Below are 127,641 nucleotides of genomic sequence, written 5' to 3'. Positions count from 1 at the left end.
GGCTATTTATCCAGGGATCCCTCACCTGAGGTCAGGCTGGTCCTTTCAGGAAAACTACCCACAGTATTCTTGGGATATATGTTGTGTGCTCTTGGGCAAGACGGCCACCTCTTTCCAAGTCCCTCCATTCCCATTGACTAGACACTGTGTTCCTTTGCTCACAGCTTGCAAATCATTAATAAATCCAAGGACACAATGGAAAGTACAACCGCTGGAAGGCTCTGTATCAGCCATTATCATACAACCTTCTAACAAGAGCCAGGAGTAGTCTCTTCTTCATAATGTAGAACAACCGCCCCCAACCTGGCACTCTCCAGGTGTGTTGCATTGCAACCCCCACATGTTGGCTGTGGATGATGGGAGTTTTTAGTCATTTGGAGGGCACCGGGTTAGGGAAGGCTGATGTAGGAGCTTCTGCCTGCTATCAGACTAATTCGTGCTATCACCCTCAGATGCCCCTGCCTCCAAGCCTCTCTGCCTGTGAACCTCACCCCCATCCCACTTGGCTAAGTATTCCAACTGCTGAGAGGGGATGTAAGTATAGGATGCCAACAACCAAGGCAGCATAAACATTCCAATGGCGAAGTGGGAAAAATGTCAAGGGGGAGATGGGAAGAGGACCAGAGTGAGAGAAGCCACAATCTTGTTTGCCGTTAATGAGACCGCTGCCTAACAAATCCAAATAACTTGTCTGGCAAAGCATGGGAACTCTCACATTTTTAGAACGTGTGATGTGGAATTGTGCCCCATCAACGTGTACTTTGGGAAGCTGTATTCAGAGCCTGTATTTTATTGCAAGGTTTGGGCTGCGAAGGCATATCGTTCTCGATCCGCATATCGCTTCAGTCCCTGGGTTATGCTTGGGTGATTTCCTCAGGTAGTGTGCATCTAGTTCACTAGCTTAAACTCTCAGGTGTTCTCTGCTCTGCAGGCATCTTTCTGGTTTCCCTGTCTTCTGCTTATCTGGATTGCATAATCTGATCTATAGATGGCAAGAAGAGCAGAGGGAAGGTGGGTTCTGCTTTGCAACAAGATTCTAGTAGCATTCCCCTGTTCTAGTTCTGTTAATGTGTCATCCAGAGACTGTGAATGCAACGGTTCTGCAGGGAGTTCCAAGGATGAACGCCAGCACCGTCTGGAAAGGATGAAAAGCAAATGGCACGGGTTCCCGTTCCTTAAGGCTAGGTAGTTGCAAGTGTATAGGAGCAGGGACAAGGGCCAAAAGACCATTGCGGTCATTAGAGGGAGGGGTGCCACTGTAACTGGTCATCCCCTGGAATCATAGAAACAGAGTTGGAAGGGACATCATAGGTAATCTAGCGCAACCCCCTGCCCATGTAGAAAATCCACTACTACAGCACCCTTGATATGTGACCATCTAGCCTCTGCTTAAAAACTTCTAACAAAGAATAGTCCAGCACTTTCCAAGGCATCCGTTGCACTGCAAAATAGCTTGAACCATCATGACATTCTTCCTAACGTTCAGCCTAAATATTTTTTCTGGTAATTTGAACCTGTTGGTTCAGGTCCTGCTCTCTGGAATAACAGAAAACAAATTTGCTCTTCCTTTATGTGACATGCCCTCAGATATTTGAAGATGGCTATCATATTGTCTCTTGTCTTTTCTCCAAGCGAAACATACCCCGCTCCTTCAGCCGTTCCTCATAGGGCTTGATCTCCAGGCCATTCATTTTCTATGTTGCCCTTCTCTGTTAATATCCTCTGAAATTGCAGTGCCCAGAATTGAACGCAGCACAGCAGGTAAGGTCTGACCAAAGTGGAACAGAGTGGTACCGTTACTACCATTACTTCTTGTGATACACCGTACTTCTGCTGATGCAGCCTAGAATGAAATTAGATTTTTTAGCCACTGCATCAAGTTGTGCTAAAACCCCTAGATCCTTTTTATGTGTACCGCTGCCAAGGCAGATGCCAGCCATCCTGTATTTGTGCATCTGATTTTTCAGCCTAAATGCAGAACTTTATATCTACTTCTGTTGAAATTCAGCGGTCCTGATTCCCATCACACCCTCCAACATTTCACAGATGAAAACAGAGACATGCTTGTAACACCTCCAATTTTTGTGCTAAGTGTCATTTTGCCAGTCCCACCCCCTCCACTATTACATGTTACTAAACGCTCTTCAGCGCCATGGTATACTATATTAATTTATTCTGCAGTAGCCCTGTGCTCCTAAAATGCAAGGGTGCTTCCAGATGAACAGCTCCTAGCGCTAGTAATCAAAAGGCATTGTGCAGCTGTTCTGTCTTTCCCTCCTTAACAGTTTTTTTTCCTAGTAAGGAAAGAGATGGACAAAGCAGTAGGAAAACAGAGGAGAATTACAATTTTAGGAGACCCTACAATTTCACGTAAGGTCATTTGGACCCTATGTAAAATACTGTGAATGAAACAGGGCAATTACACATTAAAATCCTCATCTGGAAGCACCCCAAGGAGGTGATGTCTCTTTTTGGTTAAAGGTATTGTAATGATTATATAAGCAACACCTCCGACCACTAGGTTGCTGTCCATTGTCCAATGTCCAAGGTTGCTGTCCATTGCTGTCCAATGTCCTTGATGCTTAGCTAAGTTTCTGTGTCTTGCTGTCATTTTGTCTGGTCTTCTTGTTGTTTTGCTTTAGGAAACTTTCTGTAAAGTGCAGGTTCGTGGTTGGAGCCTGTGGTGTTGGTTTAACTGGCAGATCTGTAATAAAGTCTGTTTTTCTAAGCGAGTATTACAGTATATGTGGAAAACATAAATGACCTACAATACGATATCAACTATTTAAACCATACCTTGGCTGCACACCACGTGATGCCTTAGTAGGGTGGCCATGTGGTCTGCTTCGGACAGTCATCTGTCTGAAGGGTTGTCAGAGGACAGTCCTCTGTTTGAAGACGTCCTCTGTTTGAAGGGCTGTCCAGCCCATGTCTGGTTTAAAGACAAAAGAACCCTAAGAAAGGAGAGATGGGCCTTGCAGTTGCCCATCAACAGTGCTGGACAGCAGACTGAGCAGGCACACGGGTCATATGGCCGCAGTCTTCTTCACTATGGTTAGAAGTACTGCATTTCTATTTAAATTATACTATTTCTAAATTTGGATCTCCTTATATGAATTAGCAAATGCAAATTTTATGCAGATGTATGTCCTCTTTTTTGGTGATGCGTTTCCTCTTTTTTGGTGATTTGTAAGTGGCCACCCTATGCCTTAGTGCTCGTGCTTAGGTATTTACATGCATCTGCCCTTGAGACAAGATGCATCCATTCCCCCGTTTGGAAGAATGGGTGCTGTGACGGCTTCCCTCCTGGCAGGAATAAGGCGTGCGTGCGTGCGGTTTTTCTTGGGACTGCAGCACTGTGACAAAGAGTCATGTCCACTGGGCTGTATTCCAAACCTGAATTGTGTCTCTTGCTCCCCACTGCTGCCTGAAAAACAACAACTGAGAGATAGATGAAATGGGAAGGTTGCTGAATATTGAAGAATTGCTAGCAACTCACAGTATCAACATTTTATCAAGGCAACCCTCCAAAAGCAAAAATGTGGACAAAAATTAGAAACATTTATTTACGAGGGACCAGAGGCAAGGAACTGGGGACTGTTTTTGGTAAACAGGAACAGTTGGATCATTTACTGTTCCAGTTTTCTCAGGACACCCACCTTCATCACATGGCTACGGGCAAGATGGGCCTGGGATGTGGAGGGAGACTCATCAGGTGTGGCGAGTATTCTCAAAAGTTACCTCCAGGATGGGGATTGTGCACTGTGAGGAGGCTGTTTTTGACAGCATTTGAGTTGGCAACCAGAACTTATCCTCTGGCCCAGTGGTTTGGCATTTGGCAGGCAAAAAATAAAAATAAAAATCTCTCTTTCGTCAACAGCGACCTTCACCTCTTTCTCTTTTTCTTACGCATACGGTCACACATTGTATATACAAACAGTGTCAGGAATTTTTTTTTTTCTGGAATAAAGCCCTGTGTATTTGATTGCTGTTGAATGCAGGCAGCTATTCTTTGCATATCAGAAAAGTTGAAGCGTATTCCATTTTTTTAAAGTGGCAATGGCCAGGAATAGTAACCTCTTCCATCCCAGCGCCCAGCCGTTTTGTTCACCTTTTGCTGAATTTTATCTATTAAAAATAAATACATCTTCAAAGATTGTGTGCTCCTCATCTTCCCTTTTTTGTTTTAGCTTTGTCTTTGTTTATGCTGAAATATCTGTCTAGGTTGTGAACAACAATAAACACATTTGAATGTGGTGGTTATGGAAATGTTTCTTTGTATTTAGCCAAATGAAAGGGTATCTGACTTCATTCTGCAATTGCGTGTTATTTTCTCATTAGTAGCCCAGACATCTTCTCAGTCCAACAGTTAGATTTTGAAGCAGATGTGTCTTTCCAAGTTTGTAATACTAGCTTTTTGGTAACCAGTAATGAATGATGTGCCTGAGAAAGCCAACATTGCCATCCTAGAGACTCCTCCTGGGAGAAGTCAGTCTGGCTGCAACACTGCTTGCTTTTCTGAGAACAGTAAAAGTTTGGCTGTTTAGCAAGGCCCAGGTTCCAGCTTTGAGAAGGCCCTTGGTCAAGTCTCCTCTAGTAAGCCCAAGCAGGTATATCTGGCTGAGGTAGCAGCGCTCTAAGCAGCACTGGGCTGCTATATTGAGCAGCCTTTTAATTTCCCACAATGGCGCTAGATCAGGGGCATTATAGGAAATTAAAAGGGTGCTTATATCCAGCTGCCTGGTGCTGTTCAGAGTGTTTGGCTAGAGAGAGAGAAAAAAGAAGAAGGTCTGGGCAGGCATGAGCCTAAGGAGTAACCCAAGGAGCCAGTGTATCCTACTGGTTAGATTATTGGACTAGTACTGGGGACACCCTGGTTCATATCCCCATCCTGCTAGGAAGCTCACAGGAGAACCTTGGGGCAGTTCCTATCAAATCAGCCTAACCTAACTCACAAGGTCGTTGCGAGGGAACCATCTATGCCATCTTGAGCTCTTTGAAGGAAAGGTAAGAATACATTACAGGTATATATGTGAGATGCTGACCCCAGCCTAGGAAAGGCCTTTGGGACAAGTGCAAATCAACATAATGCTGCTAAGGATGTAATGTAATCATAGAATAGTAGAGTTGGAAGGGGCCCACAAGACCATCGAGCCCAACCCCCTGCTCAATGCAGGAATCCAAGTCAGAGCATCCCTGACAGATGGCTGTCCAGCCTCGTCTTGAATGCCTCCAGTGTGGGAGAGCCCACCACCTCCCTAGGTCATTGGTTCCATTGTTGTATTACTCTAACAGTCAGGAAGTTTTTCCTGATGTTCAGCCCAAATCTGGCTTCCTGTGACTTGAACCCATTATTCCATGTCCTCCATTCTGGCATGATTGAGAAGAGATCCTGGCCTTCCTGTCTGTGACAACCTTTCAAGTACTTGAAGAGCGCTATCATATCTCCCCTCAGTCTTCTCTTCTCAAGGCTAAACATTCCCAGTTCTTTCAGTCTCTCATCATAGGGCTTTGTTTCCAGTCCCCTGATCATCTTTGTTGCCCTCCTCTGAACCCTCTCCAGTTTGTCTGCATCCTTCTTAAAGTGTGGTGCCCAGAACTGGACATAGTACTCCAGATGAGGCCTAACCAGTGCTGAGTAGTGGGGAACTAGTACTTCACGTGATTTGGAAGCTATGCTTCTATTAATGCAGCCCAAAATAGCATTTGCCTTTTTTGCAGCCACATCACATTGTTGGTTCATATTCAGCTTGTGATCGACAACAATTCCAAGATCCTTCTCACTTGTAGTATTGTTAAGCCAAGTATCCCCCATCTTGTAACTGTGCAGTTCGTTTCTTTTTCCTAGGTGCAGAACTTGGCATTTATCCCTATTAAATGTCATTCTGTTGTTTTCTGCCCAGTGCTCCAGCCTATCAAGAACACTTTGAATTTTGTTTCTGTCTTCCAAAGTATTAGCTCTCCTGCCCAATTTTGTGTCATCTGCAAATCTGATCAGTATTCCCTGCGCCGCCTCCTCCAAGTCATTAATACAAATGTTGAAGAGCACTGGGCCCAGGACTGAGCCCTGCGGTACCCCGCTCGTTACCTCTCCCCAGCTTGAGAAGGTCCCATTGATAAGCACTCTGTGAGTCCGATTCTGTAGCCAACTGTGGATCCACCGGATCGTTGTTTCATCTAGCCCACTTTGAGCTAGTTTGTTTCATCCTCATCTTCTCCTTGATTGGGTGGCCGGTAGTAGACTCTGAACACCATGTTCCTTTTATTCTTTGCTCCATTTATTTTAACCCAGATGCTCTTGGTGGGGCTACCAAGCTCATCCTCCTGTATTTCTGCGCAGAGATATGCATTTTTAACATATAGTGCAACTCCACCTCCCTTTCTGTTCCTCCTGTTCTTTTTGAACAGGTTATATCCTTCAATTGCTGTATTCCAGTCATGGAAGTCATCCCACCAAGTTTCAGTTACACCTAGGGATGTACGAATCTCCTACCTGCCAGTCCAGGGGGGTCCGTGTGGGGGTGATCCGTTCCTCCCCCCAGAATCCTTGCTGGCCGGCTCCACTCCATGGCGCTCCAACGCCTTTGAAAAATTTTGACAGTATGAATTGCTAGCGATTTTCAACTTTCATGGGTTCAGCTTCCTTTTCAGGGTTTCTAGAAGGTCAATGAATGCATCTTGTCTCTAGTGCACATGCATGTAAATGCCTGCACATATTTCATTATTTATTTATAATGGACATTTATCTACCACCTTATTGGCTAATGAGCCACCAAGGCTGTGTACAACAAAATTTAAAACAAAACCTGAACACGGTATTAAAAACAGTAAAACATATAAATGGCTACATAATTTAAAAGGCTAAATTAAAAAGATGTGTCTTCAGACGCTTTCTAAAAACCAAGAGAGTAGGGGCCAGTCATAGTTCTTGAGGGAGTGCATTCCACAGTTTGGGAGCCATATGGGAGAAGGCCCTTTCATGTGGGCCTGGCAAATGTGCCCTCAAGAGGGCCTCTCCTGCAGATCTTAATAACTGGACAGGTTCATAACGAGACAGGTAGTCCCTTAAACATTCAGAGCTGGCTTGGGATGACAGTTGTAGTGAAACAGATTGGAGGGCACCAGGTTAGGGAAGACTGAACTAAGGCATTGTGAAGTGCACAGTATGGCCACCATTTCACAGCGGCAGATGCTGAAGTACACTGGAAATAGATTGTAAGACAATTATGTTTTCCTAGTAGTCCTTTAACAAAAAAGAGTCCCCACCCTCTTTGTTTTTATTGCCCAGTAAAGGATCTCAGCATATAGCAGGCACCAGAGCCTTTAAGGGATGTGTAATAGTGGAGGGAAAGGAGTACGGCAGGGCTGTATGGTAAGAACAGACCACGGAACAACGGACTGGTTTAAGATTGGGAAAGGAGTACGGCAGGGCTGTATACTCTCACCCTACCTATTCAACCTGTACGCAGAACACATCATGCGACGTGCTGGGCTTGATGAAGCCAAGGCTGGAGTTAAAATCACTGGAAGAAACATTAACAATCTCAGATATGCAGATGATACCACTTTGATGGCTGAAAGCGAGGAGGAGCTGAGGAACCTCATGACGAAGGTGAACAAAGAAAGTGCAAAAGCTGGGTTGCAGTTAAACCTCAAAAAAACCAAGATTATGGCAACCAGCTTGATTGATAACTGGCAAATAGAGGGAGAAAACGTGGAGGCAGTGACAGACTTTGTATTTCTAGGTGCAAAGATTACTGCAGACGCTGACTGCAGCCAGGAAATCAGACGATGTTTACTTCTTGGGAGGAGAGCAATGACAAATCTTGATAAAATAGTGAAGAGTAGAGACATCACACTGACAACAAAGGTCCACATAGTGAAAGCAATGTTATTCCCCATAGTAACCTATGGCTGTAAGAGCTGGACCATAAGGAAGGCTGAGCGAAGGAAGATAGATGCTTTTGAACTGTGGTGCTGATTCTGAGAGTGCCTTGGACTGCAAATTCTGAGAGTGCCTTGGACTGCAAGAAGATCAAACCAGTCCATCCTCCAGGAAATAAAGCCAGACTGCTCACTTGAGGGAATGATATTAAAGGCAAAACTGAAGTACTTTGGCCACATAATGAGAAGACAGGATATCCTGGAGAAGATGCTGATGCTAGGGAAAGTGGAAGGCAAAAGGAAGAGGGGTCGACCAAGGGCAAGATGGATGGATGATATTCTGGAGGTGACGGACTCGACCTTGGGGGAGCTGGGGGTGGCGACGGCCAGCAGGAAGCTCTGGCGTGGGCTGGTCCATGAAGTCACGAAGAGTCGGAAGCGACTGACCAAATAAACAACAATAGTGGAGGGAGTGGGACTCGCAAAGTGCTATTTAGCATGAGAATAAGGGTGTTAACAAGCATGCTCCTATTTTCATCGGGGAAAAGCTTCACATAAATCACTTCCTGTTATGCCATTGCTATAAGCACAGGAGCCTTGCTAGAAAGAGTGGTAATCCTAAAACCTTTGGTGAGTCATTGGGCATCTCTACACCAGCCTAAAATCCTGCATTTAACATGGGATCACAACAACTCCCTTCTTCACATGCTTCCTCTCCCCCCTTCCCTTTCCCGGGCCTTCTCCCTGTATCGGAGTCTTCCATTATCTTTCATTGATCTTGCTCCACTTCTTGCCGCTTTTCCTCTTTCACAGAGGGAACTCAAGCGGAACACAACGGTGGGGGGGTATTTGATAACTCATTATCTGCGATCTATTTAAAAGTGGAACAAAGGGCATTTAGTGCAGGAGACGCCTTGGAGGTTAATGGCTCATGTAAAGAGCCCACAAACTTCTGTGAAGGAACAATCTAAACTGCAGGATAAAGCTCCGTGTGAAGAAAACCACTACCTCTCAGGGCGTCTCTACACCTCCAGTTTATTACACATTCATGATTGGCCACTCACTGAATTGTGTGGGTCCATTACATGCCGTTGTCATTGTCCCGTCATTATCCCACCATTTCCACCCACCTATCCCTTGTTTTCCTCAAACAGAAAAAATGTGGTATTTTTCCACATATGCGCAAATGGAGCACCATGACCCCCCCCCCCGTATATTTCTCCCCTAGCACAAATGAACCATTGTGTGCTGGCGGCTGTGGCAGTTGTTTTGGGTTGTCAGGGGGTGCGGGCTGTGGGGCGTGTCGCCTTCCTGTGCCTGTGCCACTTTGGGTCCTTGCTCTTTTCAGCCTGCAGCGTTCTGAACAAGGCGGCAGGGCGGCATGCCGGCCTTCTGACCTGTTGGGATGCCCCCCTGCTGTGCATTCCCAGCAAGTAAATAGCTGAGTAAATGGCAGAGATTGTCAAAAACACTGAACGGGGAGGTGGGGAGGGGGCAGGGAGATCGGTGGTGGGACTATCTGCGTGTCAGTTCCCATTCACCAGTAATGTGCAAGGGGAGGGAAAAGGGCAGGAACCAGGGAAGAGCTGTCACTACACCCCAAATGCGTGTAATTTATTTTGCAGACTGGTGGTGATGCCTCTGAGCAGCCTCACCACCCCTGTGAGAAGAAACGAAAAATAATGCGATAGGGACAGCCATCTAAAGACAACGACCCAGTCCTGCAGTGATACTGGATTGGGAAAGAATCGGCATTGATGTGGAATTCTCCTCCTGTGTGATGGAGCCCTCAGCCTCCCTCTCACAGGGTTGTTGTGGGGATAAAATGAGGGGGTGAGGGGAGAAGAAAACCATGTACACTGCCTTGATCTCACTGGAGAAAAGGTGGGATATAAATGTAATAAACGAAGAAATCACCACCATCGCCACTGTACCTCAGAGGCCTATTTTGCTTCTTTTAGTTCTGTAGTGAGCACAAGAACACACTTTTGTATAACAAGTGTAGTTTATGTACAAATCAATTTACACGAGTGTCCAGGAGTATCTGCTTTAAACCTGTTCTCATCTCAGGCACACTTCTCCACTGTCTTAGTTTCATAAAGCTTCCATTCTCTTAGTAGGATATGCACATACCACTATCACGAGGACTCAAAGTCTGGGACAATATGTTGGCTCTGGCTTGTTTGCTGTAGCATCAGTTGATCTGAGGTCATGTTCAACTGTTTGACTGCAGCACATGTCACTCCTACGCGTGATTACTAAGAAGTAAATCTCATTGGGTTCAGTTGGGTTTATTCATAAATAAGAATGTATACGATCGCAACCTTAAACTATTTTTCCTTTTTGCTTTTCATTTTCTTGGGTACAACCCCTTTTGCCCCGGAGGAATGTTGTATAAGTGTAAAGAGAGCTGGTGTAGCACAATTCCTAACAGTATGAACTGTAAGCTAGGAAGTTCATGGTTCAAATCTACCTTGCCTCCGCCACACACCCATTAGGTAGTCCTAGCAGGTTAGCTCACTAGGTTGGCTCAGCTCTTCCACCATCTACACTGGATAAGTAATAGTACAGATCTATCCTTCTAGGGCTGCTTTCTGGATTACTGCAGTTAATGTACGTGAAGTGCACTGGATACTTAACATGCACTATATAACCATTAAGTATTATTACACATTATGGACTTTGAATGAAGATACTTTGTGTTTAAAAAGCCCTCCAGTGGAAACACCATTTTAGTGCTGACTTGCCAATCCAGCCATATGGCTCAAAGCAGTAAGATAAACAAAGGGTAGAGGGGAAATTGAATTATGGGTTTGGATGACCTGAAAGGGATCTCTTGTGCTCAACCAGGGAGCAAGAGAGATAGAAAATAAATAAAATAAAAATATCTAGCTGTTGCCTATCAGGGTGTTCATAGTATATAATTCCCAGGCCTGCTGTTTTAAATGTAGTTGGTTCGTATTTGCTTATATTGATGCCTTCTTTGGCCATCTGCCTTTTCTGCCCTTCCAGGATGCCAGCTGAGCCAGAAGAAAGAGAAGGAGGCATCTCATTGGAGAATGGATGGTTTGTAGGGTGCTCAACAAGCCGGTATTTCAGACACAATTCTGTGGGAGAACAGGTGGTATTGCACATTGGTAGGCTCTGTAAGGAGATAGCAGAGTGATTAGTAAAACTGTGTGAAAGGTGAGTTGGTGTATAATAAAAAAGAACCTCCCTATCACATATGCACAAGCCATTCCTAATTCCTCAGACAGGAGGTGGTGCAAGTCCTCTGTGAAGCTATTACAATATTTAACATAGGAAGCCTAAGATTTTATGCTAGGCATTTCCCATCTCATATTCTTTGATCAGAAACCAACAATTCTGTAAGTGCAGTTAATTACACACGTGTACTTTACTTCCTTTATGTGCCGTTTGCACATTTTTGCTGTTATGAGGATGGGAGCTACTGTATCTGTACAGAGCTTCAGATTTGTTCTAATAAGGTACTGGATGTCTCCCTGAGAAAATCTGGAAGTAGGGCCCTAAATCGGGGACACTAACTGGAATGAGGTGTACATTGCACCAGTTGTGCCCTTAATGTTCTGGGACATATCCTGGGAGAGATGGCTGGAGGAGAAGTGTCCTTCCAAGACCATGAAACTATTGTATCCATAACACAGTTCCAGATAAGGTCCTCTGCCAACCACAAAACTAAACCCCAATATTGTGTTGTTGTTTTTTGGTCTCACCATCATAGCAATCGGGCACCTTCAACACACCGTCAAAACATCGACTCTCAGCCTGAAAACTACATGTCTTGTTCTGACTTTGGCAGAAAAATGTGACAGTTTCTCCATGATGGACCAGTTGGTTTGGGATTTCATAGATCCAGAGCTTGTGCCCATGGTAGATCATCCGACTCCTCTTGGCAGGGATATGACAACGGTCTGGAGAGGGTAAGAAAGAAGACCTGTTAAATGGGACATGCGGGCCTGTTGGTTCTTCGCCGTCTGGAATGAAAAAGAGAAGAGAGTGTGGGTGTGGAATTGAATGGTTAGGTTGGTGAAATATTACTATGCAAAAAGGGTGGGGACATTAGAAGGGAGGTACCTCTGCAGTAGGGTAGTTGGGACCAGCTTCCATTCTCCAGACAAACGACTCTGTTGGAGCCATCCAAGTAGAAGTCCTTTTTGCACAAGTAATAGATGACAGTTCCCACTGGGTATTCAGACTGGTGCACAGCAACCAGGGTTGCCTGAGCAACTTGGGGGGGCTGGGAGCAGTTAACAGCTAGGGGGAGAAAAAAGGAAGTTCAAGATGAGTGGGTGAATGGATGAGCATGTGGACAGATGGAAAGGATCTGTGGATGGACAGATTAAGAGTGAATGGATGAGCGTTATATGCATGGATGGATGGATAAAATGTGCATGTAGATGGAATGGTATGTAGAAGGATGAGGGATCCATTATTGAGTGGGCAGGCATGCATGGATTAATGGATAGAAGGATGAATGGATGGATATATCACTCCAGTGATGGACAGATGGATGCTCTAAAAGAGACATGCTGGCAGGCGTTTGGCTTTGGTGCAAAGCTTACAGTTTACCCGCAAGTGAAGTTCCTAGTCATCCTTTAATTGAGATTTGTGTGGCACAATTTATATATTTGGATTACCAAAGAACAGAACACTTCTACCTGACTCCAGCCAAAAGGCTAGAAGGAAACTCTACTTCCCCCTCCCCCGTCACCTTGACTACTTACGGTGGCAGGTTGGGGCTGTGTGTGACCACTCCTCATTCTCTTGGCAGAAGAGGGACTTGGCCCCCTCTAGATGATATCTATGAGGTAGGGGGGAAAAGACAATGAGATGGGAGGGAGGGCTCATTAACCTCTCCACCTATGACATTCTAGGAGGGCAGGAACTCCCATAGAGAGGTTGGGAAGTGAAAGGGACCAATAAATAGTCTGAGATGACCTGATCATGCATCCTCCAGGTGATTCCTGCATGTACCTTGTAAAGGGATGAGTCATGGGGGTGTGTAAAGGGGAAGAGACAATCCTTGGAGACATAGTAAAGCAGATATTGGGCAGTATCTATGTGGCACGACTGCGAATGTAAATTACCCTGTGCTAGTGTAAATGACCTCTAGCACAATGCCAATTGCATTACTTGGCACTATGGATTTCCCCAGAAAACTTGTCGTGCCAGCAGACATTACCGGTGTTGTGCTAGAGGTCACGTGCACTAGCACAGCATAATCTACATTAGCGGTAGTGTTGCATTGGACACTGCCCATTTATACCTACAGATGCCTGATCATGTCTAGGTAGGCCTGGGCATATGTCAGGGACATATCGAAGAAAGGAGCAAGGAGAGCTGGATTTGTCACACCACCTGAGTCCAGATATGGGATAATAGGGCATGTTTGTGTTGATCAGGACTTTGAATTAGCCTTCAGTGAAGGAACTGAGGATGCAGTAATTGACTCACCCATAGTCACACCAGTAACGCACTTCCTTGCCTGTGCTGTAGGGTCCACCTTCGTGGAATCCATTTTCAATCTCCGGTGGAGGTTTACAGAGGGATGAATTATTAAGTACATCTGGGAAAGAAAAGAGAATATACACCAGGTATGTGTTAAGTCCAGTGGATCAAATGTTGGGTGTTCATTGGTCATTTGGTGGAGAGGTTGGGTATCAGTGATTGGTTTGGATTGACCAAAGGTTTTAGGCAAGAGGTGATTATGAGATTGGTTCCACTGGACCTGGTAGGAAATAGTTGATTACCTTCACAAGGTGCCATGGAGCTCCATTTCCCATCTCCTTGGCAGCGACTCATGGCCACTTCCTGACCATCAGCCATTCTAAATCCAGGCATGCACATCACCTCCATGACATCCCCAAACATGTAGGATTCCTGTGCCAGGTGTGTCTCGGCATTGTCAATCATCACTGGCCATGGACAGCTCAAGCCTTGGATGAACATGGAAAGAAAGATGGTGGTGGGTAACAAGACTCCTCGATTTTGTGGTAATGGAGGGCAAGGAGATGGTGGGTTGCAGCACAAGAGGCTGGGAGTCAGAGGTGAGGTCCTGATTCATGGGGTCTGGTAGGCTGCACAGTGGAAGAGGAACTGGGAACCAGAACTCCTGGGTTCTTTCTGAGGGAAGAGGGGGTCTAGTGCACGAGTGCAGAACCTCTTTCAGTCTGAGGGTTGAATTCCATTTTGGAGAAGCTCTTGGGGGCCACTTTCCAGTGGTGGGTGGGGTTGAAAGCAAAAGAGGGTAAGGCCAAAGGCAAAGGGGCAGAGCCAAAATACACACAAAAAACTCGCGCGCTGCCAGCATATTTTAGCTCAAAGCTCTTACGGTGAGTGATTAAGCCTTAGGAGAGGCATTTCAGTCTTTTAGAATGGAGAAAATTGTACAGAAGCCAGGGATCCACCAAATGATTGGGTGTTGGGGGTAGGGCCAGAGAGGTTCCCTTCTGGGGAACCCTGGAGGGCTGGATTTGGCCCTCAGGCCTGAGATTCTACACTCCTGATCTAGTATATGAAGGAAGTGGTATGAAAACAAGGATTCCTGCTCGTGGGGCTAGTGAATTAAAGTAATGGGGGCACTGACAATCAAAAATCCTGAATTATCTGAAATGGGGGCAAAGGAGGAGTGAAGGGAATCTGGAGGCTAGAGTTCCTCTGGAAAAGGAATAACGGGAAGGTTAGGAGTTAGAACAGTACTGGGCAGAATAGAAACCAGTGGCCTTCCAGACAAAGCTTTTATTGTGCAGTTGCACCGTCTCATTCATAGGGCTTTTCTACATGAGGCTGTTAATCCACCACATCTACTTTCGGTTTTATCACAGAATTGAGATCCGAGCACCGCATGAGAAGCGTTTCCTTGGCTTTTCTACTACATAATCTCTAGGTGGCTCTGTGGTATAGCAGAACAATGCAAAAACACAAGAAGAAATTGTGCTTTCTTTCGCCATCAGAAATAATACCGCATTTTCCCTGCTCTAAAAAAACTTGTGGAAAGTGCTGTTTACAAAAAGAAGTGAAACTGGAGGGTCACGACATCGTCTAAAGAACTGTGAGTCAGGAACTATGAGCATACAGTAAATGCCTTATGTAGAAAAGCTCATAGAATGGGGGGGGGGATGTCCAGATGACAATGTCTTCAATTTGTAACTCTCCCATGTTTTCCCACTGCTCCTTCCCTACTTTTTCTTACCAGAAAAAATCTGTTAAGGAAGAAAAGACAGAATTCCTGCCCAATGCCTTTGGAGTGTTAGTGCTAAGAGCCCTCTGTCTGGAAGCACCCCAGGTCTCATGGGTTACCTGGGAAGTGAATGTGAGCAGGTATCGTGGGTTACCTGCAAGTGGACTATGACTGGGGAAGTGTGGGGTGGGAAGGGAGAGGACAACCTAGAAACTACAAATCTTAGGTACTTATGTAATTGGTTGAAATGTGGGGTTTGGGAATCAGAATCCTTAGGTTCTCTGGATTGTGATAAAGGATGGGTTCTTGGCAACCCAAGACTCTTGGATTCTCTGGAAGGTGAGTATTGTGTTTAAGTAGGGCAAAGTTAGGTAGGAAAATCTAGGAAGCATATGAACACCTGGATTCTCAGTGTTTGAATGAGGACTAGGTTGTTAAGTTGAGGGAGGCCTACAGTCAGTATTTGTTATACATACCTGGAGGAATGCAGCTTAGTCCACAATTCCCATCACATACACACTTCCTGTTTTTAGAGCAGCTGCGGCGTTTGCAGCTCTTCTGACACGTGTGTCCTGTCAGCACCACAGAGTTTGTCCTCCGGGATGGACATTTGGAATCAGTCACACTCCTGGCTAGAAAAAGAAGAAATTATGGGTGGATTCTTAAAAATGGCGGGGATGAATGAGATCTGGGGGTGGAGGTGAGGGAGCTGTATACATTATATAATACCATAGTATTTAAGTCTGCTGCTGTGGTGGAGAAACTCAGGCAAAGAAAGACTCTCCTCTACCTCCTTGGCAAGATGGCCCAAAATGTTTTGTGCCCTCAGAATAAACTAGCTAACTGACAATGAGCTGTTCTTTAATGCCGTTCCAAAATCTGCTACCTGAGTGGGCTGTCTTATGGTAGGCCTGGTCTTGCATCTCTCTCTTCCCTGTAGTGACTGAGAGAATATCAGTGTCTTGGCTCATTTCCTCCTAGCATGCTTCTCAAGTGTCCCTCAGCTGAACCTAATTTTTAAGCTGTGCCTCATTACGCTCTCAATGACTCTGATTCCTGCCATGTGGGCCTGTTCATTTAGGTTTGCCTACACAAGAAAGATGTCAAACTGCACCTTAATCTGAACCGAAAACCAAATCAAGCCTTTATTTTCCCCAAATTGTAACAGACTGTGAACTATTGTTTGAATGTACTTGTTGAACCTGAGCTGGAATGCAGCAAACAAAAATGGTTACTGGTTCAGAATAAATAATGCTACTGGCCTCAACCAGAATGAATCACAAGCAAACCATTTCCATGCCACCTTTCATCAAATCAGACTCCAGGGCAGTCTAAAACCACGTAGATAAGAAATCATTTAAACCCTAATACAATGCAGTAAAACACTAACACCAAACTACCATAATAAAAGACAACACATTAAAAATTACAAGGCAGACTGAGGAATGATACAAATGAAATTGCCTGGGTAGATAAAAATGTCTTAACTTGGCACCAAAAAGATAGTAAAGTAGGCTCTAGGCATACCTCTTTAGGGGAGGGAGTTCCAAAGCTAGGATGACACTATTGAGAAAAACTCTCCATTGTTATTACATAGTACACTTCTGATAAGGAAGGCCCTTGGAGTAAGGCCTCAGGAGAATAGCTTAAGAAAAAAGCAATATCTGGGACCATTTTTATCTCTCTTGGGGCTGTTTAGTAAAATGGTGACAGCTGGAAATATCCACTTGGGGAGGAAGAGAGAGCTACGGTGTGAGAAGCTACCTAATAGGAACAGAGGAAGCTGCCTTATACTGAGCCAGATCACTGGTCCATCTAGTCCAGTATTGTCAGCACTGACTGGCAGCAGCTCTCCAGGGTTTCAGGCAGGAGCTTTTCCGGCCCTACCTGGAGATGCCAGAGATTGAACCTGGGACTTTCTGCATGCAAAGAATGTGCTCTGTCACTGAGCTAAGGTCCTTTTCTCCAAACCCCATAGGAAGCTGGGGGAAGTCCCTGAAGCTTTGGGATGTGCTGGAATTTCCTCTACCCCTTAAAGTATCACTATCAGAAAGGGCTGGGCCCACACTGGTAACTTGGCTAGCAGTCGTAAAGCGAGCAGAAATTGAAAAATGGCGTACTGGCAAAACAATGGCCGGGTTTGCATGTAATGACAATGCATGGGTTGTTTAAACCATGGGTCGTCAGGGCTGAGCAGCAGTTAGCAAGTGTGCTGCCTCCTGCATGCTCGTTGCTTCTGCTTTCAATTAACAAGTCAGGGATGCCCATGGTTTGCTGTTGGATTAACTCTGGGTTGTTTAAGCCCTAAACAACCCAGAGTTTCAAGGTTTGGACATCATGACAACAACCCAGAAGTGGGGTGTTTCTGGATTGTTAATTGAAAGCAGAAGCAACAAGTGTGTGCGAGGCGTGCCTTCGCTCACTCCCGCTAGATATCAGCAGTTCCTGTGTTGTTTAAGCAACACAGGAATTGCCGTTACATGAGAACTAGGTCACTGTAGTTTGTTGGGGAATCATTCATCAAACGTAAAGTGCAATCCTATGCACATTTAGACAGAAAACAATTCTTCAACTCCCAAGCTGGCTGGGGAATGCAAGGAGTTGTAGGACTTTTTTACCACCAATTTTGCATAGGATTGCACACTCAGAGTACTGGCATAATATTGTAGAAGTTCTTGGAAAACTTTCATTAGGTGCCAGCCCTCACTTTCTTATTAATTTTCATACAGATTGAAACATGCAATAATTTTATCATTACATGCAAGTCAATACTTTATGCCTCACTTTTCCTTCAAACTTCACCCTACCTAGCTGTTGTTTTTTTAAGCTCAACGTTGACTGCAGTTTTTCACAGGGTTCAATTTGTGTACTTTAATGCTGAAAATTCTTCTTACATGGAATTAACATAGCCCTATTGGGTGAGGGGTGGGGAAATCTCTGATCTTCCCAGCTCTTTTTGAGACAACTCCCATCTCCATGTATTGTTTTGTTAAATGTTTTAATAAAAGAAAATTTGGCATCCTTTAAGCTGGGTCCCAGGTAGCCAGCTCAGGTCGACTCAGCCTTCCATCCTTCCGAGGTCGGTAAAATGAGTACCCAGCTTGCTGGGGGAAAGGTAGTCACGAGTGGGGAAGGCAATGGCAAACCACCCCGCTACAGTCTGCCATGAAAACACCAGCGAAAGCGGCATCCCTCTAGGAGTCAGTAATGACTCGGTGCTTGCACAGGAGGAACCTTTCCCCTTTTTTTCCTTGGGGAGTGCTGATCAATGCTTTTTCTTCATTTGTACCTAGGCTTTAAGAGCGTGTCTCCCAGTTTTTCCTGTCCTTTCCAGAGAACCCAAGACGAATGGCCCCCTGTCATTGTTTTACAAAGGCCTCTGTAGTCTTTGCTGAAGGTTTTAGCTAGCTAGTGGCTAACACCACATACATAAGATTACAACTTCGTACTTTCAGGACATATCTACATACCAGCGCCATCCAATCAAGAGCAGGTATGGTGTAGTGAACCCAGGAAACTGCCTTATACTGAGTCAGATCATTGGTCCATCTAGTCCAGTACTGTCAACACTGAGCGGCAGCAGCTCTCCTGGATTTCAGGCAGACGTTTTTCCTTTCCTGCTTGGAGATGCTGGGGATCGAACCTAGGACTTTCTGCATGTCAAGCATGTGCTCTATCACTGAGCTATGGGTGTGTGGCTACTTGGGAAACCCCAGAGGGCCAGATCTGGATCCCAGGAAGGCCGGATTTGGCTCCTTTGGGCCTGAGGTTCACCACCCCTGTGCTAATGCAGTATGCCTACCACCCTAATTGTGAGCATGATAACAATAGTTGGTAGGCCGTTAATGAGGACTAACACCCATTTTAAGAAATCTCAAGATTGCGCCTTAATTATTTTCTGTACAGAAGGCCATGGGGTTAAGAGAGTTTTGGGTTTTTTTTTAATAAAAAGGAGCCTTGTGGGAAGTTCTCTCTTTAGCAAATGATCCTTTCATTCCATTCTGAATTTGAATGAGAAAAGAAAGGTTGTGCTACTTCCAGTGACCACCAGGTGGAGAAAATATTCTTGGTATTCTAGCGTTAGATAGATCTGCAAGAAATTGTGCCTACCTGTTTATGCCCACATATACATTTGTTTATTTATTGTTTATTTCAGTGTTTTAGCCTGCATGACTCAAAAGCTCCAAGTGGGTAGTAATACATTCAAAGGTAATGGCCCTAATTATATGGCACCTTTGTATGGATTTTCATGGTAAGCTGCTTTGGGAATAAATATAACAAACAAACACACAAAATAAAATAAAAGGCATAGCATATCAAATAATTAAAACGTAACAGTCAATAAATATCTCATATTGCTCTGTCTGTCGGTCATGCAGTTCATAAAAAGATGGCTTATTTATGCAAACATGAAACTAGATATATAGCAATCCAATTGCCTGCCCTGGTGATCTGCAAAGTGAGCCTCAGTTGCATTGTTTGCTTTGTACAAACCCACAAATAAATTACAACAGTGCTATATCTATTCCACAATCAAATTACTTCACATAGCATTCTGAATTCCAGACATGCTAGCTAGCTGATGGGGGAGGAACAGGGAATAATATTTTCCCAGGGTGGGTGGTGTTTGTGTGTGTGTGTGTGTGTATGGTTTGATCACAGGGAAAATGTGATATTCCTGAAATAGAAGTGCTACCTTAAAGAAAGGCATCTGATCTTTCTCAAACCCATTAACCCTCAGCAGCAAATTAGTAACAAAAAATGATGATTTGGGAAAACACAATGAATCAGGATAGATGAATGCATTGATTTAATTTATAGCAAGATAGGCAGACATAAATGAGGCTCAAGTATTTTAGAAATTTAACCACTGGATGGATGGAGAGAGAGAGAGAGAGAGAGTTGCGGAATCATTAGAAGGCATTTGGATGGAAGTTAGGAAAACAGTGAAAAGAAAAAAACGCTGCCTGGAAATCAGATCCAGTGGCTAGAGTGTGGCATTCACTCTGACAGTGTACATATCACAGCTCGTCCCAATTCTAGGCTCTCTTTGGGTGGTCTTGTGCTCAGCCTCAATTTTCTATCTGTAAAATAGGTTGAATAGTGATTTGGTGGCTGTGAGGTAAGGGTTTGTTGTTATACTTCCTGAGTGTTAAGGCTGGATGGACTATACATCTGAATATATTGATGTGTCTGTATAAGGGTAAAGCATGTTAGGTCGAAAAATTTAAAAATCATATGTCGATGGACAGAAGTTTGGGCATAGAACAGATGTGAGAAACCTGACATCCCAAAATGTGTGTTGAAAACCAATAGACCTTTCAGGATATATAACCCCATAAAACTGTGACTCTACAACTGTTCCCTATAAAGTGCTGCCTTATACTGGGGGCTGTATGTATTCTGTGATTCTGTGCAAATGCAGGAAGAGTTCAGAAAAAACAGTCCTGGCACCTTGAGCCTTTAATGAAAGATGTATTAGGAAAAGTACACAAGGATAGGAGAAAATGAACAGATAATAAATCCCCGTTCCAATTTATTCGTCTTATGTAGTGTGTGTGTGGGGGGGATGCGGGGGCAGCCTATTATTTTCTGTTGTGTCCTGTTTGGGAGAATACAGCAGATGGGGCTGGCATTTTGTTGCCTCCAAATCTCTGGGTGACATAGAGACCTGTGCTCCAGGAGCCCTCGTAACTTCACAGCTGATGCTGGGATACGCCACTTCACCAAAGCTACTAAAAATATTGTTGCCCTAAGCTTGGGCTGGTTGTGCAGAAGAACCGTCCCCAATAGCTGACAGCATGGATTAGTATGGATGATGGCTTGAGCTGGGCATGGACAGTGTTAGACACACAATATACCCACAAAATGTGGCAACGGACCATAGATTGGTAGCAGAGCACATGCTTTGCATTCAGAAGGTCTCTGGCATCCCCAGTTAAAAAGATTGGTCAGCTAGTGATGGGAAAGGGAAAAACAGCTACTTGAAACCCCAGAGAGCTGCTTTCAGTCAGGCTAGACAAGAGAGGACTAGATGGATAAATGGTGCATTCAAGGCAATTTCCAATGTTTCTGTTAATAGCAGCTTGTGAAGGGGCAGAGCATTAAAAACAAGGAATATGGGAAGGGGAAAGGGAAAAGTCAGGTGGAAAGACTGAGAGCAAAAAAGGAGTGAGTGGGTTTTGAGGGACTTACCTTCCACTTCTCCAGAGCCTTCTGAGAACAGGAGAGAAAGAACCACCAGCAGTAGCAACAGCAGCAAGACAAACCTGGGCATGATGTCTGGAGTGCACACAACTTGAATTCTTTGGTTTTACCCAGTCTTGTTCAGGACTCCTGGGTTCTCTGAGAGCGAAGCTGTGTCTAATAGGTTCACGGAAAGTTTGGGAGCAGGTCAGCACTCCTGTATTCTGTGGAAGAAGTGTGAGCAGAGTCTGTGTCTGTGTGTGGGGTGAAGACCCAAGATTCCTGGGTTTCCTGGGAAAGAAGTTGAAATTTGTGGCTGAAAGTCTGGAGGGCTGGCAGCTGAGACTCCTAAATTCTGCCTTGTGGGCTGGGGCAGCCTTTTAACTGGGCTTTGACCACCCCTTGGAAATCCCTCTCATTGTGTGTGCCCGAAAGTAATTCATTAACAAGACCTGGACAGGACCTTGCCAAAGGGCAGGTTGCCTTCCACAGGAAGTGTCACAGGGAACTCTGAACTCGCAAGTAAGAAAACAGACTATAATCAGGGGGCCAAGATATGACAATGAACCCAAGAGTCCTTGCCCTCCATTAATCCCATTACAACGCTGCCCCCCCATCCCTGCTTCAGCGCCATTCTTCCCCAGTGGGGACTGCCTAGAAAACATCTCTAAACTAACCCATGAGCACCCTCACCTTGCCCACTTTCTCTGCTTTTCCAGGTAATCTAGAAATCCTGGTTCCCTGGTCCGACTCTCCCTAAGAATACCTGTTATTCTTTCTGCAGTCCCATTCAAGAGACCCTCTTAATATTTAAGTTTCTCTCTCACCCCAACCCCCACATTGCTTTTCCTATTCTCTTTTGATTTTTCTTTCTCTTAACCAGGAATTATGGTTTCTTTGCGAAGGGAGAAAGACATCTAATGGGGAGCAGGTAGGAATGGGAACCAGGATGCCTGGGTTCTTTGCGAGTGCGGTGGAAAATCGAAAAGGTTGGAGCAGGAAAGGGAGTCCTCCTCACTCTGGCTTTCTCAAATGCTTGTTTCTAGCGATTCCTCTTTAAACTCTGACTCCTCCTCCTCTCCTCCACACCCCCCCCCCGCCTCAGCCTCCCCCATCCAAATCTCTGTGAGCGAGAAACAGACACAGCCCATATCCACAACCTGTTTGTTTCTCTCTCTCTCACCCCGTGGAGCTGTTGCTGAGCCTTTCACCTCCCTCTCCTCTCCTTTCAGCTGCTGTTTTCCCATTCTCCCCATCATTCTCTTTCTCTTTTCTTTCCTTTGATACCCCATTCACCGCGTTCTTGAACATCTATCCATTCACACCTCCTCAGCTTCCCTTCACCTTCCATCTCTCCCCCCACATCCCTGTATCTTTCCATCCATCCTCCCCCAGCCCTTCTATTCTTACCGTCTTCCATCACTTCTCAGCTTTCCTTCTGTCCCCTTCATTCATTGAACAATCTGTCAGCCAGGCATTGATCCATCTACCTAACCCTCTCCCCACCCCACCGATTTCTCCAGGTACTGAATCCCTAGCTTGGTCCATCTTTTAATTGCTTCTTCCATCCATCCTCTCGTATCCCTCCATCCCTCTCTTCTGAACACCCTTGCATTTGTGGTCCAGGGCACTGGGGCTTCCCCCAGGGGCACCATGGCACTGCTGAGTTCCCCCACGGAGACTGAATGCTTAACCAAGCCGCTTTTCTGCCGCAAGGGGGCGCTCCGCCAGAAGGTCATCCATGAGGTGAAGAGCCACAAGTTCACCGCCCGCTTCTTCAAGCAACCCACCTTCTGCAGCCACTGCACAGACTTCATCTGGTGAGAGAAACCTAACCCTGTAACCTGCCTTATTTGCTCTGTCTCCCCACAGCCTGCTGGGTTTGACTGTATCACGCTCTTATCGCTGCTTGTACATCCTTGTGTCTTGCGTTCTATAACCCTGAGGACCTATCACCCTTCCCCATAAAGAGCCGCCCTTATACTCAGGGCTGCCTATGTTCTGTGATTCTGACCAGGTCAGAATGAGTTCAGAAACTGGTGGCAGGTACAGAATTAAGCATCCAAAGAATCTCAATATATATTTTTTTAAGTTTCTAGTCCTCTTCATGGCTCTGAAGAGAGTCTTGGGCCATACTTGGTGAAATCTCTAAAATCGGACCGACACTCAGTAGGATTTCTTGTGGTCAGGGGATGAGGCATCGGTGTCTTGGATATTTATTTGCTTTTCTCTATAACAAATGAAAAACAAATAAATGATGCAGATGTACGCAACATGTGGGCAAGTCATATAATTTATTCCTGTTCCTTGCTGGAGAATTTGGGTAATCTCGGCCCAAAAGTGTTTACTCACAGCCTATGCTGAGCTGACCCAGTGGTCCCTCCAGACAGATGGCTCCTAGCGCTACAAAACAAAAGAGATTGCGCAGCTGTTCCATCTCTCCTTCCTTAACAGATATCTTGTGGTGAAAAAAACAGACAGAGCAAGCAGTGGGAAAACATGGGAGGGTTACAAATGGAAGGTGATGACGTCTAGACTCCCTGTAAAATTCTGTGAACGAGGCAGGGCGATGGTGCGTCAAAAGCCTCATCTGGAAGCACCCAAGCTCAATACTATCCTCCATGAACATTAGGGGCTTTTGAAACAAGCCTTTCTGACAAAGGGATCTGTTCTTACTCTGCCCCTGAGATGCCTTCACTGATGGTACCAAAGGGTGAAAATTGAGGGCTTCATACCTGCAAAATAGCTGGCTGTAATTACAGAGTTATTCTCACTCTTGCTCTCTCTTTCTGTCTCTCCTGGAAGATATCCCTCATCCTATAATCCTGTTACTCCATTATGTTTCACTGTAGTGCCACGGATCTCAGGCTGTAATCCTGTAGTCCTAAAGCTTAACTCATAACCCTCTGGCCCCAATCTATCACCTGTATCTTCCTAGCTTTGTCTCTTGAGTGCTATATTCCTCAACCTATATTCTCATAGCTCCGTCCATACAGCAGCCTCTTATCCCCACTCTGTTGACCCAAGAAGCCTATTTAATTTATCCCTATAGTCCCCTAGATCTTGTTATATGCTCTGGCCCTGTTTCTCTCCCACAGGCTGTGGTCCTATATAATTCAATTTGACCCCATAAAATCTTTGATTTCAGCCTAGAGCCCCATAGATTGAACTATGTGTATTCTGTGTCTCCCCCCAACCACTTCCTTCAATCAAATTTCTGCTTCCAGGAAATGAAATTATGCAATCAGAAACCAAGCGTATCAGAATACATTAGGCAAATTAAGTGTATTTGAGTAACATGGCTAGTTCTGGATAATTCATCTTAGTTTCTGTGATTCAGCTGGGGAAGTTATTAGGGGTTTTTTTGCGACAAGGATGAAGATGATGAAGGTGAACAGAAGGGAGGGGAGGGCTAGAAACTTGCTTTTTAAAATGAAAGATGTGATCCTCAGGATGTCAAATTCCACACTAGAAATAACCCTGAATTTATATAGCTATCATCTCCAGAATCCATAGTCCTGCCTCTTCTTGACCCATAATTTGGAATTTTGGGGAGAGGTGCTGAGGATACGTAGCCATGACCTTAGAGTAGGCACTGTACTACCTAGGGACTCTGAGGTTCTCTAAAGAGATATGTCTGATCATGCCTTTCTGTTCAAGGTGTCTTGTTCCTGGTTATCCCCAATTTAGGACTTTTGTCCCACAATGTGTAGCTCTGGGGCTGAAAAATACACAATTGTGGTAGGGTTGCTTTATTTTTAACCTGTCAAATGATGGACTATCCCTCTATTGAAAGCATCGGTGGGGAAAAGCATATAGGACATCAAGGGACTTGTTAAAATCACAGTACAATCGTGGGTATCTTGTCATTTTTTTTTTAAAATTGTAAATATTAAATATGGAGTTTGGAATACAAATCCCTATTGCCTAATGGTCCTTAGAGCTCTTTATATTCCTACATGGCAATTTCAGATTTCAGAGTGGGCGTGACAGATAAAACAACACCATGCCTTATGTTTTAAAAGAACAATATACCATTACTGGATCTCCCCCCATCTTGCCTTTCTCTCCCTCGCTTTTGGAAACATACTTGGGGTTCCTCTTTGCTGCCTCCAGAAACTCCTGTTCTCAAACATATTTTTCTCAAATGCATTCCTGAAGGCAGCAGGAATGATAGAAATTTGTTCTGGCACACAGCTCTGCAATCTCCCCCCAAAACACAAAAAAACCTAACAGCAAACTCTGCGCATAATACATTTTCTGCTTATTATGGGCAGAGATCCTAAAACATGAACAATCCATTAAAATATTAGCAATGGGCAGGTGGCAGACCTGCAGCTGTGAGGATCACATAAGAATGGTTTTCAAGTATGAAGAACAGTTGACTAGCTGTGAGCAGATGAGGAGCAAACCTCTGCACCTGAGTGGAGAACAAAAGGAAATGGGACGGAGCTGAAGGAGGAAAAGTTTCCCAGTAAAATGTCAGATAAGCATGTCTAGTTGTTAAGCCCCTCCCTTATCACTCTGCTGTCATACTTTGATACATCCCCCCTGCGTGTGACCATCTCTGCTCCTCCAGCTCCATCGCTCTCCTGTTCAGATGTCTCCTGCCGTTTCTCCCTTCCTGCTCCTTATGTCTGGAAGGCCTCCCAGAACACCTGATTTTTCCTTTCTCACTTCCTTCATAAATCCCTCTTCAAAACCCACATTTTCCATGACATCTATGGCTTGACCCCTTAGCCCTCATCCCCTACTGAAATGAAGCCTTAGTACAGCAGTGGGGAACCAGTGACCCTCCAGATGTTATTAGACAATAATTCCCATTGTTCCTGTACATTGGCCATGCTGACTGAGGCAGATGGGATGTAGAATCCAACAACATTGGGAGGGACCCAGGTCCACTACCCGTGCCATAGTACTTGTAGCACAAATTCTACCCTTCACATGTTGTCGCCCCTGTGCAAATTTTAGATTGTAGGCTCCTTAGAGCACGGAGCTGTCTTCTGGTTCTCTGCAAAGTGCTACTGATTTAAACAGAAACAAACAAACAAATTCAGATAAAGCTTAGACTAAGGAATGAAAGGCCTGGGAACATTGTAAAGTCCCAGAACCTGGGTATGTAAACAAATGACCAAAACACAGACAAGTCTGAAGCCAACTGGAGTATAACCCAGGCTTTAACAGGGTAGAGCCCTATTTGTCCTCCTGCCACACTTTAGCTACACAGACGCTGCCGGGGCCAGCCCTATCATTAGGCAGAGCAAGGTGGCAGCCTCAGGCGGCCAGCACTGGGGAGGGGTGGGCAGCAGTGAGGTGTTGGGAGGACAGAGCTGTGTGTGCCATGATGCAGACGTCTTCTAAGCTAGCCTAGTGCCACCTTCCCCAACCTGGCACCTTCCAGATGTGCTGGATTACAACTCACAGATTCTGGAGGGCGCCAGGTTGGAGAAGACTAGCCTACTGCGTTCCAGTGTGGTGGAAGACTCTGTCCCGTCACCAGTCTTAAAGTTGCCAGTTTTCAACTCTCAGTTCGATTTGCTTCTGTATATTGTGGAGATTGAGGCACCGTCTTGTCCACCACATGCATCAAAATGTCTTGGGCTACCCCTGGGGACTTCCATGCCTGTATAACCATTCAGGCTGCACCATTCTCCTCCCCACAGGAATGCCCCATCATCCCCATCAGAAGTGGATGCCACCACTAATACTGCTGCTACTAATAATAAAGCTCAGCACTGATAAAGCAAGAGTGTTCAGAGAACTCCCTGCAACGAGATGTAGGTGAGGGCTCTTAGGCTTAGATGGCTTTGAAAAGGGAATTAGACATCCATTCATGGGGGAGGATGGGACTGTCAACTGCTTAGCCATGAAGACGGTCTCTAGGTGCAGAGGCAGCTAACCTCTGAATCCAAGGTGCTGGGGACAAACAGCAGTTTCGTACCCTATTCGTGGGCTTCCCAGAGGCACCTGCCTGGCTGCTGTTGGAAGGAGAATGCTGGAGCAGATTGATCCCTGCTCTAGTCAAGCGCAGCGGTCCCCGCATTCTTCTCTTCTCCTGCGCTGCATATACATCAGCCTTCCCCAACCCACTGCCCTCCAGATGTGTTGGACTAAAATCCCCACAGTCCCCCAGCCAGTATAGCTGGCTGGGGGATTATGGGAGTTGTAGTCTAACACATCTATGGGATACCCATTTGGGAAAGGCTGATACACATGACTGAAGTCATGCACCCCCTTCCGCCCATCTTTTCCCTGAAGAGGAAAAGCCTCATTCTGCTGTGAGCCCATTAGGGCTAAAGCTCAGGCCTACTCCCTAACTCCTCCTACCTCCCCCAACCCCTATACCTTTGGAAAAAGATATAATGGGCAAAGGGAAAGCAGGATGGTATCACATATGATCCTAAACAAGTGGGTCCTGCAACAAAACATTGCAAGGTAGAGTGCTTCAGTTCAGTGTTTCTGCCAGCCATAACATCTTCCAAGATACTCCATTCCATTCTGCTTTCCATTTTGCCCGCCCCCCCCTCCACCGACACTTTGTGGCCACTGAACATGTTCAGTCCTCATTGGGCTGTTTGGGGTTTGTTTGTTTCTGCACCCCTTGCGTTGTTTTTCCTAAAGATTTTTTATACTTCTGCAAATCTCGGGATTTACCCAAGCATGCTGATGCCTCCTTCTTGTTTCTCAGTGGCCCTGTTTTGGCTACAGTCCTGTTGGCATTCATCAGCCGAGTTCATTTTTAAAGGGAGTGATGGTAGATTCTCCTACACATGGGTTGAGCTTGAAATATGTGAATGTCAGCAGAAAGTTATTGGAGTCAGTTTTGCTACCCTTCCTCAACAAAGCTCAGAGGGAACATTGGTATTTGAACTCAGGGCTCCCCAAACTGAAGTCCAAAACTCAGGGGGAGGAGAGGGCCCATGATTTGGCTAAAATAGAGTGGGGGAGCTGTGGATTTCATTAGAGCCACCAACTTTCCCCCACAATTCAAGCACTGCCAAACACTTGAACCACCACTGCACACTGGCTCATACTGTTTAACCTTAAAACAACAGGGCAGCAGTTGTTAGCAGGAGGAGGGTCCTACACCTTTATTGGTGGATAGCAGTGAGGGAGTCGTGCTGCTGCACAGTGATATCTCTGACAGGGAATTGGGCAGTCCGACTGCTGAAATCCTTGCAGTCTGATCTTATGCACTACTGGGTTCAGTGTGCCCTATTCCCCAAAGAGGGGCAAACTACATGTTGTTATTGTTAAGTCGTGTTCGACTCTTCGTGACCCCATGGACCACAGCACACCAGGCCCTCCTGTCCTCCGCTCTCTCCCGGAGTGTGCTCAGGTTCATATTCATTGCATCGGTGATGCTATCTAGCCATCTCATCCTCTGCCGTCCCCTTCTCCTTTTGCCTTCAATCTTTCCCAGCATCAAGGTCTTTTCCAGGGAGTTTTCTCTTCGCATTAGGTGGCCAAAATATTTGAGCTTCAGTTTCAGTATCTGTCCTTCCAATGAGCAGTCAGGGTTGATTTCCTTTAGGATGGACTGATCTGACCTCCTTGCAGTCCAGGGGACTCGTAAGAGTCTTCTCCAGCACCACAGTTCGAAAGCATCAATTCTTCGGCGCTCAGCCTTCCTTATAGTCCAGCTCTCACAGCCATACGTTGCTACTGGGAAAACCATAGCTTTGATTATATGGACCTTTGTCAGCAAGGTGATGTCTCTGCTTCTTAGTGTTCCAAATTTGTTGGCATATTGAGTGCAGCACTTTAACAGCATCATCTTTTAGGATTTTAAATAGCTCAGCTGGAAGACTGTCATCTCCGCTAGCTTTGTTGTTAGTAATGCTTCCTAAGGCCCACTTGACTTCACTCTCTAGGATGTCCGGCTCAAGTTCAGTGACCACATTATCATGGCTATCAGGGACATTAAGATCTTTCCTGTATAGTCCTTCTGTGTATTCTTTCCACCTCTTCTTAATCTCATCTGCTTCTGTTAGGTCCCTGCCTTCTTTGTCCTTTATCATGCCCGTCTTTGCACAAAACGTTCCCTTGAGATCTCCAATTTTCTTGAAGAGATCTCTAGTCTTTCCCATTCTGTTGTTTTCCTCAATTTCTTTGCATTGTTCATTTAAGAAGGCCTTCTTGTCTCTCCTTGCTATTCTCTGGAAATGTGCATTCAGTTGGATATATCTTCCCCTTTCTCCCTTGCTTTTCGCTTCAGTTCTTTCCTCAGCTACTTGTAAAACCTCATCAGACAGCCACTTTGCTTTCTTGCATTTCTTTTTCTTTGGGATGGATTGAGTTGCTGCCTCCTGAACAATGTTATGGACCTCCATCCATAGTTCCTCAGGCACTCTGTCTATCAGGTCTAATCCCTTAAATCTATTCATCACCTCAACTGTATATTCATAAGGGATATGATTTAGGTCATACCTGAACGGTTTAGTGGTTTTCCCTACGTTCTTCAAACTACATGTTACATGTAGCAAATTGCATCTTTTCTCATTTTTTTTTAACTAAAAGCAGTCTTGGAGGCAATAAGTTTCCCCCAGTATAGCAATGGTGTGTGTATGTGCAAGAGTGAGATGGAAGTGGGGGGTGGGGGGAGGGGTGCAGCTTAACCCTTTCCCTTCCAGCTGTTCTCCCACTCAGTTTCTTCCAGCTGCTTTTCTCACCTTGAGGGAGAAGATACAGGTATCTGTATTCACACACACACCCTGAGTGGAAAACATTTGCGGGGGGTGAGTTTCAGTTTTGCACAGGTCAGAGAACCAGTGCAAGGGTGTAATGCTCTATTTCTGTGCCATTTTGCCCAATTGAAACCATCCCCTCAAAGTCACCATTCGCCCCATAGGATACATGGATACATGTCTGTTTTGCCCTGCAGGGGCAAATAGCAGCTTCCTGGGGAGTGCAATTTTAATTGGGAAAATGGCATGGGGAAAGGGTTAGCCCTGCTTCCATGCTGCAATCCAGATCCAAAATCTCCCCTCCACACAGCTGCCATTAATACTTAGAAAAAGCACCAAAGATCCATGGATCTCCTGCATCACATCCAGTTGGGTCCTAATTTTGTATAACTGCATTTGCACATATTTCCTGGTTTGTTAACCTTGCCTGTTCCTTTACTCCCTTCTATTCCCTCTACTATCAGAAGTTAGATTTGTAAGGTCTTTGATACAAGGAGCATTATTATGATTGTTGCTTATTAACTCTGTAAGCGCCCACCCTGTACGTTAATGGCACTATACAGATAAACAAACAACAACAAGAAGTTTCCTTTCCAAGGACTGTTCTGATATGATGGAGAGAAAGGCTGATGGAAGAGGCATCAAAGTCTATATGAAGTTAAAAGAAAAGGCAGCTGTGTGTCAGCTTGTGGTAAAACCTGGAGCTTTGACGCACCCCCGCAGCGTTGGGAACTAATGTCAGGCGAAGCCAATATATGCTAAACCCCTCATCTCTGTTCATGACTCACATAGCACAGGGCATAGAAGTCTTTATAATAACTAACTCTGATGACATACAAACATTTCCATTCCCAATTGGGGATGTGACAGTCGGGTCTCGCCACATAGACACCAGGTCTCAGCCTTGCATTTATTTTATTCTTTACTTCTTTATAAATCTCTGAGTCACCTTTGTAGCCCAGATCGGGTGTTTAAACTGGCATATAACATACACAAAACCTGCATCTATATTTACAATTTTAAAAACGTGGTAAACAATAATAAAGGCAGTAAAACCTCACTAAAACTTAAGACAGAGAAGAAACAACAGAGGGACATATCCAGTTCCCACTTTGTAAGACTGAAGTTGCAGTAAGACCCATTGTATTCAGAGGGCTTACTCTGAGTAAACATTGAGTAAAGAGAAAACTGATAAAGGCTGGAGAAAACAGAAACTCTTTCCGTTGGTAGCAAAAGGCATACAGAAAAGGACCTGGTCCAATCTCTCTTGGAAAGGTAGAGGTCTAAATGGAAGTTGCCATCCTCTTTTACAAGTCTTACTGAGACAGAAGATGAAATATGCTGCAGGGATTCACCTGTTGATGTTAAGGTGGAGGGGCGTATATGGGAGATGTTCCCGCAGGCATGCTGGAAGAGCCAGAACCATAGGGTGGCCACTTACGCATCGCCAAAAAAAAAGGACAAAAGAGGGCACACATTTGCATAACATCTGTACATGCTACTTTACATAGAGAGAGATGCAAGTTTAGAAATAATTACTATAGTTTAAACAGAAATACAATACATCTAACCATAGTAAGGAAGACTGTGACCATATATGACCAGTATGCCTGCTTGATCTACTATCCTGGTGCTGTTGGTGGGCAAGTTCGAGGCCCCTGCTCTCCTTTCTTAGGGTTCTTTATCTTTAAACTGGACTTGGACTGGACTGGACAGCCCTTCAACCAGAGGACTGCCCCCTCTGTAAAGGAGGACACATGACTACCCAGCTATGACTACCACAACGTTGAATTGGGCCTGGAAGCAAATTGGAAGCCAGTGAAGTTCGTCCACACACCGGTGAAATGCTCTTTCCTACTCATGCCAGATAATGAGCAGGTCTGCTGCATTCTGCATTGATGCCCCTAAGCAGATGGTCCCCAGGACTCCATGGCACCTGCGGGCACTTCCAATGGCACCCATGAAGGGGTCTCCAGCGTGGTGCCCATGGGCACCCTCAAAATGTTTATTTTTAAAAAATCCCCCCTCATTTTTTAATATATATACATGGATTTGTATATTTTCATAGCAATGAATACATATGAAATGCATACAACATTCTAGCAATTATACATAGGCTTAAACAAAAGCGGACCAAATATCCAAATAAATATCCATTTGAGGTTGGCTTATATATGCCACCCATTCAAATATTGAAAGTGTTGTAAGGTCCTCAATCCATTGCATTATAGGAGGTGAGTGTTTATCCTTCCGATATTGTAATATCAGTCTTTTAGCTGTCAAAAGGGCGCAGAGAATCCATTTATGCTGACCATGAAGGCGGTAAATAATTTAAAAGAGTATGTACTTCAGTGAATATTAAAGACTGCTCCAGTGCAAAATTTATTTCCGTAATAACCTCGTCCCCAAAAGAAGGAACTACTGGACATTGCCAAAACGTGTTTAAAAGAAGAATTAGATTTATTGCACCACCAGCAATTAGCTGAATTAGGCAATCCCTTATTAAAGCCATTGCGGTGTCCATTAGACACAAAACAAACATTTTTGCTGAATAAGGCACAGCCTAAGATCCATAGACACCAAAGCAGCGATCCACTGATTAGGCAGTTTGTGGTGTTGCCCACAGCAGTTTCTCAAATTCCCAAATGTGCCCATGCGTCCAAAAAGGTTGGGGACCCCTGGTTAAACAACCCACAGAGGGCTGTTTTGATTGTGTGAACTGGCCTGGTGTGGGGGGAGGAGGGGGGCTTGGAAGGCTACACACCCCTTCCCCCATGGCCAGAGCTTCAATAATAATTAAGACTCCCTTGTGGCTGCATTAAAGTAATAGCAAAAATGTTGGAAGATGCAGTCACAGATTTCTTGTATTAATATGCAATTTGGCCTTTAAGCCAACAATCTGCAGTCCAGTTTCAAGTGACTGAGAGCACAGTGAAACAGAAGGCCTTTTTCCAGAGCAGAGCATGGCTGAACCCTGGATCAAAACACAACTCTTTCTGGGCTCCAGTGGAGGTGTACTTGAGCAACCTGGACTAAGGGAAAATAGGAAGTATTGTCAGGCAGGAGTAGGCATTGCTAGAATGGTGTATGTGTCATGCTACTTTCAGTAATGCTTTCCCTTTGAATATGGATGTATGGGAATGTAAAGGGAATTGAGTGCAGATGGAATTGAATTCTAATTGAGAAGACTGCCATAATGTAAGAAAATGTAGTGGTTTGCAGTGAAGAAGCAAACAGGATGGCCAGCATCCTGGGCTACAATACAAGCCAACAACATTTTAAAGAATTCCTACCATATCTTTTTAACAGTTTGTGCTCTGTTGGCTTTTAGTACTAAATCACAAAACATCAGGGCTAGATCAAGTTAGTGGGCTCCGTATTCTGCCACCAATTCTGAACTCACACACAATAGTTGTGCATGCGCTCACACACACACAATCAACAATGTGCAATAATAATGTAAAAACACTTTTTACTATATATTGTAGTGAAAATGATCTGGAAGCAAAAGTCTTATATCTTCCATGGTAGAGAACTCAAATACAAATATGTATGTATGTATGTATGTATTATATTTCTATACCACCCAATAGCCGAAGCTCTCTAGGTGGTTCACAGAAATTAAAACCACAAAGTACAGAATAAAAACAGTATAAAATATAAACGCTTAAAACTATAGTATAAAAATACAACCAGAATAAAACCAGAATACAAAAAATACAAGCATCCCCTTTTACAGCATACAGCACACAGACCCAGAAAAGTGCTCTCTGTCTCTGATTCTGTGTCTGTCTGTCTGTCTGTCTGTCTCTCTCTCTCACGCACACACACGCGCACACACACACATGCACACACACACACATGCACACACTCAGAAAAAGACTGCCTCATTCAGACACAACAGCCAAGCAGGATCGATACACAAGCCACATTTTGCTGCCTGAGGACCAGCAAATGCCTCCCATTTCTCACTGGATGACCTTGGTCAGTATTTCCTCTCAGCCTGGCCTACCTCACAGGATTGTTGTGAGGATAAAAATGGGGAGATCTTGAAAGGCAGAACATAAATGTAATATAATTAAGGAAATTATTTTATATTGGAAATACATCATTGTCTTACACTGTGTTCATAATAAGCCTTCCTAGCATGTAAAATGCCCAACTGTGCACTGCATACTGCCTGATTACACTTATTTACATGCATGTGCACTAGAGACAAGATGCACCCAGTACCCCACTTGGAAATTTATCTTATAGAGATCCTGGGGAGGGAGCCTGAAGACTGACACCAACTTTTCTAACTCATATTAAACATTAAAAAATGTGAAGAACAACCTCTTGCTTCTAATATGACCCACCCATCTGCCTCCATCTTCTATATTAACATAAACTCAAAGAACTTTTATTAACAGCCAAAACAATGAAGAGTCTTATGGGTCCTTAAAGACTAAAAATTTATTCTGCCATAAGCTTTTGTGGATTGTAACCCACTTCATCAGACGTGTGGAGTATTGTGGGGAATTTCAGGTTTATATACAGTACATGTGGTGGTGCTGGTGTTGTGGGGTGTGTGTGTGTGTGTGTGTGTGTGTGTAGGAATGTAAACAGTGAGCTGCCACAAGACTCTTTGTTGCTTTTGCTGTCACCAAGAATTGAGCAGCAAAATGCTCAGAAAGACCCCACACTTCACATTCCTTGTGTGCACTCACACACAGCTTCCTGGGACAATAAATAAATAGGGGCTCAAAATGAACCAGGAAGTCCCTTCTGCAGGTAAGTGGTAACTCTTCTCTCTATGGACAAATGTTGACCATAGCTGTGACTTCACTCCTTGGAATAAAGCACGGTAAAAGGGGGTTTTGTTCCAGTCTCACAAAGTGACTGGAATGTGCCTGAACATTTTGCCTCATAACTTGGGTTCTACAAGGGCTAGAGACTTGCTGTTTTTGTATTTGAAAGCTGGGAATCTGGACTAGCTAGTGGGCCCTCTCAGATGTTGGGCTGGGGGTTATAGACCCCTTGGCCCTGTGGTTAATCTGGCTATGCAAAATGTATATCAATTTTACTGTGATGCTTCTTAACCCTAGCAATGATACTTGAGACAAAACATTTGGTAAATCTTTCTACCCAAGCCACCATCTTGCCGCTCCTTGTCCACCTTTATAAGAGATTATCATTAGATTTTTAAAAATCCCATAATCCTGTTTGTATTATGTGGCAGTAAATTCACTTGAAATCAATAGGACTTACATCAAGTAAACAGGTTAAAGATTGGGGTGGCCATCCACCTTTTGTGGTGTACATCTGTCTATCCACTAATCTATTCAAATAAGAGATTCCTTTGCAACTTTCTTTTTCTCCCTCCACCCCAAACAAAACAAATCTATGCCTCCTCTTGTACCTTTAACAGCAGTTTGTTATGCAGCCAACATCAGCAGGTGAAACTTTTCAAGGCATGGAGAGAAATAGGGGCGTTGCCAGCCCTGGGCTTATGGGGCTGTGGCCCAAATCTATTTACCAGGGATCCGGATCTTTCCCCAGAGCCCTAAGTGTCCATTGGTACCAATGGAAAGTTTTTTTCCCAGCCAAATTACCATGAGAGTGTTAACCCCCGCTCCCTGAGTACTGTGGCTCCCAAAATCCCCCTTCCATATGGACATTAAACTTAGAAAAAACCTTCCACTGGCACCAATGAAACGATTGGGCCCTGAATCTTTTAATTGCCTAGCAATGCTCCTGGAGAGAAACATTATCACCTTGCTTCCGAGCAAGCTGCTGTTAAAAGCGCAGGAGGAGGGGCCAGTGTGAATCACACATGTGCCTGTTTATTTTGGCATCACTTTCCAAGATTATGCACACCCCAGCAAAATTAGAAGTGACTATGTGGGGCAAACATCTGGCTGTGTGCAGATTTGGTATGATAAAAAAATGCACTTGCACTCACACACACCTGCCCCCGTGCAGAGAACAGTCCAGTCATCATGGGGGAATGCAAATATATAAATCCACCCTTTCCCTACTCTTTCCCTGCTGGGTGAGGCTACTGAGCTGTTTATAAGGGCATGACAAGTGCAAGGCTGAGGTTGGTTCCTAGTTCATTATTTGCAGTTCCCAGCTCCTTAATTTTGACTTAATGGTGCAGATAAATATTGAATGCGGATCAGGGTTTTAAATATGTATGCACCCAGAAATAAGCTGTGGACTACCCCAAATCATGTCCACACAACAGAGAGACTGTCCCCTATGAGCTGCTGTAAAAAACAACAGAAACGCCCTGTGCACTTATTAATTGGATATTCTTTGCCCCTCACATTAAAATAAGAATTATAATAAGGAATGCACTCCAAAATAACCAGAGGTTCACCGCAAATCATGTGTCTGTCCACAGACTTGGGTAACTCTCCACTATGAGATAGTGCCTGATCCTAGAGACCTTTGGAATTGTGATTTTAATGTGAGGGATAGAGGTAACCTGTTTGAGAGTGTGGGGCACACAGAAATGGGCTCTTGAACTAGTCAGCAGTTTATAGGAGCTTGTAGAGGAGTCTCCCCATCATAAGGATATATGATTTGGGGTGGTCCTCATTCACGCTCCATCTGCACCTTTGGGTGCTTCCAGACAGAAGGGTCACAGCTCTAACAATTAGAAGCCATTGTGCAGCTCATCCATCTTCTTAATGGATTTTCAGCAGTAAGAAGAAAGACAGAAGAAGTGGTGGAAAAACACGGGAGAGTTATGAGTGGAAAATGTTACCACCTGGACCCCCTGTAAAATACCTTGAAAGAGGCCAGGTGATGGCACATTAAAAGCCTTGTCTGGGAGCACCCTTTAAATCAAATAGAGAATAAGGAAATGCAAATAAAGGCCTGTCTTAAGCTTCTCAGCCTTGTTGATGCCCATTAAGTGATCTTGAGGTTTCCCCTTCATTGTTTTCCATGGCAGGAAAAGCAGCAGCTGCCAAATGTCCGCCAATCATGAGGCAACTAGCTGTGAAAGGCAGAGAGGCTCTGGCAGGAACAAAGAAGTTGGCAACCCTAGCTGAGAGGCAGTATCGGCTTCTCCCTCCTTTATTCTTTGCACAGAATTCAAAGTGTACAATTCTGGGTTATATCTCAGCATCCTTCCTGGCCACCTCCTGCTCCGTCTTTGTCCCCACATTTAAAAAGCTGTAAAGCTGTAGTGCAGCTTTGATCCAACCCAGGAATATGAAGGGATGGGGAAACTCAAAGTCATAGGCCAGAGTCTGTAGGGAAAAATATGGAGATAAAGACAAGACAGAAACTGAGAAATCAAATCCTCTTGCTTTCCCTCTCCGCACCAGTCTTTCCTTCCAAGGGAAGGTGGGAGTTATGCCTTCAGGGTCTTCCCCACTTCTCCCCAAACACGTTTCAAGCCCAGAGAAATGAGCCACCCCCATTTTCTTACAATATCTCCACAGAATCTCTGAGTTGATTTTTCTGGTTGTATTCACACACTCAGGCCTGAGATGAGAATGCCCCTCAGGCATATAAGCTCAGGATCTCTTCTTGTGGAGTAACTGCTGAAAAACCTATTTAAACTAATGTTTTTATCCACAGTCAGTGAGGGTTAAGAATAAGTTCCCCACTTCAGTTTTTGTGACAAATTGAAGGCACACACCACTGTTATACCAGAAAAAAAGTTTCTTTTAGCGTATGTGCAGGACAGACCAGCTGTTAGGGGCACGGCCCATATGTAGAATGTGGGTCATGCTCAGTCCCTGTAAAGCAGCTTTGCCTAACCTGGTGCCCTCCAGATGTGTTGGATTACACCCCCAGCTGACCATGCTGGCTGTGGGATGATGGAGGTTGTAGTCCAACACATTTGGAGGACACCAGTTTAGGGAACACTGTTGCAAAACATGGGTGAGTGTGGGTTTATAAGCACAGTATTGGCAGGTGGGAAGGGATAGAGAATTCTCCCACACAACTACCACCACCACCACCAAACCCTTCTCCCCAGCTGTTTTCCTGTGCGAAGGGGTTGTCTTAGATCCCCATCAGGAAAAAGCACCTCGGGAGGAACTTTTTTTTTTTAGTGGCAGTGGTGTACATAAGAAGAACTCTGCTGGATCACAGGACGCCATTTGCGTCCGCACCAGCCCAGCAGCGGCTGGAGGCCCTGCTGTGGGTTGGCCCGGACGGTGGCTCCGTGGCCTGGCTGCGGAGTGGAGCCAGCCAGGCAGGATTCCAGGGGGGAGGAACGGATCACCTCCCCCCACCTGTGGAACCCGGCGGAGCCAGGTAAGTGGGGTTTTGTACACCCCTACATGATTTTGCTGTCTGAGGAAAAGACTAAGATGGCACCCCCTCCCATTCCATCTTCAAAAGATGTCTGGGCTGGCAGTTGAATCTTTCTTCAACACTGACAATGGGAAAGCATCCTCCACTGTGCTTGAAGGCAGCAGGCTAGGTTAGGGGGCACAGGGCAGGCTGCTTGGGACACAGCTCTCTCCTCCAGCACCTTGTGCTGCCCCCAAGCAGCTGCCGCATGAGGTGACCGCCTCACTCTGTCTCATGATAGGGCCAGCCCTGCTGGTGTGCGATGTGACAGGGCCTGGGCAGGGACCAGGTGTATGCACAGGAGCTGAGGCAGCAAGGTGTGCCTTGCTTTGCGGGGGACAGGGGTAAATTCCTCCATTTGCTTCTCTGCTACACTGCTTCTCTGCTTCTCTGCTACTGAGAATCTAGGACTCTTGAATTCAAATTCTATCACCTGCGGAACATGTTTTTTTAAAAAATGTCTTATTATTTCTAAATTGTATTTACACCGCACTTGTCAGCCAAGATTGCCCCTCCCCCCTGCCAAAAACCCCAGCGTACAACTTAAAATCCATCACACAGTACAATATGAACATGTTTGTATGTGGTAGAGAGGAGATTTTGTGGCTCACTCTTCTAGCTTCATGTTTTTCTCTTCCATCAGTGTTCTGAGTTGCTCCTGTCATAACCTGCTTGGCTAGTTTATTCCTTCCGTGCATGTTTAATTAAATCCAAGTGCTGCATCACAATCAGTATTCTGATTACTGCAAAGAGAAATATGTGATGTTGTGATTATATAGTTCTATATATCTATATCACATCTCCATCCCTCTGCATGATGAAAGAAGTTTCAGCAACTCTTCCAGCATCTGTTAGGGCGTGGCGGAACATTGAGGAAACTGGCTGTCACTTGCCGGAGATGATGGCGACAGCGGGAGGGGGTGGATTTAACTAGCTGACATATTTAATTCGGAATCCAGGAATTCTAGCTGTCCATAAGAAGAGCCTTGCTGAATCAGACCAAAGGCCTGTGTAGTCCAGCATTCTGTTTCCCATAGATGTTCCTGGGATGCCCACAAGCAGGATAGGAGCACAATAGCTCCCTTCTGCTTGTGTTCCTGAGCAACTGGCATATAGAGGCATACTGCCTCTGATACTGCAGGTAATATAGCTATCATGACTAGTAGCCACTGATAGTTTTACCCCCCCACCCCCACTCAGAATCCTTGTTGTTACTTACCTGGGAGTACTCATAGGATTGCAGTGTTAATTGCCCAGCCATAATCACAGTCAAAGTAATAAAATGGTGGATTCTGTCCCATTATCCTCCTGCTTATGGGGATTCTAATTCATGTTAGTGGCTATTAGGATAAATAAACCAGGGGGCAATCTTTATTCCAGATTAATTTATCCAGAGTTAACAGACATTATATTGTACGGACATAGTGCAACTGATGGATATAGTGCAACTGGCCTCTCTCCCTTCCCAGAGGATTTAGCATTTCTGAAATCCACATACCTTCCAGGCATTATAACCATTAGACATGACTCCTTCCCAGAGGTTCTAGGAAATCTGGTTTATTCCCCACCCCCCCACCGCCCTTGGCGCATGAATGTGTTTGCTAAGGTCACATTTAAGAAATTTGCTAGCTCAGTGCTCTTTCAACTGGCACATCCTACGCTTCATTTGAGCTAACAACCTGTTTCTTTTCTTATTTTTCTTTCTTCCATGCAGGGGGATTGGAAAGCAGGGTCTGCAATGCTTAGGTAAGTACTTTCTTCTGACTTTCCCCCATTGAGTTGGCTCTGTTTTCATGATTTGAGTGCCACATGTTGTGAACACACAGTCATGCTCACGGAACAATGCATCAGGATCACAGAGGGGAAGGAATGACACTTTTATAAAAGAGAGGTTGTGGGGGCTGAAGTCACATCTCTTGCCCTTTGAACTTGGATAGCAGGGGGGAATCATCCATAGCAATTCAGTGCTCAGGGAAAGAGCACACTCTTCATATGGTCAGAGACACTCTCCAGGCAGCTTGTACATGCATAGAAATGGGTGAGGTCTATTGGGGTCAGAGGAAAATAGTTCTGGGTCCAAAGTTCTGTTTGCTGTTGGGTAGATGGTTGTTATAACTTTTAACCTCCCTTCTTGATGGTGGTTCTGTGACTAACAGCTGAGTCATAACAAATGCAGCTTCCTCCTGGGCTTGGTGTTAGGGGAGAGGTACCAGATGAATTTCTGCCTGTCAGGGATACCTTTTAATGGCACAGAACCTCTTCTGGGAGAAGAGGAAAACTGGGTACAAGGAATACTTTGGTTCTCTCACTACTTGAATAAAGTAGAACACTAGATGGGTTGGGGCTAAGAGCCAAGCTGCCTGGGGTTGATGGGAGTTGTAGTCCAATGCATCTGGAGGACATCAGGTTGGGGAAGACTGGATTAGAGTGTTGGACTGGGAGCTGGGAGACCTGGGTTCAAATTCCCTCTCAGACACATAGCTCACTGGCTGACCTGGGACCGGTCAGCATCCCTCAGCCTAACCTAGCTCACAGGGTTGTTGTGAGAATAAAGGGGTGAGGGAGAAGAAGCATGTATGCCCCCTGACCTCCTTGGAGGAAGGGTGGGATAAAAACATAATCAATAAGAGCCAGAGTGGTCTAGTTCTTTGGGAGAACAGTAGCTGCTGCTAGTGGTTTACAGCAGGACATGGCAGGGGACAGAGGAGCTGGCATTCTGGACTCAGATTCTTATCAGGGAAGGAGAGCTGGATTGTGTGGGGGCTGGGCTGGGTTGCTTCTAATTTCCCTAATTCCCTTTTTAATCAGGCAGTTCACACAGGCACAGCCCCTGAGCCAGGTCTTATTGTTTCATTGAACTAGATTCCTTCGTCTATTTTAGGGCTGTGAAATCTCTCTTTCATTCTTCTTGTATTTTATGTACACTTCTGTCTCTTATGCTACCTGACACTTCATCCAAATTTACCTTCACATTTGCACTTGCCTGCAGCTTGCTTGCACTCATATATATGTAGAGAGGAGGGGGAGGGGAGGGAGAGAGAAAAGAAGATAAAGTTAGAGGATATGCCAGTACACACACGCACACCAGTATGGAACACAAACACACACACACTTGTGTCCATGTGTGTGAAGTGACAATCACTGCCCCCCCACTTGTAAAATTAGCCACAAGCCACACCCTCAGACTTAAGAGATCCTACCTACCCTAGTTTCAAATATGTGTGGAAGGCCACATTTGATTAGCTATGGCTCCCTGGTCCATGCCCACTGTGTGTTTGGAGATGTGTGTTTCCTCTTCACATTTTGTGCATTTAAGGGGGCTGTTTTCTTCCACTATGACTATGCAAAATAACCATCTAATACATGTAACAGCTGCCTAGACTGTTCATGGCAGACCACACACCCCTGCCTGCCCCCTGCCCCCACCAACAAACTCTGCACTTAGCACATTTCATACACTTTAACAGAGAGGCTGATGGGAACCTGAACCCCCTTCCCAAGAAAAACAGTTGACATGGGCATGGGCCTAGAGAGGCTGGTGTCTGTGCTGCAGAACAAGATGACCAATGGCGACATCAGATCACTTTGTGCCCTACTTTGAGGCTTTCCAGGATCTACCAGTCCAGATGCATTGTGGGTGAATATGTCAATATGTGGCTTGGCCCTGGGTGATGTGTCTCTAGTTGTCCTGCTGAGAACAGGCCCCATGCCTTTATCCGCTTGGCTGATATGTCTGATCCAGTGTTGCAACTTGCACCTTTCTCCCACTGAACATCACCGCCAACACAGTTTTGTTCTTTATCTCTCTAGTCTCGATAGCTTTTTCTCCTGCTCTCCGATGTGCTGCTGCTGGATCAGGTCTCAGTGACTGAAGCAAGGATAGCCTTTGCACGATGTAGGTCATCCAGCAGTGAGCAGAGGCAGAAGCAGATCCAACACTGCCAACAGATATTAATGGAAGGGCATTGCTAGGTGCAGAGGCTTATACATACATTACATGCTGGGTCATCAGAAGCTGAAAAATCAGACCCAGTCAATGAGAGCTTGAGGGGTAGGGTTGTATGCATGTAACGAGAACATCAGCGTGAGACAGTGACGGTGCCTTGTCAAGCCTCAGAAGACAAGGAGATGCCTGGTCATATTTTCCCAGGAGGCAGCAGTCATTTCCAAAACTGGGGAATAAGAAATCTGTAGATGTTTTGCCTGGGCAGGGAGAAGGAAAATGGGCTTTTGTGTACCATGACATTGAACTAAACATTTATCTCATTGAGGTGTGTTCACAAGACCTAGTGTGTCTCTAAAGCTGTTTTCAAATATCTAAAGGGCTGTCATGTAGCAGCTAGAGCAGATGTGTTCTCTTTGGCTCCAGAGGGCAGGAAAAGAACCGATGGCTGGAAATTGCAGGGCTCTCATTTCAGCTAAACATTTGGAGAAACTTCCTAATGGCAAGAACTGTTCAATAGTGGAATGCGCTGTCTTGAGAGGGGGTGGGCTCTCCTTGCTGGGAGTATTTGAGCAGAGGCTGGACTGCCGTCTGTCAGGGAAGCTGTAGTTGTAAGATACTTGCATTAAGCAGGGGGGTTGACTTGATTATACCAGTGGAGGCTGGTGGTTCCGATTTCAGTGGGGCAGTGAATCCACTCCGAGTTTCAGTCAGAACCAGTCAGAACGCTAAAGGAGATATCCAACATGCCACCTTTAGAGTTCTGACTGAAACCTGGAGCAGATTCACTGTCCCACTGAAATCAGAGCTACCAGCCTCCACTGGATGACCCCCAATGTTCCTTCCAGCTCTATGATTCTGGGATCATACAGTGTTGTATACAGGGTGGCCCAAAAGTAGGTATACAGTTGTTTAGAATGTTGATGGGAGGGGGAGAGAATTTTCAGTCTTCCAGTACTGCTTTAGAATCCACTTTCTTTGTTCTTGACTCAAGTTCACTGCCATCATTCACAATATCTGTAAAAAAAATAACTAAACAACTAAACAACTGTATACCTACTTAATGGCCTCACTCCCCTCACTCTCTACACTTAACTGATTTAACTGTCACTCCCTGTCACTCACTCTTCCCAACTGTCATTCTGACTCCACCCACACATCTTCTACTCACACATTCTCTCCCCCTCCCATCAACATTCTAAACAACTGTATACCTACTTTTGGGCCACTCTGTATACACTTTTTCCTATGTGAAAACTGATTTCTGTGTAGGAAATTGTAAGCTGGGAAGTGGTCCTAATTCCTAGGGTCAACCTGCACGAGAAACCTGGGTTGTGTATAGTTCCCCTCCAACTCTTTTTTTCTTGTACCAAAAAACATATTTTACATATTTTAAAATCTTGCCCTTTCTACAAGGAGTTCAGGGCAGCAGACTTCTTTCTCTTCCCTCTTTACCCTTTGAGGTAGACTATGCTGAGATAGAGTGATTGGCTAATGGTCATTGAATTGACTTCATAGCTGAGTATGTAGCTGAATTCAGGCCCTGCAGGTCCTAGTTTGGTACTCTAACCACTACACCACACTGGCTGTCCAGCATTGTGGAAGCTGAAATCTTCCATGGAAGATGTGCTCCTTAAACTCTTAACCTTTCCTCTCCAGTGGTTTTTATGCTAAAAATCACCCACAAGCTGCTTTTCATCCATAGAGCAGGGATGGAGGTTGGACTGCAACTCCCATCATTCTTTACCATTGGCTATTCTGGCTAGGGCTGGTGGGAGTTGCAGTCCACCAACATCTGGACAGCCACACATTCCTCACCCCTGCCATAGGTGAGGAAGCTACCTATACAGGTAGCTATAACTTTCCCCCAGTGGGAGTAGGGCAAAGCAGCTTGGGGAGTGGTTTTCAGTTGAAAATCTGCTGGAGGGAAAAGGGTTAAGAAATCCCTACCCCTCCAGCTAGTTTTCCATGAAATATTAAATCTCCTTGTCTGCATTTTGCAAAAGAAATAGCTCACATTGATACTCTCTAAAACACACCAGGGGGGATTTCAAAAGCACATGCTCTTCCATGCACAGACCCTCTCACTCACTCACCATTATGAGACGTTTGCCTTCCCCATTCCTCAAGACAGCTCTCTCTAACACATACGCACACGTGTGTGTATGCAAACAACCCTCTTTGTCTCATGCATGTCCAGCCTCAATGCATGTGAGTGCATGCAGATTCTTTCATGAATGTACACTTAGGTCATGCATGCATACATATTTTCTCAGGCGCATAAGCCATGTGGAATTTCCTTCTTCGCCAAATGCGATCACGAAGAAGATTCTTGCTGGCAAGGCAGTGCTTTTGCGCTTATGCCTGGAGATGTGTAGACAAGACCCCTCACATGTCCGGTTTGATCTTTATGGTTTCTCCGCTCCACTTCTTTCCACAATGCATTACCTAGATTCAGGCTACCCTCCCCATCAAGGGACAGCTTGTAGGCCAAGGATTTCCCTCCCCAGCCTGCCTGCCTGCTTCCCTCCCCCCACCCCCGAACTTCTATTGCATTCTGGAAAACACATCCTCATCTCCCTGTGTCCAGACCTGCTGGTTGCTAAGAAACCACACTATGGCTGCAGCTGAGATCGCTAAGCAACCCCCCTTCCTCACTTGCCAGATCCATCAACACCTGCCAATCAATGTCTGTTGCCCCATATCATATTCTACCATTCCAACTGTGCATTGCTCAGCCCAGCTGTGAGGACCCAAGCACCCTCCTTCCCACATCCATTTTGTCCTCTAATTCATTAGAGGCCCCCCCATTCCCTATAGAATTTGGGAGGGCTGGCTCCCAGCATGATCCACTGTAGCCTACTGTAGACCATATCCCCTAGGTGTTGTAGATCTCAGCATGTGCCCCCACCCATATGTTATAATTCTCTGCATGCTGGACATCACATGCACACGCACACGCACAGGGGCAATGGCTCGTAGGAAACCTGTTGCCATGGGAACCCAGAGGCAGTTACAAAACTGGCTGAGCAAGAGATGTGGATCAGGGATTGGGTTGCCAACTGGCTATAAAGGAATGGATCTGGCCTGCTCTTGTGGCTTGTACAGCAGCTTGATATGCTGGAAATAGCAGCAAAAGTCAACATAGCTTTGCGGGGCACCTTAAATACTGATTGGAAATAGCAGCTGAAGCTTTCAAAGACAGGGAGATAAACATGATCTGCTGCTCAATGCTGTAGATCAAATGTTGAACTTGCCCAGCTACATATGCCAGTTTAAACATTGGTCACTCTATGTTTCGGAAAAAGCAAAGATAGCTTTGTTGACCATAAGAAGAAGTCCAAAATCCATGTTGCCTGTATTAGGCCAAAAAGTTCACCAAAAAAAGAAAAAAGAAAAAAAAGTGCAAGCTTTTGAGATCCCCAGTCTTTTCTTTAAACAAGTTGTTAAAAAGGTGAGGGAGGGAGAGGGAGAGGGGAACTGACTAGGAGCATCTCTACTCCAGCTTAAAATAACAGGGCTTTCTGCTTCTGTTTTAAATGAAGGATCACTAATGATGGACTCCTTTTACATGCGCTCCCCCCCCCCGCATTCTCCCCCTTATCTAAGTCTTCCATATGTTTCATTGGTCTAACTCTTCTTATTGCGGCTTTTCCTTTTTTAGGGAGGGAACTCAAGCACTGTGATATAATAGGTCATTATCACCAATGGTTTAAAAAATGGAATAAAGGTAATTTAGTGCAGGCCTTTAAAAAAACGGAATAAAGGTCATTTAGGGAGCAATCCTATGGCCACTAGACGCTTTCTGGAGGGCCATAGGATATGCTGTTTTCCGGGAACCGACCTCCCCCCTCGTCTGCACTGCCTCCGAGGCAGCATGGAGAAGGCCTGGCTGCTGCACTCAGAAGATGAGCGCGGAGCGACTGAAAAGGGGAGTTCTGGGGGGCATTCCGGGGCAGGGAGAGTGGAGCTGCGCCTACGACACATCCAATGCGTCAGACGCCAATCTAGTTAGGATTGCGCCCTTAGTGCAGGAAATGCCCTGGAGGTTAACGACATCATCTAAAGCAGGGGTCCCCAACCCCCGGCCGAGGACCGGTACCAGTCCGTGGCCTGTCAACAACCAGGCCACAGGGGTGTGCGAAACCCCCTCACCTTGGATCCACGGGGGGTCCGCGGGGGGGGGAGGCAATCCGTCCCTCCCCCCACCCGGAATCCTCGCTGGCCCTGGCCGGCTCTGCTCCGTGGTGAGTCCCTGTTCTACAAGTAATAGGCTATGTAAATCTTTACATACCCGATTACTGCAAAGAATAGGGACGCAAATGGTGTCCGCATAGTGGACGCCATTTGCGTCCCAGCGGCCAGAAGTCTGCCAGTGGAATCCCTCCCCCCAGTCTGTGGAAAAATTGGACCAGTCCCTGGCGCCAAAAAGGTTGGGGACTGCTGATCTACAGGACCCACTTCCATGAGTAACTAATCTCAATAGCAGGGTAAAAGCTCCATGTGAAGAAGCCCTAGATGGTGAACTCATATCATTTGGAAATCCAGACTAGTTAGTCCCAGATATAGTGTGGGGGGAGGAGTCTGCAAGTCATGTAATAGTTACAGGGGGGCTTTGCTGACCCTGTTTATGCTGGGAAGAAGGGGGGAATGTTGGATCCTCCATTTTGGGGAATATAAGTCCAGCTATACTCAGGAGTGCTTTCCATCCTAATCAAAGCACATGGCGGGTTACAGAAAGAAATTAAGCAGTCTTCATAGTAACAAAGCAGGAGGTAATTTTAGATGCTGTTCTAGGTTTTAGTTAATTGAAGTGGTTGGAGGGGGTGAATGAAGTCCAGTTTCTGGTGGTGTAAAATCCTTGTCCTCCATTGTAGGGTTTTGATGTAGAACGGCTAAATATGGTATTCTCCAAGTCTCACAAAAGGGCAAAAGTAGCCATGTTGACTATAAGAAAAATCCCAAAATCCATGTTGCTGTAATACTTTTACAAGCCCAACTAAAAGACCATAAAGGAAAACAATTGGTGTTTTGGGGGGCTGGCGGAGCAGGATCTGAACATGTGGACAATATGATTAAACCATGAAGTCGCCTTTTTACCCCTCCCTTAACCCCCCCACCCCCCGCAACCTGCTTTTTAACAACATTTACTGATGAAGAGATCTGGTGATTTCGAAACCTTGCGCATTTTTGGTGATCTTCTGGTTGGTCTAATAAAGGCATTACAGTGATAAAGATTTTAGAATTGTAGCCAGTAGGTGACATAGTAGGATGCCTCCAAGAAAAGCCTCTGGTGGGAGGAGAAAGAGGTGGAAATAATTAGGGTGAGAGGCTGAGAACCAGGACTCTTGGATTCTTTCTGTGTGTGTGCCTGAGCAAACATCATCCCTACCCCCTTCCTTTGACTCGGTCCAATCCCTCTCCCCCGCTGAGTTGGGTACTTGTGGATTCGTCCCCCGCCTGTTGCCATGGAGACCCATCTTCCAAATCTCAGGCCTGAAGATGCAGAAGGCAGGAGAGAGAGAGTGAGGGGAAGGGGGTGGAGAGCAAAGTCACCCCCTCACCCTGCACCTGCACTCATAGATTAACACCCAGGCGCTCCTTTCTCCAGGAAGCCCACTCCACAAGTTCCATCTGGTTGGGTTTTGTAGAAGACCTTGGGTATACACTCAAGATTAGTTTTCACTTATTGGTAAGATATTTACTAATACAAAAAAAAAAAAAATTCTAGGCACACACAAACAAAATTCAGAGTTGGCTCATGACCCAGACTCTTCTAAACGGTTCAGTACCATCTGCAGGATTTTCAGATCTTCTTCCAAAGTTTCACCTGTCATAATATCATCTGGATAGCACTGTCTTCTTGGGATACCTTGCCAAACTTGATCCATTGCTCTATACCAAATAGCAAGAACTGATTCAGTACCAAACATGAGTCTGTTAGACTGGTGTAGACGTTTTGGAGTGTTGGTGGTGAGTTATGCCTTGGAATCTTCCTCCACTTCCATCTGAAAATCTTCCTCTACTTCCATTTGCAAGTAGACTTGTGACAAGTCAGTCTTGCTGTGTGACGAGGGATGGTTCCATATAAGGCTTTTACTGCACCATCGCCCTGCCACATTTGCTGGGTTTTGGTGGATGGGGAGACGTTGTCTTCCTTTTGTAACCCTCCTGCGTTTTCCCATCACTTCTTCCATCTTTTTTCTTAGTGCAGAAAATCCGTTAGCGAAGAAAAGATGGAATAGCTGTACAATGCCTTCTCATTGGTAGCACTAGGAGCTCTCTGTCTGGAAGCACCCCAGGTCCACTTTCGACCCTTCAGCAAAAAGAAGTTCTGTAGATGTAATAATATTTATTCAGTCTGGCATACCCATGTTTAGCTGGTAAACGGATAGTATTCCACCCGCCCCATTTAAATGAAGGCCTATTGGCGATGAAGGGACTCTAATCGACTGTAGTGACTGTGAGTGCCAGAAACCACAGGGGCAATTGTATCGCCAGAGCATTTAACATGGAGTACAAGTTTATAATTCAGGGAGGAAGACCCTTAGCTCACTGGCAGAGCACCTGTGTTTTGTGTGCATAACTTTTCAGGTTCAATCTCTGCCTTATCCAGTGTTTAAGAAATGAAGTTGTAACAGGGCTAGGGAAGGGATCTTAGAGAGCCACTGCCAGGGAGGGACCATAACTCAGTGGTACAGCACATATTTTCATGGAAAAAGTCCCAGACTCAGTCCCTGGCATCTCCTGGTAGGTCAGGAAAAATGCGTGGCTGAAACCTCAGAGAGCCAGTGCCAATCAATAGGTCCGTTCACACAACATGCTAACCCACACGCAGTGGTTGAGCGTGGGTTGTTTTTAACTATGGGTTGTATGTTGAACCATGGGTTAGAGTGTTGTCCGAACACAGCACGTTTTCCACAGGGTGGATTATCATGTTTTCTGAATGCAGCCAGGGTGGCTTGTTAACCACCCTGAATAACCCAACAACAAACTATGGGTTCTCAAGGTGGCTTGTTCAAAAAAATAAGCCACACTGCATGGTTAACAAGACACCCTGGCTGTGTTCAGACAGTACGTTAACCCATGGTTCAAAAAACCCCACACTCAACCGCTGAGTGTGGGTTAGTGTGTTGTGTGAACAACCCCAGTGTCGACAGTACTGGGCTAGATAGACCAATGGTCTGACTAAATGGGCTGGTTCACATGATCGAACAGCCTACAGTGGGGCTGTGGCATGTGCTGGCACAGGCTGGCAGCCATTTTGAATATTCAATGCCTGGCCATGGCTTATTATGTCAGATGAACGTGGGGTCCACAGGTTATGCGAGGGTTAAATAATCCTCACATAACCCATCATCTCTGGGTTCACACAACACGACAAGCCGTGGCTAGATGTTGAATATGCAAATTCCTCCCGGACCTCAGCCCCATGCAGCCCAGCCCACTGTGGCTTAAACAACCCATGGTGGGCTGTTTTGATTGTGCAAAGCACTTCAATATAAGTCAGCTTCCTATGTTTCTATGCAGACCATACTGGGCTAGATGGACTAATTTAGCATAAGGCAGTCTTCCCCAACCTGGTGCCCTCCAGATGTGTGGGACTGCCAACTCCCAGCATTCCCCAATGCCATGCTGGCTGAGGAATGCTGGGAGTTGCAGTCACACGCATCTGCAGGGCACCAGGTTGGGGAAGGCTGGCGTAAGATAACTTCAAATGTTCGTGTTTTGTGCTGCCAGAGTTTTCTTGGACAAGTGTGGTCCTGACATAGGCTTCCCAACAATAAAGAATAACGACTATTTCTTTTCTTGACTTCCCCCCACCTTTCCTTTCCTCCACACTTTTCCCCTCTCCCCCTGCCCCTTACCTTGCCATATATGCCCCCCACCTTTTTCTTTCTCCCTTTTCTCAGTGTGCAGCTTTGTCCTACACAAGAGATGCCACGAATTTGTCACTTTCGAGTGTCCAGGAGCTGGGAAAGGGCCCCAGACAGATGTAAGTGACTCTTGGGTCCTCAGAGAGGCGAGTGTAGTTCTAGTGGGCAAAGTCTTGTGGGCAGGCCTCGGGAAACAGGACTTGAGGCCTCTCCACCACTCCAGGTGAGCGTCCCCATTTCCTTGCTATTTATACTGCTGACAGAGGGAGTGGATATCTTCATGCACTGTCCCATTTCTGTTGTCCTTGGCCTGGAATCCTAGGAGAGGCATGGGAAAAGATGGGAGGATTTGCCTCATCTGCCTTGTTCCTTCAATTGCAGACACAACTGTGTGTGCACACATTTACACAGCCATCTCCGGATGTGCCCTCAGATGCATAGGCCGAGGCCTATGCCATGCAACATCAGAGACACGCATGTTTGTGACACATATGTCCCTTTCATGTGCACAGCCACATGTTCCATTGTGGGAAGATGTTCCTCTCAAGTCCTGTGCAGACTGGTGCCCATGTCTTTAAAGGTAGACCCTTTGTGCACATCATATGTATAAATTCTCTTTGCATGCAAACACACTACTAGGCTTTAACCCATTATATTTCTTTTTATGTGAAATTTCATGTTGCAGGTGTCTCATTTTTGCTGCTAATGTTGAGAGTGTTTTGTGCAGCCAGGCACACGGAATTACATGTTTTTATGTGTGCACATCTGTACTCATAGAAATGTGTACTCATAGATCTCCATGGATGCTTATAAGCCATAACTCAGTGGCAGATCACATCGTTTCTGTGTACGAGGTTCTAGGTTCATTCCCTGGCATCTCCAGTTAAAGGATGTTAGGGCCAAACTACACATGATGCTAAATATGTCACTGGAAATGGCATGTACCTTTAAAAAGAAATAAATAAATCACAGTTGCATGAGGGCTTGACCAGGATCGGGGGGTGGATCCTTTCCTCTTGTGCTATGGTCCCAACAAAAAAAATGCCCCCCACAAGCTACTATTAGCTTTGGAAGGGAAGCTCCCACTGAAAGTTGGCACCAATAGGAGCTTCCTTCCTGGGGCTCAGAGCAGCTTTTGGTGTGTGGGGTGAGAAGGGTTAAGCCTTCCATACACCATGGTCCCAATCCTGATTGGTGTGCCACATCACTTGTATTTAGAATAAAAGAAAAATACTGACAACTCATAATGCTGCGTTTAGTGTCATGTGTAATTTGGCCCTTGGGCAACAGGTACTGGGAAAGGTAAATAATTACAGCTAAAACCACATCCTATACAGAGCAGTCCAATAAAATCTTTAGTTAAGCAAAAGGAAACAAATAGTGTTTTAGGGCCCATTTAAAAGCCTGCGAAGATGGGGCCTGACGTACCTCCACTGGAACTGAGTTCCACAAGTATGGGGCCCTTGCCGAAAGGCCCTCTCCCTTGTGTCCACCAACCTAATTATTCTCACAAGCAGGCACATAAATAGGGCCTTGGATAGTGATGTAAGAGTGCGGGCAGGCTGATATGGGTGAAGGCAATCTTTCAGGTTACTTGGCCAAAGCAATTTAGGGCTTTAAAAGTCAATACCTCTAAATTGGTCCTGGAAATGCACCAGGAACCAGTGCAACTGGTACAGTATAGGTGTCACATGCTCTGACCTTCTAGCTGTCCACTAATACTCAAATGTTGCCCCAGTTGAAGATTCTGAACTTTCTTTAAAGGAAGCCCCACATAGAGTGCATTACAGTAGTCCAGCCTGGATGTCACTAGTGTGTGGAAAACGGAAGCAAGGTTCATCTTCCCTGGACAGGGTTGCAGTTGGCATACTAGCCTAAGCTGGTAACAAGCACTCTTGGCCACCACCGCCACCTGAGCTTCCCCAGTTAGAGCAGAGATCAGGAGAATGCCCAAACTTTGCCCTTGATCCTTGGGAGCGGGTGTGTGTGTGTGTGTGTGTGTGCGCATGTGTGCACGCAACCCTGTCTCAGACAACCTCCATGCCAGTCAGAGTAGACAATTCTGGGCTAGATGGACCAGTTGTCTGACTCTGTATAAGGCAGCTTCACCTGTCCAAGCCTGTTTGTTTACTTCATTTATCAGTCACCCAATAAATAAATTTAAATTCAGTTTAAAAGATATTGAAACCACAATTTAAAACACCAGTCATTAACAGTATAAACACATATAAACATCCATATCAAAGCAGAGGGTAACACAGTTTCAACAACAATCATATAACACAAAGAGCCACAAGAATGATCTTCGTGGAGGTGAAAGCTGTCGCACTAAAACCCATTCCTAGCAGTCTGGGAACGTATACTATGCACCCCCTTTTCACGGGTATTCACACTTGTTTACAGTCCATGGGCAACACTCTCCAAAACATGCCCCTTTTACTTGTGGACAAACTGCAAATTCACTTGCAAAACCATGCCTTTGCCTTTCACAGGCTTCTCAGTATCTGTGCATTCTTACATCCAACTACTAAAATACAGAGCAAGGGTGCTGAGACTCCCCTAACAAAAGTATAATACAGAGGTTTCCAGAGGTGATGGTTGGAATGGAAATGGGGCAAGACCCATGTGGCTGCTGCATGACAGAGAATAATGTGCAGGGTAAGCAACCTGGTGTCCCCCAGATATTTTAGTCTACAATTCCCATAAGCTCCAGCCAGAATGGCCAATAGACAGGGATTATGTGGGTTGTAGTCCAAAACATTTGGAGGGCACCAGGTTGCCTAACCTTGGTATAGTGTCTCACCTTCACTGATGATGCGCTTTCTGTGGATTTCCTTTTACAGGATCCCCGGAACAAGCATAAGTTCAAAATCCATAGCTACAGCAGCCCAACCTTCTGTGATCACTGCGGCTCGCTCCTCTATGGGCTGGTGCACCAGGGGATGAAATGCACCTGTGAGTCACCATCCCCCCCTCCCCAAAGTTCTGTGGTTTGTTGCAGCAAATGGGACATTAAAGCAGGGGTGTTGAACCTCTTCCAGCTGAGGGCTGTAGTCCATTTCAGAGAAACTCCCAGCGGCCACATTTCAGTGGTGGGCAGGACTGAAGGCAAAAGGGGTGGAGCCAAATGACCAGCATATTTTAGCTGAAAGCTCTTACTGCCAGAACTAAGCCTTAGGAGGGAGTGTTTCAAGATTTTAGAATGGGGAAAAAACTGGGAAACCACCAAATGATTAGTGTTTGGGGGAAAGGGAGCATGGACATCTGGGGAACCCTGGAGAGCCAGGTTGGGACCGCAGGAGACTTGGCCCCCAGGCCTGGGGTTCTGCACACCTGCTTGAAAGACTTAATTTCTGGCATGGGCTCTCCAGAACAGAAGTCTCTTTCATCAGAGGGCTGTTGTGACCTGGAGGTTAAGGGCATGAACTATGAAGAGGAAATCCCCAGTTCAAATCTCAGATCCATCATGAATGTACTGGGTGGGCTTAGGTAAACTTCTGTCCTTAAGCCTCAGCAATACATCTGCAATGTGGGAGTAATAATAATATTATACTACTGTACAGGGATGCCACAACAATGGCTGAGATTGTGTCTGTGCATATTTTTGAGCATATAAGAGAAGGCCTGTACAAATGCCAATTAGTCTTACAAAATGACCTGATAAGGCAGTATTATACAGTATATTATACAGCATGGCCTTAATCTAGTTAAAATTAGTTGTGACTTAGGCTGGATCCACATGTGCAGCAGAATGGGCTGGTAGAAGCCTGAGGTGGTAGAATACACTGTACCACTTCAGACTGCAAGTTGGAGATGCCATTTTTGAATGCTTGCTTAAGCAACATATGTATAGAGAGGTACATAGAAAATATAAACAAATACTTTTTAAAACAAATTGATTAAATAGATCAGCCAACTGAAATTCATATGATTAATCAACTAAGATGTCTGTGATGGGGTGACAGCCCTATTCTCTACCATTATTTATTATTTTATTTCAGTTAATCCAACCAATTAATTGACTAGACGTCACGAACCTAGCAAGGAACAGTGTTGTTCTCTATGGTTATCTATCCCATCCAACTTGCCCACTTCTTCGCCCCTTGCAGGCTGCGAGATGAATGTGCACAAACGCTGTGTCCATTGTGTGCCCAGCCTGTGTGGTGTGGACCACACAGAACGCCGGGGACGCCTGCAACTTCACATTGAGACATTTGGGAGTGATGAGATCCGTGTGACTGGTAAGATCTTGAATAGTAGTGATGGGGGTTGGGGGAAGAATTGGTACAGTATCACGGGCTTCCATCTGAAGTTGCCCATTCATTACTATCTTTGTTGAATACCCTGCTCTGGGCACTCCCATGTTGGAGCTTAGTTCAGTGGCAACCAGGAATAGGGCCTTTTCTGTGGTGATGCCCCTGTTGTGGAATGCACTCCCCAGAAAAAAAAAAAGTTTGGCTCCATCTCTTCTGTTTTTTTGCATGGCAGATTACGATGGCTCATTTTGCCCAGGCCTTTGGTGAGCTAAGGGAAGAACTCTTCTGATGCTTTTATGCTGCTGTTCATTGTCTCTTACATTTAAGAGCCAAATTAGATGTGATGGGCACTTGAGGCTCTGCTTTCTGGCCAGGGAAAGTCTTGCTCAGTCCTTCTCTACTGGCTGAGCTAATGTTCAAAGCTTATCACAATGGTATATGAGTATAAACTTAAAAAAAATGAAAACTGAGACATTCAGGATGCTTAATTTGGTTTGGGCTTTCAACACTTGAAACACGAATGCACATAAGATGGCCCCAATGCTCAAACAGGTAAGCAGGTTTGGGAGGTTGGAATTTGGAGAGGAGATGCAATGTCAGGAAGGACTGCTTAACGCTTTCCCCACCAGTAGGTTCTGTCTTACAAATCACTCCCCTCCATATTCAAAATGTGTATTTGTGAGAGCAAACACACATTTGGTGATGGCAATGATGCAGAAACATAAGAAGAGCCTTGCTAGGTCAGACTGAAGGCCCCTCTAGTCCACCATTCAGTTTCCCACAGTGGCCAACCAGGGGTGTGTTTCCACCAGCAATTTACTCCAGTCTGGCTGTGCGGTGAGGTCTCTGTGTTTCCATGACATCGTGGCCACTCAGCACCAGCCCTGTATTTTATCGTGGAAAAATTGCTTCTTCTGAGACTAGTTATAGTCTGACTTTTCCAGCTTACTTTGGCTCCATTACTGACCTGTTTCCACAACCACACTGGGTTTGGTATCATAGCCCAGCCTTTGTGGGTGTGTCACTCGTTACCTCAGTGACTCAACCCTTTCCCTTCCTGTTTTCAGGAAGTTTCATTGCCATTTTGGAGCAGGATGCCGAAGGACCAACTTTTAAAACATCATTGAAAATAAGCTCTAGAACGCTAATGTGTATAAGCTTGCTATCACGGGCAAGCAAGTATTCCCATTACAGCCTGAAAATCAGGTTTATCTCAGGTCGCTTCCCCAGAACTACAAGTGGGGAGGATCCACGGCTAATATTCCTTTGTGTTGTTCGGACCAGGTAAACAATGTCACAAGCACTATAGTCTAGTTTTAATATTACATGCTAAGTCACTATCTCATTATCACACTGTTGTGCAGGTCTTCGATCAATATACACACCCTCTATGTCAGTGTCTTCCTATGACTCTATCATTCAATTGCGAAATAGTACTAACACGCATTTGTGCTATCGTGCGATAGTGCATTTTCCGGAACAAGCCCCCTTGACCTCAACAGGAGTTAGTAGGTACCCCCGGAGTGATTCACTATCGCATGATAGCGCTATCGCGCGATAACACAAATGTGTGTTAGTGCTATTTCATGATTAAGTGATAGAGTTCTAGCAACATACTGATGTGGAGGGTATGCATATTGATGGAAGACTTGTGTAATAGTGTGATAATGAGATAGTGACTTAGCGGGTGCCTGCTAATAAGGTAGCCTTAGGGGTGCCTGCTAATGTGGTAGCCTGCTATTTAGAGGGAAAGGGAAAAAAATGGGCGGAATCAGGCCTACATCCGGGAAGCCTATTCAGAAGTAACTCCCATTGTGGTCAGTGAGGCTTATTCCCGTGATTGCCATTAAGGGGAGTAGAGCCTGGGGGGCAGGGGAGCCTCTCTGATTGGTTCAGCAGCTCCTTCCAGTCTGGTGACGTTCACTTCCAATCCCCTCACCCCACCCGGAAGTATCTTTCTGTCAGTGAAGGGGGAGAGGGAGCAGGGACTCAGCAAGAGGAGGCAGCGGGAACATGGATGAAGTAATCAGATCCAGCCCAGACTCCACCCAGCTATCAAGAAAATAATTTGATTAGAGCTCAGTGGAAACAGCACAGAGCCCCAGGCTACAGCAATGATAAGCTGGGACTTTAAGCACTGTGGAAACTGGAAAAGGAGCAGATGCAACTGGGGAAACATTGCAACAAAGTTGCAAGCCAGGCAAAGCTGATAGCGTGGAAACACACCCCAGATGCTTCCAGGCTATAATACTTCCTGGTTGCCCCACTCCCGAGTCCCCACCACAGCCACTGGTATTCAGAGGTATACTGCCTCTGAACAGTGTACCTCGGAAACCATGGAGAGCTGAAGCTGCCAGTCAGTGTCCACAAGGGCTAAATGGACCAATTGCCTGACTCAGTATCTGGCAGCTTCCTATGCTCCCTTTTAAAGCGAATGGCCTTACGTGATGGCGTGGTTCACATAATCAAAATAACCCATGGTGGCTTATTTAAATCGTGGTGCGTATGAGGCACGATTTCTATAACCCTACAACAGCCCATGGGTTATTGGAAGGTTTTTCCCCCCTCCAACAAGCCATGCCACCCAGGTTCAGATGACAAGCTGCTCCTGGGCAGTGATTATGGAAATTGCGCCCTGGATGTTTTGATCGTGCAAACGAGTTCAATATGTGAAGCAGTACTTTTTTTCATCTGTCCTGAATCTGCTGCTCATCAATCTGAAAAACTTGGAAGGGCAAGTTTGAACAGGGAAACAGCAGGGGAAGAAAAGGGTTGAGTACCCCCCTTCCCTGCTGCTTCTCTGCTCCAAATTCCTTCCTCCCAAAGCTGTTTTTCCATTTGTGCATCACATAGAGTTAGCCTCATAGAGATGCGACTGCTGAAGAGTTGCCATTGCTAACTATACATTCCAGAATCCTGTTTTTTTCTTCTTTTTCTTTTTCTCTCTGTCTTTATGTATAATTTATTATGGTTCTGCTAGGCATGAAGAGGAAGAATTATTAAGGGCATTGAAGCCCAGAGAGCTTACTCAGATGCTCTACTCAACCCCTTCCTTGATGTTGTCAGTCTTGGCAGGCATTGCCCTCATACTTTCATAAGAACATAAGAAGAGTGCTGCTGGATCAGGCCTAAGATCTATTTAGTCCAGCATCTTGTTATCATGTTTTGGCTAGCTAGAAAAACCCACAAGCCATGAATGCTTCTATCTGCAGCTTTCAGACATGAAAAAAAGTGGATAATGCAGGACTGTAGCCAGCCTTCCTCTCTTGCAAAGGCAGCCATGTTTCTTTGGGGCAGGGGGCTTCCAAAAACTGAATGGAAAGTCAGTCATTTCCTCCTAGCCAATAGAAACTTCCTAGAGCTCCGTCACCAAGCCTGAGTGTCTATGTGTATTTTAAGCTGCTATCCTACACACACTTACCTGCTGTGAATAAGTCTCATTAAACCCAGTGAGACTTACTCCTGAGTAGAAAGCATTGGATTGCACCCTTAGTTGTTTGGGGCACTACCACTTTTGGCAGGGGGCGGCGGTGGAGACCAGCCACCACTGATCTCTTTTAACTGTTTTTTTTTCCCTATTCAAAAAACAAGCCCTCATTCTTTAGAGAGAAACCACCATGCCACAAATTAAAAGTCCTGTTCTTTGAAAAATTCTTAGCTGGTGCAAGCGAGTGCTCCACGCATGGCAGTGGCCCCAGTGGTCCCACTTTGCATATGGTTCTGGGATAATGGGAGGTGAAATCTCAGAACATGGTCAGCAAAGTGTGCTCCAGGAGACCTCTAGTAGTCTGAAGCCAGAACTAAAAGCCCGACGTAGCTTTCCGCCCCCTCTCCCCATTGCAGGCAGGGACAGAATAATTGATGTAAATACATGCATCATTGCTCAATTTGCATACTTCACGCAAAATATTACTGATTCATATAGGTCATGGGAGTTGGCTTAGTTTGGCTGTGGTACAAGACCTATCTCCATGCAGAATCTGTGCGTGCGTGCGCGCATTTATACACGGCCCTACCCATATTTCTTCACACAATCCTTTCTCTGTTTCTTTCTCCTTTTCCTCCTTCATACCTACCTTAAACATACCTACCTTAAATACTGACAACAACAACAGGTTGGATCCAGACTTAGTCATACTTCGACGCATTGAAATCAATGGAACTTGTTAGTTATGATGAACTTAAGTCCCATTGATTTCAGTGTGTTTACTCTAAGTATGATTAGGTCTGGATTCAAATTGTTGTTGTTGTTGTTGTCATTGTTGTTGTTCTTCCTCTTCCTCTTCCTCTTCTCCTCTTCCTCTCCTCCTCCTTCTCCTCCTCCTCCTCCTCCCCCCTCTTCATCAAAACAGCCAACCCAGATGATGAGGCTGGAGCTTAGGAAGCAGACCTGGGCTGTTCAGGAGGGAAGAGAGTCCTGTGAAACTGAGGCAGAAGGCAAACAACCAGGAAGCAGGAGGCCTCAATCTGGCTGGGGTGAACAGTGGGATTGATTGAACTAGTGGAGGCTGGGAGCCAGGACGCCTGGGTTCTATTCCTAGCTGCAGAACTTGACATCCCCCGCCTCTGCTTTTCACACCTTCCCCTGCACAGTTTCTCGCTCCCTTTCTCCCTCCACCCTGGAACCCGGCGTGTAGGTGGCGAGAAGAAAGCCATCACGGCCATTTTCTTGACAGAAGGGGATTTCCTCACCCACCCCTCTACTATCTCCTTCACGTTTCCCCCCACATACGAGGGTGGTAGCAATTGCTGCCACAGCAACTTTCTTGGCTCACAGCAGGTGGCCTGGGACAGACGCCAGGAGAGCCTCCTCCCTCAACCCACTAGAGAACGCAGGAGGCCTGTCTTCCCGCCCACTCATGCTCCCCCCAGTACTTACTCTGTTGGAAGCTAATATCTGTGTCTCTCCTTCCCTCCCTCCCTTTCTTTGTCAGTTGGTGAAGCACTTAACCTAATCCCGATGGATCCCAACGGTCTCTCGGATCCCTATGTGAAACTCAAGCTGATCCCTGACCCTAAGAATCTAACAAAGCAAAAAACTCGGACAGTTAGATCCACCCTCAATCCGGTGTGGAATGAAACCTTCATTTTGTAAGTCCTTGGGTGTATGTAATGAGGAACCTGAATGCTAAAGGCCTGAGGGCCTTGTTTATTTATTTGCGCCTGCATGCTTTTTGACCCCAGCCTTTCCTTTATAACCCACCAGCACCCTGCAGCCAGGTGACATGGAGCGGCGTCTCTCCATTGAGGTGTGGGATTGGGACCGGACGACCCGCAATGATTTCATGGGAGCCATGTCCTTTGGGGTCTCTGAGCTTTTCAAGGGCCCTGTGGAAGGCTGGTAAGGGGAAATTTGGGGGACGGGGGCCAGAAGCAAAGATGGAAGAGAATGATGGGGCAGCTCAGGGGACCACCTGTGGTTCATTTTCTCTCTCTTTCCCCGTCCGTCTTGGCGTCTTTTTTGGGTTTTTATCTGTTTGCCTGGATGGCTCCATTATCTAATCTAATCTAATCTAATCTAATCTAATCTATCTATCTATCTATCTATCTATCTATCTATCTATCTATCTATCATCTATCTATCTTATCTAACGCATCAAATATCTCTCATTTTTACTTCTGTTCACTCATTCTATTCGTCCATTCCTATTTCCTTCAATTTTCTTCTCTGCCATCCATCTCCCCAACTGCTCCCTCCTCTCGTTCGCCCCCCCCTTTTCTCCCTGCCCGGTGTCCCTGTCTGCGTTGCTGTCCCAGGTACAAATTGCTCAATCAGGAGGAGGGCGAATATTATAGTGTCCCTGTGGCTGATGCAGAAAACTGTGGGCTGCTGCAGAAATTTGAGGTAACCTTGTGGCTCCCCGGCTGGCGCTGGGATCGGCACTTCCCTGGTCACCCCGCTATGTGCAATGCCCAGCCCAACCACAAAGTGCACACACACAACTTCACAGCTAGGGGATGCTGCTGTGACAAAAGGAGCAGGACTGGAGGGGGAACACCTGCGGACCACTTTTTCTCTTAGGACTTGAAGGGAGGTGAGCGGGTGGTCTGGCTGGATAACTGGCAATTAACCTGAGATGGGATTTCCAACCAGGAGATGGGAGGGGACAGAAGTTACTTGTGCACCTGCCTAAGTACTGATACTTTTGCCTTTCAGGCTTGCAACTTCCCTCTGGAGCTCTACGAGGTATCTACAATGTCTTCATTCCCCCCCCCCCCCAAACTTTCCTAGGTGCAATGAAATGGGATGGAGGAGGCTTCCCTTTTGCTGCCCATAAGAACATCAGTCAGTCTTCGAGCCGATTTCTAGCATGTTAGAGTGGGGAAGCAGCCACACTCAGGCAGGCAAAAGGCCCATCGAATGCAACAATGTCCAGCCAGTGCAGGCTGTCCCCGGGCTGCTGACAAGCAGGGCACAGTGGAGATGACCACCCCCTCTTGTTTGTCTCCAGCATCTGGCAATCTGAGGCATAGTGCCTCTGAGCATGGAAGTTCTACTTTCAACTGTCGTGCCTAATAGCCATAGGTGCACATACCCTCCATCCTCTTTGGGCACCATTTTAGCTATAGATTGAATCCCACTGGCTAATTTTGCATTGCATGGCGAAGAACTGTTTCCTTTTGTCTGTCTGGAATCTGCTCCAACATTCTTTGGAAGGAGGTGAGTGGAGGGTAGTAAGAACTTGTGGGGCGAAAAGGTTAGAGAAGGAAAGATGAAACACCTGAAAGCTGTCTTCCACTAAATCAGGCCATCTATCTCAGTATTTCCCATTCTGACTGGTAGTGGCTCTCCAAAATCACAGGGGCCCTTCCCTTCTCTGACATCTTGTGGACCTGGAGATACTGGGGCGAGGTGGGGGGTGTTAAAGCTGGGACTTCCTGCATGCAAAGCATGTGCTTTGCTATTGTGGTACAGCACCTCCCTTCCTTATCGTGTACCTCTGTGCCTTCCCACAGACTGTCCGCAACCCCAGTTTTAAAAATATTCATTTGGAACTGCACATGCACCAAAACTACTTTACTGCTCACACACAAGTTTCCCAGACTTTCCCTAACCTCTGGGAATTTTAGCACATGCACAGAGCATGTGTTCTTTAGGAGATTTCTGCACCTGACCAGGTTCCATTTCAGTAAGAGCAACAAGGGGGTGAACATCCGGGGTGTGTTGTTTAAATAGGTCAGTAAATCTCCATGGCACAGATATTGCAGAATTTATAGCACCAGTTCTCATGCCTGTTACTCTGAGCAAGCAGGAGGCACTCAGATCTCTCCATGTCTGTGTTTTCTCTCCTCCCCCTTTACCACCATGTGCCCTGCAGAAGGTTCGTCATGGTCCCATCGCATCGCCATCCCCAAGCCCCACAGGCTCCAAGCGTGGTGGATTCTTTGGCACCAATCGCTTCCACATCTCTGACTTCAACTTTCTCATGGTGCTGGGCAAAGGCAGTTTTGGCAAGGTAGGCCTGCAGTTAGGCAACTTGAGCATGGATGTGTATAGAGGAGTGGAGACACTCTATGGGTGCAAGCACCAGCGTGGCAGTGTGTTGCATGCTCGGGGTTCCATTTCCATTTGAAGATATGGTGCGACAAAAGCACATATGCGCAAAAAATCATTTGCCTCCAAGAAAAACTGTGTAAATCTACTTGCCCCTGCAGTCTCACTCCCCAGCAGTATTATCCCACTATTTGGAAAACCTTTTTTTACTTTTCTTTTTGCCTTAGATCTTTGGAGACTGTGCACTCTTCCTTCTCCAGTGCTAGAATGCACACCTCCATGGTGGACTTATTCTGCCTTTGAAGAAAATCCACTTCTTTCATCATCTGGATAGGCTTCTAGGCTTTTTCCTGGGGCCGGAGACAAACAATAGTTTTTTTTCAGGGCTGAAAGCGGCATCGTTGCCTGTGGTGTAAAATGGTGCGGCTGCCATTTTCCACCCAGAATGCCTGAGTATGTCGCTACATCTGGGCCATTCTGCGGGAAGATCTAGTGGAGAAACTCTTCTCCATGTCCCAATATCAGAAATGTGATTGGGTGGGACACAAGAGAGAGCCTTTTCTGTGGCCCCACCTAGGTTGTGAAACTTCCTGCCAAGGAAGGCCTGCAGGGGCATTCCTAGGCCTGGGCCATGGGCTCCCAGCCCCGAATCTATTTCCTAGGGTCCCAGATCTATTTCACAGGGCCCTGAGTGTCCATTGGTGGCAATGGAAGGTTTTTTCCCCCCTGCTTAATTGCCCTGCAGGGGGCAGTTTTCAAAGGGGATAGCAGCTGGGGAAGAAACCATTAACTCTCTTCTTCCCACATGTTGCAACACCCCCCTGCATGGCAATTAAGCTTAGAAATATACTTTTCCCCATTGTTTTGGGATGATCTGGGTCAGGTTGCAAATTAGTTGTAGAATTTATTTTATTTGAGATTATTTTGATGAGAACTTAATTGGCTGGCTTTGCCTCCTGTGAAATTTAAATCCTAGCAATTATTTCTAAATCTGCATACGTTGATAAAAATTAGTATATGCAGATTTTATGCAGATTTAAGTCCTATGGGCCTGGGCCCTGAATCTTTTAAGTGCCCAGCCACACCCCCAGAGGCCTGCTTGCTCTCTCCCTGATGGTTTCCTGCCACCCCATGTTTTGTTTTGACAGGCACCTGGCTTGTCCAGCTGATTATATTTTTTCTCCCTGGCATTTTGGTGACATTTTATCAGCTATCCCTGTCTCCATTTCAACTGGTTTAGTGTTTGATGTTTTAATGATTGGTTATGTTGAATTTTGTATTGTGAGCCACCTTGAGTGTGTTTTTTAAAAAAAAAGGCAGAAAAGGCAGGATATAATTTCCTTACTAAATCGACAAAAAACAAACCAACCAACCAATAAGAAAATGGCAGCTGGCCAGGATGAGCTCTACCAGCTGCCCGTGGCAGTGGAACTTTAGAAACAGATAAATGAAGTTAGAGGAAAAACAAATAAGCAGAAGAACGAAGCACCACTGCTGTGGCCCACCATGGGCTGTCTCTGCAAGTAGGCAGCAGGAGGCAACCATCTCAGGTGACAAATCCTGAGGGGCAGTGATGGCAGCCTCCTGGCTGTTCCTCCTGGACTTCCCAGCCTTTCCTCTTTGTTGAAGGACAAAGCTGTGTATGCCACGCAACATGTCCTGTGTCTCTCCCCCCACCCCCCCCAAATTAGCCTCCTGCCTCACGTGTGGTGGAGGACACTGTCCCATCACCAGTGTTGAAGTAAGATTCAGCTACCAGTCCAGCTGGCTTCTGTACATGGAATGGGGAGGTGGCCATCTTGTCCTTCACCTCAGGCAACAAAATGTCTTTGGCTTTGGCCGGTCTTGGCATCACCAGTAGTAACCCCCTCTACTGCCATGAATCTTTTGGCAATATTCTCCTGCCCCCCCCGAATCCCCAAATTGGCCCCCACCAAAATTCATCACCTGCAAATTGGTCAGTTAATTTGTTAGCTGGTGTGTGTGTGTGTGTGTGGCACTATTTTAATTTAGCACTACTTGCTGATCCCACTGTTGTCCCTGCTCATTAGTTTTTCTAAAAACCTGCAAACCCCTTTTGACCAGAGATGAGTGTGTTCACCACAGGAAACAGTATCCATGTCATAGCACCTTTAACTGAACTCAAGAACCATTGTCTGTCTCCTGCCTGGGAATGGATTTTTGTCTAAGGCAGCCTTCCCCAAGGCCATGGTGGCTCAGGCTGGTGGGAGTTGTCATCCAAAACAATCTGGAGGGACCCAGCTTGGATAAGGCTGATCTAAGAGGTTGTGGGATGGGCATGGAAGCCAAGATCCCTGAGTTTTGGGGGGTGGGTGGGGACAAGACCCAAGACTTCGTGATTCTCTCCCTGCAGGTGATGCTGGCAGAGCGCCGTGGAACTGACGAGCTCTTTGCCATCAAGATCCTCAAGAAAGATGTGATCATTCAAGATGATGACGTGGAATGCACCATGGTAGAAAAGCGGGTCTTGGCCATGGGGGAGCGTCCACATTTCCTCACCCAACTGCACTCCACCTTCCAAACCGCGGTAATCCCTGTGGCTCCGGGGTTGGGGGCTGCCACTCAGTTAAAGAAATCTTAGCCATTTAGGGCACAATCCTATGCATGTTCAGACAGAAAAAAGACCTGCAACTCCTAGCATTCTCCAGCCAGCATGGCTGGCTGGGGAATGCTGGGAGTTCCAGGACTTTTTTCTGTCTAAACATGCATAGGATTGCACACTTAATCACATGGTTTTTAGTTGGCGGATTATTTAATGAATCACATCCATATACATTTGCACACGTGAAAAAGCAATAGTTCTAAAGGGAGCGATAAACATACTTTATTTGTTTTGATTATGTATGTATGCATCACAGACAGTAAGCCTAATTTTACAAGAGGCATTCAGGGAAGGAAAAGCCTCTTCTAAGATAGCTTTCTACCTGCAAGTTTTATAAATAGTTCTGTTTAAAATGATTATTAAATAAAACTAAAAATTGCTGTCTGTTTAATTGGGTTATGCTTTAGTTAGTCAAAATGTATTTTAATTGATTAACCAGTTAATTAACTAGATGTGCAGTCCTACTACATACCCAGGATGGCAGGGGAGGACAGGGCAGGAGGCATCCTGTGTTATCAAGGGTTCTTTATTCTGTCAGGCTGGTAATGGACATATCCTGGTCTTTTCTGTCAAGGATCGGCTCTATTTTGTTATGGAGTATGTCAATGGAGGAGACCTGATGTATCATATCCAGCAAGTCGGGAAATTCAAGGAACCACATGCTATGTACGTGAGTCTCTTTGGGAACTGTCTTTGGGAATGGAACTCCCTCTCTCTTTCCCTGAAATAGTCATTCCAACCCAAGGGTGGTCACATCTGAGAACTGCGTGGCTTATCAAGACAAACCTTAAGATCAGGGCAGGCTCCAGAGGGTGGTAAGGTCAGCCATTTGCTCAGATTACCTCCTGTGAGGGGGGTTCAGAGGATGGCACAAGGGAGAGGGTCTTTTCAGTGGTGGGCCCCGAACTGCGGAACATTCTCATAAGTGAGGCCCGCCTGACACCAACAATGGCACCAGGTCAAGTCTTTCCTCTACTCCTAGACATTTGGAGGCATATGCTGGAATTGTTATGCATTCATTGTTTGGTTATGGTTCTTCTAATGTTTCAGTTGTCTTATCATGTTTTGGTATTTTAATGACAATTGCTTTTAGCTGTTTTATATTTTGTATGTTTTTAATAATTTTGTTGTAAGTTAACTTGGGTCTTTTTAAAGAGAAATGCACCTAATAAATAATAATAATAATGCCTCAAAACTGACAAACAGGCCCACCATCCCAAATAGCACTACCATGCTCATTTTGCATGGGGCACTGAAGAAGATGAGAGGCACTGTGGGGAAATTCTTATTTTGCACATTCCACCTCTCTCAGGTTAAGGGGCTCCACTGAGGATACTTAGCCTGAGGACTCCCAATGCCTACACTGCTTAGGGGCCACACTGCACATAATTGGTGGTGTCCAAACTTTGTTTCTAAACTAAATGCTGGTAGGAGGTGTGTGGGTGGGTGCTAGTTTGATCAGGGAAATGGTACGGGGGGGGGAGGTGTTTAGTGTTTCTACCCCCTGTGTCATTTCCCTGATCTAAATCCTATACTCACTTGCTTTCTGAATGAAACATACAGGCATCATGTGGAGCAAACAGCAGTGTCCCCTCTACCCCTATTCTGTGGTTGCATTTAGTGAAAAACTGTATGTGTGTGCGCACGTGCGCGCGTGTGTGTGAGAGAAAATATCTGGAGATCGGTCATGGATTCCTTGGTAAACTCGTAGTTTGGTCCCAAGAGCAATATGTGATGATCCATTCCAGTGTCATTTTAGATAGTTCAGACAGGTGATGGAGGACTAGTCCACCTTTATAGCAGAAGGAAGTGGAATAAGGTAATTGATAGAGTCCTGAGGCAGGGGACTTACACACTCAGGCAGTGTATTAGTTCAGACTGCAGGCAGAGGTGGGTGAGGTGGAATCACATTTCAAAATACTCCCCTATGTATTAGTATTGGCATGGTGAAAAGTCATATGTGAAGAAGGTGCCCGAGACCAGAATGGCTTGACTAGAGAATGTGTCTACCTGTATCTTTTAAATGTAATATGAAAAGCGGCCATCAGAGCTGCTACCAAGACTCCTCTGACAATGCCACTAATGAGGTATTTGCCATTCTCTCCCCCCTGCTCCCCACCCGCCCCCTTTCTCTCTAATCTTTTGTCTGATAGGTTTTATGCTGCAGAAATTGCAATCGGCCTGTTCTTTTTGCATAACAAGGGAATTATTTACAGGTGAGCCTATGACTGCTATCCAATACACACACCTTCCCAAACCTGATTAGGAGATACAGGGTTCCTGATAACAGCCCTACAAAATCCCACTCTTTCCCTGAGTATGCAGGGGCTCCAGCTCCATTCTCCTGCTTCTCTCCCATGTAACTCTCGGAACTGTCTATAGCACATTTATTTTTTCTTTCCAGTATCAAGAACTTAATAGGCAGATCCAGATTGCACTCTTGAGTGTAGGGATGGGGGAGAATTTCTCCCCGAAACTTCGGGGGGCCGAGTGCCAACGTGTTCGGCCCCCCGAAGTAGTTTCGGGGAGAAATTCTCCGCACCCCCCCGCACCCCGCACCCCCCCGGGACGGGACTTACCTTTCCCGAATGTCCCTCCCGGCGGCGGGTCCCAGCGGCGGTTCGTCAGGTCTTCGACAGGGGCAGAGGCGGCAGCTGGTCTTTCGACCGGCCGCCGCCATTCCAATAAAAGTAAAAAAAAAACAAAAAACGCCCCCGTGATAGGCTACGTGTCGATTAACGTAGCCTATCACGGCTAGATTTGCAAAGTCAGCCGTGATAGGCTACGTAAATTGTCACGTAGCCTATCATGGGTGACTTAAAAAAAAAAAAAAGCGCGTACGGCTAATGGCGGCCCCCATAGGGAGCCGCCATTCACGTTCCTTATTTGGTCACTGTAGTCTACGTAAAGATTACGTAGACTACGGCGAAAATAAGGGCAACGCTATTTGCGTTGCCCTTATTTTCGCCGTAGTCTACGTAAAGATTTACGTAGACTACAGCGACCAAATAAGGAACGCGAATGGCGGCTCTCTATGGGGGCCACCATTTGTGTACGCGCTTTTTTTTTTTAATCACCCGTGATAGGCTACGTGACAATTAACGTAGCCTATCACGGCTGACTTTGCAGATCTAGCCGTGATAGGCTACGTTAATCGTCACGTAGCCTATCACGGGGGGCGTTGTTGTTTTTTTTAAACTTTTTATTTCGCGGCCGGGCGAGGCGAGGCGCCTCCTCCCCTGCCTGAATTTTGGCCGGGCGAGGCGGAAAGCCTCCCTGCTGGCCTGAAGTTTGGCCGGGCGAGGCGGGAAGCCTCCCCCCCCCGGCCTGAACTTCGGGGGGAGCAGCGAAGCGCCTCCCCCCCACCGCGAAGCAAGCTGCGAGACCAGGTAAGTGGCTTTCGTGCACTCCTACAGTTGAGTCACATCATCCTAGATGTAATCTGGCGCCCTCTACTGGGAGGATGGCCTTCCAATTGCTTGCTTTGGGGTTCATCACACGGAGCTTTTATCCTGCTATTGAGATGGCGCTGTCACGGAAGTTTGCAGGCTCTTTAGATGACACTGTTACCCTCCAGGGTGTCTCCTGCAATTTCCCCCAGCCTATCCCATGTTTTCCCCAAACGCAATAAATGTGGTATTTTTTCCAGCCCACGGAACAGAAGCACCATGACCTATTCTCCAATAGCAGGCAAAACTGCTGTGTCTGCCTGCTGTGGGTGTTTGTTTTCAGTTGCTGGGGGTGCATGCAGTCAGGATGATGAAGGCATTGAGGATGGGAGCAGGGTGTGCAGGAGCAGATTTGACAGACATGAGGGCAAGAATTGCCTGCCAATTGCAACTTCCGCCTTTGCTCAAGTCTGCCATGTAAATGCTTGAGCACATTTCTCAGTTGGAGGGAGAAGAGGGTAAAATGCCTCCCTGCAATGAAGGGAGACACATCTGATCCCCCACCCCACCAAGCTCATAAGCAACATCCTCTGTTGTTTCAGAGCACCCTATAAAGTTCAGTGGGGCGTACTCCCAAGTAAGAGTGCCGAGGGTTGCAGACTTATGGCACAATCTAACATTTTATGTCTATTCAGAAGCAAGTCAGAGGTTTCTTGGGTGCTGAGAGAAAAGAGTACAGCAGAAGTTAAGCTACAAAAACAAGACAGCCCCCCCCCCCCTGCCTTTGCACACATGCCAGGGAGGAAGGGAGGCACTCCCTCAGTTCAAACCACATGTCTGCCGTGTAAAGGAGCCCTTCCTAATCCCACAAAGAAACTGAAAGCAGGAAGCTCCGGAAGGATGCAGATTTTTGCAGGGTTTTTGCTTAAAACACCCTTTGTCTTTCCTGCCTAGGGATTTGAAACTGGATAATGTAATGTTGGATGCTGATGGTCACATTAAGATCACAGATTTTGGGATGTGTAAAGAAAACATTTTTCCTGGCATCACCACCCGGACCTTTTGTGGAACACCTGACTACATCGCTCCAGAGGTACAGAACCCTCCTAAGTCTGTGGTCCCCGATCCCACAATTGACCACCTGCTCCTTCCAAAGAAAGCTCAGGTTCCTTCTGCTGTAATCTGAATTCCTTTCCAGGCCCCATTTGATCTTATAGGTTAAGCTACTGCTGTGTAAACACTCCAGAGTGCTGGTTTCAAATTCCTATGCTCTATGCTCAGGTCCAAACTAGGTGTGCCAGGTATAGCCATGTTTGTTTATTCATGTGTCTGTGGCCTATTTTTTTCCCAAAGAAGTGTGTGTGTGTGTGTGTGTGTGTGTGTGAGCACGTGAGCTGAACCCTGTCCCCCCCCCGTCCCCTCCCCTGTGCTCCATTTTCTCTCCAGCCCAGCTCACATCCGGGAGCAGAAGTGCCTCCCCGCCCCCCATCACACCTAGTTGGGCCCTCATAACCTTTGGGGTGGACTGAGATATTGAATAATTCACTATCCTTGTTGACCCCATTCCTTTCCCAGTGGACCTAGGAGTCCTGGATCCCAGCTCTCTAATGCATGCCTTGGAGACTTCTAAACTAGATTACCGTAGTGCAGTGGTGGAGCTAAGAAATGTTAGACCCTGGACGTAATGGTCTTATTGGGGGTGGGGGGAGGCTTTAGATGGTCATATGTATTACTTCAGTTGTGAAGCACACAACTAACATTTGTCTTACCACCACCACCACCCTCTTCAGCTACCATTCTATGCTATAAACTACTTCTACATTCCTGACATGTTAGAACAGCAACAACAAAACGGTTTGCCAACCCTGATGTTAAAAAATGATGCTCTGAGCAAACTGTGCAGTTTTGCATTTTAAACTCACTTAAATCATAGCACCTTCATGACTACAGGAGTCAAGTGGAGTTTGCTTCTGCACCTGCTGTTCTCTGGTTGGTCATTTGGGGCCCCTTTGGCTGTGGGGCTTTGGGCCCAAGGACCGGCCCTAGCTGTACCACTATCTGCATGGGGCTGCCCTTGAAAAGCCCACTGCACTGTTCCAGAATGCAACATCAGGGCTGTAGACAAGGGCAAGTCGCATGGAGGATAGCATTCCAGTTCTAAAACAACTGTGCTCGCTCTGTTGACCTGAAAGGCCTAAATCAGGGATGGGGAATCTTTGGACCACGGGAAAAATTTGGCATGCCAGGCTTCCCATCTGGCACAAGAAGGCCTCTAGTGAAGCCCCTCTCCATTCCTTGAACCTTCTCATTCCCCCCATCTCCTCGCAGAAAAAAGAGGTGAGAGAGTCAGCCAATTTGCATGATCAAAACAAGTCACTGTGGCTTTTTGTGAGCTGCCGGCTGTGCTGGTCTGTGCCGGGCACGAGTTGCATAATCACCACCTGGCTGCAGCTTGTCGTGTTTATGAACTTGCACATGGCTTGTTGAAAGGTTAAAGAATGCTCAAATATCCCTGCAACAGCCCATGGGTTAAGCCACTGTGGCTTGTTTTGTTCATGTGAACTGGGTCACTATCTCCTGACTGCTGAGAGTGGCTTTTCCAATCAGGAAAGGTGAGGGAGGAGTGAAATTGGCCCAGTGTGTGTGTCTGTGTGTGAACAGGATGTCTGTAGGGATGTGGGGTGGGGAGAATGGGGCTGAGAAAGCATGTCAGAGGGCCTCATGCCAGTAGTTGGAGTGGCCCCATCCACTTTGGGCTATGGCCCCACCCACTGCTGGCACACGGCCCTGAGTGTGGTTGCCTGGAGCCAATTCCATCCTTAGCCGAAAAGGGTTCCCCACCTCTGGCCTAAATACTTATACCTCATGGACCACCTTCCTCTCTAAGAATCTACACGCCCACACACTTTGGTCATCAGTTAAGGTTCTGCTTATGTTCCCTTCTGCTGGAAGTATGGAGGGTGCCAACATGGGAGAGCGTTTTGTGGTGGCAGCACTAAGGATGTGAAAGTTGCTCTCCAGAGAGGCTCACCCTGCTCTTTCTCTACCAGCTCTCAGACATCGGGTGAGGGCAATGTATTTCAGAGGGGGCTTGGAATCAATTGAGTTATGTTAGTGCTTCCGTTGGACTTCTCGTTTTATTGTTTCAATTTGTTCTGTTGGTTACAATTGATGATAATGGGCTTCTCCACACAGAGGCTTTTTATCCTGCAATTTTACCGGGGCTTCTGCTTCTGGATTCTTTGCAGGATTAAGCTCAGCCCTTTACATGCGATTCCCTTTCCCCCCACTTTCCCCCCATTTATCTGTGAGTTCTATGTTTCATTAAACAGCCACTAGATGGTGCTATAGCGCCACTTCCTCTTTACATGGATAAATTCAAACCGATTCAACCCGGTTCTTTTTATTAGCTCATTATTTCTGTTTTAAATTAAGCTGTGGAAATGGTCGGAAACCCCGGGAGAGGTGCTGGAGGTTGACGACATCATGTAAAGGACCCACAAACTTCCGTGAGTAACCAATCTCAATTGCAGGATAAAAGCCCCATGTGGAGAAGCCCAATGTCTGTGACACTTTTAATGGTTAGTTTTGTAAACTGCTTTGCTGGAGCTCGTTGGGTCAAAAAGCGGGATTAAAATGTCTTGAGTGATCTAATCTCCCGTTTCTTCTGGCTTTAGATTATTGCCTATCAGCCATATGGGAAATCTGTGGACTGGTGGTCATTTGGGGTCCTTCTGTATGAAATGTTGGCTGGGCAGGTAAGTGTTTTCAGATGTTCACCATCTGTTCCAGTTCAAAGGATATATTGATGGTCTCAAGGTAGGCAAGGAAACAGCGATCTTGGTGGAATCGATCTCAGTGATGGCTAAATCCTGGGGGAGGTTCATGTTTGTGCATCTCAGTAGAAAGCCACCTGGGAAGGATTTTCATGAGAGAACAATCCCCATGGAGCAGAGATCTTAGAAACAGGTCGATCCGTTAAGAGGTGCCTGCATGTTTGCGCATGTGTGTATGGTTATGCCTGTGAGATTTTCCCGCAGGATTTGGCCGCTTAGGTAGCTGGGTCTTGGGAATAGGTTGCTCCCCATGTCAGTGATGGCATACTGGTGACCATATTGAATTCCAGGACACATGGATCTAATAACAGGGATCTGGAATTCTAGGGAAGATAGATCTTAGTGGATCTCAGGACAGACAAAGTCCTACATTTGAAGTGGATCCTAGAGACCAGTTAGGAAGAGATTAGGCTAAGGCTTCACTCCTATGCAGTAAGTCCCCTTGAATTCAGTGGCACTTTATTTGGGTTGCATTGCACATTAGAAAGAAAGGCTATTCCTGTGATGCCTGGAAGAGGATGTAAAATGGGGGTGAGTTAGACTTCCACACTTCCAGGGTCTTGTGTCTTTTGGGGTCCCATGAGGGAGGGTATGCAACTCCCCATTTCTACAAGACCTTAGAAATGTATAAAGAGGAAGCAAGACCACCTGTGTATTCTCTGTGCATCCATGTGCAGTTCTGCAACCGTGTTGGGGAGGTGTATGACTCCTCCTTTGCACAAAACTCGGAGGTGTGAAAACAGCAAACATGACTTGCTCATGCACCCTTTATCAATGTTTCCACATGTTGTGTGAAGTGGTTCACAGTATCTAGATCAGCCTTCCCCATCCTCCAGATGTTTTGGACTTCAACTCCCACCAGTCCCAGCCAGCATGGCCAATGGCCAGCAGTGCTAGGAGTTGTAATCCAAAACAACTGGAGAGCACCAGATTGGGGAAAGCTGAGCTAGGTCCCGTGTATGCACTGAGCTTGTAAAATGTGAAAATTCTATCTCATGATTTCACTCATGATGTGCTTTCTGAAAAGAAGGAAATGCTTCTTGCTTATTCTACCTGTTCTCCTGGTCCACAGCCACCATTTGATGGAGAGGATGAAGACGAACTCTTCCAATCGATCATGGAGCACACGGTGTCCTATCCCAAATCTCTTTCACGAGAGGCTGTCTCCATCTGCAAGGGGGTGAGTCTTGGATCAGAACTGGTGCATCCTGGAGGGGAAAGGCTCCATACTACATTTTCTGATGCCCTCCTGAAGGATGGGCTTCCCAGTGGGGACAGGGACTTGCACGGAAGAATCAGTGTGTGTGTGTGTGTGTGGGGGAGGTATGTTTGACCCTTCCCTTGCAAATTGATTGTCCCCTGAAATTCTTGCCCCTGGACATTTTTAACAGACTTTTTCCACCTCAGCTGTGAAACCAAGGTTAGGGCAAACATGGCTGAAGGGGACATTTGCACGGGAGAAATGTCCGTTTCTCCTTCCCCCCTGTCCTTCCTTGTGGGCATCCTTCAGTCTCCACGTTACCACCTCTTGGCAAATGTGGTTTTGGGAATATGGGTTTCCTGAGTTTAATGTCTTGTTTCACTCTGAAATAGGCAGTCTTGGATTGGGGTCTGCACCCCTTAGAAGAGGAAGGCAGTGCTAGCAAAACTCTCTCTCCTTCTCTCTCTCCCTCCCCCTAGTTCTTGACCAAACATCCATTGAAGCGCCTGGGCTCAGGGCCAGATGGGGAACGGGATATTCGGGAGCATGGCTTTTTCCGCTGGATGGAATGGGAGAGACTGGAGCAGCTGGAAATCCCTCCACCCTTCATCCCCAGGCCAGTGAGTAGGCTTTGGTCTCTGAATGGATTTAGGCACATTCAGCGTTACAGACTCGCACCACCTGATGTGCACCCATATTCTATGATTCTATACTAGTACACGTGCGCAGGCATAGTCATATTGTCATACGCACCTATCATTTATGAATCTTACAGACTCACTTAATTCAGTTCATGAGTGCAATGCTATACATCCGTTCCCTCAGGCGGTCTCTTGTACGTACAAACCCACACTGTTTACACATGCATAGTAATGCACAGTATCATTTTACTACCATTTACTTGTCTGTTGACATATATGTATCTATTCATATTTAAAATCCACATTTGGGCAAAATACCTTTGCTAGGACCAACCAAAATGCCATATAGGATGGTGCAAGCTTCCAAGTTCTCCAGAATGCGTCATCAGGCCAGGTGGTACATTCTGCAATAAAGCAGCAAGGGCTGAAGCCCATTTTTGAAAATGTAAAGGCCAGCTGTAACTACGGATGCACAGATTTTGTTAAATCCATTCTGACTGTATTTCATGGATTGTCAGGCGTCATTCATTCTGTTGTCCACTCATGCATAGAATCAGGGTTTTTTTTAGGGATATACGAGAACTTTGTTCCACTTGCACAAATGCACATTTGCACTGATGCACACTAGTGCTAATCCACATTAGCGTAAGTGCGCACTTGTGCAATTCCCCCCCCCAAGTTAAAAACTGGTCTGCTGTGGAATCTGCAGATTGGATTAATAGGAATCTGGACTCATTTGAATCTGTTGTGGATTTCTCTAACATCCCTAGTTGTAACTGAGGGCACTTCCTGACAGAGGGCTCCTAGTGCTACCAATCAGAAAGCATTGTGCAGCTAATCCATATTCCATATATTCCATAGCTGCAGAATGTATTTTCTCTGGTAAGGAAAAAGATGGAAGAAGAGGTGGGAAAACATGGGACAGTTATGAACAGAAGACAACGTCTTCTGGTAGCCCCTATAAAAGATCTGTGTTTGGGGCAAGATAGCCTCATCTGGAAGCACCTTTAGACCCTGTGTCTTTTGGCCCAAAGTATAAATGTAAAAATGAGGCTGTTCAAAATTTGAAATTTGGATTTCAGAGTTTTTCAAGTTTTCTGATTTCCATTTTTGTTCTTGAGAGTGAAAGATCTGTCAAACAAAACTCAAAAAGTTAACAGTTTAAAATATCTAGGTTAAAAATTCATACTTGGCTTTTAATTTCAGAAATGTCATCCTGTAGCATAACAGTTTGAAGCCTTACCAAGTAAAACATAACAGACGGGGTGTGTGTGTGTGTTTGCGTTACAGAAACAGACTGAGATATAACTCTTCTCCCCTTTCTCTTTTCATTTTTCCTTGTTTCCTTCATCCCTCCTTTTCCTTTCCTTTTTTCACTTTCCCTCCCTATTCCAGTGTGGCCGGAGCGGCGAAAACTTTGACAAATTTTTCACACGGGCACCACCAGCACTGACGCCCCCAGACCAGCTGGTCCTGGCAAGCATTGATCAGAGTGAATTCCAGGGGTTCACCTACATCAACCCTGAATTTGTGCATCCATCCACATTGCGGCGGGGAAGTCTCTCCCCAACCGGCCTGCCCCTCTCCCCAACCAGCCTGCCCCTCTCCCCAACCGGCATGCCCCTCTCCCCAACGGGGATGCTCCCTTCCCCTACCTCCCTAGTGTGAGATTGAAGCCTGATGACCTTTGACCCTAGCATCCCTGAGTCAAGTCTTGCCCGTAGAACTCCGCTCCCAAGAGCATGACTCCAGCTCGAAACCCAGCCCTCACCCTAAGCCTGACCGTATGATCCCTGAAAACATTCTGTTAATTGCCTCCTCCAGTGTGTTGCTTCCCTCTCTTACCTCCTCCGTTAAGTAAAACCAAATTGGTGAGGTTAAGAATGAAAGCACATGCACATTAAGTATATTTGTATCTATATCTATAGTGACAGAGAGATTTAAAAAGCCCTGATGAAACAGGAGTCCTTCCTAAGTCATGGTTAAGTTTTTTTAGCATCCTGAAGTTTAACGTAGGTTGTGTTCTCACAAACTAGGCCAACTGTGCCCCAGGCATTACTGTTAAGGATTGTGGAGTCAGGAGTAATGATAACTTCAGTGCCCAAATTGTGAGGGCCCAGGGGCCCCTGGCCTGTCTCCTTAGCTGCTGTTTTAAGAAGTCTACAAGGGGGTCATGATTTGGCTGAATTCAGGGCTTGAAAGGGTGGGGCTCGTGAATTCCAGTAATAACTTCCTATTTGCCCCCTACCCAACCCCATAAATGTAGTCTTGGATAACTTTCACATGATCAGAAATTACCCTGATTTGGCTTAAATTTGGTATCTTAGGGCTAATTTCATACCATGCATATTTTATTTTAAACAAACAAAGTTTAAATGGGTAAGAGGCAATAGACAGGGGCTGTACTTACTTTATTTATAAATTTTATTTACAATACTTCTATACTGCTTAATATATTAAAATCCCTAAGTGGTTTATATTTGTTAGAAGTGATGGGTATCATGGCTGAAATTTGCCTAGGAACCACCTGGGCCCTGCCCTCTTCCCCAGTTCCAGCTTTACCACATGGCCCCAGAACTTTGGAGCTTTGGCTGAGTAACAAGGCGATAAAATGAAGCTATGTCATGAAAATGTAAATCCCAATGTGAAGCAGTCACAGAACCACTTAACTCAACCTGTATTCATCCCCTACCAATGGCCATGTAATTTGGGCCCCTGTGATTCCTTTTTTGATATGGTACGGCAGGGCCGACATCAAGGGTAGGCATGGCTGGACACCTGCTGAGGGCCTACACCCCAGCAGGGGCTCAGTGGTAACAGCCCCTTGGACTTGCTCCTCTTCTTTACCACTGTAACCTGCTTGTTCACCTGCGTCTTGCTCTAGCCCAGACAACAGTAGTGGTAGTGGGATGGAGGAACAGCAGATGCCATGGCCTTCTTGCTGTCTGCCTGTCAAGAAAGCAAGTAGTGCCAATGATGAGCATTGAACAGGGGGTTGGATTTCATGGTCTTATAGGCCCCTTCTGACCCTACTATTCTATGATTCTATGAGAAGGAGGTTGAGGAGCAACAGCAGCTGATGACAATCTTGATGAGAAGGCAGAATCACTGAAGGAGGGGCTCCATTGAGGGGTCTGGCCCTCAAAAACCTGGAGCTGGCATCAGGGTATGGTTTCTTTAATGGATAAGGGGGAATGCCGTTGCTATAATGAAGCCAGAGAGCCCTGGACTTAGAGAACAACCATAGGATAGTTACGTAATCAGTGGCAAAAGAACAGTCTGTGAATTACTATTCCATGTGTTAATCTGCCCTGAAAGAATTGTGGGGAGGGCTGGGGAGAGGAATCCACCCTTTCATTGCTATTTGTCTTGATTATACAAAAGGATGGACTTTTCTTCATAGGCTTAAAATATTAAGGGTGTAATCCTATGGCTGCTAGACAGTGTCTAGACAGCCATAGGACTTTTCGGTTTCTGGGAAGTGAGCTCAGAGCCAGGGCTCCACACTCAGTTCCCAGAAACCTCATTCCCCGCCCCCTCTCCTGCCACCTTGTAGGCAGCATGGCTCATCTCTGGCTCTGCGCTCAGTTAAGAGCAGAGCAGAACGGGTGAAAATGGGGCGCTCCAGGGGGTGGGGGGAGGAGACCATGGAAGTGCTGTTATAGTGCTTCCTGTGTGCCATCAGCCTCCCCCCGCACCCCCATTCGGATGCACCCTGTCTAGACAGCCAAAATCAGCTGTCTAGCTGCAAATGCAGGGCAGCTGGAACGCAGAGGAGAGGATCTCCTCCATGCTCCACCCACCCTGGATTGGATAGCTTGGAGGCGGCCGACTATCCCCATAGGATTGCACCTTAAGGAAGAACTAATCAGCATGAAGTGATCTTGGGTTTGCATGCCTGTTAAGTAATTTTTTAAAATGAGAAACTATCAGGAGACAACAACCTTCCCCCTCCTCACACTAACTGATTGTTCAAATAATTTCCTGAAACACTTTCACTTATTCCTTATCCCACTCCTAGATCCTAATCCTAAACTTCACCTCCATGGTGCTTTTCCTAGCCCCATCTGCTACAGTGTGATGATGTAATCCTAAACTTGATATATCTACCCAAACCTCAAGCCCTAATTACTTATACCTCATGCATAGTTAGGGTGCCTGCTTCCACAAAAACCTGTGAAATCTTGACTAGCCCTCTTTCTCCCCCCGCCCCATTATGCCTCACTCTTTGTGGCATGGTCCTCACCCTTTGGAGTCCTGTTGGCTCAGTCCGCCTCACTGACACCCTTGCCTTGCTTCCTCTAACATGGCTGCCCTTATCACCCACATAGCTGTTGGAAATCAAACTTTGGAAGGAAGTGATGACGGCGATGGAGGTGGCGCTAGACTCTGAGGAGAAAATATTTCCCTTCTTCCATAACACAGCATGTCCAATGCAAACTTCTTCTTCTCTCCGGTGCATGGACTATTATATGAATAGTATACATATATTTATTTATTTATTTATTTATACATACGTTCCACATTTCCATCATGCTAAATGGATACCCTCTGGCTGCATCTGTTCTCCCAAGTTACACCTGGCAGTCTCTTTCCAACTTTAAAATAGGTGCAGTAAACTGAAAACAGCACCTTCACCCCATCTCCAAAGTCTCCAGAGCTGTTCTCAGCTGTTTGTAGTCTATATGCTCAGCCATGATCTTCATGTTAGTTTTTGATATGGGAAAGGCACCCTGTCCATTTTGTGTGGTGAATATTTCATTAGGCAGTAAAAGATGGGTGTTTGTTTATCACATGATGGAAACCCATAGAGAACTATGAGTTTATCCTAACGTGGCCAATTCTAGCTGTTTCCTTGAGAGGCACACTCAAAATGCAATGCTCCATGAGGGTGTACTCAAAACGCAATGTCAGTTGGGCTATGCCAAATTGACATGTGTGAAATCTTTTGGGGACAACTTTTCTACACTAAAAAGTAATGAAACCTGGGCCTTTGTTAGCAAATGAGAGGTGGGGCATGGATGCAGCGGGAGGAAGTATAACTCTGCTGGCAAGACGTGTTGACAAACTAAGTGAAAAATTAAACACGACATTCCCCTCTCACATGCAAGACTCCAGATCCTGGGGGGCCTGGATCAGCAGAAGTTCCTCTTCGCCTATCCCCTCTCACCTTTAAATTTGTGGAGGCTGGATTAAATCTCTGCCACGCTACATCAAGGGAGTTGAACCTCTTCCAGCCCGAGAGCCAAATTCAATTTTGGAGAATCTCTTGGGGGCCTACGCATTCATGCCGCCATGCCAGCCAGCTACGTTCTGTTAGACCTCAGTGTATCCCTCTCTGGTAAGCTGTAAATACAGAGTGTTTCATAAAGCAGCATGGCAGGCCATAACACACAGCTAGTGTGGCCAGGGGGTTGTGAGTTTGTTATGCCAGATGCAGGGCTGCAAAGCTAGGGACGTGGATGGTAGGTAGGTGGAGCAAAGGGCTGGATGTGCCTGATCTCGGAAGCTAAGCAGGGTCAGCCCTGGTTAGTACTTGGATGGGAGACCGCTTGGGAATCAGCCTTCCTGCATTGAGCGGGGGGTTGGACTCGATGGTCTTGTAGCCCCTTCCAACCCTATGATTCTGTGATTCTAATGCCGCCAGGACCATGCAGCCCACTAGCAACTCAAGCCAACAGTACAGCAGACAGGAGGTAGTGGGGCCTAGAGCAAGCATGGGCTGCAGACTGCATGCACCTTAATATCTACCTAAGGTAACCTATGGTTAGAGCAGAAGATGAAGAAATCCAGACTTCCTGGATTCATGAAAGGGGAGCAAGATGGTTAGCAAGACCAGGAGGGTACCAGGACATTCTGTCCCAAACATCTCCGTAGCTCTTTTCCTTCTGGTTTTCCTGATCCTTTCAGCACATCAGTCTTCCGTCAGTTTCCTGCCTCAGTCTTTCCTCTTCGCTGACCCCCAGCTTGGGAATAACCAGACATCCCTTCACACCTTCCCCCCTTTGGCTTGTGGTTCCCTGTAGCCAGTACCATAGACTAATGGACTCACCTATGCATTTCAATATAAAAGATATTTATCCAATCCACAACGTGCCTTGTTTTTTTGTCAGTGCCTCAGGTTGTGGGTCTTTGGACTTTGTGTCATAGCTGATCAGGTATGTGGGCTCCATTGTCAGCAGTAGGTCCCACTGAATTCAGAGAGACTTCTTTCCAAGCAGTACTACAGTTAGCTAATTCCAGACTCTGGACTTAAAGATCTTATGAGGCCCCATTTTTAAGATAGTAATGTGTGCTACTTTGCTTTCTTTAAAATGTACTAAGCCAGACTTGCTACATTTGGGAGACCTTTAGCTCATTCTGCCCTAATTTACTGCCCCAAAGTTATGCCACCGCTGCTTCTGAGTAAACAAGCTCAGGGTTGTGCTCTTGCAGCACATCCCTGATACATGACTATCCAGAAGTAAGCCTTCGTGAACAGAGGGCTGCAGCCTTACACTCTTGGGCTTCTTTGTCTTATGGAGGGCGGTGGTCTAGAAGCCAGGTGTTTTGGGGAAGACCAGGGGAAGTCCAGATGATTAGACTGGAGATGGGGGAGGGCTGAGAACTAGGAGAATTCCCTAGGAATCAGTGTGTGTGTGTGTGTGTGTGTGTGTGTGTGACCCCAGAAGGTCATGAGAGCTGGATAAAGAAATAAGATCCAAGTGGAAAGCAGTAATAGTTTGGCTTTTGTCATTTCTAGTGACATAGAGACTGAAGGACAAGGCCTTCCCCTTCTTGCAGACACATGCCCTTCCTGGCTGTTCTGAATCTCGTTCTCTAGGTACTTCCAGACAAGGCTTTTACTGTGCAATGCACTGCCTTATTCTTGGAATTTCACTGAGACATCATCTTTCACTTATAACCCTCCCATGTTTTCCTACAGTTTCCATCTTTTTTCTTATCAGAAAAAAACAGTTAAGGGAAAAAAGGCGGGAAGAGTTGCACAATGCCTTCTGAGTGTTAGTACTAGGAGCCCTCTGTGTGGAAACACCTCTGAAGAAAGGTCAGTGGCTTCTAGCGCTCCTGATCAGAAGGTATTTTGCAACAATTCCGCCTTTTCTTTCATAACGGTTTTTATGCAGTAAGGAAAAAGATGGAAAAAGATGCAGTAAGGAAAAAGATGGAAGAAGTGCTGGGTAAATACAGGGTGGTTATGAGTGAAAACGATGTCATATGGACCCCTGTAAAATCCTGTGGATGAAGAAGGGCGATGGCAGGATAAAAGCCTTGTCTGGAAGCTCCCTTTGCGTGGTTTGAAATTATCACTTTCAAACCTATTTGTTCCAGATGTAATTAAAGACAATGGGCAGCAGAGGGAGCTACAGGACTGTCTGGTTGTTGGTTTCCTTTAAACCATCTCTTTCATACCCCCCAACTAGTAGCCTTCTCTCCCTGCCCCTGAGCAGGGTTCCTTTGCTTTTAACAACAGCTGTGTGACAGGCAGAAATTAAACAGGTGAAGTTTCCCCTATACTCTTGTTCCAGGAACACTTGTAGTTGATGAATTTCTGCCTGCCATGTAGCCACTAACAGCGCAAGAGCCCTGCCAGAATAAACCCAGACACATTCATAGCTGGAGCATACGAGAGGGAAGCTCTTCTCATTAAATATGTTGTGCCTCTGTCAAGTATGTATGTATGCATGCATGTGCTGGTTCTGATCTAAACCTGGAAACGTAAGGGGTAGTAGAGTGGGGCATCAAAATAGAACATGAGGGCTTTTTTCTGGGGGACATTGGCTACAGTCTAGTCTCATGTGCAGGGGGGAAATCTAAACAGATTTGAAGAGTAGAGACGTAGGGATGCCTATAAACCCTTGTTTGCTGGCATATCTCTTGGGCACTTCAAAGTCCTAGTACACAAGCCGGCATCAAGGGAGGCAAGGTCAGGCACCTATCATGGGCCCACTCCCCAGAAGCGGCACACTGACAAGAGCCACCTGGAGTTGCCCCTACACTTCACCACTGCAACCTGCTTGTTCACCTGCCTCTCGCTCTGGCCCAGGTAACAGTGGTGGTGAGAGTGAGGAGCAGCAGCAGATGCCGCTGCCCACCTGCTCCTTGGCTCTCTGCCTGCCAAGCAAGCGAGTGGGAGCGAGGACGAGGGGGACGAGGAGCTGGTGACAATGGTGGTGAGCAGGTGGACTCGCTGAGGGAGGGGCCCATTGAGGGTGTCTTGCCCACGGGCCCTCACAACACTGGCATTGGCACTTGCTAGTGCAGTTTGTCTTCCTCTCCCATATAGGGTGTACACATACTCTAGATGCTCATTGTGATAAGGAGCCTGCAGGAACAGAGTTGAGGGGAAGCAAAAAAGTCCTATGGGACATGGCTGCAATTGGAAAGATTGGTGAGGAGGGAGCCCCTTTCCCCTGGTCTTCTCGATGTTTAATGGAATGGCCAATTCCTGTCCTCATTTTAAAGATCTGATCACCACTCCTTATATCCCCCCCCCCACGTTAGAATGAGAGGAAAGTTCTAAACTAATCTGATTTGAATCTATATTCCCATTTGAATTTTTTTAATGCCTTCTGTTATGGATACTATTGGGATTTTTAGTAGCAAAACGAAAAGATCAAAACAAAGTACTGAATATCACAATTGATGCTTAACTTTCCTCAGCAAAATACTTAAAAAACATTTTAAAAAGCATCTCTCAGAGGGGCATGTGTGTGTGTTTGGATATGTGTATTGTGCCGACCCAGCTGGTCAGCCTGATAAATGCCAGCTGTATTGTTTTTGGAGGGAGCAATCCTATGGGGATAGGTGGCTGCCTCTGAACTCGGAGGTGACCACCTATCCAATGCATGGTGGGACGAGCATGGAGGGGATCATCTCACCCATGCTCCAGCCACCCTGCATTTGTGGCTAGATGGCCAATTTTGATTGTCTAGCCATGGGACATCCAAGCGTGGGGTGGGGAGGCTGGATGACACATAGGAAGTGTGCAGGCTCTGAGGTCCGTTCCTGGAAACTGACCGATCCTATGGCTGTCTAGCTGCTTTCTAGAGGACATAGGATTGCACCCTTAAAGTGACAATCCACAGTGTTTCAGGTGATGTGCAAGTTTTGTGTGTTCTGTCTGCACACAGATGGTTGAGAGCAACATCACTATACAGAGAGCTTTAATAAGCAAAAAAGGTTCCTGCCCCTCGGAGCTTACGATTTAAATGTTGACTGTAGTGTATTTCAGGCTGTTGAACCTTTTTCAGCCTGAGGGCCAAATTCCATTTCAGAGAAGCTTTCAGGGGCTGCATTCCAGTGGTGGGCAGGACAGATGGTAAAAGGGGCGGGGTTAAACATGCCTGCATATTTTAGCTTAAAGCCCTTAATGCCAGTAACTCAGCCTTAGGAGAGGCACTTCAACCTTTTAGAATGGGGGGGAAAAACACTAAAATGGAAACCACCAAACCATCAATTGCTGGTCAGAGGAAAGGTGCATAGCCATCTGGGGAACCCCAGAGGGCTGGATTAGGACCACCAGATTTGGCTTCTGTGCCTGAGGTTCTACACCCCTGGTGTACACAGACCAAATCCAGTTATAGGTACTTACACTTCTCTTCAGCAAGAGGTAGAAATGTGGGTGCTAAGTCAAAGGCTGCATGGAAAATGTGGACATTTTATTGATTGATTGATTGATTGTATTTATATCCTGCCTTTTTTCCTCTAGCTAGGAACCCAAGGTGGCTTACATTATCCTCCTCCTCTCCATTTTATCCTCACAACAACAACCCTTTGAGGTAGGTTGGGCTGAGAGTCTGTGACTGGCCCAAGGCCACCCAGTGAGCTTCCATGGCCGAGTGGGGACTAGAACCCAGATCTCCTGGCTCCCAGTCCAATACTCTCACCACTACACCACCCTGGCCTGTGTATTCAGACAAGCCAATAATATGTATGTTGAGAGCACCTGTGGCTGTAATTCTGTGCTGAGTTACATGGAAACAAACCCTATTGAACACTGTGAGGCTTTCTTCCAATGTTGAGGATCGTGCTGCGTGTGTTGAGCATTTTCCCATGTGCTGTTCTCCAGCTGATACATGCACATTATGTGTGTTGGTTTGGTGTTTGGTCTGAGATGTTTCTGATGGTTTGGCTGCATTCAAAGTTACATTACAATTTATAAAGGCTAACAAAATGTATTGAGATGATGATAGTTTTTGATCCCGATTCTTGTAGGCCACATTCCCCTTCTGTAAATGTGGGTAGCATTATTGAAACTCCTGCATTTTCTCCTCTGTTGGTAATCATGTGTGGGCAATCCTCTGTAGCTTAAAGCAAATTCATACAGCATTTTGTGTGGCGCGTTTATGTCTGTCTGCATGTAGACAGTCTGATATTTCTCTCTGCAGTCAGGCTGAATAATTGTCTGCAATACAGTAGTCCTCCCCTTCTCTATGATCTGGCTGGTGTCTGTGTTGGTGTGCTGTGTCTCTCCAGATGTTCAGGCTGAGTATGTGTATGTGTGTGTGAGAGAGAGACACACACACAGAGAAGTGTTTATGTGTCTGTGACGTCACTATCCGCAGTGGTTGTGCATTCGCATTCCAGTCACTCCTAGATCTACACAGAGACAGCTGGGCATCCCTCTGCTGTCTTTTTTCTCTCTCTGCAAAAGAACTGAAGATGCAAGAGAACAGCTAGTTACAGGAGAGAGGACTGGAAGGGAACCATTTCATATTTCCAGTGGGAATGGTGGGGAAGAACTTTAAATTAAATATAATTTAATAAGGTCCAAAACTCTGTTCTTGGATGCATTCAAGGTTACATTGTGAAAAAGCAGTGTATTTAAAAAAAAAAACATTTATGATCCCCCCCGCCCCGGTACTTCATAATATCCATTAGCAAAGGTATCAACATCAGACTGAGGCACCCCCTGTACGCACACTTTTTTCTGAAGCACAGGGATTTATAGCTAAGACATAATTCCATTTAATAACCAGTTAGTGCCGTGAGCAGCTAGAGGGATGGGTGCTCTTGATGAATTATGATGTGGTTTGAAATCTAGTGGCCAGCCCTGCATAAATAGTGCCCTGGAGGGCTGGCAGACAGGAAGATTGCTGTGGTTCTCTGGGGAAAAATATGAAGTATGGGTGGGCAATACAACAGATTCCAACAGTGAGTGGGTGCAGCTGAAATCCAGGACTCTTGGGTTCCTTCCAGTTCCTATACCAGGCCTTACTCCTGTGCCTTTAATGCTGGATCTGCAAACATCAGCAATGGCATTGATCTCCATGCCCTGATATGCTTCACTTGATGATTTCTGCAGATCAAAGTGCTATTAAATGCACAAGAACAAATCTCTCTCCCCCTCCTCCCCCCAGTGAATTGGCAATCCTTTTTTTCTGTTGTTTAAAACACATAGAACAGATTGTTCTTAGAACCAGGACTCCTGAGTTTGCTGTGAGAAATAGGTATGAAGGTGTGGAGTAGGGTTGCAGCTTAAAAACAGACAAAGAAACAAAATCCCAGCTGGGCTTCTGTACCTTTAACAGCTAAGAGGAAAAATTCAACAGGTGAAGCCTTTCCCAGCATGTATGCATGGAAAAAGTGTTTGTGCTGAATGTCCTGCAAGGTCCCCTAGTAAGGGAATGCATGTTAAAAGTTTCGCTGGGGACTAGAGCTCCTGGAGGTTGCTAGGAAGCAGGGCTCCTGGCTTGTATTTTCCTGACTAACCTCCTCCTTGCTGTACAAAACTCTGCTGAGACCAAAAAAAGCTCCCTTGCCCTGTTTACATCTCAGGGTGTAACCGGATAGGCAGAGGGCAGGACCAGAATAACCGAGGAGAGAGCCTTGTGCCTTGCTGGAGGACCCCTTTCTCCCTCCCTTGGGGACACCCTGTCCCTGGGCCAAGATGCTGACAAGGAGGAATGGAAGCTGGCCCTCTTGCTCCTTGCATAGCAATGGCTGGAGAAAACACACACATTTTCAGTGCTTGTGCCCTGAAATTCTTCTGTCTCTGCAACTTCAGCATCTCCTTACCTCACAAAACCCCCCAAACACTTTTTTTCCCCCAGAGCCACGGCTAGGCCTCAGCCCTAAAGAATGGAAAAGAGGAGATCTCTACGGATGGTTTTGGGGTGGGGGTAGGGGTGGAAGAGATATGTCAGGCTTAAATAGGTGTTTGGCACTTCCTATGTTTGTAACATGAACATCAGTCTTATGTTGACTAGAAGATACATCTGATCCTTTATAACCTGACTTTTTAAATGATGGTTTCTACTACTTCCAGTCAGCACAGTCTAAAAGCCAGAACAGAACAGGCCACAACAGCTCTTTTGTTTAAATAAAAATCATGCCAAAAACAATGGCATGCATTAGAGATGCTTGAGAGCAATATATTAGGGCTGAAACCCTTTCAATATTATTATTAACCCCATAAAGCCCAGAACACCTACAGAACAGAATGGCCCAGAATGCCAACTTCCAAGTGAGCCAAATCAACAAAACTCTTCAGTCACACATAACTGGATGGGAGTGATGAAAAAAGGTACAAAGCTTCCACAGAAACTTCATTTTGGTTCCCGTTCTGAGCAATAGTCTATATTCTGGAAAATGGCCTGGAACAGCAGCTTCCAAGTGAGCTAAATCAACCAAATTCACCAGCTGCATGTAACTGCATGGGAGTGAAGCAATTACTTCCACAAAACTTCCACAAAACCAACATTCCAAAAACCAGATTTGTAGACCAGTTTTTTTTACTTGGGGGGAGGGGAGATTTGTGCAAATGCACACTTGTACAAGAGCACATTAGTGCTAATGTGCATTACCACAAGTGCCCACTTGAGCAAGTGTTCTAATGTGCATTTGTAAATAAATGAAATTCTTGTACAAAAAATCAAATTCCATCAAAGAACAGATGAGAGAACAAAAGACACCTGCCAATCCATGAAACACAGGTGAGACAGATTTAACAAAATCCATACACCCCTTCCCATGCCTCCAATTTACATTGCCAAAAAAGCAACCGGTTGCAACATGTGCATGGTGTGGAGAATGTGAATAGGAAGACATTTTCTCCCTCTCTTATAATACTAGAACCTAGGGTCATCTCATGAAGCTGATTGGTGGGAAATTCAGGACAGATAAAAGGAAGGATTTCTTTACACAGCTCCTAGTTAAACTATGGATTTCACTACCACAAAACATAGTGATGGCCACCAATCTGGATGGCTTTAAAAGGGGGTTAGGCAAACTCCTGGAGGAGAAGGCTATCATTGGTACTAGTCCTGATGGCTATGTGCTACTTCCAGTATCAGAGGCAGTATGCCTGTGTATACCAGTTGCTGGGGAACATGGGTGGGAGAGTGCTGTTGCACTTGTGTTGTGGGTTCCTGGTCGACAGCTGGTTGGCCACTGTGTGAACAGAATGCCGGACTAGATGGACCCTTGCTCTGATCCAGCAGGGCTCTTATGTTCTTAATGTAAATTGCAGGCAAAGGGTTAAAGCCCCCTACTCACTACTCCAGGGTCCTGATACATAACGTAATATACATTAAAGATGCCTTTTAATTCTAATAATTAGTGGTAGTGTTTGTATATGCCTTATTGCATCACTCCTATGTAGTGAGTTTGGTTGATTTGGCTCACTTGGAAGTTGCCGTTCTATGAAATGGCCCTTCCTCCAACTTTGCTTGTCCAAATCATTTGTTGATTCTTCAGCACATTTGCTTGGGAGTAAGTTCCATTGAACTCAATGGGGTTTACTTTGGAGTAGACATAGGACTGCACTGTTAATCTCTGATTCCCCTCACTCTTTCACAAAACCTGGCATAGGAATTCTTTTAAACCTTTGAGTCTTAAAGCATCTTTTGGGGGATGTTTTTGCAAGACATTCTTAAAGAAAATGAGTCCAAATGTTAAAAAAAAGAGTTTTTTCCTAGTAGTCCAGGTTTAAAACAGTACTGCACACTGTGACTTTATATTTTTAAGTCTGTTTCAATCACTGCCCTTTTTTGGAGGAGTATTTAATACTGCATCTCTCAAATAAAATTAGCTGCTGCAGGAACCATCTGTCCACTTTATAAAGAGGGTTTTTCTTTTCCTGTAGACATTCAACTGCTTTCCACTATAATGGCATTACCCAGTGAGTGGCAAAGGAGGCAGCCATTTTGAGTTTCCCAAAGGGGTTTTCTGGGAAAAACAAAATGGCAGCCACTCCGATTCTCTCCTTGTCCATCCACCCCAAGTATTTTACATCACCCCAAACTATAGCCAAAACAAACCAGCCAATTTTGAAGTGGGCGAAACTGCTGAGAAATAATCCCTTTCAATTCGATACAGCCCTACTGTCAGTGCATACTGCCAGCCAGGCCTTGCTGTTTCCATGTGAACGGAGAGCCCCCCCTGAGAACACGTTGATGCTCTGCTGCAGCTGCAGATTGTACCAGGGCATCGGTAATATGATGGACAAGCTATTTTCATTACCAACTTCATCAAAGAACCCCAGGTGAGCTTGTGAAGAACCCCGGAGTTCCTAAAAAAAAATAAGGTTGCAAATCACTGCCTTAGCCCATATAGACCATCTTTCATAGCAGTCGCAGGTTATTTGGTCATCATGAGTTGAAAATAGCACTAACCCAAAGCAGCAGTGAATACATTCCAACAGCAACTTTAAAAAATGACTTCATGATTATTAGAGCGGATGCCAGGGCAAAAGTTATAATAAAGCTGGATGCTTCTAGCATGCAGAATACTTTCCCCTCATGAGCAGGCACAACAAATTCCTGAACCTATCTGGAGTTAGCACATGGGGCTTTCTAAGTTTAATGGCATGGCTTTGAGATTAGCATTTAATTATGGTGGGACAAGGGGCGGTGGGTGGGAGGGAATACCTGGGACTTCACTTAATGTAAATGTTTTGGAGACCCTCTACCATCCAAACCTTCCCCACTGCACCTGCTTCAGAGTGCCCTTTCAAATCCCTAGTTAACTATTACAATAAACTTAGGGTTGGCCCTCATTAATAGGGCAAATGAGGTTAGGGTTGCCGGATTGTTTTTAAAGCCCTAACGAATAGGGTATTAAAACATTAATGGGGCCTAGGTACAGGGAAAACAGATGGATTGTTGATGTTAAGAAAAGAAGGATGGAAGAAAGGCTGGGGCAGGAGGCAAGGAAAGGGAGAAATGGAAAAGGGGTGGGGAGAGGCGTCAGGATAGTTGAAGCTGTGAGGAAAAAGTATTTGTATGAATGTCTTGCCCACAGCCACTCTAATCCTCCACAGCTTTGTGGATGTCTGCACAACACCATAGATAGGGTGGTTTGTTTTCAAGCCATCTATCCTTCTTTCCTTGCAGTGTCTATGAGGACTAGAAACTGTTGTGTGGTGTACGTGAGTTGTTTTGGTTGCTTGAAATGGAAGTTAAGTGTCTTACAGTTCTAAATTCTGCACGGTGCAGTTAGGTACAGGTGCATGGTATATGCGCACGCTCTTGATGCTGGACTTTTAACTACCAGCCATGGGACACTGGCCTGATAGCTCCCTCCCTCATTGATTCTTCCTCTTTCCATTGCAGAAAGTGATACTTGCTCCCCTCTCAAGGCTTGCTTTCTTGCCCTTAGATTTGCGGTCAGCTCATCTCCTGGCTCACTGATGCTAAAACTTGACAGTTGTTGCTTCCCATTAACCCCCGGCAACATGTGAATTTTTCAGGGCAGAGCGTACCAAGGGAAAAAAATAATAATTGCCCGCACTTGCGGAAATTCACTAGATGCAAAATACATACAGCCCAGCAGTTATTCCTTGGTGGCTCCTTTGTGGTAAGGCTTTTGAACAGTGTCCCCCGCCAAATATAAGAAAATTCAGAACCTTTGTGACAATGGGGATATTTTAGGGAGTCTTGTTAAGCATGAACACCCTAAATTCATGGTATGATCTAGTCTGAATTACCCTGTGTTTTGTGGCACCCTATCATAATATCCTGGGACCTCTATGCTAATAACCTATGTGGATTTCCGTCACCCCCCCTGTAAGGATCACAGGACCCAGTCAAGGACAGGATGCTTAATATCTTGTATGAAAAATAAAAACTAAAAATATGTATGCATGTTTGTGTAGTATACACTTGTACTTCCAGGAGCTCGGTGTTCCAGCTGAAGAATCTGGATTTTCATTCAGTGTAGAACTTCACCAACGAGAGAACTGACTCTAATGCTTGACTGCATAGCGTCACTTTAAAAGAGTCCAAGACACAGCCCCTCCACTGAGCTAAAAATAGCCATTTATAAAAACCAGGTTTCAAATGCAGCCCTTTATCCTCCCTCCCTTCGTAATTTCTCAGTTCATTAACACAGCTGTCCCCTCATTCACAAACAGAGCTCTTTTCTCACGGTCCCTCCCCCTCCCTTCCCAATCTAAAACAAGACAAGCACTAGAGGTTCTATTTACAAGTCATAAAACAGGCAAGAAAACTTGAGTCCAGAGGATGGAGAAAGAGGACGGACGTCAAGGAGGGGGGAGGTCGGTTCTTTCCGCCCCCTAGAGTTGGATGGAGGTATATGTTTGTGTGTATGTTGTGTGTGTGTGTGTACATGTGAGTGCTGCAGAGTGAGAGAAAGGAAGACTTTGGGTCTCCCTTCCAAATGGAGTTTAGGAAGTGTTGCTGCTGCTTCTGCTTTTGATGCAGCATTCCCAGGGCTTTTTGGGCAAGCTCGGGATGGACAAAAGGATAAAACAGCCTCCGCCAAAGATCAGGACAGCCCCGGCAGCCACTGCACAAGCCACAGACCACGAATACTCGTACTCCAGTGGGATGGTCTCGTCGGAGGTGATAAGCCACCGGACTGACTGTCGGAAAACCTCCAAAGACACCAGGACCATCATGCCTAGAGGGAGAGAGAAAGAGAGAGAGAGAGAAGACGGTGCTGGGGAGTTACGCTTAGGGGCTACCCCGCCTCCCACCTGCGGGCCTCCTTCTTGAACTTTTCTGAACTAAGCGTGTGGAAAGCTTTGTGGATGAGCACTTGTTTAGAGTTAATTGGACCACAATGGAAGTGTGTTGTAAGGCTCCTTTTAACTATCACTGGGTGGAACTGCTGCCTACCTTACTGAACTATGTTTTAAGGAATGCAGGGTTTAAAGGTATGCTCGCCTTGCTGCAGGAAGAAGTGGGGAAGGGTGGTGGTGGGGAATAGGCCTGATTGGATGGTAGGGCTGCCCCTGAGCATGGAAAGGATGTTTTGCAGGGCTCCCTTACCTGATATGATAAAGAAGCAGGATGCTGGTTTCAGGAGGAAATCGACCCCTTTGCTCAGAGCCATTGTGATGCAGAGGGACCCCATGCCCATCAGGGTGATGCTGAGGAGGGATACAACAGCCGCCGTGATGTTCAGTTCTACACAGTGTTGCCAGGCAGGGGAGAAAAAGCAGTCACTGCAGATGAAAAGAGGGGCACGCTTGCAATACCCCTGGTATCCTACCTCCTGCATGCTCCAGCAGGGAAGGCTCAACCTCTACAGCATTACTTACTCTCTCTCTCTCTCTCTCTCTCTCTCACTCACTCACTCTCTCTCTGTCTCTCTCTCACTCATATGCAGCATCTTAACTAAATTTGATGGCCATGGCTGGAGTGTGGGCAGCCACTGTGTGTTGCAGAGAAAAGCAGGACTCTAGCAGTGATGAGAACCGACACTGAGGAGATGCAGTGGGCCAGGTGGAGACTGGCTCAGCGAACCCACTTGGGCTTTGTGCTGCAGACTGAGAAATGCCAGGGAGAGATTCAGATAACTGCTTTTATATTTTCAAAGGGACACAGCCGCAGTTGCTTTTCTGTCCTGGCATGCTTACGTGTAATCTGAGACCTTTTGGCCTAAACATGGGGCTTGAATAGATCAGCCTGTGTGTTTGGACTATAACCCCCACTATCTCAGTCAGCATGGCCTTGCTGGCTGGGGATGATGGAATGGTAGTCCAAAATATGGGGAGGGTGCCAGGTTGAGGAAGGCTGGCCTACAGAGTCTGCTGGGGGCTTCCTTGATGTCCATCTTAAGTTTCTTTAAAAAGCTGCAGACAGAGCACAAGATCCCACTGCTTTAAACTAGGGCTGCATCACCTAATTGGTTAAATTTGATCAACCAAAACGGCAGTAAATTTTGTAATGTTTTTAGAAATGATTTTAAATACAAGTACATATAAAAACTGTAGGTAACAAGCGAAATCTTAAAAGAGGCATTCCTCCTCCTTTTCCCCGGCCCCCAGAAGGGAATGCCTCTTCTAAGATGATGGTTGTTTTGATACAGGTGGTTATTAGCTAAAAACAAATGAAGGGTGCCTTTTGCTTCAGACCTAATGTTTTTAGTAAAATTCAAATGTATGCAAACTTAACTGATTAATTAATCAATTCATTGGCTAAAACTCATGCAATTCATTGGCTATGGTTTCTTAAACCAGGGGACAGCCTTACTAGAAACACCTTTTTCTCCCTTAATTTTTGTTTTGCTTTGTAGAACAGCCTACTGGAGGAAGAGTTCTGTGAAGCTCAAAAGCTTACACGACACATTGCGAATCTTAGCACTACACTTTGGCTGAATCTGCACATAGCAGTTATACCGTTATCGTAACTATTGGTGCATATGACAGCAATGGGCACCAATAGTTATGATAATGGTATGATAACGATATAACTGCTATGTGTAGATTCAGCCGTTAGTATCAAATGGGAAATAGGGAGTGTCATTTAAAGGACTAAAAAGTGTACAGGTGGGTGCATGCTGAACCTTTCCGTTGCCCAGGCGCAGAAAATATAAATGAAGTCATAATCTCGGTTTGAATTATGAAAATATTAAAGTCTGTTGGATAGAAGCCAGGGGTCATTATACATTTAAGAATTATGAACCTACTAGACTGAACTACTTATGAACTGACTAATGTCAATTTTTGGCAGCATCGGTAGGTGAGATATGAGCGAGCCTTGTGCCTGCACTCGCAGCACCTTCCCTTCTTGGCATGCCATGATTCACCCCAGAAGACTTCAATTAACCATAGTTTCCTGTTACATCTGCACTGGGAAACTGGTTACTAGGTTTGGACCAAGCGAAGACCTTAAACCAACGTCCAGGTGTGGTTTAAGATCCTAGCTTGTTCTGAATCTGGTAACCATAGTTTCCTGGTTTGGACATAATGGGAAACTATGGTTAATTGAAGACTTCCTGCCTTTCGCAGCAAGCTGAAAAGGAAGAATGAAAAGGGCGGCATGCAAGGATGGATCTGCAGGCAAGAAGCTTGCACGGATCTCAGTTTATTAAGCCAAAGTATGATATTCTGAATGCAGCCCCCTCCCCCTCCCTCAGCCTAACACACCTAACTGGGTTATTATGAGGATAACATGGGGCAGGGACTGAGAGAGAGGCAGGATCTCTCTCTCTCTCTCTCTCTCTCTCTCTCTCTCTCTCTCTCTCTCTCTCCTGCCTCTCTCTCAGTCCCTGAATAGATAAATAGGATTTTTCTTTTTGTTCCTGTTGGAATTTTTTGTAATGGGCCAACTTGGCTATGTGTTTTTGATCTACTGAGTCTCACCTTTTTTAGTAGACCTCTGAAAGATATGGGCATTCTCTCCAGTGGTGAAGAATTTGAAATAAGAACAGTTAGCTTCTGAAAAGAAGAAGGAAAGACTGCATTAAAATAAAGGAGAGCAGAAGGTGGGGGAGGGGAGGCTGTTGTTTGAGGAAACAGATGATCAAAGATGTGCAACGGACAAAATTATGCTAATTAGACCAGATTTGGCCCAAGACATTTTGCTGCCTCAGGTGAAGGATAAGATAGCGTGCGCCCCCCTCCCATTCCATGTACAAACCCCAACTGGACTGGCATTTCAAACTTTCTTCAACACTGATGATGGGTCAGAATCCTCCAGCACACCTGAAGGCAACAGGATAGGTTACAGGGCAGGTCCCATGGCACACAGCTCTCTCCTCCAACACTTTGCTGTCACCTCCCAGCATCTGCTGCCTGAGGCAACTGCCTCAGTTTGCCCAATGGTAGGGCCAGCCCTGAATTAGACAAATATTTATTTAATTTGCAGACTTTAATCTATAATATTTGTTCAGTGTTTGCCCTTCAAGAATTTGGGTTTCTGTTCTTTTGCTTTTCGCCACAGAGCAAGATGTGTGTGCTGTGTGTGGACTCCAAGCTTATAGTTCTAAGGAATTTTCTTGAACCAGCTAGAATAATTAAGTGAAAGGTACAGATATGTGCCTATCTCCCTCCAGGTTGCTTCACATATTATCACATCTGTTTACTGAAGACAGGAGAGGAAAACACTATAGGCACATCTAGGTTTTTGGACTTGAACCAGTGTAACACTTGTTCCTTGGCTCAAAGGAATCCTGGGAACTTTAGTTCTCTAAGAGTGGGCTCAGGATTGCTAACCAAGAACCCTCTGCAAATTATAGTTCCCAAGATTCTTTGGGAGAAGCCCTGGTGCTTAAACTGGTACAAAAACAATATGAGCTGGAATGTGGCTATGCCCTATATAGCTAAGGGAGCTTGGAGTATAGGTCATGTGTAGCAACCAAGAGCTGTATTAAGCAAAGATGTCCAACCTATCTTCCCCCATATTTCTTCACTAGCCAACCAAAGCTTCCTGTTTTGTTATCCAGTGGGAGAGGCTCCTGTATTTTTTCAGGGTTTGGGTTTCCATGTTTTTCTATGTATCACAGAAGACAACTTCGTATATTACCGCTTCATATTATTACATCAGACTGCATGCTTGTCAGACGGTGTGTGTGTGGGGGGGATGAATGCCATAATATGTTGGATGACAGCTTTTTTTTTTTTTTAACCAAATATGCATGCTGTGGTAGGCCCAGAGTTCCTGCAGCGTTTGTTACAGATTACACACGTTATATCTGCAGTGCACCTATGAATTTTGCAATGTTTGAAGCAGTCCTAAGAATTAATAACTTGTTCCCCCTTTTTCTCTTTCTGTCTTAAAAGTGAAAGGCATGTGGTTTGCATGGACACCACACAATTCTGTTGTCTAACTTGTAAATAGAGACTTGTAAACAGAGACTTGACTGGACTTTCCAAATTCCCACACTATATGCTGATAGATATAAAAATTATGTGTAATATGGAGATTTTGTTCAGAAACCCAAGAGATGAGACAAAGATTCTGCAATTAGTCCATGTTTCTCTGTAAATACTATGCACCAGTTCTAATTGCAAAACCTTGTTTGGGAGGGAGGCAATTTCTAGAACTTGGCAATTGAAGCAGAAGGTTAGGGGCAAAAAAGATTCCTTGCATCTCAGGCCTCAGGGCTCATCCTTTCTGAGTTCTTACATTGCACACTGGAGTGGATTTAATTGCGTCCAGAGATAGACGTGTTAGCAATTACTGCAGCCTTTGCAGCTGGACAAAGCTCCAGGCCCTGGGGTGTGGGGAGCAAGTGCTGTGTGTGTGTGTGTGTGTGTGTGTGTGTGTGTGTGAGAGAGAGAGAGAGAGCGCGTGAGTGAGCATGCGAGACATTTATATGAAAGATGATTGTGCTCAAGTATGCTATAATTTAAGATTACTGGTTCTCCCCATCAACAGCTGCCTCCATGAGCAGTACTACTAGCCCACCCCATCAGATTTTGCCCACTGGAATTATGTGTGTGGTGGGGGAACAGTGGGGTTTTGATGGTCCGACAGAGCATTGCATATAGTTCTGAGACCCAGCCAAGTATACTTAGCATGTTTATAGGGTCACAAGTAGAATGGCTGTTTATGCATTGCTGAAAAAGAGGACAAAAGGAGACATATTTGCATAAAAATTGCATATGCTAATTTATAACTTTAGAAATAATTACTATAATTTAGGGCGCAATCCTATGGAGATAGACGTCAGCCTCCAAACTTGGAGGCTGACGCCTATCTAATACAGGGTAGGCGGAGCACAGAGGGAATCCTCTCCTCTGTGCTCCGGCTGCCCTGCAATTTCAGCTAGATGCATGATTTCACTGTCTAGCCAGGGCACGTCGGAGTGGGAGTGGGGAAGCTGTGCAGCACATAGGAAGCCTCGTAAAGAGGCTTCCGCGGTCTCCTCCCCACCCCCAGGAACACCCCCTTTTCACCCTCTTTGCTCTCTGTTTCTGAGCCTGGAAGAACCGTGCTGCCTACAGGGTGGCGGGGGAGGGAGTGGGGAGCACGATTTCTGGAAACTGAGCTCGGAGACCTGGTTCCAAGCTCATTTCCCAGAGACCGAAAAATCCTATGGCCCTTTAGACACTATCTAGTGGCCATAAGATTGCTCTCTTAAATAAAAATACAGCTATAATAAGGAAGACTGTGGCCAGATGACCTGTGTGTCTTGCCCAGTCTGCTGCCCAGGTGCTGCTGGTGGACAGCTTCAAGGCTCCTGGGCACTCCCTTCTTAGGGTTCTTTATTGTTAAACTGGACTTGGACAGGACAGCCCTTCAAAGAGAAAATGCCTTCAAATAGAGGACTGTCCTCTGCAAAGTAGGACCCATGGCCTACAGATTTCAGGCTTGTGAGATCTACTTTGGGTATTTTTTACTAGAACCCCAAGGTCTACCAACTGCATCCAGGTACAAAATGGCAGCTGCGGAAGGAAACATCAGACCCAGCATCAACATCTGGTACCCTTGAGCAACTGCTGGGACCCCAGTGGTCTGGCAGGGCCCACCCATGCAAACGGCAGCGGCAGGCAGCCATTTTAATTTCTCACAATGCCCCTGATATATTGTCATCTTGACACTCTGGAGCAGCGGTCCCCAACCTTTTTGGCACCAGGGACCGGTTTCGTGGAAGACAGTTTTTCCACAGACAGGGGGGGATGGTTTTGGGATGATTCGAGCGCATTACATTTATCACTTTGCAGTAATAGGCTATGTAAAGATTTACGTAGCCTATTACTTGAAGAACAGGGACAAAAATGGCGTCCGCTGTGCGGACGCCATTTGCGTCCCAGGGGCCGGAAGTCCGCCAGCTGCTGGACTGGCTGGCAGCTCTGCGGACTTGCCACGGAGCGGAGCCGGCCGGGGAGGATTCCGGGGGGGGGAGGGAGGGATCGCCTCCCCCCCGCGGACCCAAGGTAAGGGGGTTTCGCACACCCCTAGGCTCACCTCCTGCTGTATGGCCCAGTTCCTAACGGGCCACGGACTGGTAGCAGTCTGGGGGTTGGGGATCCCTGCTCTGGAGCACCACCAGGTAATCCTACAGCTGAGGCCCCATCTATATATGAGGGGGCTCACCAGAGGGCATTTTGCTGACAAGGGCCCTCTGGACTTGCCCTCTTCTTCACCATTGCAACCTGCTTGTTCACCTGCCTCTCGCTCTGGCTCAGACAATGGTGCTGGTGAGGAAGCAGATGCCACCACAACCTGCTTGCTCTCTTGTACCCTGAAGTAGTACAGCCCAAGAAAAGCCTTAGGATATGATTCTGTTGAATGCATGAACTGGCTCATGGAGGGAATTGCAGTTTAAGCACTTAAACTGCACTTACGGAGGGAGGGGACAAGTGCATATGGAGGGAGGGGAAATTATTATCCCCCCCCTTTCCCTTCCTTAACCTGCCCTCCAACAAGCTCAGAGCAGTGTTTCGAGAATGGCCAGATGTTTTACTTTACAGAGGAACGTCCTCTATTTTGGAGAGCTGGCAGAGGACAGCTCTCTGTTAGAAGGCGTACCATATCTGAATGGCTCTCTGGTCCAAATTCAATTTAAAGATAAAAAGCCATTAGAGGCAGGGGCCTTGGAGTTGCCCATCCACAGTTGGCACCACCAGGACAGCAGACTGAGCAGGCATACAGGTCATCTGGTTGCAGCCTTCCCCACTAGGGTTGAGGTGTATTGCATCTCTTTTAAAATTATAGTAATTATTTCTGAATTTGCACCTCTACATAAAGATTTGCATATGCAAATGTTATGCAAATCAGTGTCCTCTTTTGCCCTCTTTTTTGGTGCTGCATAAGTAACCACCCTACTCGCAACAACATCCCTGTGAGGTAGGCTATGCTGAAAGACAGTGCCTTGTCCAAGTCCACCCCATTGCAGATTGCTTCACACATTACATGCAAACAAACGTGAACCTTACCACCATGTACACACTTTCCAGGCACGTCTTCCAGTTGGGGCCTGCAGAAGGAATGGTTAGTTAGTTACTCGAAGTTTGGCCTAGCTCAGCAAAAGGCAAGAGTGGCTCTAGTTACAGGGAGAGAAACCAAGAGTATTAGCCAAGTAATTGGCTCCTATCCCTTTTGTCAGAGCTGTGCACCATGCCTTTGCCCAGCAACCCAAGCCAATGACTGAGTTACCACAAAGTCACTCAGCCCTGTCAGACTAAGAAAGAAACCAGGAGCTCCTGGACACAACCGTGGGAGACAGCTGAATTTAGGGGGCCTGGCTCTCGGCCTTTCCATTATGTCACCTCAAGCCCTGTTTCCTTCCCATAGAAGCCACCTTGCCCTGCCATGGCCCTGCAGTGGCTTGACAGAGCAAAACAGAGCCAGAAAACAAAAACAAAACAAAACCTTCACAGCCATGCAGTGCATAGCACCCAGAAGAATCCCTGAATTTTTGAGGATGTTGCTGGTCCTTGCCTCATCTCTTTTGGATGATTTGCCTGCCACATTGCCTTTCTTCTCTTGCCTGTCTTGTCAAGGCTGACATCAAAGGTAGGCATGTTATGAGGGCTCACACCCCAGCAGGGGCCCACTGGAGTAGTTCCTCTACTTCTCCATTGCAATCTGCTTGTTCTCCTGCCTCTCACTCTGGCCCAGACAACGGTGGTGGTGGTGGTGGTGATGATTTACATTTCTATACCGCCCCATAGCCAAAGCTTTCTGGGTGGTTTACAGAGGTTAAACCATTAAAATACAATATACAAAGTTTAAAAGCCATTTACATAAAAGCACACAGACAATATACACAAACAACGTATAACTAAAAACACATTTGAACTGTCAGTCATAAGACACATCCAGGACTGATTGAAACTCATCATGTGCTGCCAAATGTCTGGGGAAAAAGATAGATCTTAACCTGGCACCAAAAAGATAATGTTGGTGCCAGGCAAACCTCATTGGGGAGCTTGTTTCACAGATGGGGAGCCACCACAGAGAAGGCCCTCTCCCTCATTGCCACCTTCCAAGCTTCGGAGAAGGTACCCAGAGGAGGACCTTAGATGCAGAGTGTAGTGTACGGGATGGTTCATTTTGGGAGAGGTGTGCCGTCAGGTATTGTGGTCCCAAGCTGTAGGGCTTTATAGGTTAAAACCAGTACCTTGAATTGAACTTAGAAGCATATAGGTAGCCAGTGCAAGCTGAATCAGTGCAAGCAGGCCAGAGTTGGTTTTATATGTGTGGACCTTCTGGTCCCCGTTATGAGTCTGGCTGCTGCATTTTGCACAAGCTGCAGCTTCTAAACCATCTTCAAAGGCAGCCCCACATAGAGCGCACTGCAGTAACCTAACTTGGAGGTTACCACAGCATAGACAGCTGAAGCCAGGTTATCCCTGTCCAGATAGGGGCACAGCTGGGCCACCAACTGAACTTGGTAGAAAGCACTCCGTGCCACTGAAGCCACCTGAGCCTCAAGTGGCAAAGATGGTTCCACGAGGACCCCCAAGTTACGGACCTGCTCCTTCAGGAGGAGCGCAACCCCATCCAGAACAGGTTGAACACCCTCCATCTGGTCAGCAGAACAACCAACAGCATCTCAGTCTTGTCTGGATTGAGCTTCAGTTTATTAGCCCTTATCCAGTCCATTGTTGCAGCCAGGCACTGATTCAGCATATCCACAGCCTCACCTAAAGAAGATGAAAAGGAGAAATAGAGCTGTGTGTCATCAGCATACTGATGACAGCGTGCTCCAAAACTCTGGATGACCACACTCAACAGTTTCATGTAGATATTGAACAGCATGGGGGTCAAAACTGACCCCTGTGGAACCCCATATTGGAGAATCCACGGGGCCGAGCAATGTTCCCCAAGCACTACCTTCTAAAGCCAACCCTCCAAGTAGGAGCTAAACCACTGCAATGCAGTGCCTCCCACTCCCAGCTCAGACAGTCGTCCCAGAAAGATACCATGGTCGATGGCATCGAAACCTGCCAAGAGATCAAGGAGAATTGACAAGGTCATACTCCCCCTGTCTCTCTCCCGACATAGGTCATCATACAGGGCAACCAAGGCTGTTTCCGTGCCAAAACCAGGCCTGAACCCTGACTGAAATGGATCCAGATAATTGGTCTCATCCAAGAGTGTCTGGAGCTGGCTTGCAACCGCCCACTCAAGGACCTCACCCAGGAAAGGAACATTTGCAACTGGCTTATAATAATTAAAGTTTTATGGGTCTAGGGAGGATTTCTGCAGGAGTGGTCTCACCACCACCTCTTTCAGGTGGCCCAGGACCACTCCCTCTCACAAGGAGGCATTAATCACCTCCCTAGCCCAGCCGGCTGTTCCCTCTCTGCTAATTTTTATAAGCCAAGAGGGGCAAGGATCCAATATGGCAGTGGTTGCATGAACCTGTTCAAACACTTTGTCCACATCCTCGAGCTGTACCAACTGAAACTCATCCAAGAAAACTGGACCAGGCTGTGCTGTGGACACCTCATCTGAGTGACCAGCAGTAAAACTGGAGTCTAAGTGCAGGCAGATGCAAAGAGATTTTTCTTGGAAGTGCCTAGCCAGTGCACTACAGAGGGCCTCAGATGGTTCCAAAGTGTCCTTAGGGCCAGAATTTAATAGGCCCCGGACAACCTTAAAAAGCTCCACTGGGCGGCATATGGAAGATTGAATAGAGGCAGTGAAATACATTTTCCTTGCCACTCTCACTGCCTTTCAATATACCTGGCCATAGGGACACACCAGAGTTCGATTGCATCCACTAGGAGTTTTTCTCCACCTGCTTTCAAGTCGTCTCCTGTTTTGTTTCATCACTCTCGGCTCCAGGGTATACCACGGAGCCGTATGAGCTGTACTCTGGAGAGGGCGCTCAGGAGCAATCGTGTCAACCAACCGGGTCATTTCTGTATTCCACACGTTGGCCAGGGCTTCAACAGGAGTGCTAGCCATATCAGCCAGAAAACCCCCCAGAGCCCTCTGGAAACCATATGGATCCATTAGCCTCTGGGGGAAGACCATCTTAATAGGTCCCCCACCCTTGCAGAGGGGAAAAGCCACTGTAAGTCTAAACCTCAGCAGGCAATGATCTGACCACAACAAAGGGACTGATGCAAAGTCCCTCACCTTCAGATCACCTCACAAAGGCTGAGAAGAATGTGCTTGGTCACAGCATGAAGAACTTCATCAGGAAGGCTTTACACTGAATCCTACGGGGAAGGGAGATGTAAAGCTGGGGGTAACAATGGATGAAGGCTCATGCACCACAACGGAAAGAACAGTTCTAATAGTACCCATAATAGTCTTCAGAAACATGTAGGAAGAAAGCCAGACTACAAAGCACATGGTCTTCGATGTCTATATACTAACGCCCAGAGTATAGGAAACAAACAGAACGAACTTGAATTCTTAATAAAGGAGGGAAATTATGACTTGATGGGTGTATCTGAAACTTGGTGGGATGACTCTCATGACTGGAATACAGCAATTGAAGGATATAACTTGTTCAAAAAGAACAGGAGGAACAGAAAGGGAGGTGGAGTTGCACTATATGTTAAAAATACATGTCTCTGCACAGAAATACAGGAGGATGAGCTTGGTAGCCCCATCGAGAACATCTGGGTTAAAATAAAAGGAGAAAAGAATAAAAGGAACATGGTGGTGGGAGTCTACTACCGGCCACCCAATCAAGGAGAAGATGAGGATGAAACTTTTGAAAAGCAAATTGCCAGTGTTTCAAGGAAGCATGATGTAGTAGTAATGCAGGACTTCAATTTCCCTGATATTTGTTGGGAGACAAATTCTGCAAAACATGGCCCCTCCAGGAAATTCCTGACTTGTGTTGCTGATAATTTCCTCCTACAGAAAGTAGAGGAAGGAACTAGAGGATCGGCTATCCTTGACTTGATCCTAACCAACAGAGATGACTTAGTGGATAAAGTAGCAGTTACGGGAACTCTGGGGGAAAGTGACCATGTTATACTTGAATTCTTGGTTCTAAAGGAAGCAAAAGCTGAGTGTAGCCAAACGCACACCCTGGATTTTAGGAAAGCCAATTTTAATAAACTCAGAACAATTATAAGTAAGGTCCCATGGCAAGCAACTCTAATGAGAAAAAGAGTCCACGATGGATGGGAGTTTTTACAAAAGGAAATTCTAAAGGCAGAATTACAAACAATTCCAATAAGAAAAAAAAGGTGGAAGACAACAGAACAAGCCAATGTCGCTTCACAAAAAGCTTAGAGATTACCTGAAAACAAAAAGGGACACATATAGGAAGTGGAAGGAAGGCCAAGCTACAAAGGAAGAGTACAGGCAGGTAGCACAGAATTGCAGGGATGGCGTCAGGAAGGCTAAAGCTAAGAACGAGCTGAGGTTAGCAAGGAATGCTAAAAGCAACAAAAAGGCTTTCTTCAGATACGTGCATAGTAAAAGACAGAGGAAAGAAATGGTGGTTCAACTATTAAATGAGGACGGCAAAATGATAACAGATGACAAAGAAAAGGCAGAAGTGCTCAATTCCTGCTTTGGCTCAGTCTTCTCCCGAAAGAGGGTATATGACCCCCGTGGCAAAGGCGAAGTACAGGCTGAAGGGGCAGAATTGCAGCTTGAGATTGATAGGCATATGGTGAAGGAACACCTAATTACTTTGAATGAGTTCAAATCTCCAGGGCCAGATGAACTGCATCCTACAGTAATAAAGGAACTGGCAGAAGAACTCTCAGAACCGCTGTCTATTATCTTGGAGAAATCATGGAGGATGGGTGAAGTGCCAGATGATTGGAGGGCTAATGTTGTCCCTATCTTCAAAAAGGGTAAAAAGGAGGAACCTGGGAACTACAGACCAGTCAGTCTGACATCAATCCCTGGGAAAATTCTGGAGCAGATTATAAAGTGCTCAATTTGTAAGCACCTTGAAAACAATGCAGTGATTAGACTCATAGAATAGTAGGGTTGGAAGGGCCTATAAGGCCATCGAGTCCAACCCTCTGCTCAGTGCAGGAATCTAAGTCAAAGCATTACTCGAAGCCAACATGGATTTGTCAAGAATAAATCCTGCCAGGCTAATCTGATCTCATTTTTTGATCAGGTAACCTCCCTTGTGGACTGCGGGAATGCTGTGGACATCTGTATTGCTCCTGCAGTAGGCCTCTTAATTTAGAGGTGCCAAGATAGTGATAAGCCAGATCCAGGTTTGCTTACAAGGAGACTTTATTGAGTACTTAGAGCACACAGGTGTACTCAATGGTTGGATCAGACAGCCTCTCTGAACCCAGAGCCATGGGGTAAAATGGGTTTTATACCATACATGTCAGCAGTGAGGCAGCATGACAGCAACAAGCCTTAATTACTGTTCATTCTAAGCATAGGCTAAACAGTTGCTTGGTCAGAAGGAAAACAATCAGAACTTTCCCAGCACAGACACCTGTAGCTCGGCATAAACATAGCCTCACTTCTCAGGCACATCTTAGGACCTGATAAGATACTAGCCTTCATTAGCATGGAATGTGCTGAGGCCGCGCTATTGACCTTGACTCATTTCACATGCTCAGAGGCCCACTAGCAAGAGAATTGCACCAATAATGAACCTAAGCAAAGCTTTATGGCTCTCTAGGCCCCTCTAAAACTACAGGTGACTTGGTTACACTCCTGGAGCCATTACAACTTCATATACCTCGACTTCAGCAAAGCTTCCAACAAAGTGCCCCATGATATCCTGATGAGCAAACTAGCTCAAAGTGGGCTAGATGAAACAACGATCCGGTGAATCCACAGTTGACTACAGAATTGGACTCAAAGAGTGCTTATCAATGGGATCTTCTCAAACTGGGGAGAGGTAATGAGTGGGGTACTGCAAGGCTCAGTCCTGGGCCCAGTGCTGTTCAACATTTTTATTAATGACTTGGATCAGGAGGTGCAAGGAATGCTGATCAAATTTGCAGATGACACAAAACTGGGCAGGATAGCTAATACCCTGGAAGACAGAAACAAAATTCAAAGTGATCTTGATAGGCTGGAGCACTGGGCAGAAAACAACAGAATGACATTTAATAGGGATAAATGCCTATTAGTTCTGCACCTAGAAAAAAGAAACCAAATGCACAGTTACAAGATGGGGGATATTTGGCTCAACAATACTACAAGCGAGAAGGATCTTGGCATTGTTGTCAATCACAAGCTGAATATGAGCCAACAATGTGATGTGGCTGCAAAAAAGGCCAATGCTCTTTTGGGCTGCATTAATAGAAGTATAGCTTCCAAATCCCATGAAGTACTAGTTCCCCTCTACTCAGCACTGGTTAGGCCTCATCTGGAGTACTGTGTCCAGTTCTGGGCACCGCACTTTAAGAAGGATGCAGACAAGCTGGAGAGGGTTCAGAGGAGGGCAACAAAGATGATCAGGGGACTGGAAACAAAGCTCTATGAGGAGAGACTTAAAGAACTGGGCATGTTTAGCCTTGAGAAGACTGAGGGGAGAGAGGATAGCGCTCTTCAAATACTTGAAAGGTTGTCACAGAGAGGAAGGCCAGGATCTCTTCTCAAACATCCCAGAATGCAGGACACAGAATAATGGGCTCAAGTTACAGGAAGCCAGATTTGGGCTGAACATCAGGAAAAACTTCCCGACTGTTAGAGCAATACAACAATGGAACCAATGACCTAGGGAGGTAGTGGGCTCTCCCACACTGGAAGCATTCAAGATGAAGCTGGACAACCACTTGTCAGGGATGCTTTGACTTGGATTCCTGCATTGAGCAGGGGGTTGGACTCGATGGTCTTGTGGGCCCCTTCCAATCCTACTATTCTATGATTCTATGATTCCATGTCCAGTTGAGAAAATCAGGTCTCGAGTATACCCTGTTATATGTGTTGGGCTGATGACATGTTGGGATAGTCCCATGGCTGTCATGGAGACCATGAAATCCTGAGCCGCCCTAGACAAGTTGCCCTCAGCGTGAATGTTGACATCCCCCAGAACCAACAGTCTGGGGGATATCAGCAGCACACCCGAGACCACCTCCATCAGCTCACCTAGGGAATCTGTTGAGCAGGGGGGTGGGCAGTACGCCAACAAGATCCCTAATTTGTCCCGCTGACCCAACACAAGGTGCAAACACTCCAAACCAGTAGTCACATGGACAGGGAGCCTACAAAGGGAGATGGAATTCCTATAGACCACAGCAACACCTGCCCGCTGGCCCTCAAGCCTTCTCTTACGTTGGACCAAGTACCCTGGTGGGCATAGCTGGGAGAGACTGACTTGTCCCTGCTCAGGGTCTTGGTTATACATGCCAGATCAGCCTCGTCATCCACTATTAGGTCATGAATGAGGGAGGTCTTATTTTGTACCAGTCTGGCATTTAAAAGCAGCTGGAGACCCGAGGGCAAGCTGATAGGGCAACCACCAAACCTGGGGGTGCGGGGAGGACCAGAACACAGCACGGCCATTAACTGTCTGGTCTGCGTTCCCCTTACCTGGCAAGTCCTCCTCACAATGCCATATCTCCCCCTACCCAATGTGGTGTAGTGGTTCACGTGTTGGACTGAGAACCAGGAGATCTGGGTTCTAGTCCCCACCCGGCCATGGAAGCTCACTGGGTGACTTTGGGCTAGTCACAGACTCTCAGCCCAGCCTACCTCACAGGGTTGTTGTTATGAGGATAAAACGGAGAGGAGGAGGAGGTTTATGTACACTGCCTTGGCTTCCTTGGAGGAAGAAAGGAGGGATATAAATGCAATAATAAATACCCATGACTACACTGATTGCCCCACTCAGGCCCCGCCAGTGGCCCAATATCCTCTCTCCCAGGCACATACTCAGGCCTCCAGAAAGCCCGGCAGAAGAACAGGGTTCTTGTCCAGCAGGGTTCACAGCTAGATGGCTTTTGGCACCTCCAGCAGCAAGAGCAGCCTTTATAGCTGGAGTCAGGTTGGGGCCCTGCCCTCCCAGGCCAGACAGAGAAGAGCCAGACAGAGGTTGTGGGTAATTCAAGTCAGCTGGAGCATCAGGGGCATGGCAAATATGTGAGCATGATAAATTATAATGGTTTTCCAGTGTCTTTTGAAAAATGCCCTCAGGAAGGTTCACACACATGTGTACAATTGGATGGGGGGTGGGTGGAGAAATTTGTTGGGTTCACATTTTAATGCACACTTACCTAATTTCACACTTAAATGTGCATGTCTTCAATTTTGCAATAGGGCTCTCTATTTTTTTTTAAAAATGTGTACAAAATCCGTATATGGGGAAAGTGCACACAAAATGTGTATATTAGTTAAAATACTGTTCAGAAGTGCATTATATTAGGAAAATTACCTGCAGAATGTGTTTGTTGGGCAAAACTGTGTACAAAAATGTATGTATTCGGGTAAATGTGCACAAAAATGGGTGTGAATTTTCATGCAAACGTTTTTTTAAAAAATTATCAAATTTCAGGACAAACTGAATTTAAGATTGGAACCATTCTCAAAGTTCAGGATGAACCAAACTTAAGAATGGAAAAAGGAGAAACCAAGAAACCAAAATTAATCCATGGTGTTGGACTGTGGTGGCCCATTCACACAGTAAATAGCCACTTGCTCTGCTGTGGTGAGTGGAATGAGAATGGGTTATTTTCTTTTTTTAAGGCTGTCAATATGGCACACGTATTAGTATTTGTGGGCAGGTTGGCTAGAAACATGTTTTGTGGGCTAGTCATTTTTCTGTAGCACTGGTGCTGAAATTCATATATTACCTGGTTCCTCTGTGAGGGAAGGCTACAACAGCTGGGCTTGTTTAGCTTGGAAAAAAGGAGGGTAAGGGGGGACATGATAGAGGTGTACAAAATTATGCATGGTGTGGAGGGTGTGGATAGGGAGATGTTTTTCTCCTTCTCTCACAATACTAGAACCAGGGGTCATCCCATGATTGCTGGGAGATTCAGGACAGATAAGAGGAAGGACTTCTCCACATAGTGCATAAACTATGGAATTCGCTACCACAACATGTAGTAATGGCCACCAATCTGGATGGCTTTAAAAGGGGATTAGATAAATTCCTGGATGAGAAGGCAATCAATGGCTACTAGTCCTGATGGTTATGTGCTACCTCCAGTAGCAGAGGCAACATGCCTGTGTACACCAGTTGCTACAGAACATGGGTGGAAGGGTGCTGTTGCACTCATGTCCTGCTTGTGGTTTCCTGGTCAACAGCTGGTTGGCCACCGTGTGAACAGAATGCTGGACTAGAAGGACCCTTGGTCCAATCCAGCAGGGCTCTTCTTATGTTCTTATGTTTATGAATTTGTCCAGCTTGTAATGGCTAGCTGCATTGTGAAATGAGTGCTGTTCTCCTCAACTTCCTTCTCCAGCTCGGAATGCTACAGAAGATTCTGCGCATGTGCGGTCAACGTTCAGCAGAGCAGGTGCCCAAAGCCAGCTGCCTTACAGCTGCATGCACAGTAAGTTATTTAATGTTAACCTCAGAGCATACAAAGAACCATGCTGGATTAGGCCAAAGACATATGTAGTCCAGCATTCTGTTCCCCCAGGAGGCAACCAGATGCCCATGAGAAGCCCACAAGGTGGATGCAAGTGCAACAGCACACTTCTGTTCCCCAGCAACTCCACAGAGTTCCCCCATACTGCCTCTACTACTGGAGGTAGCAGATCACCATGACAGCCTTATCCTTCAGAAATTTGTCTAATGCCCTTTTAAAGCTGCCCATTTTCATGGCCATCACTACAGCCTTACTCCTAACAAAACCCATGTTGATGGTTGTGAAAGTACACGAACTACAATGCTTGCTGTCTTGTAGGAGCATCACAGAAGTTCCTTCCTGTTAACCACCTGTTCCCATACAAATTTAGCTGTTAAGATTGTCATCAAAAACCCAGCTTTGAGTGCCCTGCCTTCAAAGGTGAGGTGGATGCTTATTAGGGATACATAGGGCCTGTCTGGTAGGGGAACTTTATCTATGGAATTCCCTCCACTTATCTGCTTGTCTGGCAAAGAATCAAAGGGCTTTTAGGCTCCAGGTAAAAAAAATATGTTTTCCTAAGGTTTTAATGGCCTTTGATGGTTTTACTGCTGCTTTAAATTATTGCTATGTATGTTGAAGTTTTGTTCCTTGCTGCCCATTTACTCATCTTATGTAGATTAGCTTTACCACCAGTCACTTCCCAAAGAATTATGTCTCTGAGATTTTACACGGAAGTATACATACAAGTACTCAAACTTTCGGAAGGTTTTTGTTATTCCATCCCAAAACCACCTCTAGATTTTACTGAACTTGAGAACCAAAGAGTCATCATAAAACTGCAGCTGTCAAATGTAATTAATTTGTACCTAGACTTGTCTGATTTGGTGAGACATACAGGCAAGCTTGTACATCTTAGTTAACAGGAATGAGGTTAAGAGAAATTAAAACCACTGAGATAAAAATTAACAGTGGCTAAAGCCATGAATCCAAGCATGTCTCCCAACATCAAAAGAGAAAAATTCAAAGGAATACTGATTTGAATCCAAACACTCACCAAATATCAAATGTGAGTTCCAAAGCCCAGCTCATGTCACCTCTGTAAAATCCTTTCTGCGGTGACAAGAAGAAGCCCATTGATTCTGCAATAAAATCTTCCCTTTGGGAAAAATAACTCTTTGCCTGTACTTTGATAATATGCCTTTTCTTATAGGCTTCCTATCTGAACTTTGTCAGTTTTCTTAAATCTCCTGTACCTGGTAGAGTAGAAGTAGGGAACCTTTTTTCTGTTGTGGGCTGCATTCCCTTTGGGGTAATCTGTTGGGGGCTGCATGCTGGTCTTGGGCAGGTCTGAAGCCAGCATCACCAAAACGAGGACAAAAGAGAATAGTGATTTGCATATGCTAATTTATAGGTATAGATGGACATTTAGAAATAATTATTACAATTTAAATGGAAATACAGTACATCTCATTATACTGTAAAAGACTGACCAAGTGACCAGTGTACCTGCCTATTCAGTTTGCTGCCCAGGTACTAACTGTTGATACCCAACAGTTATGACTACGAGTCATTATCTTTAAAGTGGAATTGGACAGGACAGCCCTTCAAATAGAAGACTGTCCTCTGTAAAAGAGGACACATGGCCACCTTATGGTGAGCCAGAGCAGAGCCAAAAGTGAGCAGAACCACCCCCTTTCTCTGTCTTTTTGCCAACCCCTTTTCTTTACTGTTTCTTTCTGCCACTCCTCTCTCTCTCTCTCTCTTTCTGCCATTCCTTCTCTTGCCCCTCCTTCCTCCCCGCACAGCGATGATTTCTGCCAAACCCCTTTCTTTACTCTCTTTCTTTCTGCCACTCCTCTCTCTCTCTGCCACCCCCCCTCTCTTCCTGCCATTCCCTTCTCTTGCCCCCATCCCTTCCTCCTTGCAACAGCCTGATTTCAACAGCTCTCTGCAAAAGATCAGTTCAGACATCTGAATTGATATTTTGCAGAGCTGTTGAAATCAGGCCAAGAGGCACATTTGGCTCTAGGGCTGCAGGTTGCTCACCCTGCTGTAGAGCAGAGGTGGGGAACCTCAGGCCCATGGGCCAAATCTGGCTCTTTCGGGGTCCCCAGATGGCCATGCCCCCTTCTCCTGATCCCACTGCCTTTTCCCTGACTGCCGGTTGTTTGGCCGTTTCCTGGCTTTTGCACAGTCCCTCCCCCTCTAAAAGATTGAAATGCCTCTCCCAAGGCTAAGTTACTGGAACTAAGAATTTTAAGCTAAAATATGTGGGGGGCGGGAGGGTTGGCCCCAGCCCTTTTGCCTTGGTCCCACACACTACTGGAATGTGGCCTCTGAGAGCTTCTCTGCAACTGAATTTGGCCCTCAGGCTGGAATAGGTTCAACACCCCTCTTGTAGAATTTTTCCTCTTCCTAGATTCTTCTTCTTCCTATGTCCCTTCAACAATACCACCACATCCCCCTTTGCCCAGAACTTCTGCCTTCTCCCACTGGAGTCTTTCAACCAGCTGCGTTCGCCACCCTTCTCCAGGTGTGTCCACCTTCAGGAGTTAGGTGGCTACTGGAGACAGGGCCTTTTCTGTTAGGTAGCACCCCAATTGTGGCACTCCTCGCGAAGATATCTTTGCATGGGATCATCTTCACCTGTCCCAAGCTTTTGTTAGTAATTGATCAAGCTTTCATTAGCTAGTAATTTTATTGCATGCATGCATGGATGAATAGATATATAAATAGATGGATGGGTGCGTATACATATTGTTTGATTTGATTGTTTGATTTTGCTACTGATTTCATTAGGTGCTTGAGGGTTTTTTGTTGTTTTATTGCTGCTTGGATTTTTGTAGCATTCTGCTTTTTTATTGCTTTTAATCGTATAACTGCTATGGCTTTATTACTGTTTTATAACCTTATTTCTAATGGAATGTGTAAGTAGTCTTAAAGGCTATGTTGGTAGAAAGGCACAGTAAGTACTGTTTAAAATAAATAAATCAATACATAACGCCAGTAGTACAGGCACAGCCACATGTTGCTGTTGCCATGACTAGGAATACTATCCCCTCTCCATCAAATTGACATTCAGAACAAAAATAGTGAGTTGGATCCAGACTTGGGCACACTTAGAGTAGACCCATGGAAATCAGTGAAGCTTAAGTCAAGTCCCCTTGATTTCTGTGGGTCTCTTCTAAGTAGGATTAAGTCCAGATCTAACCCAGTGCTATAAACCCCTCAAACTTCCCAAATCATTATGCATTATGAAACAAACCATAAATGCATGTCATGGCAGACGGTAAACTCCCTGGGTTGGATCCAGATTTAGGCATGGGCTGGTGGAAGCAGCTACTCCAGACCCCTGAAAATGCTACACAGAGTCAGGAAACCCTGCTGTATAGGGTGAGCTGTGGGAGGGTGGTATTCCCCGAATCAGGCGGGGGCAGAGGACCTTCTGCAAGCTGAGCCCTTCCTCTCGTGGAAGGCAGATCATGGATCGAACCCTTGGAGGCAGGGACTTGTCCTATTGTACTTTGTCAAGCACCATGCACGTTGAGGATCTAAAACACGATTATGATAATGGTAATGGTAATAATACATGGTTTTAAAAAAATGTATGTGTAAAAAATAGAAAATGCAGTAATACACTAAATAACAGTTCTCTACCCTTTAATAATGGTGCTCTGAGCATGCTTCCTGAAGATGCTGCCACTGCCTGGTTCATTTTGGGGCTTGCCCCAGTGCTGGATTTTTGGGGTGGGGGAAGCGAAACTCTGCCCAGGCCTACCTACTTCTGAAGCACAAGACGTCTTTTCACAGAGTCAGGGGAGATGGCTCTCCTCCATCTTCCTTCTCACATTACTTTTAAGCAACTGAAACCAGTTTATCACGCCTTCGCTTAATCTTCTTTCCTCCGAGCTAAATGTATCCCGCTCCTTCCATCTGTCGGTCTGTCTCTCATTTGTCTGACATTCCAAGCCCTCTCCAATTTGTCTGCAATAACTGTGGGTGGAGCAGTGGGTTTAAAAGCAACTCTGCCAATGAGGCAATGGAGCAGAAAGGTTTGTCAGTGTGAGTGAAAAGGGCGAAAGGCCTTTCAGAATAATGTAGGGTTGATCGTAAAACCCTTCCGGGGTGTCAAAGCAGCACAGGAGTGATTCTTTGTTCCTAGCGAAGCAGCAGGAGAATGCGCCTTGTTTCTAAGCACACCCTTGTTAAATCTGCTGGCATAAGGTTTGAGAGGATGCAATTATCCATAGGAGGCTACCTTAAACCCAGGGTGATTGGTCCATAAATAAGAACTCATAAATCATCACAGAAAAGAGAACAAAAGTAGACAGTGATGTGCATAAAATATACATATGCTAATTTATATGTTTAGATCTAAGTTTAGAAATAATTGCTATAATTTAAATAGAAATATAGTACGTCTCCACCACAGTGTGGAAGACTGACCAGGTGACCAGCATGGCTGCCTGTTCAGTCTGCTGTTGGGGTGCTAACTGTTGATGGGCAACTGTTCTTATGGTTCTTTATCTTCAAAATGGAATTGAACAGGACAGCCCTTCAAATAGAGGACACCTTCTAATAGGGGACAACCCCCTAACAGCCCTTCAAATAGAGGGCTGCCCTCTCTAAACAGGACACATGGCCACTCTACTAAGAATGTTTCTTGGCTCAGCTACTATCAGCCAGTTCACACATTCATCACGATTCCTCATCAGGTAATTACGCAACACTTCAATTTGCCAACTGACAGGGCCCAGATTTTGCTGGCTGGGGTGCAGCAGCAAATGGCACCCCCTAACTCACCTTCAGTCAAGATATATAATGCTCTAGACCAGCTAAGTTATTCTGGCACTTGAAGCAGAAAATCCCACAAGCACCTTTCCCCATCCCTGGCACTAAAAATACAATAATAATAAATAAAATAATGAACAATTTGGCTGCTGCCCTTTCATGACACCCCAGGTCAGCTGTCTGAGGCATCCGTCTCACTCAGCCTACTGGTAGCGCTGCCCTGCCAGAACAAAAAGGCTTGTCCAGCTCTTATGCCTTTAACTGTAACTCTACGTGCAAAAAACTAGGAAGCTACACTTTTCACAGCATGGAGATAAATGTTATCTGCTAAAATCTGCACATCAAAGTAGGGATGGAAGGATTTGTCCGTTTTGATTTCTCTGTTTCTCATTCTTCCAATCTTAAATTTGTTTTTTCCTGAAATTTGAGAATTTTTCCAATCTGAAATTAGGTTCATCCTGAATGCTGAGAATTTTGAAAAACAAACAAAACACACATGCAAATTTGTATGTATTTTTGTGCACATTTCTCCTAATCCATGCATTTTTGTATGCAAGTTTGCCTAACATACCCATTTTGTGCAAGTCACTTTCCTAATACAATGCATTTTAATATTTTTTTGCTAATATATGCATTTTTATATGCATTTTTAATTCGAGAATTCAGTTGCAAAATTTGGAGAAGTATGAATTTCGAAGCATAGCTGAGTTTCAGGTTGCATGTTGGTTTGAAAGATTTCAGTCTTTGATCTGTGATGGTTTTTTTTTTACATGAAAACCATGGGGCAAACAGTAGACTAGAGGGGCAACTTTGATCCAGAAAGAGGTACATAGAATCATAGAATGGTAGGGTTGGAAGGGGCCTAAGAAGGCCATTGAGTCCAACCCCCTGCTCAATGCAGGAATCCAAGTCAGAGCATCCCAGACAGCTGGCTGTCCAGCCTCGTCTTGAACGCCTCCAGTGTGGGAGAGCTCACCACCTCCCTAGGTAATTGGTTCCATTGTCGTATTGCTCTAACAGTCAGGACATTTTTCCTGATGTTCAGCCGGAATCTGGCTTCCTGTAACTTGAGCCCATTATTCCGGGTCTTGCACTCTGGCATGATCGAGAAGAGATCCTGGCCTTCCCCTCTGTGACAACCTTTCAAGTACTTGAAGAGCACTATCCTATCTCCCCTCAGTCTTCTCTTCTCAAGGCTAAACATGCCCAGTTCTTTCAGTCTCTCCTCATAGGGCTTTGTTTCCAGTCCCCTGATCATCTTTGTTGCCCTCCTCTGAACCCTTTCCAGTTTGTCTGCATCCTTCTTAAAGTGTGGTGCCCAGAACTCCAGATGAGGCCTGAGTAGAGGGGAACTAGTACTTCCCGGGATTTGGAAGCTATGCTTCTATTAATGCAGCCCAAAAGAGCATTGGCCTTTTTTGCAGCCACATCACATTGTTGGCTCATATTCAGCTTGTGATCGACAACAGTTCCAAGATCCTTCTTGCTTGTAGTGTTGTTGAACCACGTATCCCCCATCTTGTAACTGTGCATTTGGTTTCTTTTTCCTAGGTGCAGAACTTGGTATTTATCCCTATTAAATATAATTCTGTTGTTTTCTGCCCAGCGTGCCAGTCTATCAAGATCACTTTGAATTTTGTTTCTGTCTTCTAAAGTATTAGCTCTCCCGCCCAATTTTGTGTCATCTGCAAATTTGATCAGCATTCCCTGCATCTCCTCCTCCAAGTCATTAATACAAATGTTGAAGAGCACTGGGCCCAGGACTGAGCCCTGCGGTACCCCACTCGTTACCTCTCCCCAGTTTGAGAAGGTCCCATTGATAAGCACTCTTTGAGTCCGATTCTGTAGCCAACTATGGATCCACTGGATCGTTGTTTCATCTAACCCACTTTGAGCTAGTTTGCTCATCAGGATATCATGGGGCACTTTGTCGAAAGCTTTGCTGAAGTCAAGGTATATTATGTCTGCAGCATTCCCACAGTCCACAAGGGAGGTTACTTGATCAAAAAATGAGATCAGATTCGTCTGGCAGGATTTGTTCTTGACAAATCCATGTTGGCTTTGAGTAATACTGCATTGTTTTCAAGGTGCTTACAGATGGATTGCTTTATCATCCGCTCCAGAATTTTCCCAGGGATGGATGTCAGACTGACTGGTCTGTAGTTCCTAGGTTCCTCCTTTTTACCCTTTTTGAAGATAGGGACAACATTAGCCCTCCTCCAGTCATCTGGCACTTCACCCGTCCTCCATGATTTCTCAAAGAGAATAGACATGAGAGACTACAGCTAATTTGATCAAAGTGACATGCCCTTAAACAACCGTACATAATGGTTTCTTCACAGTATAGGGAAATTAAGCACATTTTCAAGATGGTAGATCAACAGTCATATATCTGCTTTCTCAATGGTTTAGTAAGGGCAGCAGGCCTGGCAGAATGGACCTGTTCATTTGTCCTTTGTCATCAGCCTAACACAGGGAAGCACATTCAGTCATGAAATACCACTGATGTGGGATGAGTAAGTTGGAGACATGCAATGCTGGTCACAAGCAGAAAGCAGCAGGATTTTTTTGCATACCTGCTTCAAGAAGGACCAGTTCACCTGAGCTGTGAGAATTTGGACTTTTAGATCAGTTTTTACCTTCCTCTATCATAGATTCTCAGGGGTTTGGCAAGCTTAGGCATAGTACTGAGATACTGCCTTGGACTTAAGAATGACTAGTTAGTAGGGGTGGACGGATCTATCAGTTTTGTTCTCTCTGAGTTTGTTGGATTTTTAAGGCCAAGCTCATTGCATTTTCAATTTTTTTGGCATATTTTTCCTGATGTACACATTTTTTGTGTTCATTTCCTAAATGTACCCTTTTCTTTCAAGTACTTCCCATTGTTATAATACAATTTTCTGTGCACTTTTCTCAAATATATGCATTTTGTGAACTTTCCCCTAATGTGAGAATTTTTCCCCAGATGAACTGCATCACAGAGCACGTAAAAATCTGGATTTTGGTACACAACTCTGTCATGGCTTGCTTATAGGCTTGGGAAGTGCAAATTGGGTAAATCTGTTGGGAAAAAAACACCAATAACCCCCAACACCACCACCTTGCCAGAATTAATTTCTCACCCATCCCTACTACTTAGTCATTTTGGACCCTTATCAATGGCGTTGATGTATATCCCTCCTTTCTCCAACTGAAATCAAGCCAGTCTACATAAAGGTTCTCAGCTGATCTCCCATCCAGGCACTGGCCAGCCTAGACCTGCTTAGCCTCAGCAAAGCTGCTGTATCCTCCTCAAACTTTGCTTCGGTCTTCCCTAGATGTGTTCAACTACAACTCCCAGAATCCCCAGCTATCTGTGCTACCTGGGGATGCTGGGAGTTTTAGTCCAACACATCTGGCAGACACCAGGTTGGGGAAGGCTGCTTTGGTTGAACAGCAGTTCACTTGGCTTCAGATGTATCTCAGCCATTCACCTGCTCCTATCTGCCTCTGCACTATTGCTTTACTTGTTCTGGTTCCTGCTCCGGTTCAGCCCGGCCTTGGCTACCTGGCCCTTCTCCTGATCATGCTCTGGGGCCTGTTATTCATGGTTGCCTACATTGGAAGTCTTAAAAATAAAAAATAACATTCCAGCTGCCGTTGGGTCTTGCTCTGGCTCATCCTGCCTGCTGGCACCTCCCCCTGCCAGATTTCCTGGAACAACCTGGCTCGCTGTGAGTTGGCTTGTTGCCCCTCTGGCTTAGGCCAGGTCGCAACACTGCCTGATGACAAGCACAAGCCTGGAGGTGTGTTTGGGCTGATGTGCCTGCGTAACCAAACAAATTGGCCCCACTTCTAGACAAAAGGTAGCAATAATTTTATAGTGTCCGCTTGTGATGTGGGCTAGAGAAGGGCTTGGCAGAACAGGACCGGTCCTCCCATGAGGCAGAGTGAATCCTCTACCGCAGGAGGAGTGAGGAATTGTGTGCCATCCCACCATCAGCAGGGTCTCCATCCGCCACCTCACGTTAGCAAAGGAGCACTACAGTGGGTGCTCTGGAAAGCCCTGCCAGTCCCACATTCCTCCTGTGGCAAATGCTGCAATGGGAGAATGGTTGGTGGGACACTCTGGAGCAGCTGTCCACCCTCTGCCCACCCTTTGGCTCACTCTGAGGGGACTTTCAGAGTGAACCAGAAGGCAGGTGGCAGGAGCAGTGGCAGAGGGGAATGCGGGGACGTGGTGACAATGGGGGGTGGGGGACTGTGGCGGCGGCACCACATGTGTTCTCCCACCTTAGGTGGTGGGAGAGCTTGAGCCACCACTGGGGCAGAAGATAGTTTGGGATCTTCTGGTAGGTCTCTGATTGATTTGCAGTAGATCAGCAAGGGTTTCTGACTCCCCATTTTCTGACTTTAGCAACAGTTAAAAAGCTTTCCCCCCTAAATTAAGTTGCTGAAAAATAACATTTGGGGGAAAACCAGGAGTGGGTTTGTGCATGAAAGGACTTGGGAGCTTCGTTCTGATCCTAATCACAAATTCCTGGACTGAAATCTCCTTTGGGACCACACCCTATCCTCTGCTTCCCAAGGTGCTATGTTTTCACCCTTTCCGCCATAAGTACTTCTGCCTGCTCTCCTCTAATATAGGCTCGGACTAGCTCAGCCAATGACAAATCAGAGCCCTGCTTTGCCCCTCTGTGATACTAGGGCAGCCCAAGCCAATCATAGCCAGAGGATTCATTCTCACCACAACATTTCTTTCTACGGTACAGTATGCGATACTCCAAATAGATCCATTTAAAGGAGAGCTGTTGCATTTAAAGAAGCCAGCACTGTGCAGCAGAGGATCCACTAATATCTGAAGAAATACCATACTTAATCCCCTGCTCCCACCACTCTGCCAGACACACATCCAAATGCTCATTCTCTCTCTCTCTCTCTCTCTCTCTCATATATGTATGTATGTATGTATGTATGTATATTCAGTAGCTGACATCAAAGACACATAAGTCTAAAAAGATAAGACTTTCCAAATTCAACCCTCATCTGGAGTACTGTGTCCAGTTTTGGGCACCACACTTTAAGAAGGATGCAGACAAGCTGGAGAGGGTTCAGAGGAGGGCAACAAAGATGATCAGAGGGCTGGAAACAAAGCCCTATGAAGAGAGACTGAAAGAACTGGGCATGTTTAGCCTTTAGAAGAGAAGACTGAGGGGAGAGATGATAGCACTCTTCAAGTCCTTGAAAGGTTGTCACAGAGAAGAAGGCCAGGATCTCTTCTTGATCATCCCAGAGTGCAGGACACGGAATAATGGGCTCAAGTTGCAGGAAGCCAGATTTGGGCTGAACATCAGGAAAAACTTCCTGACTGTTATAGCAATACGACAATGGAACCAATTACCTGGGGAGGTGGTGGGCTCTCCCACACTGGAGGAGTTCAAGGAGAGGCTGGACAGCCATCTGTCGGGGATGCTCTGACTTGGATTCCTGCATTGGGCAGGGGGTTGGACTTGATGGCCTTGTAGGCCCCTTCCAACCCTACTATTCTATGATTCTATGAACCCAAATGCTCTGCCATATTTATTGCATTTATATCCCACCTTTTTTCCACTTGCAAGGAACCCAAGGAGGCTTACATTATCCTCCTCCTCTCCATTTTATCCTCACAACAACAACCCTGTGAGGTAGCTTGGGCTGAGAGTCTGGGACTGGCCCAAAGTCACCCAGTGAGCTTCCATGGCCAAGTAGGGACTAGAACCCAGATCTCCCAGCTCCCAGTCCATCACTCTCACTACTACACTACACTGGCTCTCACCATGAAATGATATGCATAAATATAGGAATGACTACATCTGTTAATTCTTTAAGAGCTGTATTATTAGAGAAGAGAGAGTTTTAGGAAGTATTGCCATGCACTGCAACCACCCCGCTTTAAAAATCACCCCTCAGCCTGGCCATTGAAAAATGGCTCCCCATGCCCATGGAGGCTTTAAAAAAATGCTGTTCTGGATGGCAGTTTTGGGTTTTGTGCATGTGTATGAATGGGTGTGTGTTATGTGTGAGAATGCATATGTATATGGAAGAGTATGGGGTGGCCCACCCCTATAGTTTTAACCCCACCCACTTTTGGTTGGGCTGTACCCCACCTCTGGCATGCAGCCCTTGGAAGGTTCCTAGAAAGAAAATGTGGCTCTCAGGTCAAAGCATTCCTCTACCCCTGAATTAAGAGGAGAGGAGTCTTTCCCTCCCTTGCAACTGGTCACGCTAATGAATATGATGGGATTTTTTTAAAAAGTGTATATTTGGATCTTTGGACGTTATGTGAAAATGGCTGTCTTGGGTGATTGGAGCAAATGCTGAACAACCTAAGCTCTCTTTCTCTTTCTTTGTCTGTCTCTCTGTGTGCGCAGGCACAGGCACAGCCCTGCCATACTGTAGGGTGAAACAACCTACTTCATGCGGCACCATGAGGAGGGATAGATGAAGGCAGGAAATGGTGTCTGAATGGTGCAGCAAGACTTTTTAAAGTATTGGCCCTCACTGGCTTTGCTTCAGGCAGGTAAATGTCTTGGGCCAGCGCTTGTGTCAGGGCTGGTGTCAAGGGTAGGCGTGGCCAGGAGCCCACACTGCAGCAACCATTGCAGCCTGTTTGTTCACCTGCCTCTTGCTCTGGCCCAGAACATGGTGGTGATGAGCAGGAGGACCAGCAGATGCTACTGCCTACTTGCTCCTTGGCCCTCTCCCTGTCAAGCAAGCAAGTGGTGGCAATGATGAACAAGAGGAGAAGGAGCAATAGCACCTGGTGACAATGGTGATGAGAAGGCAGAGTCACTGAGGGACAGGTCCCATTGAGAGTGGCTTGCCCAAGGGCCTCCAAAACCTCTAGCCAGTGCTGCTTTGTCTGTCTGTGTCCCCTGCGAGTTATGGAACATAGGATCATGGGAAGCTGCCTGATACTGGGGGGAGGAAGAGAGAGCTACAGTGAGAAAAGTTAGCTGATAAGAACATAGGGAGCTGCCTTATGCCAAGTCAGACCCTTGGTCCATCTAGCCCAGTGCTGTCCACACTGACTGGCAGAGGTTCTCTGAGGTTTCAGGCATTTGCTTTTCCTGCCCTACCTGGAGATGCCAGGGATAGAACCTGGGACTTTCTGCCTGCAAACCATGTGCTCTACCATGAGCTACAGCCCCTCCCATATGGAGTAAGGAAGGAGTCCCCACCAGAGATTCTGCCTCGGAACAGCATACTAGGCTGACTGTTCTTCCCATTTGTTCCTTTTCAAGCTGTAAATAAACAGATCTTGACACAGAGGTTGAAAAACTCTGGCATACTCTCCCTCTCCTCAGAAGGAAACTAGGAAGCTAGCCTGGAATGCCCCACCACTCAGAGGAACGGAGGGCAAGATGATAATGCTTCATCTCCTGCCGATGGTCTTGGCAAACAAGGCAGCACCAATTGTCGCATCTTCTTAGGGCTGCTGCAGAGCGGTGGCAAGCCTGGCAGGGTTTTTGGCAATTATTTGGAAATTTCAAGTGAGACAAAACGAATAACAGACGATAGGCTTACCGCTACAAAAACCCTCCCCAGTTCTTTGCTTGAAACCTAATATAGCCGCTACTTGATGTTGCTGGGATATCTCCCTGCTGTCACAAGAGCGCTTTTCAGTCCATCAAATGGGGGGGAGTAGTATCATTTTACGCAAAATGGCTGCTCAGTTGTTTTCATAAAGGCCGATTTATGCAAAATGGTGGCTCAGTGAGGGATCAGGTGGCGGCAGACCACTCGCTGGGCGCTCGTGGACCGCTCAGCAACTTGCGAGCGGCGTGCGACCTGGACCACCATGAGTTCGCTCATCCCTAGCTGGAGGAGGAGGGGAAATTAAATGCGCCAGTGAAAGAACAACATGGGTCTACCCTGGGAGATTTACGTTAAAAAATGTGATATATTAGGAAAATAGCTTTAAAACACATACTGTATATTAGGCAAAGTTGCATACAAAATGCACTTGATAGGAGAAATGTGCACAAAAATGCATATGAATCTCATGCAAACTCTTTAAAAAATGTCAAAGTTTGGGATGAACTGAACTTAAGACTGGAAAAATGAGAAACTGAGAGAAGCTGAAATTGACAGATTTGTCCATCCCAAGTAGTGAGGAAGTAAAATCATGGCTGCAAGCTCCACCTTTGACCTTATTAACATCTATTTGTTCTTTTGAATAGATGGTATATTTGGATTTCTGATTATGTGCAGAAGCCCCTACATTTGTATTTTTGTATGCAACCAGGAAGAAAAAGCAAACACACGTGAGTCTTGTGGAGCCTGCCACCGTGATCTTGTTTCCCATTCCCTGCTCATTCTTTAAACCATATGTTGTCTGAAAATGACTGGAACAGCTGATGAATGCATTGAGGTCCAGTGTTGAAGGCCCATGGGCATGATTCTGCTCCAGCCTCCAACAACGGGATGAAGATCAGCCAAGACGAGCTTTGTCAGGAGGCAATGTGAGGAAGCTGCCACGGGTGCCAGTTTTTGGGGAGGAGAACCTCTGGCCTGCGTGTGAATAAACAATAGCTGATAGGTAAACAAGACCGGGACTGGAATAGAGGATGTTTGAATGTTGGAGTTATACATCGTGGCTTATTGCAGGGGGATGGGTGCAGAAGGATGATCAACCATGCAGGTTTGTACGTAGGAGAGGAATCGGGTATATATCAAATAGATTCCTGAAAATCTCAATGTTTGTTTAAAAAACAGTTTCTAAACCCAGGGCTGAGCTCACAGGCTCCAGTGCAAAGCCACAGCTAGCCTCAGCTCACATTAAGAGCCAGTGTGCTGTAGTGGCTAGAGTGTTGGACTGGGAGCCAGGAGATCTGGGTTCTAGTCCCCACTCGGCCATGGAAGCTCACTGGGTGACTTTGGGCCAGTCACAGACTCTCAGCCCAGCCTACCTCACAGGGTTGTTGTTGTGAGGCTAAAATGGAGAGGAGGAGGATTATGTACGCCACCTTGGATTCCTCAAAGAGGAAAAAAGGTGGGATATAAATGTAATAAATAAATAAAATAAATAAATAAATTAAGCCCTGCAAATGACCTATCACAATGGCCCAAATGCAGCCAGGCAAGGAACAAGAGCAATTAAAGAAATTGTTTTCAAACCAACAGTAAGCACAGTGGGGAAAGAGGGATTAATTGCATCAGAAAACAGACTTGGGCAGTTTATTATCCTGCATAGTAGCTTCCCACACAAACTAGACCAGTGGTGCTGCCAGGGCAGGACTTTGGGGCAGAGGCCCAGGACCCCTCTTAGCAGAATGAGCAGAAGGGGCCCCAAACACAAGAGGGCTGGCTTACGACATTCTGAAGTTAGTCGGGGGTACAGAAGTTCAGGCCTGGAGGCCAAATCCATCCAATCCTTTTGGCATTCCCCATGCCCCTTTCCCTCAACCGCCAACCTCCTGGTGGTTTCCTGGCTTTTGTGCAGTTTCCCCCACCCAATTTTTAAAGGTTGAAATGCCTCTCTTAAGGCTTAGTTACTGGCAGTAAAAGCATTAAGCTAAAATATGCTGGTGGTGTTTTTTTTTTTAAATTCTTTGGCCCTACCCCTTTTGCCTGTGGCCTTACCCACCACTGGAAAGCGCCCTCTGATAGAGCTTCTCCAAAAATCTTTCAGACCTTTGGCCTGAAAGAGGTTCTCTGCACCCCTGCAGTGAGTAGAGGCACACACTGCCAATTCAAGGGCAGGGGGTGGGGGGAGACCATTAAGTCCCAAGTCTAGAATTACTGAATTGTTCCACTGAACTAGACCCTGTCATCCACTGTGCAGTATAGAAAGGAGTGAGAAAAAAGATCCCCATGCCAGAGTTGACCATAAGAAAATAGTTAAAGGCAGAGTGATGTTGCACACTCCCAAGGGAAAAGGAAGATGGGTGAGCACATTGACGGGATAATGTTTTTCTCAATGAGCCAGTTCACGTGCCACAACAACCCAGGCTTCCAACTCTGGCTTGTTACTCCCACACAAGCCAGAGTTCCTGCTAAACAATCAAACTTGCTAAACTAAACTTGCAGTGGGAGTGACTGAGTAGCGTGTGCAGGCATGTGGCTGTGTTTTCAACAACCCAGGTTTTTTTTTTTAAAAGGGTGGTTCTGTGTGAATTGGGCCAATGTCTATAATGGGAGATCCCTCATTTCATGTGCCTGCCTGAAAGCCATGCAGACTTGTAGCCAGGAGGTTTGGGGCCTGCAGGGGCAGAGCATTGTTGCAGGACTGCCAGTATATAAATACAGGAAGCTTCATATTCATGTTATTTATTGTATTCTTCATGAGTATAAGGGTAGAATACTACCTGTACACTTTCGCTTACATTTCTACAAGTAAAATAGCTAGAGACGTAAGGCAAAAACAGATGTGAAATTAATCACACAATCAATAATTGTGATTTTTTTTTTTTAGTAAATAGTAACTGTGTAGGGGCCCAATCCAGATCAGCACCATGGTAGGGACAAAGGGTTAAAGCCCCTTTCTCCCCACACTGTGGTTTTGACCTGGATCAGAGGCCTCATGTGGCTGCAATTTCCTTGCAAAAAGCATTCACACAATTATTAATTGCACTAATAAGATCATGTCTATTTTGGCCCTTACTACTACTTTTTTTAAATGGAAGCTCAAAAATTGGAGAGGGGCCAGCCCCCCCCCATAGGCCACATTCCTTTCCCAGAAGCTCTGCCCCCTAACCTCAAATGCATGGGGATGGGTTGCAATGATTCAGTGTAGAGGGACAGGCACTCTGCATAAGCTCAGAGGCACCCTTTCCTTCCAGACAGTTTACACATGGAGTGAAAAAATAGTTAGAGCTGATATGGGAGACTCATCATCTGGCGCCCTACACAGCCTCTTTGAGTCCATGAACTGTCACCCACACATCAAACTGAAGAGGATACTTTTAACCATAGTTATACTATGCTAATATAACCTGTAGGACAAATTTGTATTCAAGCAAAGCATACTCTGTAGAACAGGAATCTGTGAGTGATGCTGGCAGAGGCAAGAAGATTAAGCCTCATTAGCAGGAGATAATCAACACATCAGCAATTCTTCATGTTAAATGCCTTGGGCTAAGCTTGACATTGCAAAGAGATGCCAGGGTGGAGATAGCGGGTCACATGAAGGCCTGATGTATGTGGTCAGGGTGAGTTGGAGGGACCAGGGGCCGGGGAGAGAGAGAGAGAGAATGAAGATGATGTGTTGGGGGCAGTGCGTAAGGAGATAAGCCTTCATGGATGGTCACGGAGTGACTTCAAGGTCACAGTTACTCTTTTAAATTGGGGTGGAGGGACCCATATCTGCTGGTGGCTGCTGATGCTCCAGTCCTAGCCACCACTTTGCTTATCACGCTGCACATGCCATTCCTTAAGGTGGCACTTGTGATACAGCGCATGTGTTGTATTGCATGGAAACATGGTGCCCAGGGTCAGGGCACCACTGTCCATTGCCCATGTGGGCAGTCTCACAGCCTGCGGGTCACATGTGGCCCTTGGAAGCCTTGAGTTCAGCTCCGGCCAAATTCCCCCATGAATACATGCTCCCCGCAGCCTGCCAAATGCTGCAATATTCATGACCACGCGTGCCATTTTCCCATGAATATCGTGCTCTCCACAGCCCACCAAACAAGTGTTTGGGGAGCAGGGGGTGGAGTGCAATTGTGATTGATACAGCTTGGGAAGGCTTAACCCTCCTCATGTGCCAGTCCTCCTAGGCCCAGCCAAAGGCATCTTGCCCCTCAAGTGAGCTGCCGCTGCCATCACCACCACCCCACCTCTGACAGTGGCAGCTATACTGCTGCCTCCCTCCCACCTGACCTGCTTGACAGCCAGCTAAACAAGCTGGCTGCTCCCGCCCACCCGCATGCTCTCATGATAGTTCCGGGCCTCTTGCGATAGTTTGGCCGACATCTCCCAGAGGCTCCACAGCTTCAGCACAAGGTGGGAGTGGTGGCTCGGCAGGCAGGGAGGCGTGTGCAGGTGTTTCTTGGCCCTGCCAGCTGCCTGCGGCCGAGAGCGGCTGGCCAGCCATGCAGGCCTGCATCAGACTGCTTCCTAGTAGGGCCAGCTGTGAATCCTCTCCATGAATGTGTGAGCCTGTGCATAAATGTAGGAAGGCTCTGTGTGTATGTGTGAGGGTTGTGTGTGTGTGAATGGGGGGGAACTGTGTGTGTATATTTGTTTATGGCCACACCCACAGCCAGCCCAAGCCCCGCCCACTGCCCTTTCTGGCCATGCCCACTGGAATGTAGTACTTGACCTATCACCCACACTGCATGTGACTCTTGGGGGCCCAAAAAGTTGGAAGTGAAGCAGAAGATGTGGGGAGATAATGGCAATGGGAAGTGGAAGGCAAGGAGGACAGTGAAAGGGGCTTAGCAGGCCAGCCAAAGGGACTGTGCAACCCAAATATAGCCTATGGGTGGGCACATATAGAGGAACTGAGTGAAGATTATCGGGTATGTGGATTTATGAGAGGGCGAAGAAGGGAGGGTGAGAGAGAATGAAGAACAGAGAGATGGTCAAGATATATGTTTACCTCCAGGCAGCTCTGCCGGTCCGCAGGTGGCCCTCTCCTCCTCCACATCATTCATCCAGAGTTTCTTGTAGCAAAATTTCCACAGGCCGTAGTGGGCCGCCTCGCAGATGGCAGAGTGGTTTTGCTTGTAGGTGTTGAGTTCGACCCAGAATTCTGTGCCCACGGCCAGCACTGTCAGGGTCATCCCCACGATGGCCACAAAGAAGGCTAGCTTGATCTTGCCCTCTTGCTCATCTGTAAGGACCTTGCGCCGTTTGCCCCCTGCCCGTATGCGCATTGCCATGCGCTGCTCCTCATCCTGAAGGAAAAAATTAGGCCACATCATCGCCCCTTTCCCTGTCCCCTGTTTGTTTAAGGAATCTATTTTGCCTGTGAAAGAGGGAGCCTGGTCCCTATCCGTAACACTCCAAGCGGGAAGCCTGGTCTCCTGCGAGGGCTCCGTACAGCTTCTCCTGGTTCTTATCTAGGTCAAAACACTGCGAGCGTCACCGCAAAAGTTGCTCGACCACTCTCACCCCACCCCTGCCTTCTCCACCCAACACCCCGGCTTGTCAGGGTGAGGCAGGGGATGGAACAGCAGCTACCTCACACACCCCGGCAGCCTTGGCAAATGTGTGGAGCACCTGTTGCCGTTCTTCATCCATCGCCTTGGCAATGAAGGTTATTTTAAGGCTGCGGGGCGCACAGACAGTTTGGGTGTGAGTGTGCGTGTGCACGCGTCTGATGGTTTTTAAAGAAGCAGAGGCCCAAACTGAAAACCCCCTCACCGTCACAGCAATGAGGGGCCCTCTTGCCCCAGCTTTCCACGGTGCCCCCTGCTGGGCCTGGAACAGCTGAACACATTTTTCACTCTGTGGGACTTGCTTTGATTGCAAAGTACGCACGATGCCTCTTCTGGATTCACCCCTACCTAACACCGTTTATACACAGCACAGGTATGGCAGAGGCGCTTCTTAGTGTCAGGTGTGACATGCCATCAAATCCCTTCCCTCTCACCCCAGTGCCTAAGCCAGCAGTATGCCTGAGACAGTGGATTATACTGCTAAGCAAACATATTTAGCAGTCCCAGAGAAAGCAATAGTTTAACTTATTTCCAAGCAAGTGTGCGGACGCTCCCTTGTTCTGTACTCGCACTCATGAACCTTGACTTTGCCTTTAATGTACCTTTTAATGGCCAAAAGTGGGGAATGTGCGGCCCTGCAGATGTTGGATTCCATCTCCCAGCAGCCCTAGGCAGCATAGCTAATGGTGAAGGATGATAGGAGTTGTAGTCCAGCAACAACTGGAGTACCATAAGCCTTAGGCAAACCAAGGTTTCTTAGCTTCAGTTCCCTCCCTCCTAAAATGGGGAGAATAGCAACACTGGCCAACCTTATCAGGTTGCTGTGAAGATTATCAAGGTCAGGGATGGATGAATTTGTCAGTTTTGGTTTCTCTCCATTTCTCATTTTTTGAATCTTAAGTCTGGTTCCTCCTGAAGTTTGAGAATAATTTAAAAATGCATGAAAATTTGTATGCATTTTTGTGTGCATTTCTCCTAATTCATGCATTTTCGTATGTAATTTTGCCTAATATACACATTTTTGCAAGTAATTTTCCGAATATAATGCATTTTGAATGTTATTTCCCTTAAGACACACTTTTCATATACATTTTTTGATTTGAGAACTCTACTGCAAAATTCGGAAAAGTGCGAATTTTGAAGGATAACTGAGGTTCTGTTCACATATTGGTTCAAAAATGCAAAATTAGGTAAGTTTACATTTAAATGTGAACCAAATGAATTTCTCCCCCCATCTCTAGTCATGTATGTGAAGTGCTCCGAATATTTTTAAAAAGTGTGATATAAATATTAAATATTATTATTATTATTCATGTTAGTTAGAATCCCCACTCTGTCTATAAGCACTACTACCTCTCCTTATCGCTCCAGTCTGTATACATCTCTTTGCTTTCCCAGCTCCACCACCCTCAGCTGTCCTAAGATCTTCTGCTCTCTCAAGCATCTCTTCTCTTTCTCCCTTGCTGCTCCTTATGCCTAGAACTGCCTCCAAGAACATCTGTGTGATACTACGTCGCTTCCTTCCTTCCTTCCTTCCTTCCTTCCTTCCTTCCTTCAAAGCACACCTTCTATTTGAAGCCTTTGGCACTAACTTGTTGAACGCTGCCTTATACCGAATCAGGTCAGTGGTCAATCTAGCTCAGTACTGTCTGCACTGACTGGCAGCCACGACTCTCCAGGGTTTTCGGGCAGTTTTTCCACTCCTACCTGGAGATGTTGGGGATTGAATCTGGGACCTTCTACATGCAAAACATGTGTTCTGCCATGGAGCTATGAAGAATGCCCCTTAGTCCCCATACCCAGCTAGGTATTAATAGATTATATTAATACCTAGCGTGCAGCTCTCTGTTTTTTTGCTTACTCAAAAGTAAGTATGCCCCCCTCCCCAATCTGAATTGGGACTGCAGTGTAAAAGAAGGGGAGGTTTAATCCTTTCCTATTGAGCTGTGGCCACTGCCCTCACAGAACATCCCACCTTGCATGCAGCAGTTCAATTCAGAAAAAAACCTCTAATTGACCACAGTTGGGGGGGGGGGTTGTCTTTGACTGCCATGTTGGGGGGGGTGGATTATGGAGGGGGAGGGAAGGATTAAACCTTCCCTCTCTGTACACTATGATCCTGATCCAGGTTGGGGGCCATGGTTACTTTTGAGTAAACCAAAGCCATCAGGAGCTGCACACTGTGTATTTAACGTTATATGTCATTTTGAAGCCAGGGAGTTTCAGAAAAACATCTATTTCTGTTTTATTGACTGTTCTAAAGCCTTTGACTGTGTGGATCATAACAAATTGTGGCAAATTCTTCGTGGTATGGGGATACCAAGCCATCTTGTCTGCCTCCTGAGGAATCTGTATAATGACCTAATAGCAATGGTAAGAACAGACCACGGAACAACGGACTGGTTTAAGATTGGGAAAGGAGTACCGCAGGGTTGTATACTCTCACCCTTCCTATTCAACCTGTACGCAGAACACATCATACGACGTGCTGGGCTTGATGAATCCAAGGCTGGAGTTAAAATCTCTGGAAGAAACATTAACAATCTCAGATATGCAGATGATACCACTTTGATGGCTGAAAGCGAGGAGGAGCTGAAGAACCTTATGATGAAGGTGAAAGAAGAAAGTGCAAAAGCTGGGT

The 127,641-nt window shown here is 45.9% G+C and overlaps 3 protein-coding genes across 4 annotated transcripts; 1 reads left to right on the top strand and 2 right to left on the bottom strand.

Moving 5' to 3' along the window:
- Positions 1-9,816: 9,816 nt before the first annotated feature.
- LOC146342081 (beta-2-glycoprotein 1-like) lies at positions 9,817-22,888 on the bottom strand. Of its 2 annotated transcripts, XM_084805589.1 has the most exons (9): positions 22,682-22,888; positions 21,281-21,495; positions 15,562-15,717; positions 13,656-13,841; positions 13,360-13,471; positions 12,630-12,706; positions 11,980-12,159; positions 11,619-11,816; positions 9,817-11,028 (listed from the first exon to the last, which is right to left on the bottom strand). In XM_084805589.1, the coding sequence occupies exons 2-9, from the start codon at positions 21,360-21,362 to the stop codon at positions 10,964-10,966; spliced, it is 1,056 nt and encodes a 351-aa protein (XP_084661715.1). In that variant the 5' UTR covers positions 21,363-21,495; positions 22,682-22,888; the 3' UTR covers positions 9,817-10,963. The 2 variants fall into 2 exon arrangements, with proteins under 2 accessions (XP_084661715.1, XP_084661714.1); XM_084805588.1 differs by lacking the exon at positions 22,682-22,888 and having other exon boundaries at positions 21,281-22,301.
- Positions 22,889-22,924: 36 nt separating this feature from the next.
- On the top strand, positions 22,925-79,602 carry PRKCG (protein kinase C gamma). The gene is made up of 18 exons (XM_084805587.1): positions 22,925-23,091; positions 39,974-40,005; positions 50,116-50,198; positions 52,923-53,034; positions 54,189-54,320; positions 59,270-59,426; positions 59,542-59,676; positions 60,093-60,180; positions 60,493-60,522; positions 61,655-61,792; positions 64,205-64,378; positions 65,028-65,119; positions 66,607-66,669; positions 68,797-68,935; positions 71,520-71,600; positions 72,751-72,858; positions 73,359-73,499; positions 74,916-79,602. The coding sequence occupies exons 1-18, from the start codon at positions 22,925-22,927 to the stop codon at positions 75,186-75,188; spliced, it is 2,145 nt and encodes a 714-aa protein (XP_084661713.1). The 3' UTR covers positions 75,189-79,602.
- A 10,156-nt stretch (positions 79,603-89,758) lies between these two features.
- On the bottom strand, positions 89,759-124,763 carry CACNG6 (calcium voltage-gated channel auxiliary subunit gamma 6). The gene is made up of 4 exons (XM_084808465.1): positions 124,439-124,763; positions 93,073-93,147; positions 90,755-90,892; positions 89,759-90,383 (listed from the first exon to the last, which is right to left on the bottom strand). Exons 1-4 carry the CDS (start codon positions 124,761-124,763, stop codon positions 90,148-90,150), a joined length of 774 nt encoding a protein of 257 aa, XP_084664591.1. The 3' UTR covers positions 89,759-90,147.
- Between the last annotated feature and the right edge of the window lie 2,878 nt (positions 124,764-127,641).

Source organism: Heloderma suspectum, chromosome 6 (assembly GCF_057233095.1).
Source record: "Heloderma suspectum isolate Gila_16-S chromosome 6, 16-S_ref, whole genome shotgun sequence".
NCBI classification, from domain to species: domain Eukaryota; kingdom Metazoa; phylum Chordata; class Lepidosauria; order Squamata; family Helodermatidae; genus Heloderma; species Heloderma suspectum.
This window is presented reverse-complemented; position numbering and strand designations above follow the sequence as displayed.

Bases quoted from the DNA above. Each gene is read 5' to 3' on its own strand.
- CACNG6 (XM_084808465.1), bottom strand. From the start codon at position 124,763: ATGATGTGGCCTAATTTTTTCCTTCAGGATGAGGAGCAGCGCATGGCA. The intron at 93,148-124,438 runs GTAAACATATAT...TCTTCTTTTCAG, and splicing joins ACCGGCAGAGCTGCCTGGAG to AAGCTAACTGTTCTTATTTC. The intron at 90,384-90,754 runs GTAAGGGAGCCC...CTCTCCCTCTAG, and splicing joins CTGCTTCTTTATCATATCAG to GCATGATGGTCCTGGTGTCT.
- LOC146342081 (XM_084805589.1), bottom strand. From the start codon at position 21,362: ATGCCCAGGTTTGTCTTGCTGCTGTTGCTACTGCTGGTGGTTCTTTCT. The intron at 15,718-21,280 runs GTAAGTCCCTCA...TTCTTTTTCTAG, and splicing joins AGGCTCTGGAGAAGTGGAAG to CCAGGAGTGTGACTGATTCC. The intron at 13,842-15,561 runs GTATGTATAACA...TGTTCATCCAAG, and splicing joins ACTAAGCTGCATTCCTCCAG to GCTTGAGCTGTCCATGGCCA.
- PRKCG (XM_084805587.1), top strand. From the start codon at position 22,925: ATGGCACTGCTGAGTTCCCCCACGGAGACTGAATGCTTAACCAAGCCG. The intron at 53,035-54,188 runs GTGAGTCACCAT...CGCCCCTTGCAG, and splicing joins CCAGGGGATGAAATGCACCT to GCTGCGAGATGAATGTGCAC. The intron at 60,523-61,654 runs GTATCTACAATG...TGTGCCCTGCAG, and splicing joins TCCCTCTGGAGCTCTACGAG to AAGGTTCGTCATGGTCCCAT.